We start from the raw sequence: 144,179 nt of genomic DNA on the forward strand, positions 1-144,179 counted from the left end.
TCCAGGTTCTGGATGTTGCAAATAAAGCTACTCTGAACATAGTTGAGAAAGTGTCCTTGTGGTACAATTGAGCATCCTTTGAGTATATGCTCAGGAGTGGTATTGCTGGGTCTTGAGGTAGATTGACTTCCAATTTTCTTAGAAACCATCATACTGTTTTCCAAAGTGGCTGTATAAATTTTCACTTGCTCCCCATCCTCACCAGCATGAACTGTCACTTGTATTTTCGATCTTATCCATTCTGACAGGTGTAAGATAGAATCTCAGAGTCATTTTGATTTTGATTTTCCTGATGGCTAAGGATGATGAACAGCTCTTTAAGTGTTTCTATGCCATTTGAGATTCTTCTGTTGAGAATTCTCTGTTTAGGTCAGTACCCCATTTTAAATTTTTTTTTCTGGACAGATAGTATTTTATTAAGATAGCAGTCTCATCACATGCGGTCCAAGAACACTCAAATAAAATCAGATGTTAAAGATCAGTTTTCAAACATCATAGCCAACGATGCCACGTTTGCTTATGATCTCTCCGATATAAAACCACATCCGCAACTCAGTGGTGACCAAACTATTTAGCACAGCTTCCTTAACTGTAAGCTGTTTGAAGCTACCAGTTTTAGCACTTTGAATTATTTTTTTCACACTCTGAATAGCTGCAGGGATTTCAGCAGGGGTTGGGGGAACCAGTTCAACCTTGGCGTAGTACCAAAATGTGGCCAATCGAGGCTTCGTGTAAGTCACGGCAGCGCTTACTAGCGCCGGGGCCTTCTCCGCGAAGTTACGGATGAACCTGGCCATGGTCTAGGGTGGAAGGTCCCTCCATTTTAAAATTTGATCAGTTGGTTTTTTTGATGACTAGTTTCTTGAGTTCTTTATATATTTTACAGATCAGCCCTGTGTTGGATGTGGGGCTGGTGAAAAAAAATTCCCATTCTGTAGGCTGTCATTTTGTCCTATTGATAGTGTCTTTTTCCTTACAGAAGCTTTTCAGTTTCATAAGGTCCCATTTATAAATAGTTGATCTTAGTGTCTGTGCTACTGGTGTTTTATTCTGGAGGTTGTTGTCTATGCTAAGCTATTCTCCACTTTGTCTTCTATTAGGTTCAGTGTAACTGGATTTATGTTGAGATTTTTTATCTGAGTTTTCTGAGGGATGATAGATATGAATCTATTTACATTCTTCTACATGCCAATATCCAATTATGCCAGCACCATTTGTTGAAGGTGCTTTGCTTTCTCCATTGTATAGTTTTGGCTCCTTTGTCAAAAATCAAGTGTCCTGTGGGTGTGTGGATTATGTCTGGGTTTTAGATTTGATTCCATTGTTCAAATGTGTCTTAGGTTAGCTTTCATTTTGTCCCAGAGGTTTTATCATATTTTCATTTTGTTCCAGGAAAATTTTTATTCCTTTCCATATTCCTTCTTTGACTCATTCATTATTCAGTAATAATTTGCTTATTCTCCATGAGTTTCTGTATTTACTAGAGATACTGGCATTTAATATTTGACAAATATGCCAGAAACATACACTGGAGAAAAGCATCTTCAACAAATAGTGCTAGGAAAACTGGGTATCCACATGCAGAAGAAGAAAATTGCACTCATATTTATCATGCACAAAACCGATTCCAAATGGATCAAAGACCTAAATGTGAAACCTGAAACATTGAAAGAGTTAGAAGAAAACATAAGCAGTACATGTATGATATAGGTGTAGGAAAGAACTTTCTGAATTCGACTCCAATTGCCCAAGAATTTAGCTCAAAAATTGACAAGTGGGACTTGATAAAATTAAAGAGTTTCTTAACAGCTAAAGAAAAAATCAACTGTATGATGAGGAAGCCTAAAGAATGGGAGAAAATCTTTTTCAGCCATGTATCTGACAGAGGATTAATATTCAATATATATGTATATACATTCAAAAATCAAAGAGTTATTTGAATTACAAACAAGATTGAATTACATGACAATCCCACTTCCCTTCTCCCTCCCTTCCTCCCCTACCACCCCCTAACTAAAACCCTACCTATCACATATCCTTTCTTCTAATCTACACCCGACTCAACCTTTCTGCTCCCTCATACCTGTGCATAACTCCTTTTCTTCCCTTCTCATTCTCGTAGTTCCCTCTCCCCTCTTCCCATGTTCTCGATTTGCTCAGGGGATGGTGACCCTTTCCCCTTCTCCAGGGGACAAAGTTTGTCTCTTTTAGGGTCCTCTTTGTTTACTAGTTTCTCTGGCAGTGTGGATTGTAGGCTGGTAATCCCTTACTCTACGTCTAAAATCCACATATGAGTGAGTACATATCATATTTGATTTTGGGATTGGGTTTCCTCGCTCAGAATGGTTTCTTCTAGTTCCATCCATTTTCCTGCAAATTTCAAGACTCCATTGTTTTTTCTGCTGAGTAGTACTATATTGCTTAAATGTACCACTAAAATGTGTTACATTTGTTTATGCTGTGGAATATTTGTTTAATGCTGCAAAGATGTGTACATTCTTTTATGTAGCATTTTTAACTCTATAAAGCTGTGCTACTTTGTCTAAAATACCTAATTGGTCTAATAAAGAGCTGAATGGCCAATAGCTAGGCAGGAGAAAGGATAGGTGGGGTTGGCAGGCAGAGAGAATAAGTAGAAGAAAATAGAGAAGGAGGAGCAAGCACAGGAGAAGGAAAGGAGGTTGTCAGGGACCATCCACCCAGCCACACAACCAGCCAGAGTAAGAAGGAAAGAAAGGTATGAAGAATAGAGAAAGGTAAAAGCCCAGAGGAAAAAGATAGATGGTATAATTTAGGGTAAGAAAAGTTGGCTGGAAATAAGCCAAGCTAAGGCCAGGCATTCATATGTAAGAGTAACTCTCTCTGTATTTATTTGGGAGATGGGTAGCATCCTCCAAAGAGTTAAAAAAAAACCCTATAAACTGATGATTAGATAATGAAAATATGGTACATGTACACTACAGAATACAATTTATTTGTAATAAAGAAAAATAAAATCATGAAATTTGAAGGTAAATTACTATATATAGAAAATATCATATTGAGTGAGGTAACCCAGACTCAGAAAGACAAAGGTCACATATTCTCTCTCATCTGAGGGTCCTATCTATAAATCTTCAGATGTAAGTACATATTCTGGAGTAACTGCAGAAACCAATAGAAAGTAAAAAGTGACCATTGCTGGGGTTGGGAATGAGGGTTGATAGAGAGGGGAATATCACAGTATAAGTGATCTGATGGGGGAAACAAGAATATGGGGGCTCTAATTAAAGGGAGGATAGAGATAAATATAGAACAGGGAGTAAAGAGGATACAATAATAGTAAGGATGTCTAAAAATGTCAATTAGATACCATACTATTAACTATATGCCTAAAATATCTGTAATATAATAAGTTGGTATATAAACATACATATGTAGTTTAAATGAAAATTTCCAATTTGGGCTGATGATGCTCCCCTTCAAGAGCTAAAGATCATTTAACAAGGACCTCAACACAAAGCATGAGAAGCTCTTTTTAGTTGTTGGTCAGGATTGTCAAAGAGACTCCAACAAAATTACATTCTATCATTGTTGCCCTTATTTACACCTAGAAGTAGAAGGCAGTTCCCCACTGCTGAAGATACCATGTACTTTAGACATATGGCACAGAGGATCCTGAGCTGGAACTGACTTGAAAGCTTCCTCACTGAGGGCTAGCTTTCATGGTATCAGAAGACATCCAGCAAGCTTCCAAAGGAGGAAACAACTAGTTCTATTTAGCTATGATACCTATAAACCATAACAATGATCAGCATGGCAGGATAATCCAAAGGATACAGTAGTTCGTGCATATCATACCTTGGCATAATTGGAATCAAGTTTCACTCAACAAGACAGAAATCAAGCCTGGTTACTGGAAACCCAGGACTAATGAAGTCATGGATCTTGGAGGAGAATCTACAACTGACACTTTACTAAACCAGGAGAATCCCTAACTATACTCCAAATATACTTGTATTTATACCAACAGATAAGTGTAGTTGTAACCCTCATCAAGAAAATTTCTCTTTGTAACAGATGGAGATTGTTACAGAAAATCAAAACCAATCAAAATGCAGAGTTATGGAAGCCAGACCCAATGGATAGATCTACAAAACATCATTATGGTAGAGGAGCAAGAAAGATTGTAGATCCAGAGGATCAGGGAGTTTGCTGTGAGACTGTATCTCCTAGAAATCCCAGAGATACACCCATAAAGTCTCACTAACATTACTATCTAACCATGAGCTGAATAAGGACAACAAAAATAGACATGCCAAAGTGGACAGGGAGAGGCCAGTTAAAAGACAGGGACAGTTAAAGGCCAAGAGGCTTTAACTCTATACAAAGGACTTCAGGCAATTTAATAATGCTGAGTGGGAGAAATCATCTTCCTCAGGAAAGGGCACATCCAGTATCACATGATCATCACTGAAAATAGACTGAGCAGGTTGTACTTACGTATTTAAGAACACACACACACACACACACACACACACACACACACACACACACACACACACACACACACACACAGGCATGCACACACACATGCACATACACAGAACCAATGAATAATCAGTGATCAAGAGGACAAAGAAGGATATATGGGACAGTTTGGAAGAAGGAAAAGATGAAATGATGTAATCATATTATAATCTTAAAAATTAAAGAAATAATTTTAGAAATCAATTAAAATTACCAGAAGAGAAAGTCTCACTCCTCAACTGGATCCTTCAGATGCATTCCTTATCCCCAGAAGGATTTCCCCACAGCCTTCAACTTACTCTAGGACACCACTCAGGTCTTGCTGCAGAAATTCTTATCCCTCCATGCTATTCAGCTGAACTTTCCAGGTGCCATATCTTTGGCTTTCACTTGTATCTGTTTCTGACAAGAAACTGATCGGCTCAAAGGTAAGACATTGTATTTCCAGACAATTCTCTTTTTGAATTTGTTTTCTTCTGTATGACAAACCAAACAAACCCTCTATCTTATCTGATATATGGACCATTTAATCTCTCTACTGGTTCACTTGCATAGCATTCCTTCAGATGTGAACAAGACCTTTAAAAAAGAGTCATTTATTTTTATGTGTATGTGTGAGTGTCTCCATGGATGTATGTGTACCATGCAAGCCTGGTGTCCACAAAGGCCAAAAAAGGGTGTCTGATCCCTTGGAAATGTTACAAACTAGTGTGAGCCACCATGCGTGTGCTAGCAAATGAACCCAGGTCCTTTGCAAGAGCAGTAAATAATCTTAACTACACTGAATCATCTCTCCAGCCCCAAACAAGACTTATTATTCTAACACTAGATGTAGAACCTAAATACGGGTAATCTGATGGGTATTGCCTTATTCTGAAGTATAAAGAACTAACAAGAGCTTTTCTGTAAGAATATACTTTTACCAAAGAACTTCAGTGTGTGGTTAAGAATATCAAAGTCACCAGGGATACAAGGAATATGGTTTATGCTTTCTGACCTTGTCTTCTGTCATCTGGCAAAAGAATAATTTGCATTGTAAGTAGTTCTGCATATTACCTGTATTTCTGTATTTTGTCTAGAGTAGTATTGCCCATCTTAAATCTTAGCTCTAGTTTGGTTTTCTTAGTCCTTGGTAAGAAAAAAAAACATATATGTGCCAATCATCTTGAGATAATTGGTAGTAGAGAGATGCCAATGATACTATAACTTACCCTAGTCACCATAAGTCCATTTGTGAATCTTTTTGCGGGGGAGGGTTAGAGACAGGGTTTATCTTTATAGCTTTGGAGCCTATCCTGACACTTGCTCTGTAGACCAGGCTGGCCTGGAACTCACAGAGATCTGCCTGTGCTAGGATTAAAGGTGGGCGCCACCAACGCCTGGCCTATTTTGTGAATCTTTTGTTACCACCTGGGTTGAAGTTTTCTTCCCATGAAAGTCTTGCTTTCTCTGGAGTAGTCACAATATTTGTATCATAAATCAAGGATGCAGGTAACACATTTTATTATGATTTTATTATATATTTCTTTTTCTGGAGTTTTGCAAGTAAGATTGCATAAGAACCAACTTTTCATCTGTCCTCCAGTTCTACCTCACAGAACAGGACCGTCTTACAACTGCATGATGCACAATATCCAATGACTCAATAAATACTTTACAAAAATAATGCAGTGTTTTTCTTTCTTAAAACATAAAAAAATAGGATTTCCCAGACTTCAGCTCCTACCACCCCCTTTTATATTTATTTACTGGGAATATACTGGTGAAGAAAATTGTTATATTAAAATAAAATAGACAAAATGGGACCCATATTATTTTTCCCACTTAATTTGCTTTTTTTTTTTTTTTGGAAAGTGCCTCTTCTGACTTCACGCCTGAACTTCTTGCAGTCTTCTGAGCTTATTAAGGCACAGCAGCAATGCTGCTGCCGGAGCTCTTTAGTAGAATCACACAGGTCATTTAGTTTAAAGCCTTTAAAACAGTGTCTTAGACTTGACTCTAAATATTCACTTACTATCCACCCCTTGCCTAGTCTAAGACAAGAAAACGTTGGAATCTGTGACTCCAGAGAATGCCCTATGACTAAAGAGCACCTGGTGTAAGGTGGCTGTTTTCTCATTTTTATGCATTTCCACTGCAAGATTCCTTTTCTCTCCACTCCCCTAAGTCCTTTCCTTTTTGAGCCCTCTCAGAAGCGATTAAATATTTTTTACAAGGACAACTCCAGAGAAAAGGTTAAGCTTAAGTCACATTTGTATTAAATAAGTTATATATAAAAACTGCTTATAATGTTTACAACCTCAGTCTCTGTGCTCTTGTGCACTGGATGGAGGTGGGGATGGAATCACACCCACTACAGCCTCCAGGTTCCTCTTCCTGCCTACGCAGCCACTTGGATGACTTCCAACACGGTTTGCAGACAACGGACATAGTCCCCCAGACCTGGTGCATACCCCTAGTGTACTTAAAAAAAATACTCATGTGGAATATACAAATATACAAAAATGTGGATTAAAAAAACTGGGTGACAGTCGGCAGATCAGTGCATTTGTGCCTCCAAACCAGCAGTGCTTTAGTACTCCCTGGCCTCTTGGAACTGTTTAATGTAGTCCTCGTCAGAAGGGCTCTCTGTGCACTTCTGTCCATTATTGGGAGGCCGGGCCTCATTATACCTGCTCCAGTCGCCCTTGCAGATGATCCAGGGCAGAACGTCCACTTTGTAGTGGAGCTCAGCAGAAAACTCAGTGCTGATGAGGTTGGGCGTGCCTGCCCCTTTGCCCCTCGTGATGAGCTGCATGTTGTCACCATAGCAACAGTGCTGGGCAGCCAGTGTGGTACTTTCCAGGGATAGCATAGAGCGGATGCAGTATCGGGCAGTAGGCTTGTAGATCTCCAATTTCTCTTTGGGCCCACTGGCATCCTTCCATCGGAAGTCCTTGCGCTTGATGCGGTCAAATATGTCGGCTGTGCTGTAAGCCACCTCAGTGGGGTAGGAACAGGGACAGCTGGGCAGGTCATTGATCACTTTGTGCATGTATTTCTTTAAGAACTCGCTCTTGCAGCTCATCCATCGCTCACAGCTGTCCATGTCTGAAAAAGACCAGAAAAACTCCTCTAAGCACAGGCCAAGCTTGCTGGGAGAATGACACTGCAGTCAACAGTGTCCTTCCTCCTTAGCATCAGATACCCGGCAGGTACCCATAACCACCACACATGGTGGTCATTCCCATCACCCCTGAATTTGTCAACTTTGTAAGACATCTTCCCAACTCCCTATTTTATAGTATGGGGAATTTGCAAACACAGAACAGCCAAGAGTAAGTCACTGACTCAATGACTACCAAAATCCCCTCACTCCTGTTTAACTATCACTGCATTTGGTCCACCTTTTAAAGTTTTATGTTGAAACATATGTTATTATCCCTAAATTTAAAGCAGCTCCAAAACAAATATGTCCAAATCAAACCATATCTCAATGAAACCCCAATAAAACCCTGAAATATAAAACAAAAACAATATCATCATAGATAACCATAGCCTAATTATACACTCTAACACAATTAGCTAATTTAGAGAGCTGTATTGAGTTTCCTATATGAGTGGTAATGTGGTGGAAAGTCCTCAAAGGACAATTTGTAGAGTTTAATTTATTTTGTTTCTGCCTCTCACTGAGTAGTTTAAAACATAATTCATCTCCCAACTGCTGGACCTTAATTTTCACTCTATGCAAATTCATAGTCTAAGATGTTCCAAAGGGGTGAAAGTGTAACCCAGAGCCTAGAGGTGATATGTTTGGTTTTCAAAGCAGTAAGAAAAGGTTGATTTAGTTGCAAATACTTAAGAATTTATGGATCCCACTTATATGTTGGTCAACTACTTTTATTTGGTTACAGTTTGGTGACTTTTTTTTTCTTTTGGGTATAGTATTTTGTTGTTTTGGTTTTGGGGGTTTGTTGTTATATTAGGTTTTTGTTTTTTGGGAAAGAAGGTTGTATGGGTAGGAAAGGGGAGATGATCTGGAAGAACTTGGGGGAAGGGAAGAATATGATCCGAATATATTTAAATTTAAAGTTTGTTTTAAAATACAAATAACTTATGGATTCCAATCTAATTGTGAATTCCTGGCTTTCTTTAAAAGGAAATTTGAATATATGTTGTTTTTTATTGCCCCCCTGGGAACAACTGTCCAGGGTGCATGTGTCCAGAGACACTCTACTTGGATAGGACAGGATGTTCCCAGGTCAGCCTGGCTCTTGCCTGATCACTCTCCAGGGTTCTCATGGTCTTTCAGTTGTTTGGGTCAACAACATTTGATTCAGCATATGTTAGTCAGACTGTGAGGCCAAGATGCCAGTAGAAAAGACACTGGGGAAATGATAGCCAAAAGGGAGGGGACTTGATACAAGGTAAGGGATCAAACACATGTGAGGAACAAGTATAGCACCTCACTATAACCCAGGAGCCCAGAAAAACCCTTCTTAGGATTCCTATTCAATGACAATGTCATACTTTACTTAAAGACCTTATCCCAGATCAAGTTTGAGTATATACAGCTGTAATCCAAGCTAATCTAGAGGCTGAGGCAGAAGAATCACAAGTTCAAGGCCTGCTTGGTCTACAGAATATGTTTAAGGTAAATCTTGTATAGAGAACAAGTCCAAGGCTAGCCTGTTAAACAAAAGGAATTCAGGGTCATCCTGGGCAACTCTGTGAGCTCTTATTTTCAAACAAGTAAAGGAAGCCTAGGCATATAAATAGGCCCAATGCCTATAATTCAAGAAACTTTGTCCTAGGAAATAGCCATATATATTTTTAAAAAGATTTATTTATTTATTATGTATACAGTGTTCTACCTGCATGTATACCTGCAAACCAGAAGAGGGCACCATATTTCATTATAAATGGTTATAAACCATCATGTGGTTGCTGGGAATTGAACTCAGGACTTCTGGCAGAGCAGCTAGTGCTTAACTTCTGAGCTATCTCTCTAGCCCCCCCAAACAGCAATATTAAGAATCTATGTCCCCATCCCATATTGACCTTACTGCAAAGAAGCCATTTTCACATTGCACTCATGAATGTGCCATCTCCATTTATGGATAATGAGCTCAGTCACAGACCTTCCTCTCTTTGTTCATGGTTAGTTGAGCTCCTTGCCCACACTGACTGATCAGAACAGAATGCATCTTAGTCAAATGTTACTAAACCCCTCTCCTTTCTTCAAGCCTCTAGACTTTGGCTTTCACTCTGCTGAGCTGGCACACAGCTTTTCCACCAGGGTCCCTTCTGAAAGCAGGTTGGCTGGCCCCAGGATAAAACACCCATTGATCTGCTGTTCCTTCCTTCCATCGAATTTCCTACTGTTATAGTTTGGATCTTAAATGTCCATCAATAGCCCATATATCGATGGCTTGGTCCCCAGCCTGTGGTGCTATGGGGAGTTAGTGGAACTTAGAGTGTGTGCCACTGAAAGGCACTTTGGAATGGCAGTCCCTTTCATTCTCTCTTCTTTTCCTTCCTGGTTGCCATGAGGTAAACAGCCTCCTCCATCATGGGTTCCCTCACCATGATGTTCTGCTTTGCCACAGGCCCAAAGGCAACAGGCCAAATGCCATGCACTAGAACTAGAGGCCAAAATAAACCTTTCTTCTTTTAAGCTGTTTTCCCTTTCAAGTACTTTTTCACATTGACAGGAAGCTGTCTGATGAACACGCCACTGGTTCTTTCTGGATTCATTTACTTCTCCATGACAGAAACCCCTATTTACCTAAACCTAGACATTCTTCTGTTGTTGTTTTGGAGACAGTCTCATTGTGTGTCCCAGACTGGCCTGGAACTCACTTCAGCCTCTGAATGCTGGGGTTACAGTCATGTACCACAATACTTGGCTTTCATGTCTAAAAAAAACAAAACAAAGCAAAGCAAAACAAACAAACAAAACCAAAACATTTCAAAACTGAAATGAAATGTTGTTTCTAGTAGGGTAAGTCAGGAATAGTTTTGGGTATTTGTGACATCATGCTGTTCGTGAGCCATGGTAGGGTTGGTGGTGGCCAGACTTCTTCTTCAGAACTCCTAGAAGAGAGCCTGCTGTGTGTACTTGCTGACCATCTTCCATCGTCAAGGTCTTGGTGGTCAAGCTTGACAAAGCATGGAGGAAGCCCTGCTGTCTGGTTCCCCTCTGGGTTCTCTCAGCTTGGCATTCCCTGTTGAACAGGGCTCTGAGTTGTTTGGTTTCTTCCTTCCTGATTCTCCTTTTTTACCTTCCTTAGGTGTCACACTGTCACCTTGTATGTTCCCTCCCATCTAGTATGTGCTCCTTGCAGAACTCAAATTGATACAAGCTTCAGTAGCAGAGGTAGGAGGAGGCAGGGGAGGGCCTTCAGCTAAGCGTTAATTGTAAAAACCAAACTTGAGCAATAAAAATATCTGATAGGGGACTAGAGAAATGGCTTAATGCTCTTGCTACTAAGCATGATGACCCAAGTTCAGATCCCCAGCACCGATGAAGAAGCTGGGTGCAACAGAATGTTTGTAATCCCAGAACAGAGGGAGGTTGTATAGTAGAGACATGTGCATCATGGGGGATCTCAGGCTAGTTGAAATAATGAGCTCCGGATTCTGTGAGAGACATAGTCTCAAAAAGTTAAGATGGAGAGCATCTGATATTGACTTCAGGCTTTCACATGAATACACATGGACAAACACACATAGACACACACAGACACACAGACACAGAAACACACCCCCCACCCCCCCACACACTCACAGCGTACACAAAAATGAGATGAATGGGGCTGAGGACACTTTCTTCTTCTCAGGAATAGAAGGTACAAGAGAATAAGGTTGTTGGTATTGGGCAATGGAGATCTTACTCAGTTTAGGATTGTTCAGAGGGAGCCGCTGAGTATAGTATCAACTGAGCTGTGCAGCAAGAAAATTGACCCAGTGCTGAATTCAGTACAGTTTATCAATTGTAAGAGCTCAGAAAAATATGCTTGGTGGTAATAGCAGGCTGGATCAAGAGGAGTCAGAATAGTTAGACTTCAGTGGCTTTGAAGTCTAAGGATAAAGATATTAAGGCAGGAGAAATGACTCCAGTTTCGAGTCAAATGCCTGGGAGGCTGGTATAGTTATGAGTGGGATCACATGGTCAGGACATAGAGCCAGCTGGGAGGGAGTGTGTGTCTCTCATCAGTTAGATGGGGAAGGGGGAGATGGGACGTTTCTCATGAGTCCACAGAGATCTGGTGTGAGATTAGGTTATCATATTTAACCTGGCTGGGATTAAAGCCTAACTTCTTAGAAGCTTTGTGACCATAGACAAGTCATTTCAACTTGCTGGGCTTCTAGTTTCTAATTGTCAAGTTGTCATGAACATAGGACTTTTCTGATGAGCTTGGGATGGTGACTGTATCAGAGGATGTGAAGTGAACAGTACACTGTTCTGGGTAGGGCCCGGTGGCATGCACAGTGGCTCCTTTCTTCTTTGAGTTCTAGAATTTTGTGGTTATGTCTGTTGTCTGCACAGTCACTCAGTGGGACAGTTCCATCTTGGGCAGTACCTGGGAAGTCACAGGACTTTCCTTGGAAGGACAGGACATTCATAAACAAAGTTCAGAAGACCCCCCCAAAATGACATATTTTCCAAGGTGGGAGACTACTGTAATTCCTGTGCCTACAGAACATTTATTGATTCCTTTTAAAGTTTTAAAAATGTACTTATACAGCGCAATGGGCGTGCTTTAATTTGGCAGATAGTAACACAGTAGATTCTACTGTCATTTTGTGAGATGTACTATCTCATGCTGTTTTACAGATGAGAAAACTCAAGGTAGTGCTAACTTAAGTAACTTGATCATGTGGCTATCCAATGTTTCCAGTCCCTGATTTTCTGTTTGCCCTTCTGTGTCTTTATCCCATAATGTTCTTGCCCAGATCCATGCAGACCCTATCAATAGGCTCTTCACACCTGATTTCTAACTGAATTGTCCTGTGGGAAGACCCATCAATGGAACACGCAGAGGGAAGAGAGTAGTTAAGACAATTCACTGGTTCATCTCTCACTGCACATTGTCTGTATTCTTTGGAGAGTTGGGACTGTGGTCAGGTGAGTCTCTATGAACTATGCTTGCTGCTCATACCCTGGTCCCATCAGGTCAAGAATGGTAAGGGTTCTCCATGGTTGCCAGTCTTGGGGTTCCTTTATTGGTGTATATCAACTCTGCTCAGAGTTTTACAAATAAATGATCCTTTTGCCAATTGTCTACACTGAATGTACTCAATCCACTTTTGCCTGGACTCTGGCAGAAATAGCTCTTAGCTTTGGTACCCTTGCCATGCATTGGATGTGACCTTGTGCCTAAACCTGTATGAAACTGTAAAAGATGCTTGCCTGTGAAATGTGATCCGAGGGGACATGAGAAGTTCTCTGCTCCTCAAAGACCACGTCTTCTGTTTTCCCATTTAATGTAAAACTCACACCTTTAAATTCAGTTTGAAAAATCCAATGAACTGTGTTTTCAGACAGCTCTTCACTGTGTATATGAGGTGAGGGGCAAGGTGGAGGCCTTTGCTAGCCCAGAATTTCTAAACTGTCTTGAGTTTGGCTTACAGACATGTTTGAATTGGACTTGTTGTAAAAATAAATTATTAACAAGCATTGTAAAAATCAAGGTATATTTTAGCTAAACCAGATCTGTGATCTGTCTCAGCAAATCAGCCCATTTGATTTTCAGACTTGATTTTATGAAAGAATTTTCAGGGATAAAAGAAATGGGATGGAAGGGATCTCTTTTGTAACACAGTGGTAATGGCTTGATAGTCACCTCAGAGTGGTTAAGGCATGGCTGCCCCAGTCTTTTAGAAAAAATATTATTAGTTCCATGACAATTTTGTAGAATATGTTTTGGAAATATTAACCACCCCCCCCACTCTTTCCAGAGCTCCTCTTCTTCCTAATTGTCCAGCCTCCTCTTTTCCCCATTAAGACCAATTTGTGCCATCCAAATATTCTTGACTATGTGGTCTTCAACTGGAGCATGCTCAGCTTGCTAGAGGCTACACTCTTAGAGAAAAGTGACTTTCCTTCTCCCAACAGCTTTCTGCTGTCAATACCTCCTCAGCTGAGGTGGTGATGGTGGGATGAGGCAGGACTGTTCCTGCCCTGCCCATTACTGCCCTCTGATGACGCTGTAGCTATTTCTTATTTCTTTTCATCAGAGTGTTGACACCATTCTTTTCTATATTTCTCTACTTTCTAAACTATTCTACTTAGATCATTTACTGTCTCCTGTAGTTCTCTGAGAAAGAGGAAACTAAATCTCAAAATAGTTGGGCCAGGAAAGGAAATGAGACTTCAAGGCCCACTCAATTTTGTCTGAGGAGATACCACAGACTTGAGTTTCTAGAAGGATTTTCGAGGATAAAAGAAGTGGGATGGAAGTAATCTGACTCTTTTACAACATGGAATGGTATCCAGAAGTAAATGAAGCTGTGCTGAAAAACAAGCTCGTACCTGAGTGTATGCTTTCTGTTGTGTCCATTAGGTTGTTGCTTCTGAGCCAGCACTTTCTAGTAGAGAAGCGAGAAGCACAAAAATATGTACTGAAGTCCCCCTGCCCCACAATGGAAAATTCTTAGAAAGGAGGGAAGTACATAGCATTGAGAAAACTTCCTCCCCGCTGCTGGAGACTTTGTTTTACTGGATGCTGGGTGAGGGTGATGTGCTTATTTTGTGCTGGGTGGGGGGTCGGCTCAACCTGTCTAACTTGACAGGCTCTGCAGGCTGCTCACAGAGGTTCCCTATGGCTCAGTCTAGTCTGGTATTGGAGGGATGAGGTTTCTCTTTCATGCCCGGAGTCTATTCAGGGAGCAGGAAATCTATTGGTAGCACTGAACTCTCAAAGGGGAAAATGAAACATTTTCATGACTCCAAGGATGGCACTGCAAAAGCAAAATGAATCTCCAAAGCACTGAACCAATATTTGGATTTTAAAAAAGGGAAAAACTCTTACCAACTTCAAACAACTTGGTGGCATTAAACTCCTCACTTCCCGCAAGCAGACTCACTTCAGTGGCTGCTGTCCTGAAAGTGTCTTCAATTCCTAAACACAGACAAGAGCTCATTTTCCCCCAGATTTATGGAAAAATTCACCACCACCCCCCTCAAATACAAAACAAATACACCTGAACAAAGCCTTTTTGTATTCATCACTCCTCATGGGTAGAAACTTGCCAACAGAGGAAACAGTAAAAGGAGGTAGCAGTGCATAAAACATATTAAAACTCCAGATACTATTCAAAATCAGATCCAAATGTGCCTGCAATGAGTCCCATGGACTTACCCGTTTGCCTTGGAGATGAGGGGTGGGTGATGGTGGGGGGCACTTGTCAGGGTGGCTGTCTGGTGAGTGACAAACTAAACCAGAGGCAGTAGAGGGCTCAGGGCCTTCTTTTTTAATGGCTGAATGCTTGGGTTTAAATCACTACTAGCTGTGTGGAGCTGGGCAGGACACTTGATCTTTGTGTGCCTCAGTTTCATTTCTCTGAATTCAGGAGAACTAAGGGGCACCTCTCCCTGGCAGAGTCAATTGAGTTATTTGAGTGAAATGCAGAGAGAGCATCTCCCAGAATGGCAAGTGGAAATTCAAGTTCCCAGCTTCTTTGGTTGTCTAGCACTATTCGTATTGATGCTCCAGAAAGGGGGCACAGAGAAACCATTACTTACCAACTTTAAGGAATTTACTTACTCTAAGGAACTTACTTACTCTATGGAACATTACTTACTCTTAGGAACTTACTTACTCTAAGGAACTTATTTACTCTTAAGAACATTACTTATTCTAAGGAACATTACTTACTCTAAGGAACTGAACTCTAAGGAACCTTGTCTGTCTTTCAGCTTCCTTAAACCTCGCCTCAGAATTACCACACCCAACTGTGATTCAGCAAGCTAAATCATGAGAAAGAGGAAAGAATGGAGGCTGGCAGCCTTTTTTTTTTTTTTGTGGGAGGAAACGCTAGTTTCACTGTTGAGCAGGACTGTATGTCCTTTAAGAGATGGCTCTGATTTTGTTAGGTCCCTCAAGCAAGGGCTGGCCTAAGGACATGGCTGTAAGAAATACTTATTTTTATTTGTGTGTGTGAGTGTGTGTATGCTATGTGTGTTCGGGTGTCTGATCTCAGAAGCTAAGCAGGATTGGGCCTGGTTAGCACTTGGGTGGGAGACCACATGGGCATACCTGGTGCTGTAGGCTTTAAGTCTACGCCCTGAACATGCCCAACCTTGTCAGGTGTCGGAGAAGGCCAGAAGAGGGCATCAGATTCCTGGGACCTGGAGTTTCAGGTGGCTCTGAACTGCCTGACATAGGCACTGGGAACCGAAGGAGCAGCAGGTGCTTTTAGCCACCAAGCCATCTCTCCAGCCCCCAAGGGGTCATACTTTTATAGGATGGCCATTACCAACTCTATAAGACCTTGTCTATTCTATAGTTACTTCAGATTCAACAAACCAAATAAGGAAGGAGACCCTGCTGAAAGTAATCGTTTATATCCAAAGCAACCCTTGAAGCTGGAACCTCCTAAAGCAGAAAGGCTGGGAAGACTGAAGCGAACCAGGACAGATGAGAAGAAAATGCATGCACAGGGATTCCAGCTGAAGTGTTCTTAGTGGTCCTGGTACCCCTAAGGAAACATTCAAAATGGCAGCAGGGAAGAACCTTTCCCTGACAAGAAATCCAAATTTACTGCCTTGGCTCTGTGTGCTAGCTCTGAAAAGAACACAGGTCTACCCATACGACTCAGTAAATTCTGTCTGTGTCCATGTGCCGTCGAGCCAGAGGCCTTCCTTCATGACAAAGGTAGAAGAGAATGACAGTAAAGGCCTTGCATAGATTCATGGAGTCAGGCAGCATGGATTCAAATTCCATTATTATTATTATTTGTTGCTGGTTTAGGGCTTCAGTTCCCACAAATGCCAGATAAATACAATGATTAAATGCTGTTCCATGAGGCATTTTTGAGAATTAAATGAAATAACACACCTAAAAGTCATGGAAGTCTGATTGATATTGAGTTACTCAGAACAGTCCCATACTCTTTATTACCATTTTTCATGTTTTTCTTCAACTCTTTAATCTTTACCTTTCTCTCCACCCCCTTCTCTTCTTTTTCCCTCCCCTTTTTTAGTCCTCTCTCTTTGCTTTCTTCTCTTTCCTTCCCTCCTTTCTTTTTTTTTGCTTGGTGCCGGGGAATCTAATCCAGGACCTCACACATAGCTAGACAAACACTCTCTTTTTCACCCCTAGACAACCTTCCTGTTCTCCACCTCAATATCTTTTATTCTTCATGGTTTTCTTGTTTTCTTCACATCCTTCCTAATTGTCACTTCTCCCACTGTTGTTATTATTTAATACTGTATTCCTACCCATCTCAAATCCACTTGCCAGACTTCCACCACAGCTCATTGCAAGGAGCACGGGAAAGATTAGGAGAGGTAGGAGGTCTGCAAGGGCTGACATGGATCTGGGGCTACCACTTCTTACATTTCAACTCCATTTTCTCTGCATGTCTTTTGCAAGCATTCCAGTGCCACCCCCCCTCCTTAGAAATCCCTTTGTGCTTCCATTTTTGTTTTGGTCCAAATGTCCCTGGTTTGAGAATAGAATATCTAAAAGGAAGTCTGAGGTATGGGGATCAGATTTTCAGTCTCTGAAATTTCTTTTAGATGAAGCCATTTGGAATGTGTGGTTTCATGAAAAGGCCCAAGATATTATTGTAGGCTGGTATCCTGCCTCGGAATGAGAACATAGTAAACTATAGGCCAGGGGGTGATAAACTTTGTGTAAAAGACCAGGAGGCACATAGTCTAGGCTTTGTGGGTCACTCATGGTCTTGGTTGCCTCTGCCCCTTCTATTTGATTCCTTTACCAATGAAGGGCTCTACATAAATAGGCCATAGGCTAGATTTTGACAATTCACTATAACTTTGACAACCACAGTCATGATTATTGTTTAGTCCCAACATGATTCCTCACCAAGTTAGCAATTAATTTAATTTTCAAGGCACTAATACTACAGTATAAGGTCACAATTAAATGCTAAGTTGCTCAGTTTGTTTCATGGGAAGCCTCAGCAACTCTCAAGTATTACTGACAAGGCTAAGTCCATGGTTTAATTGAGAATGAGAGTCTACTCATGATGGTGTCCTTATCAGACATAAGTATCTGTTTTCAAATCATGACAATCTGACATCAAAGTCCCAAACTGACCAGAGTCCCTCCTTCAAGTTAAGTTTAGTATAATATGGCACTGCCCTTTAGGTCACAGCTACTGCAAATGTGCTTAAGACTTAGGAAATCTATCTTTTCATCCACCAAGTTTATCAGCTCTTTCTAATTGTCCCATTCGGGTCAAAAGATTTATGAGGAAAATGATTATCTTCTAAATAATTTCTTCAAGTTTTAAAGTATGAATGAAAAACCTTCCACTTGAACTTGGAACAACAACCCCACAATTACCTGGGCAGTTTGGACGGTCACAAGTCCTTGACTCTGTTGCAATGCATGCATAGCCACAAGAACGGGTCCGTTTCTGGTTGCCATTTCCACAGGTGACGCTGCAGACAGACCAGAGACTCCAGTCACCCTCACCGTCTGTGGAATCTGGAAGGGAGCCAGGGAGATGGTCATCATCCCCACCTGAAGAGTTGCCAAGTCTCCTGTTCAAGTTGTCTGTTGGCCACGAACTCTTCCACTTGCATCATTCTCACTATGGAAGGGATTGGTTGCAGCCTGAGCTCAAAGGCTTACAGCTGTGGGTTCATGTCAGAGCTCAGCTTTGTGAAGACCAAGAGGGTTGCAGCGCTGTATTGAACTGTACATGACTAGGACCTAACTCTTGGGACAAACCTTTCCTCCTTGTAGGGGAATAGGTGAAGGAGATGAAGAAGAAGGGAGACAGAAAGGGAGGTGATGGAGGAAGGGAGAAGAAGAGAAATGTAGGGGGGAGGAAGAAAGAGATGGAGGGAGGAACTAGGGAGAGAGAGAGGAAGAAGAGGAGAGGGGGAGAAGAGATGAGAAGAGAAGAGAAGAGAAGAGAAGAGAAGAGAAGAGAAGAGAAGAGAAGAGAAGGAGTTCTACAAAATCTAGTCTTGCTTTGACCTTATAGTCCCCATTGGCTTCCAGTATAACTTACTCTGGTAAATCCAATCACCATGAAAGAAGTTCAGGCTGATGAACAAATTCAAGAATGGTGAGATGCCACCAAAAAATAGAGTCATATAAAAAGATTTGACAATGGAAGGGAGCCTCCCAATATTTCTGTATAGAAACTGAATGTAGCTGAAGCCATCAAGGGTAAAACTGCCCAGTGGTCTGGACTTTCTGAGCCACTAAATCATGAGAAATAATGACTGCTATTTTTTCAGATGTTAAGTATAGGATGGTTTGTTATACAGTAGCAAATAACCAACATAGTAATGATAAATGTAGAAATATTCTTTGAAGTCATTATTCAATATCTGGCCAATGAATATTGCTTGGCCACTCACTCTAAGTTGAGCATAATTCTAGGTATATGGGATATATTATTAAGAATAGTTTTCCTCACCATGGTGAAATGAATAATGAATATAAAATAGTAAATTATATAGTATGTTAGAAGTTATGAATGACATGGGAAAATAAAAAGTAGACCACACAAGGGGGGGTGGGCTGGAGAGGGCTGGGGATGTGGGTACTTTATCAAGACTGACTTTCTCTTATCAGAAGTAAATATTAACAAAAGTCTGAGAGTACCTGGGGGTCTTGTCCAGGGTTATCAGGTTAACAGAAAAGGAAGCTTGGGCTATAGCATCAAGCCCTACATCTCTAAAGCATGACTTTTCTTCAGTAACACTATCCCATAATAATTTCTCCTGACTTATGCAAGCTTGCAATAGCCTTGGGACCTCTTTGAGTGCCAAGCATTGGGCTATAGTCATGTGCCTTGAAGGGACAGGATACCCTTCATTCATAATAGGTTGTGGTGGTTGTTATTACATAGACTCAGCAAGAATGTTCTCCACACGTTTCCACCTGAATTTTGGGTCCTGTGCCAGCTGCCAAGGCTGTTGTTTACACAATGCTGATTTTGAAGGCACCCTGGGTTATCACAGGGCTGCTGAGCCTTCTCAGCCTACTATTCAGAATGTGTGTGTGTGTGTGTGTGTGTGTGTGTGTGTGTGTGTGTGTGTGTGTGTGTGTGTGTGTGTTCTTGTATGTGCAGGGCTAGAGGGACAAGTTGCTTCCACAGGGAAAGAAGTCTGAGACAAAATTGTCACTCCCCTCTCCCAGAACTTTGCAGACATGCCTGGAACAATTGTATGCCTGTCAGTGATGCCATCTATATGCAGGGAATTATATTACACATGCACACACTGCATTTTTATCCTGCACACACACAAACAGGGACAGATCTTGCTAAAGGGAGCAACAAGAGGCACAAGCAAAGATTCTCATATTTTCACGCCATAAAAAGAGAGAGGGTAAGTTTTAAAAGCAAACATTACCTCATGCAGATAGAAGCCATGTCACTTGCAGAGGGAATAGCAGCATAGGATAAAATCCAGTGAAGCCAACTGTTGTACTGCTGGACTTATAAAAGTAAAGGGCCCCTTGCTATCCAGAAATCTCCTGCAGCCCTTCTTTTTCATTTCATTAAGGGTAACAACTCATGAGGGGCAATGTCACTCAACTTGAGGGTTTAGCTTATTATGAGGTCTATATTTGAATCTCTGCATGAACTGAACTCCTCGATTTGGTTTTCTGGATTTAAATGACTATTAGTTTCCTTTTATTGCTATGATAAAACACTGACCAAAATCAATTTAGGGGAGGAAATGGTGTAGTGCATCTTATGGCTCACAGGTTGTAATCCATCATGGAAGGAAGTCAGGGCAGGAACTCAAGGCAGGAACCTGGAGGCAGGAGCTGAAGCAGAGACTAGGAGGAGCACTGCTTACTGGCTTGTTCCCCATGGCTTGCTCAGCCTGCTCTCTTCTCTTCTCTTCTCTTCTCTTCTCTTCTCTTCTCTTCTCTTCTCTTCTCTTCTCTTCTCTTCTCTTCTCTTCTCTTCTCTTCTCTTTTCTCTTTTTGATTCTCCTTTCTTTTCTTCTCTCTGTCTCTCTCTCTGTCTCTCTCTTTTTTTCTCTCTCTCTCCCTCCCACTTTCTCCCTCTTTCTTTTTTTCCACAAGACAGGGTTTCTCTCTGTAGCCTTGGTTGTTCTGGAACTCACTCTGTAGACCAGGCTGGTCTCAAACTCATAAAGATCCGCCTGTCTTTTCCTCCTGAGTGCTGGGATCAAAGGCGTGTGCCACCACCACCCGGCTTCAGCCTGCTTTCTTAATTGATCCAGGACTACCTGATCACAATAAGCCTATCCACATCAATCATTGATCAGGAAATGCCCTCACAGAATGCCCACGGGGCAGTGTGATGGAGGCAATATCTCAGTTAAGTTTCCCTTTTCAAAGTTGACTATAGCCTCTATCAGTTTGACAAAACCCAATAGCCTAATGACTAAATGCTAGTGCTGCATAAGTGTGTGTGGGAAATGATGCCCCCCCAAATCCTTTCTCCATGTCCACTTCACAGTTTTTTTTTTTTTTTATGCTGGATCTGGACCACATGATTTGCTTCAGCCAATGGAATGATGGCAAATAGGATGCAAGGGAAGGCCTGTAAAATGTCTAAGTATGTAGACTTGTCTTTTTTAATTGGAGGGAGCTATTCTACTATCAGGTAAAGATCCCAAGGAAGTTAACGGCCTGGAAAAGAGAGGCTCTGCCCATCTTAGCACTTGCAATTGCCTAGCTGATCCCCATCCTTGCTCCAGCCAGGCCAGCCCATATCGGCTCAGATGAACATTCCAGTCAACCTGTAGAGTCCTAAGAGAGAACCCTTCTTCTGTTATTTGAAGCTGCTAAATTGGACTTGGAGTAGTTTATTTGTTGTTTTTGTTTGTTTGTTTATTTGTTGAGACAGGAGCTAACTATGTAGGCTGGGCTTGCCTCAAGCTCATGATCCTTCTGCTTCAGCTTCCAGAATGTTAAGATTGCATGGAGTAGTTCCCTCTAAAATGTTGGAATTATGCCGCAATAGCTATCCTAAAATATGTTATCTATAAGCAGCCATTGATAACTTATTTTACTAGTAGGTGGCTTCCTTCAAATCCTTAACTTCTTACAAATTAGCCACGTGACTAATCATTTCTATGGGGTAGCAATCACCTAGGAAAATCTTCACTATCTTGAAGCCTCTATCACACACTGATCCAGTACAGCATCCAGCAAAACCCTTCCCGGGGATTTCTGTTTCATAAGGTCAAAGGGCAGAACAGGATTTCAGGCTGGACCACATCTTTCTGGGGAGAAATCCTCTCTGTTTTAATGCCCGATGGAGAAGTTTCGATATATGTAACAGAAGGTAAACCTAATTGACAATGTTGAAAAACCGGGAGGGAGTGTGGCTCAGAGTAGAAAACTCACCTCAGCTACAATAATTGCAAAGACAACAATGATAATAAGAACAAACTGTTCCTGAGAATATTTCTGTGGTAATCTGACATCCCAGTGACATCAAAGGGCTCAAGGAAAGAAGACAATCCTCATCATTGCAATGAGCCAAGAGCTGGTGTTCATAGATGCTATATTCTATGGTAAAACTTCCCTTTTATAGTTTCAGGGCAGTAGAGCTTTGTGGACCAGTTCTAGCATAGGGGCCACTGAATTGACTGGCATGACCTGGAAGTAGTCACTGGGAATCCAGCATCATTAGTCCTGGGTGGGCTTGGCTACATTTAACTCCAAGGATAAACCTTTGGCAGAAAGAATTATACTCCTTTTATAGATAAGGAAACAGGCTTATAATAAAACTGAAGATACTCATGAAAAAAGAAAAAAGAGATACTTATGGATGTCCACACAGCTCAGACTTTGCATAGTGGGATTTATATCTGAGGTCTATATATTCCCACCACACTTCGTTGTTATCTATCTGCCTTCTAGCAACACTGATTCTGGCCAAAGTTATCCTCCCTTTTCTAAGGCATTAATGATACATCCTTAATGAACATTACAAAGAAAACTCCATTAAAAAAAAGACTGCAAAATAGTCTGTTACAGTTAGACCATGACAAGTTAGAGAATTTCAAATAATTGAATCCTAATGAAGGTACCAATGAGCAGTGCCCAAGCAACTTTGCCGTGGTCAGTTTAGGGAATGGAAAACTACCATGGACAGAAAGGTACTTGCTTGGATTTCTGTTTGAAGTGCTCTCCATCCTTCTTGTATCTGGTGCTTTTCTTTCGCTGTGATAAGACACCATGACCAAGGCAACTGAAGAAAGAGTTCATTTTGGGCTTATTGTTCCAGAGTGTTAGAGTCCATGATGGAGGGGGTTAGAGCACAAAGGTGGAAGTAGCAGGCAGCAGGTGACAGGAGCAGCAGCAGAGAGCTCATAAGCAGGAGGCAGAAAGAGCGCCCGGGAGGGTGGTGGCTTTTGTAATCTCAAGTCCATCCTGAGTGATATACTTCCTTCAACCAGGCCACAACTCCCAATTCTTTCCAAACAGTTACCAACTGTGGACCAAGTACTCAAATATCTGAGATGTATGGGGTGAGGCATCTCATCCAAAACTCTACACCTCATTATGTATTGTTCATTCCTTGGTCTTCTGGTGGCCACAAGAATGTTAACATCAGGGGCATTTGTGACAGAACCATCAAGTATTTATTTGAAGGAAGAAGGAGGGAGAATCATAGTGACAGAGTGGATCTGAGATCCCTCTACCCTGTCGCTCATCTTAACTGAAGTAAGAAGAGAACTTTTATTATTTTAATAAAATAATTTAATAATCATTGAATTTGGAAGTTTCCCATTACCTTATGAACCTAGTAGTCTCAATTTGGGGTTATAACATTTATAGTAGAAGGAGAAGCTTGCTTAAACAACCTGTGACACAAGTTGTTCATGTGGGTCCCCAGAGGCCACTCCACTGCTAATATCAGACTTGACACGCTGCCTGGTCACAAGAAGCAACTGTGCACATCGCTTTTTATTAAATTGGCTTTCAGCATAGATTTACTTTTAAAAAAATACAGGGAAGGTGATTTGCTGATTTATTTATCTTTAGAAATACAATTAAATTTTGGAGAAGACAAGACAAGAAAGAACCCCAAAGACCCTAAAAAATATCTCAAGTGTAATTTTAAAATTATAGTGTTCCAAGAAAATGTGGCTGCAGATGGCTCCACAGGGCTTCTGTGAACACAGCCTTTAGGAGATATGCCGCATAGAGGACTGAAAACCACATACTGTAAACTGGGTTTTGTTTGGCCCCATGTCTGTGAGGCCTTATCATCTTCATTTACTCTCCCCACCAATTTTATATTACTGGGTAGTACACTCACCATATTCTGGCTGTTCTTTGGTTTCAAAAGTCCGGTGGCCTGGGGCTGGATGGTCCCACCCCCTAGGAACACTGAGGAAGTTGCTGTCATCTGAGGTACTGTCATACTTATAGTCCTGGTCCCCGCTGTTTGTCCTGGTCAAGGACAAGGACCTCTGCCACCAGGCTCGCCAGTCAGGAGCTGGGACTGACCAGCTGGGTTTATTCTCTGCCTGCTGATCTTTTTCTGCTTCAGAGTCAGGACCGTCGACCACTTCTATGGTGACCTGAGGGATTCAGAACAGGCCAGATCAATGACAAGTTGCTCAAGCTGGGAAGAAGGTCTGAGAGTGCTGGAGAAAAGGATGGCTGCATCCCTTGTGAAAGAAAGCTGCAGTTACATGGTGATAGAGAATGCAAGACATCCAGGAATGGCCCGCATGAACTCCATGACTAGAAGGAGTATGGCTTCAGATAGGCAAGAAGCTAGGCATGACTGGGTTCTTGGTTTACTAATAACGAAATTGTTGATAAGCCTTTCACTGAAGGAACACTGTCTGTGTTCCTCCTGTACCAAAATAACAGCCATAACAAAGCATAACTTGTTGATCAGGTGCCATATAAGGCACTGTTTTAAATGCTCTGTCCACATAACTTTATCCAATCCACATCCCTGTACATGTGCTACACACATTCCCCATCAATGGGTAGGGTCTATTTTCATTTCCTGTCATCTTGGCTGGCCTCATGAATCACTTGGTCCCATTGAATGGAAATGAGTGACACTGATGGGGTTGGGGGAGATGATTCAGGGAAGATTGGGGAGATGGATCAGTGGGTAAAGTTATCTGTTGAATAAGTGTGCAGACTGGGCTTCCAATCCTGAACACCTACATGAAAACCAGGTAAGGCATGGTGGCCTATTTGTAATCACAGCTCTTGGGAGCCAGAGACAGGGCATTCCCCAAAGAGAGCTGCCTAGCTTGATTAACTGAATTGGAGAACTCTGCGTTCAAGTGACAGACCCTGCCTCAATAGAGAAAGGTAGAAAATGATTGACAAAACACCCAACATTAACCTCTGGCCTCTGCACATACATGTACCTGAATATATAAGTGCACCCACTTGTATTTGAACATCTGTATACACATACACATACAGACACCAAATAAGTATACTGGAGGGTGTTGGAGCTTCTACTTTCTTTTCCTTCCAATGTTCTCTTAGATATGAGGAAGCCTAGCCTTGATCATTGCGTAGAGACAGGCCAGATAAAGAAAATGTGGAAGAAAACTGAGGCTAAGGACTCATGACTTACACTATTATGGATCTTTCAGTCCCAGTTGGGTCACCCTCAGTGATACCACATGACCACATGAAACCTGAACAAACTCCCTTGGCTGAGTTCTACCATATTACTGTTCTAGAGGACCATGGGCAATCCAATGGTCATTGTTCCAAGCTACTGGGTATTGTGAGATTGTTACATGAGACAGCCTTTTATAGATTAGGGAAACTGGCACACAGATGCTAATGCGTGGCCAAAGGTCATAGGGCTAGGAAGTAGCAGATGAGGAGACTATGAGTTCAGAGCCCATATCCTTACCAACTTTGCCACCCTGCCTTTCAACAGTAACCTAAAGATATATGGCCCCATCACAAGATTGAGGGAGCAGAGAGGTCCAAGTATTAGGGGCAGGCTAGATGTTACAGGATTTGCACAGATGTGAGCACAAGGCTCTCAGGACAAGGCTTTTCCAGCTATGATATTTCACTCCTCCCAGCAGCAGGGTCAAAGCACATAGTCCCTGAGCTATCGTTAGAACTTGTTCTTTGGATTAGCGAAGCCTACTTTTGAAATCTGTCACAGGTCTGGAAGAACACAGCTTCTTGGCTCTGAGAGACAATCAGCATAGAAAAAAATTGTTTAAAAAATAATAAAAGACTCATCGGGTTCCTCTGGCCATCACATAGTTCTTGCAACACCTCCTGGAAGAGTTACATGAAAATGAATCAGAAACACGCACTCCAAGTAATCAGCGCAAGATGTACTGGGCAGATGTATTCCCGTTTTGCCCTGACCTGACATCTGAAGAGTTGTTGTGATTCCCTGCCAAATTACACTGGGGTGTGCCCATCCTTTAGATAAACAGCTTGGGGGGTTTTTGCATCATAATCAGTCTAACACTTAAAGAAGCTTCCAAGCCAACAGTGGTCCTGAGCCTGAGGTCTAGAGATGGACCAGAGGGTGACCTTAGAGCCCATAGTATATACTGAGGATGTATCAGGCTAAGTACATCTATCTCCTCTGTTGTGGGATGCCTAGAAGGGCATCAGGAACTTTAGCCCATATTGCCACCATTGCCTTAATTTGTGAGCAACACATAAAGGTTTTTATGTGATTCAGCTATAGTTTTAAGATTAGGAGAAGAAAAGAAATACAACATCCATGTTGTATCATTGTTGTTTGGTGGAATGGACAGTTGCTAGGGAATAATGACTACTAGGACCCACATGGAACTTTGAAAGGACTAGTGAATAAAGAGTACACCACTGGATGGCATATGTAAAACCACCATGGCAGGATGGGCAGGGCAGAGTCTTTGAATACTTAGCCTTTCTCCTTTGAAGCCCCATCCCCCTCTGCCTACAGATAGAACCACTGGGCTGCAACGATTGTCTGCAAGGATATTAAGGGTCTTGGAGGAGAGAGGCTGCCAAGAGCCAGGGGAGCCAGGCAAGCAGGCAATTATGGTAATGAAATCAGTCTCTGAGTAGAAGATAAGAGGACAACGTGCCCAACAGTTTCGATACTCCGCTTGTATTCAGACTGGAGTCAAAGGGATTGCTTCAACAAAATGTGCCCTGCAATTTCTCCAAGCTGGGAATAAAAACAATTTCATGTTTCAAGCTATTACCGTCAATACGATTTTTTTCCTCTCAAATTGCTGCTCAGATCCAAACAAAATAGAGTCCTTGCCTGTCGAGGCAATGGGTAGCAAAATAGGAATTTACTCCAAAAACTATATCAATGACTAAATCTCAACAGCTTCGAGGTTTCTTTCTTCTCTTTAATTTCTAGCCACTGCCCCAAATGAATTACAAAACAAAACAAAACACAAACAAATCTTAGGACCCACCCTTCCCCACAGTCAGCAATGTGGAAACCTCACACTGATATCAAAAGAAGAAATCTAATCTTGAACCTGAAATTTTATAGGCATCTAATTAAAAAGACGCAATGAGCATGGCAAATGCCTTCTCAAATGGCTGGGATTACTTTTCTGTTTCCTGTTTCCCTTGTTCTATTCGGGTATTTTAGAGTCAGGGAAACCACTGGAAAGGTCTCTTGAGCAATAAATGTGAATGTACTGCAGTTATGGAGTGAGTACAGTAAACTTGAAGCTGATAAAGACCCTGGATCTCTCCATTCTTTCTAGATCTATTATATATCCCTGAGGAACCTTATTACACCTAGCGAAAGAAAGAATATTCAAAAGCTCCAGAGCCAAGGCAAGACAGAATTTCCCAACTCCAAAGGGTAATGCAAAATTCTGCCCCAAACTGGTAACCCTGTTCAGCTTTTTGTTGTTGTTGTTGTTGTTAAATACTTAAAACTTCTATTAGAACCAAACTCAATCTTGCTCTACAAAACAATTTCTGTAGCAAGACTAAGGCAGTCCCCACTCTAACTGCTAATGAGCTATGGCCACCGTGAATATATAAGCTGTGCTGTCACAATGAACCCAAGGGAGTTTTCTCCCTTGTTGCTCCACCGAGCTTTGTGAGCTGAATGGACTGGGTGGATGGATGTAGGTTAGAGTTTCCCAGACAGAAAAAGGATTCCCTCAAAAGCACAGAACAACTAGGAATATGTCTGTGGCAAAGGTTTCTGCTGCCTTTCTTCCTTGACAACTGTGGCAGAAAGAACACAAAATAGACCAGGAAGATATTCAATCCTCTTGTCTTAGACCTGCTGATGCTCCAAAGAAACTGTGGTATTCCCTACATAATTGCGGTTAGTGCATTGAGATTTGTAGCCATGTGCCTGCCCAGATAGTATTGTCTGATCTACAAAATTTAGACTCAATTTTCAAGCACAAACTTGCCTTAGGGAAATTAACTTCCTGTGATAAATGGTGAAAAAAAAAAAGTGTAGAGAGTTTCCAGGTAAATCTTCTGATTCCCAATTAATCTTTTAAAAAGTAATTTATCGCCCACCTTACCCAGTGTGTGTGTGTGTGTGTGTGTGTGTGTGTGTGTGTGTGTGTGTGTGTGTGTATTGTATATTGTACATACTTGCTATAATTTGTGTGTGGAGGTCAGTGGATAACTTTGCGGAGTCATTTCTCTCCTTTCATATCAATGTGGGTTCTGGGGGTTGAACTAAGTAGCCAGGTTTCTGAAGTATGGACCTTAACTCACTGAGCCATCTTAGTGGCCTAATTATTTTTACAGATATTTTTCTGTCATCCTCAACTGCATCATCTCCACCCAGCATATCTATCAGTTCCAGAAAGCTTACCATACACATAACCCTGGGCTAAGCCTTTCATATGGATAATTTCAATCCTCAGAGATCAGATGACATAGGTAATTGTAGGTGGAATTATCACACCAGTTCTACAGACAAGGAAACTGAGGTACAAAGAGATTGAAGACTCTGGCACCCAAGACTAGCAGCCTGAGTGGGGGTGCTAGACTCTAAACCTAGCTCACTCTGACTCCATAGTTCACAATGACAGCAGAAGCTGGAGAATCTCAGCTCACCAGGTTTGTCCCCATTGGCACCCTGGTCCTTATCCAGGCCTTGGCTCTTACTCAGCCAGACTGGCCATTTCAAAAGTATTATAGACACTGGAGGGAGAATCAGAAGTAGAAGCATGTAAAACCCTGACCAATCCCTATGGTGTATATCTTGTAGCATCTCAGAGGCCTAGGGCTGTGGAAATAAGTCTGTGTGGAGCAGAAAGGTATCTGGATCACTGTGTTTAAGTCCCTCTCAATGGAGGTAAAGAAAGAATTATATTGGTTGAAGTGGATCCTGACCTCAGATTGATTCAGAAAAGGGATATATTTGGTTGTGACTAGCTACTGTAGTGATGAATTGATGCAGTAAGTCTAATAATGAGTTTGTTTTGGAAATTTTTGTCTTTATTATCTGACCATCAACCAAAGAACAAAAACTCAGCCAAGGGCACTAAAGTTCCAGTCTAAGTTTTCCTAGGGGATTTACTATCTTTCCTGAATGATTTTTTTTTTTTAAAGAGCAGGAACTAATTTCTTAAGTTGTTTTAAATCTAACATAGAGAGGCAGCTTAGGAATTTGAGGTCATGTATTTCTATGCAGAGATAATACTACTCTCCGCCCCCCACCCCAATTTCCTCAGCCTGAAACTAGTGCCAATGTGGAGTCTAATTCCCACCAAGCGAGGCTGCCTGACTTACGGTGTAAAAATACTTCACAGAAGCAGATGTGGGGCTTTTATAAAGATTTTTCACCCTAAAAGTCAATGGGCCCAAGGACAAAACCCTTTGCAGAAGCTCAGCAATATCACTTTGGAGAGGTTCAGACATTTTCAAAGGATGGACAGGATCCAGTTCTGGAGCTTTGGGCACATTTCCAGAGCTTGGAGCTGCAGAGGGATCAGGGACAAGGGTATTGATTCTTGCCAGGCTCCTGGGCTTCAGTTGAGGATAACTTTGCCTAGGGAGGGTGCACAGGAGGCCAGAGGCTCTGGCAGCAGAAGCATACCCATTGGCACACTCCTCTCCGGTATTCATGCTGCTAACCAGGGGAGACACGCTGAGGGGCTGTGGTAAGCAGCAGGGTTTTGTGATTGACTGGATGGGCTGGGTCAAGCCAGTGACTTTCAACAAAAGAACAGTGCTCTGAGGCCTGGCTGAGAGCTGCCAACCCAGAAATCATCACCCCCTCCTCTTTGGGAAGGAAGCCCTTATGTTCTAAAGGACCACCAGGGAACTGGTTTAATCAAGTGTAGTGGTGCATGGGATGGTAGAGACTAATGCTCTGCATATGAGCATGTGTGTACAGACAGACAGACACACACACACACACTGAGAGAGAGAAGAGAGATACACAGAGATACAGACAGACACAGAGAGAAACAGAGAGACGAGAAGAGAGACACAGATACAGATACACAGAGAAATACAGAGAGAAACACACATACAGAGAGAGAGAGAGAGAGAGAGAGAGAGAGAGAGAGAGAGAGAGAGAGAGAGAGAGAGAGAGGCTGGAGTTCATGGAGATAGTAGCTGCCTTTGTTTGGGTATTTTCCTGAGTGACTCACACTTACCTTTTTTGGCCTTCTGGAAACAAAAGGCCAGAAATGGAGTTCAATTCTCTTTAGGGTAAAGAAGCCATCAGATCCATTAAACATTTCTGTCTCACTCTCTTGTACTATGGAAGGCCAACAAGTGGGAACTATCTAAAGCAGAATGGAATAACTGGATTGTAAAGTGGGCAGAAGGACATATTGGCCTTGTGTTGTTTGGGGTCTGGCTTCAACATCTCTATGTTGGAACTGTATTAGTTTCAAATACATTGTGCCAATAACTATGATATTCAAAGCCATAGAAAACCTGTATTCTTGGCAGATATTATGGTCTCTGGTGTCCAAAAGGCGACTCTGGAAAAACAAGAAACCTTCCCAGGAATAGCTCTATCCTCCTCCCATCATGTCCTCCAAAAATTCCCTTCCAGAAGCATCATTTGGACACAAACTTCTTGCTCCCTTGCTGGGTAAGGATGGGGACAACTGAAAAACATTGGGGTTCTTGGGAGCCAGAGATCCTGGAGCCGAGCTCCATAACTACAGTGTACTAGTCATGTGGCCTTGGTGAGCCACATAGTGATTCTCTAACAGCTGCTGCTGGGAGGATGGCTTCTCCTTCATGAGGATGCTTGGAGGGTGAGACCAAAGCAACTTTTCCCTTGTAATGTAGATGAATGCTATTACTTTTTAATCTAAGAACTCCTTGCTGGTGTCCCTTTTCCCTGGCTTCATTAAAATCCCAACCTAATATATATATATATATATATATATATATATATATATATATCTTCTAGGAAGTTCCATGACCTCCTTCTTTCTTATTTAATTTTCTTGTAAGTCATTTATTCCTTAGGAGGTTGTCCTCTCCTGAAGGAATTTCTGGTGTTGAAGGCAAGCTAGCAAGGCACTGAGGGAAGTGCCTTCCGGAGTGCTTTGAAGGTAGATTGTGGGTTACCTGAGCTAGTCATAGGCTATGATAACCTTTTCCTATAGCTACCACATTTCATTCATTTCAGGGTGCATTGTTTGTGTTTTGTGTTTCTATCTCAGTGTCTCAAAAGCCATAGGGCATGTTGCAACACTGTCTTTATGGGGATAATACAGCCTGCAGCAGGAATCACAGAGGGGGTTGAGAAGGGCAGGGGCGGGGGGGGGGGGGAGGCTCCAGGGCTTGTTAGAATCAGTCTAGGAAACAAGAGATGCACTGTTTTCTTTTCCTTCACCTGCCAGCTGCTGAGAATTACCTGAATATTTGGATTCTGCCCATTGATATCAGCTTTGGAAAGATCTGGGAAGTTTGGCAGGTCAAGGAGAAAGGATCTGGGGCCATCTCTCTGCAGTGAAGGATGCCCAGTCTCTTGAGGGAATCGCTGTCTGGGGAAGGCTTGGTGGATGACTTGGTGCTCCCCTGGGACTTCTTTGGACAGAGGAAAGCCAGTTTCTGATGTGGAATCACTCTCCAGGTTGAGGTTATTCTAAAACAGACAAACACACAGACAAATAATGAACAAATACTTAGAAGGCGGGTGGTTAAAAGTGCTCCTATTAACAGTCCATTGAGTCAAGGAACAAGGATGCTTTATTCCAGTGGCTGGAGCTAAACCAGTGTTTTAGTCATTGCTCTAATACAGTGAAGAGACACTATGGCCAAGGAAACTCTTAAAATAAAAGCATTTAATTGGGGCCTTGCTTATAGTTCTAGAGGGTTAGCCCATTATTGTCATGGTGAGAAGTAGACAGGCATGGTACTGTAGCAGTAGTGAGATCTTTACTTCCTGACCCGCAGGCACTAGGCAGAGACACTGGGCCTAGAATGGACTTTTAAAACCTCAAAGCCCACTCCCAATAACCTACTTCCTCCAAGGCCACACCTACTCCAACAAGACCATACCTCCCAGTCGTTCCCAAAAGGGTCTGCCAACTGATTACTTAGCATTCAAATATATAAGCCTATGGGGGCTGTTCTTATTCAAACCACCACCAGCAGCATAGTATTCCCAACTTTTCCCTTGTAAAAGGGAAAAGTCATTTTCCTAGCGCATGGTTTAGTTTTTCCATCTTTAAAAGGTCAGCTCAGGAAATATCTCTCAGTTTATTACTTAGGAATTTTTTTTGGAGCTATGAACCATTTATCAAGTACCAAAGCACATCAAATACAAGAGAGCTATTTTGAAGGAAAAGAGATACTCATTTAAAGCTGGGACCAACTTATGGTTTATTCCTCACAGCCTCAACTGGGTAGCCACCATGGCTTTAATTACAGTCTTGATGTCCAGTTTTGTTTGTTTGGTGTAAGCCACAAAGGAAAAGATTTGATTAAATTGGATAAATATTTAAGTCAAACTATTGATTATATTTATCCATTTACACATTGTGTCTCTATTCACTCATCAATACATTTACCTATTCATTTCTGTTCAGCCATTCATTTTTGTCTATTCATCTAACCATTTATCCATACAGATATCCATTTCATTCAGATAGTTCTCTCTCCCCAATAAATAAATCCCAACTTACAAGCTAGACACGAGATGCGCTAATATATGAGATAGCCACATGATAGGTACTCCTTTAGAATGTACATCTGTGTGTAATAAACAAAGAACACATAGACAAGTAAGATAAGACACTATCGATTGATGATGGAGGAAACATTAGCTAGGTAGACAGACCTAGCACCTCTTTGAGGAGGTAATAGTAGAAAAAAATCTGAGCAAGAGAAGGAGAAGCCTCAAAGTGATCCAGAGGAATGGCAAAGAGCAAATAAGATAGTACTTAGAGGAGGAACTGACAGCTACTTTCAGGAACATACAATCAGGAAGGCTGGGTGTAGAATGACAAAAGTTGAAGAACCACATGAGAGAAGGATGAAGAGATAAAGTGACAAAAATAGAACTGAAATTTAATGCCTTTATTCTGAAAATTGCAAGTCAAATGGTTTTCTTACTTAGTGAAAAATGTCCCAATTTGGCGAAGGGGATTGTAGGCTGGTAATCCTTTGCTCTATGTATAAAGGACTCCAAGAGAAAATGCATGGACCCCAGAAAATGGAAAGGGACAGGATCTCCTGAGCTAATCAGGAGCATGAGGGTAGGGGAGAGGGAGCTGGCAGAATGAGAGGAGAAGAGGAGGGGAGAGGAGGAAATGGAGGAGCAGAAATGTTGAGTTGGGGGAAGAATAGAGGAGAGTAGGATGAGAGATACCATATTAGAGGGAGCCATTGTAGGTCCGAGGAGAGATCTGGCACTAGGGAGATTTCCAGAGATCTACAAGGATGACACGGACTGACAATCTAGGCAATGGTGGAGAGGATAACCTAAATGCCCTTCCCCTATAATGAGATCGATGACTACTTTATATGCCATCCTAGAGCCCTCATCCAGTGGCTGATGGAAGCAGAGGCAGACACCCACAGATATACACTGAACTGAACTCTGCAACTCAGTTGCAGAGAGGGAGGAATGAAGGTCAAAGAGGTCAGTACCAGACTGGTGAAACCCACAGAAACAGCTGGCCTGAACAAGGGGGAGCACATGGACCCCATACTGCTGTCTGGGAGGCCAGCATGGGACTGATCCAGACCCCTGAACATGGACGTCAATGAGGAGGCCTCCGCACTCTATGGGGCCCCTGGTAGAGGATCACTATTTTTCCTGGTGTAAGCAGGGACTTTGAGGGCCCATCCCAAGTGAAGGGATGCTCTCTCTCGGCCTGGACACTTAGGGGAGGGTCTAGGCCCGGCCCAGGATGATGTGGTGGACTTTGGGGAGCCCCTGTTGAGGGCCCTACCCAGCCTGGGAGTGGAGGGCAGTTAGGGTGGGGGTCTAGGGGGAGGGGAGGGAGAGGAAGGAGGCATTGACGTGTGAAGCAAACTTCTTCCTAATTTGAACTAATAAAAATAAATAAATAATGTCCCAATTTACTTGTCATTGGGGAAACTTTTCTAATGTAGATAACCCTGTCCTCATACTCTCTCTGGAACACTGAGTGAAGACATCCTCCGTCCCTTCAGGGACAGTATTTTTATGGTTACTAGTAGAAGGAGATATGGAGATAGAATTTCCCCAGCCCTTGGGTCAGTGGTTAATGCTATTGTTATTGTTGGGCATGTTTTGAGGTTTGGGAGTTATGTTCCAGCACATTGTCTCCACAAGTACTCCCTGCCTCCACTACAGTGCTGTTGACCCAGCCAAACAGTTCTGTCTGGAATAAAAACACTTTGGACTCTGAGTACCCAAGGTCAAGGGCAGCCTGGGACTGACACACAAACACAGACCACCTTTGTCAATGTTTGAAGTGGCAAGGAGGAACTCAGGGAGCATATCTGCCACCTCTGAAGTGTGAAGAGAGAGGTCGCTTTCATGTTTTCACTTGCCTTTCTCTTTTGGTCAGGAGATGTGGCGAAGCCAGTGTCTCTGTTAACCTTTCCAGCTACCTCTTTGCCATGGTTTCTGTTTCCTGGCAGATTGTAGAGGGAGTTGGACTAGTATTCTGAGGCATTGCTCAATGCAATGGATTCTAAATGTATTGTTGTTTGATTGAGTTGTGGGTAGGGGAGGGACAAGGAAGAAAGAGAAATAGAGAGGAGAGACAGGAAAAGAAAGAGGAGAAGAGAAAGGAAAGAGAATGAAAATGGAACAGAACAGTTTTCTTTGACATGAGACCATTCTGTCCCAACCTCCCAAAAGGTACATAATGAGGTTGCTTTTGTGCAGTTACCACAGGATGCCCAGCCAATACTGATGGTGTTAGAGTACAGTTGGCTCTCTTTGATGGTGTTAGAAAGTACAGTTGGTAATGCCTGATGGTGTTAGAGAGTACAGTTGGCTCTCCCTGAGGGTGTTAGAGAGTGCAGTTGGTAATGCCTAATGACGTTAGGGAGTACAGTTGGTAATACCTGGTGGTGTTGTTTTTCCCTGTTGGTGTGAGAATGTACAGTTGATTCTCCTGAATAATTTCTTGCTGAATACTCAGGCATATAAATCACATAAGGGGCTTTCCAAATGCTTTACAGATTTTTGTAATTCAAGCCCAGCTTTATTGTGTCAACTGAATATGTTCTTAACTAGATCAACAACAAAACTCTGTGTGTGGTGCTATAGCTTGGTGGTGGAACATTTTCATAGCATGCTCAAGGTCCTAGGTTCTATTCTCAGCATTGCAACACACACACACACACACACACACACACACACACACACACACACACACATAATCAGCGAAGAATTCTTTTTACTACTAAACTTTGTGTTTTTTGAAGAGATACTAAATATGTGGCTAATTGACATTTTACTTAGGTGTCTGAAAAGGAAATGACTGAATTTATTTATTTTTTTCCATTGACTCTTGAACTCTTCTGATAAAAAATTCACCACCATAGAGTGATTCCTGGCTTAGCTTCAAACCAAACAAACTCTTTCAACTTTCTATGGCTTAATGCTCCTCCATGCAGAAGCACAGCAGATAACCACAGTCCTATACTCTTCCAGCAAGATGGTCAAGAGTTGGCCTGTATCTACACAATAAAAGAGAAGTGCAAAGTTAGGACCTTTGGCTGAGCAATTCAGGCCACAAGTACCCTGCTGGGAATAGTTTGAGGACTGGGATTCAATTATGTTTTGAATTGAGTCTTGCACAAAACTGTGGCATTGCTACATCATTCCCCAACCACCCTATCCCCTAGACACTGGGCTCAACATTTGTAAAATATTTGGGAGATTGGAATTAATTAAAATATGCTATTCACAATCTCTGAAAATCTGAATTATGTTTCCACCTCTTTCAAATGTAGTTACCTGATACCATGTTATGCCATATCCCTAACTGTTCAAAAACTGGAAACCTTGGGGTCAGGGGTATTTAAGAATGGTCCCTCTAAGATGAAATGGAATTTTACTCCATCAATAACAAAATATGAGAGTACTCATTATTTTGGTGATCTGAGACAGGAGCATGATGGACATCCACTATCAGTACAGGCAAAGACCTTTCTTCATCTTTCTTAAAGGGGCATGGGTCACATCTTCCTTGCAGAGTCTAGATGACAATATTCTGGTTGTCACAGTACATACATACTCATTGGATGTCCTGCTTAAGTTACTATAACAGGGTAAAAAGTCTCAGGATAGGTGAAAACTGTAAATACAGTGTTTTATTTAGACAATTAAACACTCTTTTTTTCCGGAGATAATAGCTTAGAGATGTCCAGGAATTTAAGATAAGACACTACATTCCTCCTGAGATGTCACAGGATTTATTTTTGTCTGAATTAAAGTGATACAAGAGGCTGGCCTGCCCAGAATGGGAACATATTCCTTTTCTCCATAGTTTGCCTTTAATCTGTGACTTTCCATTGGCTATGCTGTAGCACAGCCCCAGTAGGACTCCAACACTCCCTTGATGGTCCCCATGGTAGAGCTGTTTACCTGCTGGAAATGAAAACAAGATAATTGAAGTTGAGGAAGGTGATCTAGGTGGCTCAAATTAGGTAGCTACTGCTTCATACTTGCTATCTTTGTGCGTAGGAATCCCTTAATTTTTCTACAAGTAGTTGGACTTAAAATAGCTTGGTTCTAAAAACATCAGGCTCTTGTAGGTTATTTAGTGTTTTGCTTCAGATAGCAATAGTGTGGCAGATATTGCAGTTGGCTACCCAATGATCCTTCCCATCCTTTCTTATTCAGTGTTTGTCTCAGGTGGGAAGATGGATGCCTAAAACTATTTTTCCCAAACTCTGATGCAGCTGAGGGGTGATCATGTGACACAGGCTGTCCAGTTAGGGTTAGGGAAAGGTGAGGGCTTGAAGGGCTAAAAAGGAAGCAGGTTCAGTTTGCCTTTTGTCCTTCTCTATCCCACCTTCTCCTGTATAAAGAATTGGGAGCATTGTGAATCTGATCTTGTCACTCTAGGATTGATGACTCCCCAAATGTCTTCTCAGTATCATTGCCATTGATAATTGCCCTAGTTAAGGTTACTATTGCTGTTATGAAACACCACGACCAAAAGCAACTTGGGGAGGAAAGGGTTTATTCAGCTTATGTTTACATAGTTCATCACCAAAGGAAGTCCGGACAGGAACTCAAGCAGGTCAGGAACCTGGAAGCAAGAGCTGGTGCAGAGACCAAGGAGGGGTGCTGCTTACTGTCTTGCTCATTACGGCTTACTCAGCCTGCCTTCTTACAGAACACAGGAGTGGCACCAATCACAATGAGCTGACCTCTCACGCATGAATCAAGTAATTCAATAATTAATAAATTAATCTGTCGGGGAAGCTGTAGCCACACCTAGTTAGGGGCTGGTTACAGGTGTGTCTGACCACACCTGTGAGGGCATGGTCAGGGTGATGTAGAGTGAGAGTTTCAGTAGCTGGTCACTTTCAGTTTTCCTTTTCAGCTTGCTGTACAGACTGCTGCTGTGCCGGCTGGCTAGGTCGCTCTGTAAGTAAGACTTTTCCCTATTAAATACCCTTATATTTCTATTTGGCTCCGTATTGGTAATTTCCCACTTTATTAATCAATAAAAATGAATCAAATAATTAAGAAAATACGCTCTAGCCAGATCTTCTGGAGGCATCTTCTTACTTGAGGATCTTTCCTTTTTGATGACTCTAGCTTGTATCAAGTTGACATAGTAAAAGTCAGCACAATATTGCTACAGTAGCAGTTGCAGTGTTCCCTTCTGTAAAATCTATTGTATTTTAAGAGCTGTGACAGTCAATTAAATGTTAAACTCTCTGCTTTATTGGTTTGTGTGTCAGTTTTTGTGCCAGAATCATGTGTTTGGCTTGGTTGAAAAAAATCCTGTCATCTGTCATTTATAGAAATGCTGATGGAATTATGGAACTCGAGTTAACTGAAATGAGCAAAGCATAGAAAGACAAATACTGCTTGTTGTTGCTCATTTACGGTAGTTAAAAAATATTAATCTCCACAAAGTAGTGAGTGTACTGGTTTCCAGAGATTGGGAAGGTTAGGAAGTGAGTACCAGGAGAGCTTAGGTAATGGGTACATAAATACAGTTAGGAGGACAAATTAGGTCTGTTGTTTTACAGCATAGAAGGGTAACAATACTCTCCAACAATTTATCATATGATTCAAAATAACTAGAAGAGTTTGAAATTCCTAAAACATAGATATGATATATATAAATAATAAGTATTTGAGGTTAATTATCAGCAGCTTATTGCGCATGGTATACATATAATTAATTATACTATACGCTGTAAGTATGCACAATGTTATATATTATATGAAAAATATTTTCAATAAGATGTAAAAACCTATTTAGCTAACTAACCATGTTGAGGTTTTGATCTTTGTGATTGGATTCAATCCTTAAATGACAGAATAATTGGCAGAGCATAAGATGAAATGTGACTGACTTCTTGGCAGCCAGTTACAGATGCTGGGCTCTGCAATCCCCCTCAACATCCCATTTCAAATCTGCAACCCTCTACAGATACTTGCTGAACTGTCATTGTTTCTGCATTTACACATTATATTCCTCAAATCTTGATGACTATGCTAGTCAGTATTTCCTTTAAATTATACTAGAGTGCTGTCAGTAATGTTCAAGGGTTTATCTTCACTCAAATGAACCAGAGCTCCTTGCACAAATGGCTGAACTAAGAGCTTGGGAATAGATAGTGCACATGAGTTTGGAGTATTTTGCAGTGACAGACAGCAAGGATATTTTCAGTGCTTAACAAAGTTCTCTTGGGAAAAGAAAGCCACGGGAACCAGCTTGAGGGGCTCCCAGTTAGATTAGACAATTTGGGCATCAAAAAACACAAGCAAAACCAATGCACACTGAATCCGAAAGTGCATGAGCAATACATATAATAAAACCTATAAAGAAAGATCCCAGAAAAATGACTATCATTATTTGAAGGAGCTATAATTAAACTCTGAGGGGGGTAATTTGTGATCTGAGATCAAAAGGAAATACAGGTGAACAGGTGAAGAGAACCGAAAAGTGGGAAGGTGAGCCAGGAAGACACAAGCCTGCAGCTGACAGTCTGCTTTATAGTACCGAAGAATTCAGAGCTGGGGGGGGGTATGCCTCACAGCCCTACTGTGACATAGTTGACCAGAGTAAATACCAGCTTGTTTTGTGACTTCTACACTAGGAGTTACTTCACTGGTGGCATTCTGCAAGTTAGCTGGAGGCTTGATGGAGCTGTGTGGTACTCAGATGACCTGAACGCTCCTGTATCTTCTGGCTCCCTTTTCTCTCACAGTCTGGTCCTGCACACCCTGGGACAGTTATACTGAGATGAATGAGAGTATTTTCTGGGACAATTTTTTAAAATGATAAACCCATGTTTTTTATCACTGTGTTCCTTATGCTGAATACATTATAGGTTCAAGACCAAGGATGTCCAGTCACGGCATTCTGCCACTGTGTGGCTCAAGCTTCTCATTGTGACTTTCTTGTGGTCACATCAATGACCAGAGTGGTCAGAATGGCCAGAGTGTCCCAGTTGGTCATTTGCTACATGTAGCGAATACAAGGGAGAAAGCATAAGGTTCTTTGGACAACAAACCACAGGACAAATTGAGATGATTAGTATCTAGCAAGGAAGATAATCACAGCAGAGAGGAACAGGGCGAAGAAATGGTCAGTGGATCCAGTTTTTGGAAAATGACATAAGCATAGTTGTCCCTGTCTGCAAATAGCACCTGCTCCTCTTGGCAGACATCAGCCCAGGGCTGTTTGTGAAAAACGTAGCTGCTCTGGCCCCTGCCCTTGCCTCCAGGAGAGGCACATGCTGGTAACAAACTGGCTGGCTAGAAATGCTTCAGGGCTTTTCCTTTTTAAGGCTGTGGAAACTATTCCCAGATTAAAACAACCAGGCTGACTGCTCAGAGTCAGACTAGATGGCAAATTTCTGGGGGGGGGGCAAAGAAGACTATATCTTCCATCTCTGAGCCCCATCCCCCAATTCCAACTGCTAAGGGGGCGCCAAATAAGTACTAGTTAATGATAATGATTGCTATGTCTTGTTAGATTTTGTTTTAATTAGGCTCAGGCTGTAGGCCTCATTACTCCTAATGTAGCTTTAATGTGGGATTCTAAAGGAAAAAAAAAGAATCTAAGAATCTTCTATTGAAGATATTAAAGAAGATATTATTAGCAATGCATTTGGTCTCATAGGCTTTGAACAACAAACAACAGAGATTATAATTAACGTCACTGTAGTCTCTCTCCTGAAAACACACTAACAATATAGCTAATTAGCAATATGTCCTCATTTGCAGCTGGACATCTGCATATTATTATCAACAATGCTTGTTTCCTTTTGCCAGATTAAAGGAAGCCATACTGCACCCAGGCATATGGCTACACTTCTTCCATATTAAAACACTCTGTTTCCTTGTACCCGGGATAATCATACTTTTTTTTTTTTTAATCTGTGCTGGGCATCGATTTTGTCTGGAAAACTTCCACACATCTAAAAATAAGTTCAAGAATGCCACTGGTGGGGTTTCAAAGGGAAGAGAAAAAGTTCTCCACTTGGGGAGATAAAAGAATAAAGGACACACTGATTATCTTCACACATGATTGAAGAGCAAGTACTTCTGGGGAGAGAAAAGCCAGAGAATGAATAACATGAGTTTTGGTTCTCAGCATCTCTTTCCCCAAGGGACACATTTCTTCCTGGTGCTCAAGAAGATGGGATGGAGATGGGCATTCTGTAAGTGGCAGCAGTGGGTGCTGGGAAGAGGCAATCAAGAGCAACTAGGGAGTCACCATCCAGTCTGGATGTGAGGGTATAAAGGTTGACATCTGTTCTTGCTGTACCTGCATGCAATGACAATCACTGACCTGCAAACAGCAGGGATGAAGTCAATAGTTACTTCCTCATTGTCTCTATTCTAAACTAAGCATAAAAATGAGACAACTCCTTAGGAAACATACTGGCAGTGAGGAGACAGCCAGACATGTGCTTCGGTCTTTGTTAGGGGATCCCGGAGACAACCCTGGGCGTTGGCGACACAGCCACATCATGTTTCAAGAAGGCAGGAGTGTCACAGTCTGGCTGGGAACCAATAGAGCCTTCTGTTTAAAGTCTGACTAATAGCTGAGGAATCTCCGGTTGTGGTGGCAGAATGCATCAGGAGGATGTTTACTTTAGGGCATGGGAGTGACCTCACTTAGGATCTTAGGCACTGCTTTAGAAGAGATGAAGGATGGTCAATTCTCTGCACTGGGGCAGGGATTGGCTCTCTGGGGGAGGGGCTGCCCAACTCTGTGCATCTTCCCTAATGCTTCTGGGCCAGCTGGCAAAATGGAAGTCAGCATGTTGCTGATTTATCTCTAATACTTCTATATTGCTTTGATCTTAAAAATGTGTAGATTATTAGTGGCATTTCAATTGTGTTTTCTCCATCACTGGCACAGAAAATTTAGGAGGTAATTTTTCCAGGACCCACTTCTTTTATGTTTTGTTAGTTAAAAAATGGACTGAAATCATCCTTTCAACTCTGAGCTAGCATAGAAGGCATAATTACAAGGATAGAAAGCCAGTTTTTCCAGGGGAGAATCTTTACTGATGCTATAAAACATCAATGAAAATATAAGGTAGAAAATTTGTATTTTCTAGAGTCCTTTTTAGGGATAGGCAGACAAACCTAGATAATAAAGCTGGTTTCATGAGGCCTTGTCCCTGGTTACTCAAACTTGAGGCCAGACCTAATTTGCCAAGGGCTATAATGGATAGGCCTAGCCTGTCCACCAGGGGGCTTCAGTCACTGCTTTTTGGTCATGCTGGAGCTCAGCATCCTCTAAATGTTGCACTCTGAGCAAAGTTATGGAGTATGGATTATTTGGTGATGTTCCAAGTTGTGTTTTCTCTATTGCTAGGAAAGAAGACAGTGATTCTTTGCATTTTAGCTATAACCAAGGCTCAGAGAAAATTACAGAAGAGGGGGGTGGAAAGATTGTAAGAGCTAGAGAACCAGAGTGTTACTGCTATAATGTCTGGATGTGAAAGAGAATCTATACCCATAACATGGCAGCAATATTGTTGTCTAAAGAAGATTTGTATAATGACAACATCACCTGACATACCAACACAAATAGGAGAAATCTCATAAAGTGCTCCCCTACATAAAGATCTGCAGGTAGTCAATGGCTGGAGAGAGAGAGAGAGAGAGAGAGAGAGAGAGAGAGAGAGAGAGAGAGAGAGAGAGAGAATCAGTTTTCTTAAGGGATGAGCTGGCTGACTGGTTATCTAATCAGTGGTTGGTCCCAAACACATGTATACATGAGTAACACTAAATGGACTCTGTAGACTCTGTGTTTGTGTGTAAATAATGACAAAGAAGAGGTCATGAAATTGAGAGGACAGGTGGAGGCCACTGAAAGAGTTAGGTAGAAATACGGTATTCATAAATGAATTCTCAAAACTTATTTTAAAAGAAAGGAGGAAAACAGAGTGATTATCTAGACCGGTGATTCTCAACCTTCCTAATGCTTCGACTGTTTGATACAGTTCCTCCTGTTGTGGTGACCCCCACCATAAAATTATTTTTGTTGCTACTTCATAACTGCAATTTTGCAACTGTTATGAATCATAATGTAAAGATCTGTGTTTTCTGATGGTCTTAGGTGACCCCTATAAAAGGGTCATTCAGTCCCCAAAGAGGTTGCAACCCACAGGCTAAGAACTGCTGATCTGGACCCATTTTTCAGGACCCAGCTTGCAGAGGCACTTATCAGTGTTTTCATGTGTTAGTCAGTGTCAACTCGATACAAACCAGAATCACCTGGGATAAAGAATCTCAATTGAGGAACTGCCTCCAACAGATTGGCTTGTGGGAATTTCTGTTCAGGCATTTTCTTGATGTTTAATTCACATAGAAGGTTCAAACACTGTGGGAGGTGCCATCCCTGGACAGGTGGATCTTAGGTGTGTAAGAAAGGTAACTGAGCAAGCCAGGAGAAGCATGCTATCTAGCAGCCCTTCTCCATGGTTTCTGCTCAGTTCCTGCCTCCAGGCTCATGCCTTGAACTTTTATCCAGGCTTCCTTAAAGGATGAACTCTGAAGTTGAAGTTGTAAGAAACATTTTCCTCCCTATCTTACTTAGAGTTTCTATTGCTGTGAAGAGAAACGATGACCATGACAGATTTTATAAAGGAAAGCATTCAATTGGATGGCTTCCGGATTCAGAGGTTTAGTCCATTATCATCATAGAGGGGCATGGTGGTGCACAGGCAGACATGGTGCTGGAGAAGGGACTGAGAGTGCTCCATATTGATTCTCAGGCAACAGGAAGGAAAATGTGTGTCAACACTGGGCTTGGCTTGAGCATAGAAGACCTCAAAGCCCATCCCTACAACGGACAAACTTCCTCCAAAGTGGCCATACCTACTCCAACAAAGTTACAGTTCCTAACAGTGCCATTTCCTATAGGGGCCATTTTCTTTCAAACCACCATACTTCCCAAATTGCATTTGGTCTTGGTGTTTATCACAGCAACAGAAAAGTAAATCAGGACAGCAAGTACCAAGTATTCAAAATCTGCTTTGACCAGGAGAAGGGGTCCAGCAGGCCAAGGAGGCTCAGGCAATGAATCAGTATCTCCCATATGGAATGAAGGGTACTAAGAACCCATGCCAAAGCTGGGGTTCTGATTTTTTGGGAGGGAAATCCCAGAAGCTAAGCCAGATCACACAGGACACTTGTTCAGAGGATGAGGCAGGAGGCTGGGCTGGCCCTGCCCAGTTACTGTACCCATTAAGAAGGTGGAGTCTTTTCAACACTTAAGGCCAACACTTTTTACTTCTAAGAATCTCTCCATTCCAATTAACTATGAATAGACTTCTGGAGCCCTACCCTTGGAATTGTGGGAATAGTGCTGGATCCAGAATGAGGCCTGTGTCCCAGGCCCAACCTTGCCTTGCTGTAAGTTTGAGTAAGTTACTGTGGTTTGCTTCTATGGTAGAATGATTTTAAACATGTCTACAAATTCTTCCTTCTTATATAATCCTGCCTTAAGTAGGTGTACCCTGTATATAATCTTTGAGCTTGATTATGCTACTGACTGACTGTGAATTTGGCTATGCTACTTACTATGGCCAAAGGGACAACAACAAAAAGACCCCAAAGTGCTTGTGTTTTAGTGTTGCTTATCTTAGTTGCTCTTTGGAGTGTGCCAAGAAGCCAGATTAACCTCCTGAAAGGGAGACATGTGGATCAGGGGCCATATATCCTAAACCAGTCAATTTGCCAAAGGACAGTCCTCAGCCTGAGATTCACGACCACCAGGACTACTGGAATCAACTTGGCTGAGATTAAGAGAATTATGAAAAAACAATAGACTTTTAAGTTACCAAATTCAGAGTGGCTTGTTACACAGTGAAAGCTAACTGATATAGGACCTGTAAAATTGTCTTATGAAGTAGGATGAGAATTGCAGAAGAACTCTCAGTCCATCTAGCTGTGATGTCCTTGGGCTGTAACCCTTACAAAACAGTTGTCTTGATAAATCATATCATAGCAATGTGGTTTTAAACATTTAAAAAATGTTTGCTATTTTTAAATTGTGTGTGTGTGTGTGTGTGTGTGTGTGTGTGTGTGTGTGTGTGTGTGAGAGAGAGAGAGAGAGAGAGAGAGAGAGAGAGAGAGAGAGAGAGAGAGAGAATGTGCAGTGTACATTGTGCCAGTGCCTGTGGATGCCGTAGGCAATGGATCTTCCTGGGGACAAAGTTACAGGAACTTGTGATTTGCTTGATGTAGGTGCTTGGAACTGAACTCAGGTCCTCTAAAAAAGTAGTACATACTCTTAACTACTTCAATATGCTTCATTTTTTTAAAGCATTCTGAAATGGCCAAAGCATCAGATCCACAGACAGCCTGACTAAATAAAAACCCAATGGCTCTAAATGCATCAAATGCAGATGCTGCCCTCACTGACTAGAACACTGCCTCTATATTCATGTTAACTTAATGGCCTCTGTATTCATGTTAACTTAAGGTTGATGAAAGCTATTGCAAGGTCCACCATCTATTTCCTTCATTTACATGAACTTTTTGTTATCAGCTTCACCACCAGCCTTTCAAAGATTCAGAGTTGAGTCAAAACAGTTTCTCCCTGTGCTTTCACGGTGCACCTGGGCAGCTCTGTAGACTGCCAGAAACCATTCACTCTCATTTACTAGAGAGCCAGGCCTGGTAGCCTAAGCTAATTATAGAGCTGTCATAGACCAAATGTGGCTGGATGTGAGGAAAAAGCTGCAGGCCACCAGGACTTGTTCCCCCTCCCACATGCCTATCCAGACGAATCTGACTACATTTCTGGTCTCCTATCTCCAAGGAAACAGTCTGGTCCCTGTAGATGATGCAGCTGTTGGGTATCTTGACAAAGCTTGGGTAATGGGAGGGGGGCAGGTGTTTGTTAGATTCATGAGTTTCTCCCAACAAACACTTCTTCCATCTCTATCATGTATCAGGCACTGTGTGTTGGAACATGGGAGTTCATATCACACACGGATTATTAGGGAAAGCTATCAAAAACTTGGAAATGAAGCCAAAGGGGAGAGCAAATTTATCAGTTCATACCTATTTCATCTGAGATTATTTAATTCTCTGGGAGCTACATCTTTGAGGTTTTATTGATTAAGGCAGTAGATTAAATGTGATATGCTTACTCAGAGATCTTCATCCTGTAGAAATTTAAATGGATTTGGTTCATCAGAAATACTTCAGGCTTATGACTTTATGGATGGATGCCCTGTATATTAATTAATTTTATTAATATATAGAAATGTACTAAATTATTTTCCCAACTGGTTTTATAATCTGTTCTTCAAATGCTGTAAACTGGCATTATTCTCTTCCTAGTTTTCTCATTAATTAGTTAAAACTTTGAGATTTTCTTACTCTATACTGGTAGGACAATCATATCTTTAAATTGAAATTTATGAAAATTGTATATGGGCAGATTTTTCTTTTGCCTTTAAGAAGTTCCAGAGGGGAAATTAAAAAATTCTCACACATTAAAAAATGCGAGGGTAGCTCTGCCAACCTGACCCCTACCGTGGAGATCTCTCTGGGCTTGTGCCAGGTTAGAGTAGACCCACCCAGGCAGGGAGAAGCTCCCTGAGTCTGGAAACACCTCATTCTTCCTTCCCCTTTCCATTGCCTGACCTTTACTGAGTGAGGAGACTACCAGGAGAGGCAAGACCATCCATAGCTGCAGAGATTGAAGTCTTGGCCCACACACACCACCGGGTGATAAGAGAAGATAGAGAGACCGCACCTGCACCCACTGGAAGAAGACATGGGAAGAAGACTGAATAAGAACACACTCAACAACAGAAAGACGAATATGACACCACCAGAATCTACAGATCCCAACACCAGCAAGATCTGAAAAGCCCAACACAGAGGATGAAGAAGAGATGAACCTCAAAAATTATCTTAGGAAGATGATAGAGACCTTTAAAGAGGAAACAAGAAAATCCCTTAAAGAAATAGAAGAATAAACAAGCAAAAATTACATAAAATGGAGGAAAAGACAAACCAAAAAAATCAAGAAATAAACAAATCTCTAAAGAATCTAAAGAAAGCCAAGGTAAAAACAACCAAACAAGTGAAGGAAACACACGAAACAGTTCAAGGCATGAAACCTGAAATAGAAACAAAAAAGAAAACACAGAATGAGGTGATGCTGGAAATAGAAAGGCTGGATAAATGATCAGGAACGTCAGGTGTGAGTATAACCAATAGAATTCAAGAGATGGAAGAGAGAATCTCAGTTGTTGAAGACTCTCTAGAGGATATGCAGTCATCGATCAAAGAAAATCTCAAGTCCAACAAATCCCTAACACAAAATATCCAGGAAATATGGGACACCATGAAAAGGCCGAACCTAGGAATAATAGGTATAGAAGAAGGTGAAGAAATACAGCTCAAAGGTACAGAAAACATATTCAACAAAATCATAGAAGAAAACTTCCCCAACCTACAGAAGATATGCGTATGAAAGTACAAAAAGCTTACAGAACACCAAACAGACTGGAACAAAAAAAGAAGTCCCCTCGACACATAATAATCAAAACACCAAACCTACAGAATAAAGAGAAAATATTAAGAGCAGCAAAGGAAAAAGGCCAAGTAACATATAGAGGCAGATCTATCAGAATCACTCCCAACTTCTCAATGGAAACTTTGAAAGCCAGAAGGTCCTGGATAGATATCCTACAAACACTAAGGGAGCATGGATGCCAACCCAGACTACTGTACCCAGCAAAACTTTCAATCACTATAGATGAAGAAAACAAGATATTCCATGACAAAACCAGACTTAAATAATACATATCCACAAATCCAGTACTACAGAAAATTCTGGAAGGAAAACTCCAACCCAACAAAGATAAGTACACTCACAAAAACACAGGCAATAGATAATCCAATTTTACTAAACACAAAAAGAAACAGGAGGGTGAAATCTATACACAATGACACCACCAACAATAAATCCAAAACAAACAAGAACCAACAATCAATGGACAGTACTATCCCTCAATGTCAATGGTCTTAACCTGCCTATACAAAGATACAGGCTAGCCGGGCATTGGTGACGCACACCTTTAATCCCAGCACTTGGGAGGCAGAGGCAGGCAGATCTCTGTGAGTTCAAGGCCAGCCTGGTCTCCAGGGCGAGTTCCAGGATAGGCTCCAAAGCTCACAGAGAAGCCCTGTCTGGAAAAACCAAAAAAAAAAAAAAAATACAGGGTAACAGAATGGGTACAAAGACAGAATCCATCCTTCTACTGTATACAAGAAACACACCTCAACTTCAAAGACAGGCGTTACCTCAGAGTAAAGGGTTTGGAAAAGATTTTCTAATCAAATGGGCCCAAGAAACAAGCTGGTGTAGCAATCCTAATATCTAACAAATTAGACTTCAAACTAAAATCAATCAAAAGAGATGAAGAAGAGCATTTCATACTCACTACAGGAAAAGTCCATCAAGATGAAGTCTCAATCCTGAACATCTATGCCTCAAATATGAAGGCACACACATTTGTAAAACAAACATTACTAAAGCTCAAACCACATATAAAACCACACACACACTTATAGTAGGAGACTTCAACACCCCCCTTACACCACTAGACAGGACCACTAGACAGAAACTTAACAAAAAAACAAAGGATCTAACAGAAGTTATGACCCAACTGGGTTTAACAGATATCAATAGAACATTTCATCCAAACACAAAAGAATATACCTTCTTCTCAGTGCCACATGGAACCTTCTCTAAAATTGACCACATAGTTGGCAACAAAGCAAACCTCCACAGATACAAAAGAATTGAAATAACCCCTTGTATCTTATCAGATCACCATGCTTTCAAGTTAGAATTCAACAGCAATACAAATTGCAGAAAACCTACAAACTTGTGGAAATTGAATAACACCCAATTGCACCATTCCTGGGTTGAGGAAGAAATAAAAAAAGAAATTAAAGACTTCCTAGAATTTAATGAGCATGTAGTCACAACATACCCAAACTTATGGGACACTCTGAAAGCACTGCTAAGAGGAAAGTTCATAGCACTAAGGGCCCACATGAAGAAACTGGAGAATAGTCACACTAGAGAATTGATAGAACAACGAAGGCTTTAGAGCAAAAGGAAGCAAACTCACTACCGAGGAGTAGACACCAGGAAATAATCAAACTGAAGGCTGAAATCAATAAGTAGAAACTAGGAAAACATTACAAAGAATCAATGAAACAAAGAGTTGGTTCTTTGAGAAGATCAACAAGATAGACAAACCTCTAGCCAAACTAACCAAAAGGCAGAGAGAGAGCATGCTAATTAACAAAATCAGAAACTAAAAGGGGGATATAACAACAGACACTGAGGACATCCAGAGAATCTTTAGGTCATACTTTGAAAACATGTACTCCACAAAATTTGAAAATCTAAAGGAAATGGACAATTTTCTGGATAGATATCACTTTACCAAAATTAAGCCAAGGACAGATAAATAGGTTAAATCGACCTATAACCCCTAATGAAATAGAAGCACTCATCAAAAGCCTCCCAACCAAAAAAAAACAAAACAAACAAAAACAACAACAACAACAACAACAAAAACCAAAACCCAGGGCCAGATGGCTTCACTGCAGAATTCTACCAGAAATTCAAAGAAGAGCTAATACCAGTACTCCTCAAATTGTTCTACATGATAGAAGCAGAAGGGACATTACCAAACTCTTTTTACAAGGCTACAATCATTTTGATACCCAAGCCACACAAAGATACAACTAAAAAAGAGAACTACAGACCAATATCCCTCATGAACATCTATGCAAAAATACTCAACAAAATATTGGTGAATCGAATCCAAGAACACATCAGAAAAATCATTCACTATGATCAAGTAGGCTTCATCCCAGGGATGCAAGGATGGTTCAACTTAGAAAATCCATCAATGTAATCCACCATATAAACAAACTGAAAAAGAAAAACCACATGATCATCTCACTAGATACTGAAAAAGCCTTTGACAAAATCCAACATCCCTTCATGATAAAGATCTTAGAGAGAACAGGAATAACAGGAACATATCTAAACATGATAAAAACCATATACACCAAACGAACAGCCAACATCAAACTAAATGGAGAGAAACTCAAAGCAATTCCTCTAAAATCAGGAACAAGACAAGGCTTCCACTCTCTCCATATCTCTTCAATATTGTGCTTGAAGTTCTAGCTAGAGCAGTAAGACAAGAAATGGAGATCAAGAGATACAAATTGGAAAGGAAGAAATCAAACTTTCACTATTTGCAGATGATATGATCGTCTACATAAGTGACCAAAAAAAAAAAAAAAAAAAAAAAAAACAAAACTCTACCATGGAACTCCTACAGCTGATAAACACCTTCAGCAAAGTAGCAGGATACAAAATTAACTCAAAAAATTAGATATACAGATGATATATATACAGATGATATATACAGATGATAAATGCAATGAGAAAGAAATCAGAGAAACATCACCCTTCACAATATCCACAAGCAAAAAAAAAAACAACAACATAAAATATCTTGCAGTAACTCTAACCAAAAAATGAAAGACTTGTACAGTAAGAACTTTGAGTCTTGAAGGAAAGAAGTTAAAGACGATACCAGAAAATGGAAAGATCTCCCATGCTCTTGGATAGGTAGAATCAACATAGTAAAAATGGCAATCTTGCCAAAAATAATCTACAGATTCAACACAATCCCCATCAAAATCCCAACACAATTCTTCACAGACGTTGAAAGAACATTACTCAACTTTATACGGAAAAACCAAAAACCCAGGATAGCCAAAACAACTCTGTACAATAAAGGGTCTTCTGGAGGCATCACCATCCCTGACTTCAAGTTCTATTATAGAGCCATAGTTCTGAAAACAGCTTGGTATTGGCACAAAATAGACAGATAGACCAATGGAATTCAATTGAAAATCCTGATAATAACCCACACACCTACGGACACTTTATTTTTTGACAAAGATGCTAAATCTATACAATGGAAGAAAGATAGCATCTTCAACAAATGGTGCTGGCACAACTGGATTCGGACATGCAGAAGATTGCAGATAGATCCATATCTGTCACCATGTACAAAACTTATGTGCAAAAGGATCAAAGATGTCAACATAAATTCAGCCACACTGAATCTTCAGAGAAAGTGGGAGATACCCTTGAACGAATTGGCACAGGAGACAGCTTCCTGAACATAACACCAGTAGCAAAGACATTGAGATCTGCAATTAACAAATGGAACCCCCTGAAACTGAGAAGCTTCTGTAAGGCAAAGGACACAGTCAGTAAGACAAATAGACAGCCCACAGAATGGGAAAAGATCTTCACCAACCCTACATCTGACAGAGGGCTGATTTCCCTAAATATACAATTAACTCAAGAAGATAGCCACCAAAACACCAAACAATGAAATTAAAAAGTGGGGTACAGAACTAAATAGAGAATTCTCAACAGAGGAATCTGATGGCTGAAAGACATTTAAGAAAGTGCTCAAAATGCTTGGCCGTCAGAGAAATGCAACTCAAAACAACTCTGAGATACCATCTTACACCGGCCAGAATGGCTAGAATCAAAAACACCAATGACAATCTATGCTGGAGAGGATGTGGAGGAAAAGTAACATTCCTCCATTGATGGTGGGAGTGCAAACTTGTAAGACCACTTTGGAAATCAGTATGGCGGTTGCCCAGAAAAATGGCAATCAGTCTACCTCAAGATCCAGCAATTCCTCTCTTGGGCATATACCCAAATAATGCACGTTCATTCAACAAGGACATATGTTCAACCATGTTCATAGCTGCATTGTTTGTAATAGCCAGAACCTGGAAGCAACCTAGATGCCCCTCAACTAAAGAATGGATAGAGAAAATGTGGTACATTTATACAATGGAGTACTACTCAGCAGAAATAAGCAATGGAATCTTGAAATTCACAGGCAAATGGATGGAACTAGAAGAAACCATCCTGAGTGTAGTAACCCAGTCACAAAAAGACAAACATGGTATGGACTCACTCATATATGAATTTTAGACATAGAGCAAAGGATTACCAGCCTACAATCCTCTTCACCAAAGAAACTAGGAAACAAGAGACCCCTGAGAATAGGAAGGGGAGGATCTCCTGAGCTAATTGGGAACATGAGGGTAGGGGAGAGGGAGCTGCCAGAATGAGAGGAGGAGAAGAGGGGAGAGGCAGAAATGGAGTAGCAGAAATGTTGAGTTGGGGGAAGAATAGAGGAGAGCAGGATGAGAGATACTGTATCAGAGGGAGCCATTGTAGGTCCTAGGAGAGATCTGGCCCTAGGGAGATTTCTACAGGTTTCTACAGATTTCTACAGATTCAGAGATCTACAAGGATGACACGGACTGACAATCTAGGCAATGGTGGAGAGGCCACTCTAAATGCCCTTCCCTTATAATGAGATCGATGCCTACTTTATATGCCATCCTAGAGCCCTCATCCAGTGGCTGATGGAAGCAGAGGCAGACACCCACAGATATACACTGAACTGAACTCTGGAACTTAGTTGCAGAGTGGGAGGAATGAAGATCAAAGGGGTCGGTCCCAGGCTGGTGAAACCCACAGAAACAGCTGACCTGAACAAGGGGGAGCATGTGGACCCCAGACTGTTGTCTGGGAGGCCAGCATGGGACTGATTTAGACCCCTGAACATGGATGTCAATGAAGAGGCCTCTGCACTCTAGGGGGTCCCTGGTAGTGGATTAGTATTTTTCCCTGGTGTAAGAAGGGACTTTGAGAGCCCATCCCATGTCTTGGCCTGGACACATGGGGGAGGGCCCAGACCTGGCCCAGGATGATGTGGTGGACTTTGGGGAGCCCCTGTTGAGGGCCCTACCCAGCCTGGGGAGTGGAGGGTGGATGGGGTGGGAGGCAGGTGGGAGTTTGAGGGGCAGGATTGGGGGGGAGGGGAGAGTTAGGAAGGAGGGTTGACATGTGAAGCAAGCTTGTTCCTAATTTGAACTAATAAAAAAAATTACAAAATACCCCCCCACACACACAATGGTAGAAAGTAGGAAATTCTGAATGGTGGAATATTTTCAGTTTAAGGAAGTGAAATGGTCCAGAGTCCTCACAACTTAACATCCAGTGACTTTTTTTTTTTTGTCAGGGTTTTACTTTCACTATGTATCCTATCATAGGCTGGCCTGAAACTTTCAGCAGGCTAGCCTAGAACTCAGAGTTCTGGTTCTGCCTCCAGAGTGCTAGGATTGGAAGTGTACAGCACCACATCCAACTGATGTCTGTTTCATACTATTTACTGTGCTCTTTAGTCTTACCCACTTGTCTGGATGCTGGCCCAAGGCACTAAAAAGCTGAAACAAGAGTGGAGAACCATGGTGTGTGAAAAAGTTCACAAAAGACCTGCCCCTAGGTACAAAACCTACTTTCATCCTCTCTGTTCCCATACATAGTCCCCCTCTGATCCTGGAGACAAAGCATTTCCTGGTTGTATTATCACATAAGAGAAATCTCCCTTCAAAAGCCCTTCAGTTATTGGAGGTTCAAGAGAGAGAACTTAACATTCTTTAGAGGCTATCAGAGGGTTGTGGAGAGCGTGGTTCAGAGGACTGTAGAGAGTGGAGTGCAGCAGAGAAGGTGTTTACCTTTTGTTCTTCCTAGTCCTATTGGTTATTTTGCTCATCACTGTCATCAGTTAAGAGAATATGTTTAAGGAGAGGACTCATCTATTTTGTCTCACTGTATCAAAGGTCTCAATCTGTCATGGAGAATCATGATAAAGCAGATCAGTTCACATTATGGCAGCAAGGGAATAGAGAAAGGGGATATAGGACACACCCCCAATGAGCTACTTTATCCAATGAGGCTCCATCTACTACACTTCCTGACCACCTAATAATGTTATCATATAATAAATCCATCAAAGGATTAACCAACCACTCATTAGGTCAGAACTCCCATGATCTAACAGTCTCTGTCACAGAAACACAAGAGTTGTGATTATTAATCTAGTCGCCTTTCAATCCAATCAAGTTGGATTTTTTCTTTTTTATATACACATTTTTATTTAAATTAGGAACAACCTTATTTTATATATCAATCTCAGTTCCCATTCCCTCCCATCCTCCTATGCTCCCCACCAACCTCCCTATCCACTCTCCAGGGAAGGTGAGGCCTTCCATGGGAAATCATCAACATCTGTCATAGCATTTAGGGCAGGGCCTAGGCCCTCCCCTGTGTATCTAGGCTGGGAAAGTATCTCTCCATGGGGAATGGGCTTCCAAAGTCCATTTGTACACTAGAGCTAAATACTGGTTCCACTGCCAGAGGCCCCATAGACTGCCCAGGCCTCCTACTGATACCCACATTCAGGAGGCCTGGTTCTGTCTTATGCTGGTTCCCCAGCTGTCAGACTGGGTCCATGAGCTCTCAATTGCTCAGGTCAGCTGTTTCTGTGGTTTTCCCAAGCATGGTCTTCACACCTTTGCTCATTACTCCTCCCTCTCTACAACTGGATTCCAGGAGTTCTGCTCAGTGCTTAGCTGTGGATCTCTGCTTCTGCTTCCATTAGCTACTGGGTGAAGGCTCAAGGATGACATTTAAAGTAGTCATCAATCTCATTATAGGGGAAGGACATTTCTACTATTGCTTAGATTCTTAGTTGGGGTCATTCTTGTGGATCTCTGGCTATTTGCCTAGTGCCAGATTTCTCTTTAAACCTATAATGGCTTCCTCTATTAAGGTATCTCTTTTCTTGCTCTCCTCTATTTTTCCCCTGATTCAATCTTCCTGATCCCTCATGTTCTCCTCCTTCTTCCTCTTCTCCCCTTCTCTTTCTCCTCCTTCCCTCCCCTCCCCCATGCTCCCAATTTGCTCAGGAGCTTTTGTCCCTTTCCCCTTCTCTGGGGGACTATGTATGTCTCTCTTAGGGTCCTCCTTGTTTCCTAGCTTCTCTGGAGGTGTGGATTGTAGGCTGATAATCCTTGGACTATGTCTAATATTCACTTACTAGTGAGCACATGCCATGCTTGTCTTTCTATGACTGGGTTACCTCATTCAGGATGGTTTCTTCTAGTTCCATCCATTTGCCTGTGTATTTCAAGATTTCATTTTTTTTTCTGCTGAGTAGTACCATCATGTAGCTATTGACATTACCATATTAGAATAAATCAATCTGAGTATGAACAGAAAACTGGTGGTGCTCTTAAGCTTGGTAACTGAAGAGAATGTAACAAAAACAAAACAAAACAAAACAAAACCCCCCAAAAACCGGCTTATACATTTGTGGGCAAAGGGGCCAGAAACTACCACCTCTTGATCAACAACACCATAAAGATCTTATACCACAGGCCTGATGATGTAGAGAAAGGGAGAGGTTACTGTTTCTATAAGGAAAATTGACAGCCATTAATGGGGGGTCAGGATGATGGTGGGGTTGGATATACAAGGTTTTCCAAATACTCTGTCCTTATGCCTACTGTGTTTCACATAGGCTAAAGCCAATCTGAAGCCAGAGCAAGAGACAGATGCAATGCTTAATTGATTCAATGCATGTAGAACCTATATCCATAAATTGAGCAGAGAAACATACAAAGTGGATCTAGAGAGAAAAATGGGAGAGTCCTGGAAATTGGGTAGATAACGCATCACTCAAACCTCCTAGGCACCATGTGTTAAATGAATCTTTCATTTGAGTCAAGCCTGAGAACTCCAGTTCTATAAAGGAAGAGATTGAGAGGCTCCTTGCTAGGAAACACACCCCAAATTCCTAGTCTCTTTCGCATTTTGTCCCCTAGAGGTGTTGTCTAGAATAAGAGAGTCTATAGCTGTTATGAATTCCCCATCCTCCCCTACCCAGAGTAACAGCACTATCCTAGTATAGCACACTAAGAACTAAACCCTCAACTCAGTTGCCCATTTTGTTTGGTACTGGGAAAATACTGGTCTCCATTTCTTAGAAAAACTCTTATGTAGATCTTATGTGGTCCAATGTTGTGTGATTCCTGCAGTCTGAGAACTTCATAGGGAAAATTAGATCTAGTCAATAAAAGCAGAAGATACAACAAGGAAGAAACAAAGCAGATGGTGACCAACCCACACTTAAAGAGGCAGAAGCAAAATGCCACATAGTACATCATGCAAAAACGAAAAGAGCTACTCCAGAGGACAGATATAACAATGGGTCCCAAATATGTGTTGCTTTGGATATTAGCAGGTGGGGCCACCAACATTTATTTTGGACCTGCTAAACATGTGGGCTGAATTATAAAAGAGACAGGGACCAACTGGCCACCAGTAGTTCAAGGTATAAGTAAAATGTATACCTAAAATATAGGATGAATCACTATATAGCAATGAGAATAAACAAACTATAACCACATCTAATAACCGACAAATTTCAAAAACATCATCGAGAACAAAGGAAGTCAAGTACAAAAGAACATATGACTTAAGATTCTATTTATATGAAGTTCAAAAGCAGGCAAAACTAACCAATAGTCTTAGATGTCAGGATTGTGGCAGCCTGGGGGAGCTAGTGAAGGGAAGGGAGCCCTTGGGAGGCTCATAGAGTACAGCTATATTCTGCTACTTGATCTGGGAAATGGATGAATGGATGTGTTCACTTTGTGAGAGTTCACTGGGCAGAACATATATGATTTGTGCTCCCTCTATCTGTAAGTTATATGTACAGGATGTGTATAACTACAAAGACCACAAAAGAAAACAGGGAAGGAATAAAAAAGAAATGACACATGGAAGGGTCAAATATACTCCCTAAAAAAGCCAAGTTTCTGTTCTTGCTTGTTTATTTTATGAATAAAAGAATACAGGGAAATGCAGTATTTGACAACAGATGAGCAGCTACTAGGGATGTGGCCACTAGAAGCACTTGCCTGGCATGTGCAAGGCTCCAGTGGTTTGATCTTCAGCACTGTAAGAATAATAAATACATAAATAAGTGGCTTCACATTGGAAACATCATTTTCTTGGGGCTCACCTGTAAAATGGGTAGCAAGCAGCTTGAGGAGAAATACACTGCTTTTCTTCTCCCAATTCCCCACTCATTTGTCTTCCTGGTGCTCTTACACTGGCTCTTTCTTCTCAGTGATTTTTTCTCCCAGGGCTCAGCTATTTTCTTTCTTAGTACCAGCCAAACTTCTACCTCCTCCCTTAAGAAAAAATCTCTAGATTAACTTTGTCCTAACACTTTTTATGCATCATTCTAATCAACTGCCTTTCAAAGCTCCCCATCAGATGGCATAATTATCATCCCCTTCCATTGTACATATGAGGGACTGGTGTGGTTCAGTAAAAAAACCTCCTGCTCATACTTGTGTAGGGACAGAAAGCCCTGCTTAAATTCAGTGACACACACACACACACACACACACACACACACACACACACACACACACACACACGGAGACACATACACAGACACACACAGACACAGACACACACACGCACACACATACACATATACACAAACACACTTACACACCATGAAAGTAGGAGGGGGACTTGGGAAGAAGGAGACCTTCAAAAGGAGAAGAAGGGATAATGAGATAGGGTGGTAATAGGGGTAAAGATGAACTAAAATTCATTATAGATATTCATTAATATGTCAATGAATAAAAAATAAATTAACATTAGAAAATGTCTTTTAATAATTACTATCACCTATATACCAAGAGTTGATAGCCTTTGCCATAATCAATGTAAATAATAATTTTTTAAAATCAAATTTTCACACTATAATGAATGAACACACATCTGGCTAGTGAAATGAACAGAATGTCAAAGCTTGAAGTGCAGTGCGGAGGTGACCCTCTGTGGTGTCATCTGGGCTACCATATGCATTGTGTAACATACACGGAACAGGAGGAGTCTACGGAGGGACAGATAGGGGTTTCGGTTCAGTCCAAAGGAAGGGGTACTATTACACCTTTTTGTAATTCATACAGAGGCTTTGATGCTGGTAGATGCCTCCATGCCACACTTACCTCTGTCTCTGCTCCTGTTACTATCCACAGAAAGTTGCTAAGTGTTTTAAAGCACCCTGCATAGGTCTTCTCTCCTCTAGGAAGTCTTCCTTAAGTTGTTGCCAGATGAATCCCTCTTCTACATTACTGCTGTACCTTACACTGGCTTCTTTTGCTGAATTTATTTACATTCTTAGAGCCTCTTTTCACTTTTCTTATCATCTGTGGTTAAATAGTGTTTGACAAACTGAGCTGTACATAGGATGAATTAGATTAGCCATGACAACTTCCTCAAGTCCATTCCTATTCAATGACGACAGAAAGAACATTTTAACCACTTCCCAACTCCTCTGCTTCCATGCTGGTCCAGAGCATACTCCTCTCCTCTTTTTTATGTCACTTTCAGAGGGAACGGATTTCCCTGGTCACCTGTGGTGCATCACTATCCTCGGAGCAGAGTAATCTCCATCTTGGGGAGTTCAGCTGTGCTCTCTTGCAAAAGGATTCCCCTAGCTAAGCTTGTTGGCTTGGTTGTTTACAGCCATTCATGTAGAGGTGGAGGGTCATGATACCCTCACCTGAGTATCCAGCTGCACTCAAACACCTGCTATATACCAATAAACACATTGGTTCCCCGTAGTGAACTTTGTCATAGAAGAAGGAATAGATATTGCCTATGTCTTGCCTCTGGGAAGCAATAATAGCAACATCACCTTTTATAATTAGTGGCCCTTCCAACCCCTCAGTTATTCCCCCATCTTTCTGCTTATTGCCTTTGAAGATTTTTTTTTTACCACAAGCCAATATTTTATGGGCTGTCCTTTTTGTGATAGCTCCCATCAGAATATCAGTTCCTTATAGCAGATATTAGATTTTGGTTTGTAACTTTATATACTTGGCTCTTAGCCAGGCATCTCACACATAATAGGCCCTCATTAAATGCCCTCTGCATGAATAAATGGACCATGTAATAGACAGAGCGATGGATGAATGGCTTAAGGATAGCAGAAAAGAATGAACAGACTAGGGTTTAAAGCCTGATAGGTGTGGGCATGGTTGGCTCATCCTATTATCGATGGCACGGAATTAAATTCTTCAAAGGTGGGAGAATGAGGTTCTCTTAGAGAGATAGGACATAGTCTTTGCCCAGTTCCCATGTGATGACTCCAAGTCCAGGTACAACAACATAGTCATCTGCTTTCAAGTGATAACATGATCAATGTCCTTTTATCCTAGAGGGAAAAGAAAAATATAATGGAAGGAACCAGTGGCTATTGACTCTATATAATACTCAGCCAGTGCACAGAAGAACAGCCCTAGTAGAGCAGTAGGTGATGGCAGGGTTTGTGATGTTCAAGGGGTATATATAAATACATCCTATTAATAAATGTATGTTTATATGTACATAAAATATGTATTTGCCTGCATACATATATAACTATGAATGTTAGCATATATTTATATATGCAAATGACAGTATCTGTGCTTACTAATTTGTGTTTTGACATTTTATTTAAATTTAAGATAACTGAAATAGCTTTCCCTACTTGATATAGCCCAGGCTGATCTTGAATTTATAGTTTTCGTTCTTTAGTCTCTGGAATCCTGGGATTACAGCCACACCCTACCATGCCCATGCCCTAGCCCCCAGTTTTCTTAACCTCCCAGAAGAACCTGGGAGCTCCAAGTTATTACTTTAATATAGCTGTTCTAAAAGTAGCACTAGAATTACCTGGGAATGTGTTAGAATGCTTACTCTCAAGCCTCTGTGAAGAGTATCAAGTTGGGGTTCACAGCCAATGTCCCACAACATTCCTGGTTCATACCCAATGAACTCTGCTTGTTCCAGGAGAAGGAGCAGGCAGCCAGGGACCAGTTAAGGCATTGTTTTTCCAGGAGGTACTGTAGCAAAGAGATGGGGCTATTAGAATATGAAGAGCTTTCAACTTGTTGGAGCGCTTCATCTTGAAAAAATATAATCAAACAAATGATGAATAAATACAAATTAGTAAGCCCACCCACGGTAAGACACTCTGAACTGTTCGTCACTGCTTAAGGATCTCTGAGTGATAAAGACCTCCAAGGTAAAAGATCATAGCCTGCAAAGATGGGGAGTGAAATCATTTCTGCTTTTCCTTAGTGTCAACATAATCTGGACTTTTTGGCAGGTTTAGGTAGCATGTACCCCACACAAGGCAGCAAAGTGCAGCCCACCTTCTCCTTCTGAAGCATCTTTCTCTACAAAGACCCAAGGTCCTGAAGAAAGACAGACATGTTTCACATGGCTATAGGAAAGGGTAGCTATTCCTAGCCTAAAGATAACATATCACATGAGACCTATGAGGGTTCTGGAGACTCAGACAAGCTAAGAAGGGAAAACAATCCACCAGGGCATGACAAAAATGGAAATGAAGCTGGTAGGAAACAGAAGAAAGATGTGAAGAGTGTCTTTCAGTGTCTTAAGTTCCATAGACATGGGCAAGTTATGGCAAAACCAGTCCCCGAAAATACTCTTGCCAAACTAATCACAGAGGACCCAACTAAAATACTTGGTGCCAACTGTAGTCTCACTCTCTTTCAGCAGATTTATAACCAACTCTGTGAAAATGCCCTTTGCTGGTTCCAGCTCAGCCTCTCCTACTTATTCCCCGAGTCTGCAGATACAAAGGCTGGCCTTTTAGATAGAGCCAGGCCCATTTTTTAAACCAATGTCCTAGGAATTCAATTACTAAGAGCTTAACTCCCAGCTTCAAATGTTCACCCTCTTAGTAGTCCACAGAAAAGTCCCACAACAAACAAAAGTCCTGCAATTCAGCTTGTCATACATGCTTATGAATGGCTTCTTTCAAACTCCCAACATTTGAAAGCAGACCTGAGAATTTCAGAAGATAGAGTTTGTTGCAAGTGGATTCATTTGCTTTCTGACCAAAAGAAATATATTTCTAACTCTTTTTCTTTGTTTGTCTTTCAGAGCATCATATGACCCTAAGCCTGAACAACCCACGCTGGTCCTCTCACTCCCTGAACCTCCCTTTCTCTCACGTCAGGTCATAATCTCAGCTCACAGAGGATCCTTTTCTCTGGAATCCTACCCCCCTCAAGTGGAATTTCTTCTATTCCAGGTCTTGAACAAAGATTCCAAGGCACATGTTTGATCTCTTCACGCTCCATTTTCATCAGTCCTTCACACTCTCCATCACTTAGAAAAATACAAACAGCACGGTTCAGTTTTAAGGTTAAGAACTGACAGTCTCCATAAACATTCTTATAATAAAAGCTGACTTATCCACTGCCAGAACTTCTTGGTGTCTGTGGAAGGCGGGTGAGGTAGAATGAAGGCAGGCACTAGGAAATGGAAGCCTTCAATGTCAGAACAAGAGAACAAGTGAAAGATACTCCCAGGGTTTTGCTGGTGAATAATGACTGAGTTGATCCACTTCTGGTTAACTGGGTATTATTGGAAGGGTAAGGAATTCCAAGAAGGAAAGAGGGGCTCAGGCATACATTCCTCATTCATGGAAAATATAAAGCAACCAATAGTCATAAGTTAAACATTTCCAGGGCATGTGTATAAAATTCAAACTAGAAGAGGCTATTAAATCCATTCTTGGGATGCTATAATTCAGGAGAGGGGGCAGGATAGGAGTGGGACAAAGAAGACCCAAAACTTAAGCCACACTTACATTCAACCACCCCAAATGATTAAGAGCTGAAATCATCTAATTAGCTGGGATTTGTTTTGATGGTGTGTGGGCAGATGAGCTACAGGACTCTCTTTCACTTATTCATTTAATTACTGGGAGCTAATGACTCAAGGGCTGGGGATTCAATGGGGAGAAAGACAAACATGATCTTTTCCTCACTGATGTTATAGGCCACAGCAGCCTAAAGACTTGTGTGGATCTTATATTCTAGGTAAACCCAAAGCTGGTTAAATCGAGTGTCTTTGGAAGGATGCAGACTCCAGGACATTCAGGACTCATAGAATTTAAAAAAATCTCGGGATTGTTAGCTGGCTTTCTTAACTGTTTGATCTGTGAGCCAAAGCCTTGCCATGAACTCCTCATCATACAAACAGCTCCTGCCATTCTTTGTTTGCTACACCTCTATTTGCCCACAAAGACTCCATCCCAGTGTTTCCAAAACCATTGAGAAGTTCCCTGCAAGATCATTACGTGCTGAGGTCTAGAAAAGGGCATTCCTAACCCAAGTATTTGGTCACATCCTTGAAGAGTGTTAGGATTGCTTTCTATTCCACTCTAAACTGGTACACAGAACACTGAACCTTATAAGATAGTGGTTCAAAACATTTACAACCCGGGCCATCCCAGAAGCCCACAGACCCCTGACCACTTTCTCTGCACCACAGTCCTTTCATGACATGGATCCTGGGAGCAGAGACTCATCAGGCTTAAATCTCCAAATTTCTTTGTTAAGGGAAAAAAGGAAGCAGACTTTGCAGCCTTGCCCTCAGTCTCCTGCAGCTCCAGTATCCCAGTCTCCAATGAGCTATGGGAGAAATCCATTATAGACTTTCTTGGGTCTACTCCTGGATTCTCATTCATTTATAAAGGATGCATTTTTCCAGAAGATCCCTAGAATTATTGAAGAGGAGAAGAAAAGAAATAGACGAAGAAAGGAACTTTGAAGTTTCAATGAGTGTGCCAGAAAGATACCCCTTCCCCACCACCCAAACCAATGATTCCTGAGAACAGTTTCACGAGAAACAATTCCCTTTACTTCCCACTGTGCTTTCTGCAGGGTGAAATGGTCCCCACGCCAACCACGGAGCCTGCCACTTGGCCAACCCAATGGCATTCCACTGCAGAGATTAAAACCAACTTTATGATTGTGGTACAAATAATAAAGAGCCCAGCAGGGTTTCCTTCCAAAATGAAAGCTCATTTATTTTCCGAGGTGTATAATTTGGTTGTAAATGTTTCCTTTGGGCCAAAACATCCCAAATTGGGTTTTTGCCTGGAACACATCACTACTTTGTGGGAAAAGACTGGACCCCGTGTGGTCCCACTGTGTCTCTCCATTCAGAGCACAATGGAGCTCAAGATGACCTTCTGTTGCTTCATATCTGGCAATAGCAGTCATTGGTCTGGATCGGGAGGTCCTGGACTTCCATTAGCTACAACAGCCTCCAAATCCAGATGCATCTATGTAAAGGTCAGGCTCACCACCAACCTGCCTTGACACCTGTTTTTGTAACTCTCAGTGATGGGGAGTGGCTCACCATGCTTTTTGTGACACCTAGATTTTATACTGGGTTTTTGTGTCCTTATTTTATCATTTCAAAAATCATCATAAGAAAAGTCCACCCAGCAATGACTAATATTTGGATTAAAACAAAGCCAGATTCTTTCCAGGGCTCCTGGGTTGACCACATGTATTTGGAGCCAGAATTCAGCCCAAGTAGTTTAACCAATCTCACCCAAATAGAAATAGCCATTTCTCCTACAAAAGCTTAAGAAACAACCTTCTCTGATATTTTCCTGTAGACCATTTGCCTTTTGTCATATACTTTTACCTTGTTTTCCATTTGCTTCTTTAGGTCAATTCAAAGTCACTGCTAAATTTTGCGGATAAAATATATTCGGTTTACTGTTATCCTCTGTTCTAAGTTGCAGATCAGGCAAAACAAAGATTCATCTAGTGGGATCAAGGAAATAGGTCAAAATTCATCATTTGGATGTGGGGTGAATGGATGAATATACACTATAAAACTGTCAGAATAAGACCCATTATGAGGCTCAATTAATATATAATAATATCATATATATAAATATATATATATAAACATATGTATGAGAGAGAGAGAATTCATCATATGTCACCCTTCAGACTATTTCATATGGTTGTCCTTATGCTAAAACTGGGGTGACAAAGTGGGAAAGAGGTGGGGAAATAAAATCAGCACACCCCAGCAAGGGCACATGAGAAAAAAGTACAAGTTGGTATTATGGGGGCTGGCTCAAGAGGTGAAGTTCATGATCCATCAACTGTCAAAATTCTATCAAATTTTCCAGTTAAACACATTCCCTTGGAAATAGTTCTCACTAGCCACACAGTTCATGTTCAGTGTTTTGGGATAATCACTTATTGTTGGATATCCCAGTTCATTCAGAAATAACAAGATATGCCATGAAAGGAGAGGCAGGTGAAGAAATGCTAGGGAATGAAGGATTTTGATAATTCATGTACCAAGAAATACCCTAATGTAAAACAGACTACCCTAGCCTGAGTCTCCAAGAAACCCGCTGGCTCAAGCTAATGCCTTCAGCACTTCTGGCTGCTGCCATGGCCCAGAGCCCACCTGGAACTTAGAAAATCAGCTTCCAAGAGCATTTGGAAACCACAATACTGACACACGATGAACAAGTCATAAAGGAAGTCTGACTTTCCTGTGTATGAGACTCACAAAAACCAGGGATTCCAACCACTCTTGCTGCATGAATGTCACGTTTGCACTGTGGTTAGGGGATTTGATTCAAGGTCACACACATCATACTGAGATAAAAGAGAAACTAAGATCTGACTTCTCTTTGAAAACCATAATTTCCTACTTCACTACCTTGTGTCAATACATCTGAGCCTGCCGGCTGTAAGTCACTTCCTGTCCTGGTCAAGTTTCATCTCCTTTATGAAGCTTTCAATACTGTTCATAGTTCCCAGGTGCAAACAGGACTTGGATGAAAGTCATTTTAAATTTAGACTATTGCCTCTAAGGTCTGGACAATGGCTTTGGAGAAATAATTACCCTTCACATGTCAGTTCTCTTTGTAGCACAGACACAGGCATACACATGCTGTTTTGCCGACAGACATGCCTATAGTTCTAGCTACAGCATCTACGTATCCTGGGTCACTGGAGTCCTCCTAACTGTGCAGGCTATGGCTACTTGGTAACATCATTGCATGCCAGAAGTGAGTCTACGTCAGAAGGATACACACTGACATTTAAGAACATGGCATTTCCTGACACTGCTGTTTCGTTAACTTGAAAAGGTTATTTCACAGATGAACAAGAAGTGGCAGATCTGGGCCATCCTCTTACCCGTGAAGGTCTTTTTATTTTAAAATGCCTGTCTGTCCGTCCCGTCTCCTCCCAACCCCTCCACACCCCCCCCCCCGCCTTTTTTTTCTAAGAATGATTTTTTAAAATGGCAGTATGAGGATTGCTGAATAACTCTGTAGTGTTCTATTTTTAAAAAATCAAAGCTAGGTGGCTGGGAGAGATGGCTTAGTGGTTAAGAGTACTTACTGCTGTTGTAGAGGACCTGGGTTTCCAGCACCCACATGGTTCTTTACAACTGCCTGGAACTCCTGTTCCAGAAGACCCAGCAACTTTTCTGGCCTCCATGGGCACACACACATGCTCGCACACATGCAAGCATGTACACACACACACACACACACACACACACACACACACACACACACGCACGCAACACAGGAAGGTAAGGCAGGAATATAATTTCAACGATAGTTTATCTAGACCTTATCTCAAAATTAAAATAAAATTAAGGCTGAGGCTACATCTTAGGGTTAGTGTACTTTCCTAGCATGTCTGAAACTGCAGACTTAATCTCTGGTGCAGCTAAACAAGCAAATATCAGGTCAGGTCACATGGTTTTTCACTTAAAAGCAAAACAAATGGATGAGGACTCCCAAGTCAGGGTCCTTGGTCTTTTCATCTCAGTTTTCTCATTTATAACACGAAAATAATAAGATGAGTAAGTCTTCCTAACTATGAGAATGCGTGTTGGGAAGCAGTCACCACCATTCTAGACTTTATCAAACCCTTGCCATATGCAAGGGGCTGCCTGCATACCACAGGTCACTACAGAGACGGAAGCTACTACTGCAGCCCTCAAGACCCTTTCTCTGATTGGCATGCAGAGTAAGGAACAGCAGTATTTATGCCCTAGATAGTTATATGGGAACAAGAATATAGTAATTGTTTAGTGGACATGGAATGCAAAAGGGCTCAGAACTGAGCCCAGTGAAATCCCAGAATTGCACAGAAATGTCTCCTGTAATGTGTTTAGCATTTTCACAGTTGGAAAGGGGAAGGAAAGCGTTAAGCTAAGGACACAGTATGAACAAAGGGGGAAAGAACATGCAGACTCCAACTTGACTGCTTGTAGCCTGATGAGATGAAATGAAGGGTAGGAAATGAGGTTGATCCAAGATGTAGACATTCTTAATACTTGTGTTGCCCTAGGAAATAGGGAACCATCAAATGTTCTTTAGCAAGGAAGAGTAGCAATTTTGAGCAAGAAATTGGAGTACCACAGTTTGGATGGAGGTGAGAGGACAGAAACCAAAAGTAAAACCAAGAAATCTGGAAAAGCAGGGATCCAGGTCACCACCGCAGAGTAAAGGTGAACTGTTACTGTCTGGGGGAACAGGAATGAGCACGCATACAGACACTTGATGGTCCGGCAGGCTTTGAAATGTCCCCACCACCTAGAATGTATATACTTGTATGATACCTTTCCATTGAATTTGGGATGGAGCAAGAGACCTGTTTTTATATTTTTGTTTGTGAGCCTAGCCTTTAACAGCAGCACTATCCCTTCAGCCCAGAGAACTGCTTTTAATAAACAGAATATGATAAAAGTAATGGGGGCGTCACTAAGACAAGATTACAAAAAATATGGGTTTTGTCTCACATTCCCTTTCTGGCTCTATTCACATCCTTGCTCTGTAAACAAAACAAAACAGTTCTCCACTTGTGAGCCACACTGTAGAGAAGCCACATGGGAAAGGAACTGAGGGCTTCCTCTAGCCAAAAACCCATGGGAAACTGAATTCTGTCAATGCCCCTGTGAAACAGGTCTGGTGCTCATCCAAGAAGATTATAGCCTTGTCTGATACCTTAATTGTAACTTGTGAGGGCTGACTTCCTGACACACAGTAATGTTGGGATAATAAATGTGGATCCTCTTAATCTTCTAAATTCTGGGGCAATTTGTTTCACAGCAGTAGGTATCTGTAACCTGTATAAGATATTTAATGTGGGAGGTGAGGGGGAGAGTAAGAAACATATGCTCTTTGGAGATTCAAATCTCAGGATCATGACCCAAAGTTGCACATTCTCTTCCAGGCCAGTGGTTCTCAACCTTCCCGATGCTGCAAACTTTTAATACAGTTCCTTGTGTTGTGGTGATTCCCAACCACAAAATTATTTTTGTTTCTACCTCATAATTGTAATTTTGTTACTGTGATGAATTGAAATATAAACATTTTTATAGGTAGAGGCTTACCAAAGGGGTCACAACCCACAGGCTGTGAACTAATTGCTCTTCTAGGAGTTACTGATTCTAGGGACATTTCATATAAAGAGATCACTCTGCCATTTCTTTATCTCACAATTTCCTGGGTCTTGTTAAAAAAATTATCATTTGGTTTCCAATTTCAAATGACTCAGAGAGACAGTCCAGTGGAAAGTGGCAGGAAAATTACCACCATGTATACAATACAAAGAAGAGGCTTCTGAATCTGACACAGGAGAAACACACCTCTCTCCCTTTGACACATCTTCCTCAAGTGTGATATTTGCATCAATAGCTTGAGTTTCCTCAGGACTGAGGAAGGGTAAATACACTCTTTATATGAAATAGTTCATCCAAAATGCATTAGTAGTACCAAAAGTGCCCGAATGACAGCTAACAATTAACTCAGCTGGGAGATTTAGGGGAAAAAAAAACAAACAAACAAAAAACAAAGCCACATTATCTCCTCATTTATGTTTGAGTTATAAAATTGAACAGCAAAGTTAAACCATATTTGTGAATTAGAATACTCCCATGCTAAATCTCTTTAGCATGTTTTTATGCTCAGTGTACTGCTTATAATTATTCTTTTCAATGGTCTTACTGTGAGAAACGGAATAAAACAAAGCACTATTTCAGAACTGCATTGCCATGTAACCTGTAGGACCCTAGGACATACAATGTCCAAACAAGTAACTATCAGACATCTTCATGATGATGTCATATAGAACAGTCACAGTATGGCTTGATATCCATGAAGAACTATGCTTGCCACAGTGGTCAAGAGTTCCTTTGCCTGTAGCAGCAAACTGGTGAAAAACAAGCTGTTCTGAATCAAGCCTCCTCTTCTTGCAGGCTTTCAATCTAGCCTCTGAAAGTGCAAACAGGCCTTATCCAAGATCGAGGCAAAATTTCTCTCTGCCTGTGTTTATATTGCCCGTCTTTCGGGGGAGAGAATGCCAGTTTGAATCTTAAATGTCCCTCACAGGATGATGTGTTTGAACACTTAGTCTTCAAAAGGTGGTGCTGTTTTAAGAGGTTCAAGAACCTTTAACACTTGCAGAGGAGCCCAAACAAGTGGTCATTGAGACCTACTTCAGGTTCTGCTTCTAGCTCTCTGCTTTCTGATTCAACAAGATGTGAAAAGTTGTCTCATTTAACAGACAGAACTGCTGCTGTGATTACAGACATCTGGTCCAGCCTCCCAGCTATCATGTATAGGCCCTAAAACCATGGGCCAAAATAAACTTTGCACTCCTCAAGCTGCTTCTGCCAGGTTTCTGTTTGCACTGATGTGTGAGAGCATAGCAAGGCCCACTGTTTATATTATCTCTCTAGCTGGCAGATGAGCCAGCTCCCACAGAGAGGGAAGTTGAAGATGAGAACTCCCTTGTCCAATCACCAAGAGCATAAAGAAAATGTATTCTGTGAAAAACTGAGAAGGAAGTCCATCTTCACTTCCCAGATCTTACCCTTTCAAGGAAACTGCCAGAAACTCATGACCTTTCAGCCCCCTCTTACTTCTAATTTCATCTAGGTACAGTACTAGCCTTTTTTTTTTTTTTTTTTTTTTTGTTTTGTTTTTTTGTTTTTTTTCGAGACAGGGTTTCTCTGTGTAGTTTTGGAGTCTATCCTGGGACTCACTCTGGAGACCAGGCTGGCCTTGAACTCACAGAGATCTGCCTGCCTCTGCCTCCCGAGTGCTGGGATTAAAGGCGTGCACCACCAATGCCCGGCAGTACTAGCCTCTTATAATAAACATTTATGGCCAACTCCTCTCAGTTTTCCTTGTCCCTCTCTCTTCGTCTGATCCATGTGACTGGAGAACAAAACACTTACACTTTAGGTAAACTTAATAATCTAACTTTTCTATGTTGGAAGCCAAACAAATTAGAGAAGAAATGAAAGGAAAGAAAATCACTCAACTTGGCAAATGAACTTTGATTTTGATCCTTGTCCTTAAACCTCACACAAGTGAGGACTTATCATTGTCCCCAAACTACTCATCTTCCCTCCCACAGCCTCCCCTCCATCAGGGTCACAGAAAGTCACTTCACATAATCTCCACATCTCCTTTCTGGGTTCCTTACTCTGACCTTCAGTTTCAAGAAGAAATAGGAGCTATTGGTTCACAGCTCTCATATTTCAATCATAAATCCATACTCTCATCTGTACAGCTTACCTTTTCAAAAGCTGACTAAAATGAGTGTCCCTGCTTCTATCAAAGGCCAATTCTAAAAGTGAAAGGAAAAGCTGCTTTTCACACTCAAGCTCAAGCCTTCATGCAGAAAATGTGCTTCCTTCTTCCTCAACATTACAATCTAAATCCTTCTTTCTCCTGGATCTTCCTCACCAGCATCCAAAATGGCCTGGTATGTCTTTTTTTTTTTTTTTTTTTTTTTTTTCTGAGACAGGGTTTCTCTCTATTGTTTTGGAGCCTGCCCTGAAACTCGCTTTGTAGACCAGGCTGGCCTCACAGAGAATCGCCTGCCTCTGTCTCCCGAGTGCTGGGATTAAAGGCGTGCGCCACCAACGCCTGGCCCTGTCTGGTATGTCTTATCTTAAGTAAATCATTAAACATTTCCCAAGTTTTACCTATGTTTTCTATCTCCACTTCCTCCTCACAATTCCTTTTTATAGTACACACTATAAGCCCCGCCCCTTAATGTCCCTGGAATTCCCCTCAATGGCAACCATTTGCACACACATTTATCTGATTTACTGTTTGTTGTGGCAGCAGCATTGGGAAGGTTATAGGAACTTTCTCCTTAAAACATACTCCACTCCTCTCCTGGTTCCTATGACCTCACAGGTCTTTGAATCCACCCACCATTTTGGCCACAGCACTTCAGTCTCAATTCCTGGTCCATCTAAACATGCCCTTCCTCATTGTCTTTACTGAGACATCCCAGTGGCATCTCGTACTCTAAGAGATCAATATAAATCTATCCTCTGAAGTTCAGTCATCTGTACACCCTCCTGTGTCTGTCCTAGCACTGTGTGTTGTGTCTATCTTCTGCTCTCCACTATGCTTCATCTATGACTTGGGTTTATAAAACTTTCTACTATGTCTCTGCCCTTCCTTTCCATTTTCTACAATAAAAGCCAAAATCTTTTCAGTGTCTTTGTCCTTGTCAACCTCAGAACAGTGAGGTCATTTAACAAGGTCTACAAAGTCCAAGTATTTTCCCTACAAGTTCGTTTACTACATTTTTTTCTTACAAATTTTTCTTCAGTCTCCTTTCCGTGTCTCAGCCAAGCAAAAATTTTTCCCTCCGAAGGCTCTGGTGCTTCTGAGTTTATCTGACTGAGCTACATTCCTTATCCATACTCCATTCCTACATTTCTTATCCCTGAGCTCAAGATTTCTCTGTCACCTTCCAAGTGAGTACTTCTTGGTTATCCTCTTTTAGTAGCTGCCTCATGGTTATGTCCTATATGCATTTCCCATGGCTGTCCTAATGAGCATCACAATCTATGATGACTTTCAATATGAATTGTTCTTAATCTTCTCCTTCTAGAACATAAATTCTTTTCTCTCTTGAGTTTTTAACATTTGTTAGAATGTCTGTTCGTAATAGCAATTTGATAAACCCAGTGTTGTGCAAATTAATTCAATTGTAAGATGGTTGGGCAATGCCCTACACTTATATACACATTCTTTCATTTACCTGACTGGTACCCTGAAAGAAAAGAGACAGGATTCTTGCTCAGTCAATGACCTCTCAGGTCCTGCAATGTGGAATATCATCTGTAATGTTACAGAATACAGACCCCTTAGAAGTATGCATACTGCAATTTCCTTCATCTAAGAGGCCAGTGAGCTATTCAGAAATGTGGCTTATATAAGTCAATTTACTTAGGAGTTAGTTAACCCATAATATGATGATGGATGTACGCAAAATGATTGGTATGGTCTTGGCCAATTTTTTTTTTTAATGCAAACTGTGTGAGTCTTTATTAAAGTTGTTTAATGAGCTAACCCCATGTTAGCTCGGGTCTCTCATCCACCCACCATGGCAGATGGCTAGGAAAGACAGCTCGAAGTGTCTGCATAGAGATCTTATAGGTCAGCGTAAGGGGAATGTCTAGGGATACGCACAGGCTCAGGATTGGTGTGGCTCCAGGCTTGGAGGGTTTGCCCTGTGTTGATTGGTCAACTGGTTGTTATGGCCCATAGGCCCTCCCAGGGTGGTTGCTATGCTCTGCACGTCATTGGCCAAATTCTTTTATTTCTCCAGGTTTTGGACTCTTCATCAAGCATATTGGATGGGGTTATTGTCACTGTAACAGGATACCATAATAGGCTTTTCTTAATCTAATCAAGTTGACAGTCAAGATTAACTAGCACAAATGTTAAAATTTGGAAAAAAATCGCTTCTGTTTTAAGACTTTAGATTCTTCACTAATCAAAGGAAAATATGGGACTTTTCACATCGATAAAAATCCATAGATTTGTTGAGTATCTGCAACCTGTCTCCTAAACAGTGTGCCTCATACTGGTAGTAGTAGGTCCAGATGAAGGCTTGATTCATTCCAGTGAGTAGAATGGTTTGAACCCCTGCCATAAGTGCATAAGAGTGTCTGTCATGTGCCCACATACACTCAAAGGCATTTCATTTAAACAGTTTGGGCCCAGAGATCAGACCTTTCTAGGGCCACACCCACTGTAATTTTCCCACTAGCAACCATCTCATGGTGAAATACCCAAAGAAAAAGTTTGCTTTAGATCTCATGTGTGGTGGGCTGCAGATGGCCTCCTGATGTCACTCCAGCCTGAATGCCTAGGGTTCTGTGAGTATAGAGTTTTTCTTTTAAAGGGCGCCTGTGTAGCCAACAGACACTCTTCCCATCTGGATAGGCTCCACCAGACTGGCAGATTGCCACGGCATTTCTATTTACACTACATTCTAAGTGGCATGAAAAACGCCAACCCAAAGGAACAACAGACACATACAGGAGCCCTTAAAGTAAAGTAAATTGAGTTAATGGTTTGAGCAGTCTTGGAGCAACCATTCAGAGGCCCAGAGAAAAGATTCAGCCTCATAATTAGAGGGTAGCCCTTTGAAGCTGTGACCCCATCTTCTTTGTTTTCCCTCAGTTCACACAAGGAAGGTGGGAATCCTGTTCCTTTTAGCTCCACAACACATAGTCCCATCCTTATTGGCTGTATCAATCTGGAATCAAATCAGCCAGGTCTGGTCCAACCCAGTTCCCTTCTTTTCTTCCTGTGTCACCATTTATGAGCAAAATTAGAGTTGAGGAATTGATGTTCATTCTTGGATTGTCCCCAGACTCTAGAAGGGCCACTATAGGGGAGTTTCAGGGCTGTAAGATTATGGGGTAGAATGTAAAGCAGAAAAACCATCCTCCACGGGTACCTTATGCAGAGTGTGACCCATTATTCCCACTTACTGCTTGAAGTGTAGTGTTTGTTTGAGGTCCTACTGCTCAACAAAGATTGTGAGGGTTTTTTATTTGTTGTTGTTATTTTTACGCTTACTCTTTTCATATTTATTTCATAGATTTTTTTGAACTGAGTTCATTGTCTCCATCAAAATCTCAGCAGGGGACTGAAAGTATGTTTTCTTGAATGGACCAAAGAGGAGAGAAGAAAAGCAAGGATCTATTCAGCAGCCTGCTTCCAACCAAATGAACTAGTTGTACAGTATGTACAAATGAACAAATGAACCCTCCAGGAGTGATGAGTAGATGACTTACTTGTTCATTTATTTTTTTTTTTTGTGACACATTTTCCTGCAGCCCAGGCTGTCTTCAGACTCATTATGTAGCGACGACTGTCCTTGAAGTCCTGATCCTCCAGCCTCCACGTCTCATGTGCACCAACACACTCAGTGACTTGGATACTATAGAGAATGCTTTATGTAATATGGGCTGAATACTTCTGCAGTAAGTAATTATCTTTGAAAGGATCATTCGGATTTATTTAATTTTGATAAGGGCTGGTTATTCTGATTCTAGATGGTCTTTTCCCACAATCTAGTTCATACTTCATATTAAACCAAATACATCCTTTATAAGCAGTTTTTCTCTTTCTCCAATAGACAATTAGTATCAATCTTTACTTTTTAGTAGGTATAAAACAATCCATTCATTTCTAATCCTATCCCCATATCTGAAAATGCTAATAATGCCAAGACACACCAGGGTTATGAGCAGTGATGTCTATATGGCTATCGGGGGACATAATATAATATAATATTGGGGGACAGGAGTTAAGTTTGTTCTGCTGAAGGGCAGCTCCTAATAAACTAATGTGTAGTAGGACAGAAACTTGTCATTTGTCCCAATTTCAGTAATGGTGGCCCTCAGGAGTAAATAATCCTGTTTTATTCCCAAGATCTTACAGAACCTAAGGAAATGATTGGGGCATGAATATAATAAGTCAATTAGTTCAAAAGAGCTTCTCTGTCAAATAGAAGGCTCTTGGGCCAATGGCTGGCGTTCAGTAGGTTTGGGAGTATGTAACCACAGTGATATTATTAAATGGAATTCCCATCTCACAGAACTCTCAAAGGTATTTTTTATTATCTGAAGTTATTGCTTCTTTTTATTGTACACAATGTCCTATAAAGAAGATGTATGTCCACAATTGAGCTTTCAAAGGGTACCATGGGGCCAGCTTCATTTAAAGGGAATGAAGTCAAGCAGTAAATTTGCTGGTCACTCTTTTCATAAGAACAGTATCTTAGTCAGCAGTTGGTCTTTGATGTCCTAACAATAGCACTGGGCCTCGAATGCAGAGGAGCACCCCCATAACACACAAACTAGTCTACATTCATTAAAATGTAGAGACCCCAGCTTGCAGGGCAGCATACGGCAGGGAATGTAGGGACTGAGCCCGTCTCTACACTGTTTTCCCTTCTTGCTGTTTTCTTGACTATATTTGTAACTGAGTATGATATTCACATGGTATTGTATATCCATAGTTCAGCAAAATTCATGGATGGAGGCCACTTGTGTAACTAGCATTCATATCAACAGAGAACACAACCAGTACTCAGAGGGAGCAGCCATCCTAGGCACTTTCTTGACAAGGGTAACCTCTGGCCTCCTTCCGCCTGTGCCCTCCCTTCCACTTTCATATACTCATTTGTCATGGTTTTGATGTTAATATAGATAGGACTATATAGCTGATAGTGTTTTGTGATTGACTTCTTTCACAAAGCACTATACCAATAAACCTACACCCTGGGTGTAGCTATTGTTCATTCATTCTAAGCATGTGCTCTATTGCCTTCCTATTTATTCTACTATTCATGTCATTTGGGCTGGCTTGAGGTTGAGATGAGTTTAATGATGTTTTGACTATTCTTCTCCCAGTCTTTAAGTGCATTGACTGTGAATATCTCATCAGGGTAGAACTGATGGGGCAGTGGTATGAAGAGATTTTGTTTTCAGTTAGTTGTTTTGGAAAAACCACTTCCCACAATGTTTATATCAGTCTATACTCCCACTGGACCACTGGGTTGCTCAACATTATTACCAACACTTAGTACCTACAAGGATTATTTTCTTCATTTTACCATTCCAGTGGGATAGTGTAGTGGTTTTACATTTTCAGTGATCACACATTCCCTTATGTCTTTTTTTTTTTAGGGGGTGAGTTGTGTGTGTGTGGGGGATGTCATTCTATGGTAGAGTGCTTGTCTATTATGTGCATGGCCTTAGGGTCAATCTCTAGCAGCACAAAATAGAAGTTTTTTTTCTCCCTATACTTTAGTCAATGATGAATTCTGTGACTACTACCAAATGAATGAATTATGTGGGAAATTTAAGTGAAGTTGGTTACAAATTCATAGTTGAATCACAAAGAAAGAACAGCTAATGTGTAATAGAATACAAGTTGTGCTCAATAAATGAAAGACAGTCCATTGAAAACAAAAATAAACTTCTTTGGAGCTACAAGGGAGTTAAAGACAGAGCAAATATAGCAGAAAAGGATATGGATTCAGAGTGGCCCACAAGTTGGTTAGATAGCCACAAGGTAGTGCTAGAACTATAAAAGAAAGTATGGCAACACCGTTGGATAGGGAGTACTGTCTAAAATCTTGATCATTTGTTCCTGAAAGGCCACGAGAAGATGAACTTGTGACACAGTGAAGAAAAGGAGGAAACACACATCAAGTGCCAACAGCAATGCCTACCACAGGTAAGTGCTCTGTGTTAGCTTTCATATCACCATTATTACCACCATCGGCTTTGGGAGTGAAGTTTACAGAGTAATAGAGCTCCATTTCCCCACCAGATCACCTTTTTCCCAATGAGAAAATGAAGTTCAGAGACTTGGTGTGATTTGTTCAAGGTCACAGAATTCTCTGTACTACCACGTATACACTAAAACTTTACTATGTGACACGAAAGTCATTACAACATTATAAATTCCCAGTGATGTAGCTATTTTGTTCAGTTTCACTGAATGGAAGCAGAGGCAAGTGCTTTTGCTTAGGGTATATTCTTAAGAAACAGAACCAGAATCAGCCACTCTTTGGCCACTCTGTGGGACCCTGTGATTTGATTTGGTTGATGGGATGTTAATAAGTTTAGCCCAAGCAAGGGACTAAATGTGTACCACACACATGCCTATTTTTTGCCTTTCTGAATGTTCTTATCACCATGAGATACAGGTTTAGAAGGAAGACATCTGGGCCCAGAGAAGTGGAAGTCTCATGGAGCAAATGCAAACCTGATCCAGGACTTGTGGAGGTACTTGCCCAGGTCTGAACTCTAGCTGACCCAGTGGCCAGTGAAAGTGCAGATACATGCTAATTGTTGTAGGCTACTGAGCTTTATGTGCAATTAATCCTGTAACATTGTTAGCTGAATAATATAGAATCTATACTACTTGCTTTCTGGGTGTTCAGAAGCACACCTCTGGACTAGTGAGTGCTTCTTGAATTGTGATATACCCATTTTGACAAGCTAGAAACCTTGTCAAAATGTAGGTTCAGATTCAGGGATTCTGGAATGGACACAAGGAGATGCTACTGGTTCACAGCATTCTGGGTACATGGGCTGCAAAGTCATCCTGGGTTTCTCCTGTGGGCATCTGGGCCATGACTGCATTTGACCAACACTCAGAAAGTAGATGGGTCGCCTTCCATATAAAAGGGCACTCCCTGCCCTCATAATCAGAATTCTGTTGGAGTCTGACACACTCCATGCTGTTCTAACATGCATCTTGGCCAGAAAAGGAGCCCATGTTAATATTTCCTCAGTCTGTTTTTTAAGATTGTCTGTCTTTAAATTCTTATTATTTCTGCTTCCTAGAAGTTAAAGCGTCATAGTAATCCACCTGGCTGATTCATTCTGAGCTCACAATTCATATTGGACTTTAAGTCACAACTCAGTTGAGATAGAAAGCATTCCCTTGCTTTTCTCAATTCGTTGTCCTACAGGAAATGGGTAGGTTGATGAGGAAGGCACTTTGGACAGCAGCAAAGCACACATGAAGCTTGGCCACATTTCTAATCTGTTTTCTGGTCCTGTACCAATCTTTTATTCCTCATCCTCACTCTATAGTGACAACTATATCACTGTCATTATGTCACCTGGGTAGGAGTCATATGGGATTTTGTACTTTGGTTGTCATGAAAGGAAAGGAAAAACTCTTCTCAAGGTTCAGGATTTTCTTTTCTCCTTCAGATTCTTATGATACATTGGAAGGCAAATACTGATATTTTAATTGAGGAAAATATCTTTCTAGAATTCAACTTCCAAACTCTGTGAAGTTCTTCAAAGGTGCCACAGGGTTGTTGTGGATCCTAAGCACATCATGCAAGTGCATTAAAAATATTGGCAAGATTTCTTAATAAGTTAAACATGCAACATCCATATGACCCAACCATTTTTCTCCTAAATATACACCCAACAGAAATGAAAGCATATGTTTACAGAAATGTTCACAGTATTTCTATTTTAATAGTTCCCAAATAGGAAACAACTTAAATGTATTTCAGTGGGCCAATGGATTAGCATACTGTAGATGGAGCCATTCAATAGAATGCTAATTAACAGTAAAAAGAACAAGTATAATTGCCGAATTCATTATGTGAGTAAAGAAGCTGTATCATGTATATGAATGTATTAACAAAGAATCAAGGAAATATAAAATGAATCTATAATGATAAAGGCCAGTCAGTGGCTGCCTAGAGCTTTCTAGATACCGCTAAGGGTACAAAGAAATGTCTAGAAATTTATTACCTTAATGATGATGATGTTCTCACAGGTGTCTACATTGTCAAAATAGTCATGTTAAATATCTACAGTTCATTGCTTTTCAATTTTAGAAAGTAATAAGATGACTAATTCCCTTCTTTTCATTGTTCATCTCCAAAGGTAGCTTTGAGCTTAAGTATGGTGTGTGTGTGTGTGTGTGTGTGTGAATCATTTATAAGTATTTTGTTTGGATGCTTGGTGTGAGAAGGGCTTCCAGATTCCTGCATCCTTCATGTACATTCTCGCCATACCTTGTTGTTTAAAAATAGATATGTAGTGTCCAGCAGGAAATGGCCTGGCCTATTGCCTTCTATGTCTATATTCTTTTTTCTTATTTTCCAGGTCACTGATATTGAGTACCTAGAGATTGGATTGCTCTAGATTGTAAGCCCAACAGCTCAGGGACCCAGACTTGAAGTCATAAGTTCAGTTTCAGGGGTCTTGCTTCAGTGTGTCTTCCAGGAAGAACAAGAAGGCAGCTCTCTCACAGAGGGATGCTAGTCACAGATGGCACTTTATGCAAGATGGCTGGCTTTACTAAGATGGGCAAAGGTCAACACCAACAGGAAGAAGGAGTCATTAACCCTCTGTTTTCACTTCTGCTAAGTTTACAGAAATAACTTTGCAGTGACATCTGTTGGTCTGTGTTTGGGGAGTTGGCATTATTTATCAAGGCACCCTGCCCTGCCTTGTCAGGCATTAGATGACAAGCACACAGAACTCTGAGGAGTTCCCTTTCTCATTCATCCTCTCATTTAAAGTAGTAAATGTCTACGGGGGTTAATTTTTCAAGGGAAAATGGGCCACAGGGAATTTGAACTTTTTACTTAATTCTGATCTTTGCTATCCATGAATTTTCCTATCTGTGGGAAGGTATGAGACATTGGATACTATTACTGCACAGCCCTTTCTAAGGCTTACAATCTTTATTACTGTAACTGACAACAAACAGAGGTGTCTCATGGAAGCTTTGCTGTCTTTCCAGTTGTGTTCTACTCTGGGGCTAGGTAGACAGAAGTCACCCCAGTGACTAATATTTAGGTGTATAGTATATCATTTAGTTTTGGGTCTTCCAAAAGCAAACCTGAGATACTTCCCAGATAAGACTCCCAGAATTCCTAGAAGAGAAGAATGCAGGAAGGGAAGGGAAGGGAAAGGAAGGGAAGGGAAGGGAAGGGAAGGGAAGGGAAGGGAAGGGAAGGGAAGGGAAGGGAAGGGAAGGGACATAAGAGCACATTATTAGGAAAGTAGTGCTGATACTCAGCACTAAGAGGAAGGCTGGACATAAACGTGTTGGCTTGATTGGCACAGCACTTGATCTTGCTTCTTGACCAATATTCACAGAAGACAGTAAGTTGTTTTTCTTTCTTTTCTATTTTATGCACTTGAGTATTTTACCTGTGTGTATGTATGTGCACCATGTGGGTGGCCTGGTGCCCTTGAAAGCCAGAAGAGGGTGTCAGATCCCTTAGAACTGGAGTTACAAATGGTTGGGACATGACATGTAGGTGCTTGGAACCAAACCCAGGTCCTCTGCAAAAGCAGCAAGTGCTCTTAACTGCTGAGACATATTTCCACCCCAGAAGACAATTTTATGTATTTTATATCTGCAGTTTGTTTGAACTTCATATATAAGGCTTTAAAAGATGCAAAATGAGACTATTTTTTTCCTCAACAACATACTACTTTGTCATTGCTTTGAACTCATGGCATGTAATACAAGATTAACCAGACACTCCTGTCTTAGCCGCCAAATAATCTGTTTCGGGGCAAAGGATAGGGAATGTGATGGTTATTTTTGGTTGTCAACTTGACTACATCTGAAATTAACTAAATACCCAAATTGCTGGACACACCTCTGAGTAATTTTTAAATACTGGGATCATTTGATGTAGGACTTATTAAATATACCTATATAACATATATATTGTATATACATAATGTTATATATGTTCCTCTAAAAGCAGTGGTTCTCAACCTTCCAAATGCTGCAATCCTTTATTACAGTTTCTCATGTTGTGGTGACCCTCAACCATAAAATTATTTTTGTTGTTACTTTATAACTATAGTTTTGTTACTGTTATGAATAGAAATCTAAATATCTGCATCTATGCATGGACGTAGTTGACTCTTATCAAATGTCTGTCCCTCTCCCAAAAAGGGTCGCAACTCACATGTTGAGAGCCACTGCTCTAGAGAATCCCGACTAACACAGATAGAGAGGCTTTCTTTACTATCATTGAAGACAGGGACTTTGTCACCACCAATCCAATTTGCAAGAGAAGAGTGGTCTTAGAAGCTGTGAGGAAAAATATAACCAAAGAAAGCACTAAAATATTATAAAACAAATCCAAAGACGATGTGTGAAAGCAACAGATGACTGAAATTGGAGCAGAGAGAGGACTGATTCACAATAATCTTCAAACCTGTGTACAACATTTCTTGGAAAGAGAGTGGGTACCTACCTATAAACACTGGGGAGATAAAAGTGAATATGGAATTACATTACAGTTCAAGGGACCTAAAGGCATATCAAAGTAAGAATGTTCTGAAAATGAGGTCTAACAGTATTTGAATGACACAAAAGAAGAGGTTTTGGGGTTCATTTGGAGGTTTGACACCCCAGATGTAATATTCTCTAATAACAGACAATTTTCAGGACATGATTCTAACCCAAAGATCAATATACTTTTTAGATCATGGCTGAGAGGAAATGATTAAGAGCTTGCATAAAGAGTAGATCTTTTGTTTCAAGAAATAAAATTATAGCGTTTCAGTTCAACATGACCAGCCAAGCATCTATGTTCACCTTTTTTCCTCTTTAAATTATAATGAGATGTTCTCAGAAACAGGAAAATCACCTGGGAGGGGAGACAGGCTTCTAATAGACATAATACAATGACAACCCATCAAAAGTGAGATACTTCAGGGTTGAGTGAATAGAAGAACAGGCTTCAGAAAACTTTGACCTTGAGAAAAAATATTGAATAATATCAGGAACAATTTAATTTTAATTACTAGATATCTACTTACAAGAAATGAAAACATTTGTTTATAAAAGGACGTATGGTACTAACATATCTTACCTATACTATATGAAGATTTGGAAACTCTCTAAACATCCATTGATGGGGAGTGGATAAACAAAATCATGGAATAACTACATGGTGGAAATCACTCAGTATTAAAGGAGGGAAATCTACTGATACACTTTTTCAAAGAATCTCAAAATAGTACATTAAGTAAAACATAACAAATACATAGAAAAACGTTCACAGTACAATTCTAAGTGTGTGAGCAGTGGGACAGGCAAAGCTAATATCAGGTGGATATCAGGAGAAGGACGAACTGTTTACCAAGGTACAGTCACTTGAAACCTTCGAGGGTGATAGGGAATGCTATATTTGATGGCAGCTATATGACCACATACAGCTACCAAAAATGCAACGTAATCCTTGAAGTTCATTCATTTTATTGCATGCAAATCACACATTGTTTTAAAGACTTTTTTAGAGAGAAAGAAGGAGGGAGAGGGAAGACAATGGGACAGGAAGGAAAATGAGGAGAAAGGAAGTGGAGAAGTGGGAGAGGATGAAGTAAGATGAGAAGGGGCTGTAGACTTTGGGGAGGGCCCATGGACTAGAGGGAAAGCACTGCTTTCAGAGTGTTTGGATGTGACGTTTCCACCTGGCATTCACTATGGCAGCTCAGGTATGAGCAGCTACTGGATAAATTACCTAAGAAGATGGAGCCAGGATGCAAAGCATGTTCCCAAAACAAAGGTAAAAGCATGGAAGGGAAAGGAGACACTGAAGGCAGACCTTGAAATCTCCATATTAGCCTCACACTTGGATAAGAGTCCCAGAAGAATAGTACATGGATAATAAACAAAATTTTTCTGAGCAGAGTACAAGCTTGGGGCTTCACATGGAAAGGGTGTATATGCCATAAGCTGAAAAAAACTCAGCCAATCCCTGACTCTAAAAGCACAACCTGATGAAATTTATGAATATCACGAGTAAAGAGGAAAATCTTAAAAACTTCAACTTTGTTTTTTAGTGGATCAAGGGTTCCTTACAGTGCTAGAGCCCTTGCCTACCATGTTTCAAATGCTAAGAAATGCTATTAAACTTTCCCATGAAACATAAAATAGCATAATAAAGTGAATAATATCTTCAAAATTCTGAGAGTAAACAATATAACTCAGCCAGCTGCCAAATTGGCATTACATATAAGGACCAAATAAAGGTGTCTGAAAATGTAAGTTCTTGGAGACTTTTGTAGTTGATAAGCTGTTTATAGAAACACTTCCTAAAGAATGTATTCAGTAACATAAAAAAAGAAAATATGAGATCTATGAAGCAGCAGAAAAGAATTAAAGACATTTTGACATTAAAGCAAAATAATTCTTGAGAGCACAATAAAATTGGTAACAATTGATCACCAGGTGTAATAAAAAGCGAAAGGAAAAAGAAAAAAATGGAAAATCCCAATACTAAAAGTTCAGAAAATATAATTAAAAAATTTAGAGACAACCTACAGATAAGACAAAAAAAGGAATCAGAATACTGTCTTGTAGGGTATGTAAGTTACAAGTACTGACTCACTTTTAGCATTGATAGGCATGTGTGAGCAAAAGTACATTTTTAGGATTTTTAAAGTAATAGAAATAGGACACATAGCTTCCATAATTTGAGGGAAAGTGAACAAGATGAATAGATTTGAATTCTAAGTGTTCAGTCCCAATCTCTGATAAAGCACTTTGCTAGTCTTCAAAATGACACTAGTTTATAATTATAGAGAGGTTAGCTTTCATGCTAGAGTCACACAGATAAGCTGATGGTAGGTGTGAAGAAATAATCAGAATTTTAAGAACAACAAATACCCTGCAAAATATATCTTCTAATTTATCAGTAATAAAGTAATTATAAATGGTTAATTTATTGATTTCATAGATAAAGAAAATTGAGGCAGAGCTCATCAATATTAGATATTCAATATATTGAAAGCAGAAAAAGCTTGAAACTCAAGGTTGAAAACTATACACAAATAAATGTCCCCTCCAAAGAACCCCCAAAAGGATTCAGAGTAATAACTTAAAAAACAAAACATTTTAATATACATGCAATAAAAGAGATTAATGGGAAATTTCACCTCAATAAAACTACAATACCCCAAAGACATTTATATCTTTTTTTTGACATTTATGTCTTAACACTATGGATTATAGAAATGTAAATTTTAAAATGTACAGAAGTATAGTAACAAGAAGAGAAAAAGGTACAATGGCAGGGTAAGACCATAGTTATTTTACTTCAGGGATCATCAGATAACTCAAGGTATGGGGGCTTATATAACACAATTAACAATCTAGGTCCTATAGGTCTTATATAAGGCATTGTATAGTATACATGAGAATATACATTTCAAAGAACTTGGGACAGTTGAAAATGCTTAATTATGTATAAACCTTTTACTATTAAAATTAAAATTTATTTGAGAATAGAAACATAAATTACTGTAAGCAACTAAAGATATCTTACATAATTTAAATAGGCCATTGACAGTGGAATCACCTAGACTATGAATCAGAGGTTCCAGTCAAGGAGATAGCAAGCTTACGAGGATTTTAAGTGTATTCTTAAATTATTTTACTTGGTATTCAATTTTTATTATTTAAAGTGCTAGTGAAAAAAATGAAAGAAAATCGAATCCTTGCTGTGAGTGTGTAAGGATACTACCCAAGTGCAATGCCAGCTTCCATATATACACAAAGGGCAAACAAACACTTTCAAGCAGGTATTGCTAAGTGTTGCTTTTCTAGATTCTAGAACAAAACTGATGAACACAACAAAAACTAATACCTATTCTCAAAAGCATTCAAACCAAGAAAATAATCTATAAAACAAAAATGTTTAAAAAAAAACCCAATTTTAAAAATTTTCATGTTTGTTTCCTAAAGAGAGAGAGAAAGAAGTCACAGAATTGGATGAGTGGGGAGGTGGGAAGGGGAAACCATGGTCAGAATATATTGTATGAAAAAATAGTTTTCAATTAAGAAACCAATTTTGATAAAAACAAACATAAAGGCTTTCTCAAGAAAAAGACATCTCTGTTTGTCCTTAAATGGGAGAGGTGAAAGCAGTAAGACATTTAAAATATTTCTCATTAGACTTTTAGTAATTTAAAACAAAACAGCTCTATAAAAGTTCACTGGGATATATTTAATATAAATTTTCAAGAATTGTTTTTAACATCAATTGGTCTCTCTCTCTCTCTCTCTGTGTGTGTGTGTGTGTGTGAGAGAGAGAGAGAGAGAGAGAGAGAGAGAGAGAGAGAGAGAGAGAGCATGTGTGAAAGTGTGTATAGAGTGTGTCTGTGTGTGGGGTGGGCATGTGAATTCACACACCACAGCATACTTTTGGAGGTCAGAGGAAAACTTATGGGGAGCTGGTTTTCAACTTCGAAAATATGAGTCCCTGAGGTGAACTAATATTCTCAGAGGTCCTCTGGCTTGGTGGCAAAAGCCTTTACCTGCTGAGTTATGTCACTGACCCATATACTTGAAACAAAACAAAACAGGATATTAATCCTATTAAAACATCTTATATAACTACATTACACAAAACACAGTAATATATGTGCATGAACAGATGTGTGACAAATCAGACTTATATATGTGGAAAGCCTAGTATATGACAAAGTGGAGGATTTACCAAGTCTGACAAGACAACTGGTTATTCTTTTGGGCCAAAAAAATAGTTATATATTGAAAACCCAGAAATAACTTCAGAGTAGACTGCTGTTCTAGAATAGTTTAACTACAAACATATTTGAACAGAGTGTATTTTAAAGATTTTTTTTATAAACTTTAAAAAAGGGTCATTAGGGAAAAGATTGGGAGTTGAATACATGTAAGCCAGCCAGCTACTATAGGGCCCAAAGTAGCATAAACAAAGCAGGTTGGCCAAGACATCTACAAAGCCCATAAAACTAAAGATCCATATTGTATTTGTAAGAATTCCTTCAGATGCACACAGGCCTTTGTAATGTAACCTGTCCCTGAGAATCAAGCTGATCCCAAGATGTAAAAGTTTGTTAAGGGGTCTTACACCTGCTCACATTTGCTTGCTGCTCGGGGCCTACCTTGTGGAGACAACGGTGAGAGGGTATGTGGAGAAAACAGGTGGGCGATAATGAGCAACAACCCATCAGACTTATGAATGAGGTCATTAGCACTACCTCATCCACATCATACCAACAGAGGGCTTAAATACATGAATAATTTAAGGAGTGATGAGCAGAAGAACCTGCCCATCTGTGCCCAGAGCTAGATGCGGCCCTATCAACTCCTAAGCAAATAAAACTATGACTGCATTTAAGCCACTAAATTGTGGAGTGGTTTGCTATGCAGCAGTAGGGGAGTGGAACAATTATCCATCACTTATAAAGGGTTCCAATGATGAGAGCAGTTGCTTGACTGGAAAGTGGGCATGCAAGTTGGGAAGCAAGAAACATAAATGCCTATTAACTTGAATCAAAGCTGGAGAAATCTTGTTGACAGACGGGAACAAGAGTTTGGACTCTATAGTCAGCCTGTCTCAGTCCAAGTCCTGGGCCTGCCCTTCCCCCACCCCAGCTGTGTAGCTTTGAGCAAGTTACTTCAAACTCTTCTGCTCTCCACACCTTCATCTGTGGGATGGACACCAGTCCTTCTTTGTTGTTTCACTTTCTTGGCTTTAGTTACCAGCAATCAACTGTAGTCTAAAAATACTAAATGGACTATTTCTGAAATGGCTAATCTGTAAGTTTTAAATAGTGCACTGTGATGGAATCTATCTTATTGAAAGTTTTTGTTCTTTATCATAGTGTGTGTGTGTGTGTGTGTGTGTGTGTGTGTGTGTGTGTGTGTGTATGTGTGTGTGTGTGTGTGTGTGTGTGTGTGTGTGGTGTGTGTGTATGTATGTAGAGGAGAAACTGTGTTTGCAGGGTTCCACACTATCTGGGGTTTGGGGTGTTCACCAAGGTCTCAGAATGAATTCACAAAGGATAAGGAGACGACAGTCAAGCCCCTGGAGTTCCTGTGAGGAGCTTCACTTAATAGTGACTTTTCTTCTACTGCTGTATGGCCCAGATAAAGCAGGGAGTACACGAAGCTACACTGTTTTATTGAAGGCAACAGGCGAATAAAGAGGCAGCATGCTGGCTCGTAAAGATGACAGATCAAGAACAAAATCTTTTCATTGAAGTTCAACGTTCGGTTTCCTTTCATGCTATTGTAAAAATAACCAATTTGGTATTTTATTAAACTTGCTTAAATCTCACTGCTTTAATGAGGTCGGGTTTTACTACAAAAAAAAATCACAATTTTAAATTTGAGTGAGATTTATTATAAAGCACATGAGAATTCCACTTAAAAAGGAGATAGCATTATTTTGATTATAATTGTTATTGTCTGTGAAGCCTATATTTTGAAATATTCTGTCTTCCAGACTGCTTTTATTATATATAATTATTTTCTTCTATCATTTAATTAAAGGCATATGAAAAACGAATTAGAGTATTTGACCAGTACAAGATAAAGTTATGCCAGAAAAACATAAGATGTCAGTCAAAAGTCATAAAACTTGGCAGTTCCACAAATTTTTATACAGCTAGTGCTGACAACTGAGACTTTCTTACTGGATATTTTATGACCCACTAACCAACAGAGAGATATTATGTGCTCAAAACATTTTATTGCTATTTCATTGCAGCATACCTGTAGCAATGGAACAGTCACAAAGGAAAAAAAAAAAAGCAACCACCCAATTCAATTTCCTAGAATTCCCTGTAACTACCATAGAAATCTTGTTAATAATTCTTAAGTGTGTTTACAAATAGCTATAACTAGTTCACACACACACACACACACACACACACACACACACACACACACACACTGGTATTTGGCACAGCAAGACTATAACTGTGCATTTGAAAATGTAACTTGTTTAAAGGTTGTCCCTCTGTTGTAGGCAGTTTTATGAGTTTACCAAGAATTTGGAATATTGATATATAATTTGAAATACAACATACAAAATGTAAGGTATACATCTTTACATTATAAAATAAGAAAAACAGATTAAGGGGCTTTTAGCTCTTCTGCTTTAGAGTGACTTGCCTAACCTCAATTTCTCCACTTGACAGTGGGATGGTGACATTACCTAGTTCCTGAGGTTCTTTTCTTTGAACTTAGAGAAGTTAATATATGTACGGGATTCACTGAGTTTCTGATAACTAAGAGGACTTTTGCAGCATAATCAAATGGTTTAGATGGGTTTAAGATTAGATTCAAAATGTCCAGAAAACAGGAAGAATCAAGCAGTTACAGTTTTGTCTTCAAATACACCTGCTGCTAGCAAATGCATTCTTTTGCATCCTGCAGGCAGCAGACAAATGTCTTTTGCAGGTTCAGTTGGCTCAGTCCATTTGAATCATACTGCCTTGAGCCCAAGAAATAACTCTGGTCAGGAAGAATATAAAACTTTTATAAGAAGAAATTACAAAAAGCATAAAGTTACAAACTAAGCTGTTAAAGTCATCACAGGGCCTGGTTAAGTGGGAGCTTTGGATGCTCACCGTAACTGAACATTGTAGCAAGATAAACGAAAGCTACCGGATTAGCAGCTACTTAGGACCCCAGATATTCCTAAGAGCAGAACTCTTTCTAAATTTCCCATGTCATCTGCCTTGGGGGTGGGGGTGGGGCTGTTCTTCAGTAAAAGCCCTTTGAGAATCCCATCTAATTCCACCAGCCGCTTCTCTCATTAACTTACTGTTGGGGTGGAAAAGGCCAACCGGAGATTATTCTAATGATAGCAAGCACCTCATAAAGAAATCTGCCAAATGTACTTTTCCATAGAGCATCATTTTTACAGCTTTTCATGGGTCCATGAGGAAAGAAAGCATTACATATAAAATATGATTTCCAGAAGTCTTGAAGATATTAGGAATTATTCTTTCAAGTGTTTGGCATGGGGAAATATCTGTCACTGTACAGGTTTACACAAAGGGTAATGTGAGAGGCTCCTAGAAAATCAGAGTGTTTTTAGAAGGGTCCAAGAACATCTAAGTTTGAGGTATGTATTTTTGCAGGCCTGGCTTACATTTGTATGGGTCACCTTGCTTTAGTCTGGCAGATAACATGCTTGGTATAATTAATCAAAAGGTGGGAATGGGTGAATTCTAAAAGGTTTCTTAATCTCGCTGTACCTTGATTTCATAATCTGTAAGGCAGGGAGATTGGTAATGTCGACATGAGGGTTATGATGAGATTAAATGAATTAAATCCCGTACACTCTTGAAACCGTAGCACTGTAAATACCGGCTATAGAGCTGTATAAAATAAATGTTCCCCTCAACAACAACAATTTTTTTTTGCAAAAAAGCATAAAGATGTAAAAATATCAACAACTGTAGAGCAAATAGTTAGTTTTAGTAGGCTTGATTTCTTTGGAGAGTGGAGGATCCTGGCTGTGCCCTGAAGAAAATCCCGGCTCACTTCTACTAGTTCTCCAGGTGTGCACCTGCTATATCCCTCGAACCATGAGAAGGGCTTTCCCATGTCCTAGAAGAGAAGCCCATGTGGGGAACCTTTACTCAGCAAAATTCATCTGGCAACTCAAGGCCCAGTATATGCCCCCAGGCCTCGACTCTTCCCCTGTTTTGGAGCTGAAATGGATCAGCGGAATTCTATTACTAAAGGGACCTTTCGAAGGGGTTGGTAACTGGCAAGAAGTCTGTGCTACAAGTTTCAAAGTCTCAAGTAACTCCAGACCAAATCTGCACAGGTGCCTTGACCTTTGCACAGTACAAAGGGGCACAGAAGGTGAAGGAATCACACGGGAAAGGTTGGGGTGTCTGGCTATATTCCAGACATTATGTCTTGACTTCTGACACTGCTTGCACACCCATCAGCCTTCGTTCTCCTAAATAGTTTGGTGATTTATTTCATAAGGCCCCTTTCTGTAGTACCATCTCACCTCTAGCCTTCCTTGCCTCCAGTCATATTACTCAGTCTCTGAAAGCACCCAGAAACAAAGCATCCTCCATCTGGCCTTGGGTATCCCAAGCCTAACACCCCTTCCTGGTGCCTGGCCAGTGACAGATCTAAGGAGTGCTTTAGGTAGCAGACCTTGCAGCAGGCCTGGTCTCCACACGTTACTGCCCCCCCCCCCCCGCCACCGCCCCATCATCTAGTCCAGAAGCTGCTTCTGCCTTAGCAGAGTTGCCTAGGCACAAGAGCTCTTTGGCAGAACAGAGGACCCGCCTCCTGGCAAGTACCTCGCCTGCCTCCCAGCTTCGCGCAACCACGCACGCCCCCTCCGGCGGCGCACTCACCTGCAGCTGAGACCCGCTGACGTTGCCCGCAGCCACGTCTGGCCGGTCTGCGGCTCCGGATCCGCGCAGAACCGTGATATGCAGCGTGAGCAGCAGTAGCCCCAGCAGCAGGAGCAGTTCCGCGGCCAGGCGCACCATCCTCTTGAGTCGCGCGGCTTTAGGACCCCGCGCGGCCGGCGGCGGCGGCGGCGGAGGCGGCGGCGCCGGGGGAGGAGGAGTCGGAGCCCCGGAGCCCGGCTGTGCTGCTCCCGCCTCGGCCCCCGCCGGGCCCCGCTCCCCGGGCCCGCAGGGCTGACTCTGGCTCGGCCGATCGCGCGGGGTCCGGCGAGCAGGAGCAGCCGCCACCGCCCCCCACCACAGTGGAGCCACCGCGGGCCGGGGACGTCCAAGCCGGTGGCCGAGCAATCCCAGGCGCTGTCCGGGGTGGCGGCGGTGGGGACGCGGGACTGTCCGAGACCCAAGCCAGGCCAGGGTCCACCCTGCGGCCAGGGAGTTGTGGGGGCGGCGGCGGGGCGGGCGCAGCCGAGCCCCCGAGCGCACATGGGCGCCCCAGATGTGGCCGCGGTGCGGCAGCTGGAACGGGAGCCGCCGCCAGAGGAGCGCGGGAGGAGGAGGGCTTCAGTGGCAGTCCGGAGTTACCTCCACTTTCAGCTCCCCCGCCCCCGCTGCCCCGAGCCACTCACCCTCAGGGCCACCACCTTCCTCACTCCGAGCTCCTGGGGACCTCCAGCCTCGTAGCCCCGCACTCCCAGTCCCCGGTTGGGTTGGCTCCCGGTCACCGAGGTTGTCACCGTTTGAGGAGAACTGGGGGCGCCCCGCCGGCGCCTGTGTCCGCCTTCTCGGCTGTGCTAAGTGTGCACTGCCGAGGTCGCTGTGGCAGAGGGGTTAGCCCTCTGCTCGCTCTAGTGCTTGGGGTTGCGGGCCAGTGGGGAGCGCCTAGGCCACCTGAGAAAAGTTTGTGGGCAAAGTAGAGCTGGAAGTTGTAGGAGTGGAGAACTGAGGGGCTAGACAAACCAGGTGTCTACAAACGCCACTGTGCCTTGGCTTTGAGCAGGCGAGCTTGGGGGAGTGGCACAGTGTCTGTCCGTCCGGGAAGGGTCTTGACACTAGCTGATGGGCTCTGGGCTGGCTGATCGATCACTGGGTACCGCAGATCGCTCGCACGCTGCGCCCTGAAGAGTCAGGAACGTTGGTGAGTTGGATTCAGTCCGCGCGTCTACTTAAGCGCGCAGGTGTCGCGTGGGAGGCTGCAAGGGACGCGGTGGAGGCACTCGGACGTCAGCGGGGCGCTGCGTAACTCTCGACTTGGCAGACTCGATTATTCTGGGGGGCTCATCCCGGGGGCGCCGCGCCTGGAGGGGACTTGGGGGCTGCCGAAACGCAGCCGCTGCTACTGCGCCACCTCCTCATGACCGCGCTGCAGCCTCGGGCTCCGGCGAACGACTCATGCCTTGCAAGGGATGCAGCTGAGGAACAGAATGGCTCGGCGATGGACCAAGAGAGCGCGTGATCCTAGCCTCCGACGCTAGAGTGAACTGGGTCTGGCCCGGCGTGGCTCTGGCTCCCGCCTTCCCGAAGTGGCTCCGAGTGGCAAGCGTTCTTTTAAGCTGGAGACTTTTATACTGTGTTCCCTCCGCCTCCTTCCTCCCCAGCGCCAGCCCAGCCCTTCCCTCCCGGTGAGCCCAGCCCTAGTCAAGCGTGAGCACACGTTCCCACAGCCCTTGTCACACATTTCCATTTCTCATCCGGACCCTAGGAGCATAGGATAAATCCTTCAGAGTCTCCCTAGGTGAATGCAATTAAATAAATAAAACTTTCTTGCCGGGGCGCCGCTCTTCTCTTTTCTACCTCTTTCTATGACCACTAGAAACGGATAGAAGGTTCTTGATTAAACTCCATTTAGAGCTTAAACCTTTACTTTGGAAACCTCAAGACAAATTCTTTCACCACTCCAAACGTTCCTTGGGTCGCTGTAGCATTTTGTAGAATTTAACTATCTGTGGTTCAGTGTGCAGTTTGCATCTGTTCGTATCCGGCTGTCTGCCTCTTTGAAAATGCTGGAAACATCTTTAAAAATCTAGCCAAACCCAGCAGCTCATTAATAAACTGGCAGCTATTTATAGAGTGCACGATGCTATCTTTCCTTTTCTTTTAAGAGTGGGTCCCCCTGCCTCCCACCCGGGGAAGAGTGCTTGCTGTCGACTGTAAGGCTGCCTGGCATCCCATTGCTATCTCCAGGCTCTAAAATACCAATAATTGTCAACCGGAGCGCTGAGGGAAGAAATTGAAACAATAAACCTTGGTGGCTCAGATGGGAGATCAAAGGGGATCCTAGCAGCTTTGGAATCCCATAAGGATTCCCCTGTGTGTTTTCTAATTAGAATCACTTAAGGGCAGTAGGCAACCGAATCACCACACAGGTGGAATATATAAATTAAGATGGCAAACTAGAGTCTTGTAGTCATAGTGGGTTAAGGATGGCTGCATTCCTGGCCTTCCCAGTGGTGCTGTGGACAAATGATTCCTGTTGCCAAAGCAGGCTGGTCTAGATTAGGGCGGAAGGGATGCTCTATTCTGTCATTTTTTTTCCCCTCTCTCAGAGTCTCCACATGTGAGCCTCAATTGCATTTCCTCTCATCCAAAAGCTACATTTTTTTCCTCCTAAGGAAAAATGACCCAAGGAAAAAAAAAACTTGGAAACTCTTGCAAGGAATGTGAGTTCTTATAAAATTATAACTGGGGATTTAAAGATTAAAATCTGTTGTAAAATGTAGATTGATTTTGGGTCAGAAGTCTTTATTAAATGTTGAACAAATGTGTGAATGAATGCTACTAAAGTCCCTTCAATGTGGTGAGCACACACCAGTCACATTCTCAAAACAAAGCTACCAGTAACACCCTGCTTCTGAGGGCTTGGAGGAACATTGGCTTTCACATGACATGAAAAGAGAGCCATGTGTGCAATGCACCAACAAACTGTGTTTCAAGCACATTTCAGAAATCATTCCAGTAGCTGGCAACACTTTGAAAATAACCCTACATCATTCAAAATCTTCAAGGCCCTGGATTCATATCCTTATCAGTGGCCTTACTACATTCCTGTAGAATGTGTCTGTTAGCCTGTTCTTAATCCCAGAGGACTTGGATTAGGCCATCTTTGTGGAAGACCAATTTAGAGCCTACTCACCCCAGGACACTGTTTCCATATTCTTAATTCACAGCTAGAAGACATTTTCCAGTCACATTTGGCTCTAAGTAGGAGTGTAGAGCCCTGTTGCTTCTGAGGCTCCTGAGTGATTATGGACACATATTCTGCCTTTCCTTTTTGCCATGGCAGGTCTAAAAGAAAGAAGGAGACCTTATGTAGATTGTTGTTTAGAAGAGAACCATTGAACTAGAAATATCTGCACTTGACTTTGTTCAAGTGAGAAAGACATCCTTTTCTTCAAATACACATGATCTTCTGATGTTTACAACCATCATTACCTCTCAAGACATTTGCAGTCTTCACAGGGACACCTACCTGATCATCACTAACATTGTTAGGATTGAGTACACCATGTCTTACACAGAGTAATGTTAGTTGTCCCAAGTAACGGACTTCATTAAGACGTTTACACACATGCTTGTAATATACTTGAATTACATTTAATCCTTTTGTTACCTTTCTTATCTTTTGTCCTCCTTCCCAACATTCCCCTTTGTCTTAGTTAGGTTTCTATTGCTGTGATAAACCCCACAGCCAAAGCAACTTGGGGAAGAAAGGGTTTATTCCATCTTACAGCTCACATTACACAATGAAGGGAAGGCAGGGAAGAACTGATGCAGAAGCCATAGAGAAGTGCTTCTTACTGGTTTGCTTCCTCTGGCTTGCTTAGCTAGCTCTCTTATGTATCAGGGGCTCACTTGCCCAGAGATGGTTCTGCCCCAGTGGCCTGGGCCGTACTTTATTACTTGGAAATTAAGAAAATCCCATAGAGACATTTCATTTTCTCCAGTGAAATTCCCTCTTCTCAGATGAACCTGGCTTGTGTCAAGTTGACACAAAACTGACCAGCAGAACTCAGCCTTCCTTGTCAACTTGACACACAAACAAACACATTATTATTAAACAATAACCTTTCTCTCTCTTTTTTTTAACCCACAAGATCTCATGTATTTAAAGAAGTTAAAAGAGACAAACACACTTGATGATCTGTATTCATCCCTTGTGAGGAGCAAGGAGTTTAGTGACACTATACATAAAGCTTTTGATAATTTGTGTGGGGGAGGGAGGAGCATAATGATGCTAGCTGGTTGCTTCTAGCATTCTGTGATAAACTGACAAAGGCAAAGACCGAGCTTGTGATAAAATTAACTGGCTTCATATGCACATAAACAGCCTGAGAGTTTCTAAATGTGCCCTGGAAGAGGATCTTCTGTCCAGCAGACATAAAGCTCAACTTGTTGAAAATCAAACCCAAACCCTCATTTTAAGGTTGGCTGAATTACAATGAAAATTCAAGTTTCAGGCTCAGAGGGTGTCAGCAGTTAAAAGTAAGGACAATGATTGATAAAGACTGGGATTTTCTAACTTCTGATGGATAATTTCAGTTGTTAACTTGACTATATCTGGAATAACTAAAATCCAAAGGGCTGTGGGGAATTTTCTTATTCTGACTATTTGAGGAAGACCTCACTCCTGGTATCAATATCTATCCCAGTTAAGGTTTCTATTGCTGAGATAAACAACATGATCAAAGGCATCTTAAGGAGGAAAGGGCTGTGGAAAAGACAGGGCAGGAACTCAGTGCAGTAGTGGAAGCAGAGGCCATGGAGGAGTGTTGCTTACTCTCCATGCCTTGTGAAGCCTACTTTCTTATGCTGCCCGGGGGGTGGCACCGCCCATAGTGCGGTTTCGAGTTACACACCAATCCCATCTCACATCAATCACTTATCAAGAAGATGCCCCAAAGTCTTGCCTACCTGCCAGTCTAAGAATGGTAATTTCTCAATTGAAATCCCCTTTTCCCAGATGACCCTAGTTCATGTCAACTTTACAAAAAACTAACCAGCATATCCTTCCACATCTCTAATGGGACTCCTTATATTTTAATGGAATAGTAATCTTTCTAGGATGGGCTTGTTTCACTTGGCATGGCAATCTCTGGGTTTTATCTAATTTTCTAACAGTATCATGGCTTCATTCTTTGTGGTTGAATAAAAGAATAAAAATCATTATAATATATGTGTACATAATATATATTCCCAGTTATTTTTTTTATCCAGGCATCTGTTGATGAGTAGCTAGACTGGTTCTGTATCTTGGGTGTTGTGAATAATGAATCAATAGACATGGATATGAACTGATTTTATGGTATGCTGATGTAAAGGTCTTCAGGTATATATGTTAAGGAGGGTTATAACTAGATCATTTGATAATTCTAGTTTACCTTTTTGTAACACCTCCATACTGATTCCTATAGTGTCTGACTAATTTACATTTCCTTAGGTCCTTGCCAATATATGTTGTTCCTTGTTTTCTTATTGGCTGCCATTCTGGTCAGAGTGAGATGCAGTCTTGATGTAGTTTTGTTTTGCATTTCCCCAATGGCTAAGGATGTTGAAAATCCTAAGTTTGGTGCCTATTTTGACTCTACTTAATAAATCAGCTCTTACTGGGCTCTCTTCTGTTGCTGTCTGGAATATTAATACAGTTAGCTCTTCTGTCTCTTTATTGTATGCACTAGCATAGATTTTTTTTGTACCTATAATCAGTCCTATTTGTGTGGCAGGTCTGCATATCTGACTAGAATACTTGAAGGAAGTTAAAGGAAACAAGCCATAGTGCCTATAGTTGTTACCACTGATGACAGCATGGTTTCATTATGGTCTTTTATGGTAGGAACTCCTCTTGTTTCCTTTTCTGTAGTTTTAGTAATCCCAGGTCAACTCTGGTCTGAAATATTAGTAAAACTTAGTAAATTCCAGAAATACATATTTAAGAATTTTCAAATTGTGTGGGATTCTGAGCAGCATGATGAGATCTGAATATTCTGCAGCATCCTAGCTGGAATGGAGCATATTTTCATCCAATATACCCACTCAGTATGTTCTGCTTCCCATCGGTAACATAGTAGCTTCCTGGTTATCAGATCCACTCCTGTGGTAGTCCAGTGTTTGTGTTTGGTTATACTAAAGCAGCCTCCCACTATGTCAGATTACTTTTGTCTCTTACCTGTCATCTCCCCAGGTAGGCACGGTATCATCTGGCTCACCCCATAAAGAGTAAGATAAAGTATTTTGAGAGACCTTCTCATATGATGTTATTGTAGTATATTGTTATATTTGTTCAATTTAAATTTATAAATTTGAACTTTTACACAGGAACCTGGGTATAGGAATGAACATAGAATGTATTCTTTGGCGACTTCTGCATTTTCAGGCTCCCACTGGGGGACAAGGAGGTATTACTGAGTTCTCACAAAATTCCTAAGATTATTTTCAAGCAAACTCAGTGACACCACAGCATTTCATGTGTACATATTTAGCACATATGTCAGAAAGATAAGTGCTCCACTGAGCAAAAAAATATAAATGTGATATAAATGTGCACATTTTATATAGGCTTTGAAGCAGGTCAGAGAAGCCAAAACCAGTTTTCTTCTGAGGTGGAGCAGACCATGTGTTCACCACAACCTCTTTCCCTTCTTCATTAGAACATACTGACTTTATTCCCCAGTATACTTTGCGCTTAGGGACAGGCAGTCATGTGACTGTGGTCTGGCCAATAGAAGGTGATTAGAGGTGATCTGACTTTCCAAATGTATGTAGTCTATAAGTTCTCTTGGAGGGTGTGTGTGTGTGTTCATTTTCCTTTGTCAGTTGGTTGCATGTTCCTGCCCAAGTAACCTTAGAGCACTATTAACCTGGGTCCTTGGAGCAGATACTTTACCCAACCCCATAGTAACCGGAGGAAACCCTGAGCTATTATAGTATGATATAAAGTAAACTCTTTAATGTGTTAAGTCATTTACATTTTGGAGTTTGTTATTGATGCTTATGAGACCTGGACTAACACAGGAAGCAAGGTTCTCCAAGAGGAAGATGGCTTGCTTTTTCTTTAGAGGACTCAATAGCAATCATTTTGGTCGTGTCCCCCGCCCCCGCCCCCCCCTCCCGCCCACTCCTGCAATGCTCCTGTCACTCACGCAGCTTTGGTTTCAGTGAGAAAGCAGTCATAAAAAGTGCACAAGCAAACGGGCAAGGCTTTTAAAACAGAGAACACAGAGAGCCGGCCTTGTGATTTAATGTGACGACTGCTGCTGTTGTGTCATGCCACCTTGGCTTGGGCGCCTTGAAGGCACTATATCACCGAGAGGACTTCGTGAAGTTCAGCTGTCACGTCCATATGTAGGGCAAGGTGAATAGTCCTGTGACTGTTAGATGTAGTACTCCATGCTCTGCCCATGAAGGCAGGGGCTGACTGACCTCCTTCATTTCTGAACACACGTGGTAGAGGGTATTTAAAGAGCTAATGGAAGAACACGACTTTCACAAAACTTTTGGAAATCATAGTTAAATGAGCAGTAGGAGTAAACTCAAAGCCCTCAAGGAAGCACAAACATTTTTAATATATGTGCTGCGGAAGTGAGCACAAGGAAGCACAAACAAAACAGCTGAAATGCTGTTCCTTTGCACCTCTCCTTTGAACTCAGAAGGAGGCAGAGTGCTGGGAAGTGAGAAAATCACGCCATCTGAGGTGCTCCTAGGGCCTCCACTCCTGAAGCAGCTGCTGGGTTTGCTGGACACCTGGACCTCTAGTGACTCTGCTTCTCGGCACGACATCATACACAAGGTGTTCGAAGACTAAGGGGACACCTGTGGCTCTTTCTGTTTTACCCACAAAAGCCATGATATTCATCACTCCGAGAGATCATGGAGTATCTTTCTCAGAGGAAGTCAGGACTGTGGAAAATCAGAGCAGAGCGGTGACAAATATAACTGGGTTATTGCAAGGTTTAAGATGATTCTTCCTTAGTGGGAGGACCCCTTTGTCCCATTTTTGGTGTAAAGTTAAAACATACTAGGTCCTGCTCCTCCATTGGCTTCTTCATGTAACTACCCCTGAAATATCTTACCTGAACTACAGCGTTCTTTTCATTGTTTTTGCTTGGTTATAATTCTTTCTGTACAAATTATGAAAAGCAAAATGAACCAATGACATGCTATAGCTAGAGGGGGAAAGCACTTCATAGTTAGGACTTACGTTATATATGATATATGCCATTCTCCAAACTTCTGAAAAAGTCTGGGCCCAGAAGAAAGCATGCCACTGAGTTACAATTTAATATCAGAGTAGAGATGTCAGCTCACAAATGAGGCCTACAGAATAAATATATGCTCTCAACACTGTACAGGGACTTCGAGACAGTGTCTGAACGAGAACCCGATGGCTAATTCGCTTCCTTCTTTTCCAAGTAAATTTCTCTACATGGCCCTTCTACAGAAAAGAGCACATGTTCTTGGCGTGTCACTTGGAATTCTCACCTCTCAGATCCAGAAAGTAAATGTTCTACCCTCCAGAACCAGTCACTGAAATGTTACTAGTATTCTGATTTTCATTAGCTTGCCTTTGATTTGCCTATTGAAAAGTTAGTACACTCTTTCATGTCTGGCTTCCTTTCCTATTTTCTATACTCGCCACAATTTTGGGGGCATTGTAGAATTTCAAACCTCTAAAGAAATTATAACACAAGTAAATGCATACCTTTGCATCCTGCCTGTAGCATCCCCTAACACACACGTTGTATCAAGGCTTGTCATGAAGCAACTTGGCAGCCCTTTCTTTATAAAATGGGAGTGTCATCCTTAACCACACTGACCTTGGAGTTTACTGTGACCAGTTGAGTGAAGAGTGAGTTCTGTCATTGGGTTGGTTGGGCTTCAGTAATTCCCCGCCCCCTTTCTCCCTCTCTGTATGTTTTGCTTCTTCCATGTTAATAATCCATGGTTCGATTAACCAGGGACTTAGCCTCCTCTGCACCCTTGTTACTGAGCAAACACAGCCTATCTCCAGAAATAGAGTCCCTGTGTCTGATCAGAAACATAGAAGGAAGCCTAGCCAGCTCAGAAGACCACCCAGATGAGCCTAGTCTAAATAAAATAACAAGCTAAATAAATAATTGTTGCATCTGGGGCAGTTCAACACAGAGTGCTGTTCAGGGTGCTGTACTTCAGATACAACAGTATGTACCTCCTGAGAATAGGAAGGCTCTACTTCATCACAACACAGTTCTCATACAAGAGACATTTCACTTCAGTACCATGTCATTTAATTTATAATACAACCATACATTCCAATAGTTCAGAAATACCTGCCACAGCTTTCCTTTCCATTTAGAAGTCAGGTGAGAAGTACTGATCATGCTACATTGTCATCATTCTGATTCTATACAACTTTTAGTCTGGAACAGTTCCTTCCCTCACTCCTCCCCCTTTTTGTGTCATTAATGTTAAATCTGGGCAGTGGATTTTGCAACATGACCCTCAATTTACACGCACATGGTTGCTTCTCCAGGAGCAATTTCAGATTGTGCACTTTGTGGAGGAATTCTACCCAGATGATTCTGTGTTCTCCCGAAGACATCACATGAGGTCTGTGATGTTGATTTGACCAGTTGTTGAGGAATATGACTCAAGTTACAGAGGACCAAAGTCATCTTTGTGAGCTTAAATTGGATGAGTTGTCGACGAAGAATATGTTGGTCCTCTGATGTTTTTGAACGTGAGAAGAGAGGAAACATGAATTCATTTACTTTTCTGGAAATGTACTTCATTTTCTTCCAAGATGCGTGTCAGCCTTGTCAGGGCAGTGGGTTGGATCATAGGAGAGGCCAAGTGTCCTCAGCACGAACTCTATGAATCAGTTATTTTGTTGGTTCTAATCAAAGGTCATTATCAATAGTAATAATAAATCAGTCTTAAATTCTTTGTTTATTTTTAGAAGCAAGGAAGATGGTATGTTAGACAAAAAGAAAGTTGTTAGTAATCCCAGTTATCTTTAGAGTTTTTTTTAAAAACATTTCATATTTACAGACTTTTTTTAAAGCAAAAGATCTGAATACACCTTATGGAAGTTAAGAAGAACTCAGTCAAAAAATTAAGAAAACAATAACCCAAGGCAGAAATGTTAACTCTTTCTCCAACAGCAAAGTCAGTTGACACAATCTCTCAATGACTTCGGGCAAGATCAGATCTACAACAAATCTAATACTTACAAATCTGCAGTGAGAGGTAGATTTAACCTAAAGAAAGAAGAAACTAACACTTCCAAGCTGCCACATCTGAGATGTCTCCACTCAAAATAGCATTGCAACTGACTGGCTCTAACATCTTTACTAATAAACACAAGATCTCATCATCTAGGCAGTGGTGAGGATTTCACAATGACGGAGGGTGTGGTGCCTCATTTGTGAGCCAGATGTGTCTGAACTAAAATCGGAAGACTCCGTCTCATAAACTTTAAGAAGAATGATGAATGTGAGATGAGAAATAGCCTTTGTGGAGGAATACGTACGTCAGTGCTGTCAATAAATATTTGAAATGTGGGGTAGTTGTTATTCACAAAGGTCAAGAGTTTTTCCTTTATTTACCTTGATCTATAATGGTTCTGAAAGTGTAGTTCATTGAATAACTGCTGGCTTTTATGTGTAATTAGTGACAAAAATAGGGCTTCCTAATATATGTTTTAATTTGGGGGGCGAGAAAATAAAATCATACTTTCAAGGGGTATTTCAGTTGTTCACAAAAATTGAAGGATAAGCTATTTTCACATTTCGTGTGTGTGTGTGTGTGTGTGTGTGTGTGTGTGTGTGTGTGTGTGTTTACATGTCTGAGTGGTGTATGTGTGTATGTGTATGCTGGTGTTTGTATGTGGTGTGTGTTTATGTGTGTGAATGTTTTTGTGTGTATGCAGCATATGGCAGTGATATAAGGCATAGAAATTTTAGAAAAATGTATTTGTAGTATTCAGTGATGACACACTAGTTGTAACAAACAACTCCAAAACTCAAAGACTTAATTCACTAAAAGCTTATTTCTTGGTTATTAGATAACTTTTTACAAAAATATATGGAAAGATACTCAAGCCAGAACTCAGAGACAGTACCTGGGTACAAGAACAGTTAGGAGATAGAGACGTCTTGCATACTTAGGAGGGAAAGATAATATGTATATATGGTCCCTTAAACACATACTTTTATGTGTATGTATGAATACTCATAGAGTCCATACACATTTAGAATTTTTTATAAAGACATGACAGAATAACTTTTGTATATGCTTATTAATATCTATTAGGAAGCCTCTTAAAAAGTGACAGTTTGTTCTTTTTGCTTATCATAGATTACTTAGTTAATTGCTGTGTTTGGACACTAACATTATATAAAATTGACTTCATTAAAATACTATTAGGAGGAATATGTCCAACTAAACAATTGCCTATGAGAACAAAAAGACACATGCAAGAATATCCATAGCAGCTTTTTTCATAATAGTGCACAGCTGGGAGCAATCCAGATGTATATATCAATTTTAGAACGGATAAACACACTCCAATATATCCACACAGTATAATACCAATTGTCAGTGTAAATGAATGAGCAGTTGGCTGCTACATGGGACAATATGTGTGATTTTCACAGACATTGTGTTTAATGGAAAAAAATCATACATCAGAATACATTTGGTGTATTCTGTTTATGAGAAATTCAAGGAAAGGTATAGCCAATTGAGAAATGAGAGACCAGGATGGTCCTTTGGGGTGGGGGGAGCTGGAACTGGTCTGGGCTATAAAGAAACTTTCTCAGTACCTAAGGTGTTTCATGTTTTGAGCTGAGTAATGATGGGTCTATATGTGAAAATCAACTGAGTCATCCACCATTTCAGTGCATTGAGTATATGTAAGTTCAGCTTCAGTTTGTAGAAGTGATGGGAAAAATACTCTTGAGATGCATGGTTGAAGATGGAGTTTGGTTGTTCTTTCTTAGCTCTTTATGATAGAATAAGCTCATACATTAAAAAAGTACTAGCTTGAATTACATGGCCATTTTTTTTTTCCTGAAAATGTACCGTCTCTGTCTCAACAATATGATGAACTAGATGAAGGATGCTGTCTGATGCTGATGTTGTTAGTGATGATGGATCTGTCAGAGGATGATAAACCAAGTGTTGAGTCATGGCTAGAACACTTACTCCTTGTTTTGATAACAGAATGACTTATTTAGCATTGACTCTATAAAATCTACACTCAAATATGGCTATAATTGAAGATGTTCCAGCAACTGTGGTTTCAAAACTGATTCTCAGTAGGATTCCTTATCTTGTAAAATTTCTTAGGATAATTCAGTTATGACATAATGCATAAATAAGTGGGGCTGTTGTAGAGCTCAGTGACAGAAGGCTGGCCAAGCTTGTTTGAATTCCTGAGTTTGATTCTCAGGAGTATTTGGAAGAGTTAAAAAATTAAGCAGTTACAGTATGTTTTCAAGGATGTTGTTAGTTAATGGATAATCATAATATGTACCCTATAGCAAATATTCCATGTTACTGTCTTGGAGTTGTATTGCTATAAAGAGACACCATGACCAGACAAATGTTACAAAAGGAAGCATTTAACTGGGGACTTGCTTACACTTTCAGAGGGTTAGTCATTATCATATCATGGTGGGGAAAATGAGAGCAGGCAGGTAAGCATGGTTCAGAGGAATAGCTGAGAATGATATGTCTGTCCACAGGCAAGAGGCAGAGAGAGAGAGTCAAACACTGGGCCTGTGTGGGCTTGTGACACAACTCCTCCAACAAGGCCACACCTTCAAGTCCTTTTCAAAGGATCCACACACATAACCCTATGGGGGCCACTCTCATTCAAACCACCACAATGACATAGATTCTGCTTTGTTAATGTTACTAAACAAAAACAGTAAAATCTGGTGCTGGAGAGATGACTCAGTGGTTGCTCCCTCAGAGGGCAGGGATAGATTCCCTGCACCTATGCAGTGGCTCACAGCCATTGCAAAAATGCACTTCTAGGGAATCCAATGCCCTCTTTTGGCCTCTGTGGGCATTGCATATATGTGGTGACCATCTACACCATGTAAGCAAAACATCTGCACATACGTATAAAATGGTTAAAAGTAAACAACAAAAAAAAAAGAAGCAATGTCTGGGACATTAAAAAAAAAAAAAAAACCAAAATCTCAGCAGATCACAAAACAAAATATTTTATTTAATTTATTTTTAAAATAAATGTATTTATTTATTTTATATCCTGGCCACAGTTTCCCTTTCTTCCTTTCCTCCAAGTTCCTTCCCCATCCCCCTCTGTTCCCACCCTCCAATCCACTCCTCCTCTGTTTCTGTTTAGGAAAGGTCAGGTTTCCCAGGAGTATCAGCAAAACATGGCATATCAAGTTTCAGTAAGATAAGCACCTCTCCATGTATTAAGGCTGGGAAAGGCAACTCAGTATGAGGAGTAAGGTCCCAAAAGCCAGAAAAAAGTTGGAGATAGCCCTTGTTCCCACTGTTAGAAGTCTCTCAAGAGGATCAAGCTATACAACTGTACCATATATGCAGAGTCCCTAGGTCAGTCCCATGCAGGTTCCTTGGTTGTTGGTTTGGTCTCTGTGAGCACCTATGAGGCCACAAGTTTAGTTGATTATGTGAGTTTTCTTGTATCCTTGACCCTTCTGGCTCCTACAATACTTTCTTCCCTTTTTCTGCAGGATTTCTCAAGCTCCACCTAATGTTTGGCTGCATGTCTGTACCTGTTTCCATCAGTTGCTGGATAAGTCTTTCTGATAACAATTGGGCTAAGCACCAATCTATGTATATAGTAGAATATCATTAGGCATCATTACATTAACATTTTTTTCTCCAGTCATGTTTGGTTCTATCTCTGGGTCATTCAGCCTGTGGGTCCAGGTGCTCCAGGAAGTTTTAGAGTTGGGTTTACTTTCCTAGCATGGGTTTTAGGCTAGACCAGTCATTGGTAAAGAGAGGAGGGAGAAGAGTCATGCTTGCTTTTATAGTCTTTCATACTGGAGAACTGATGGTAGAAGTGTCAGTTAAGGGCAGAAGATTGATGTTCCAGTTCCATCAGTCAAGCAGAGAGTAAATTCACCTCTACTTGCTCTCCTGGTTTTCAGCTCCCAGAACACAAACAAGTTTCTCAGCTCATAATTAAATAACTCAATTCCTTCTAACAAATTTTCTATCTATAGATATGCCACCAATGTTGATAACAATAGCTTTAACTCTTTTTTTTTTTTTTTTTTTTTGGTTTTTCGAGACAGGGTTTCTCTGTCTAGCTTTGGAGCCTATCCTGGCACTCGCTCTGGAGACCAGGCTGGCCTCTAACTCACAGAGATCCACCTGCCTCTGCCTCCCGAGTGCTGGGATTAAAGGCGTGCTCCACCAACGCCCGGCGATATCAATAGCTTTAACTTCTACCCATATACTCATCTTGTTGACTGTCTGTCTGGATAGCTTTCACATACCATGTGACTTGTTTTGGGTAGTGGCCTGTGGGTAGAATCTATGGCGTGTTAGTGCTGAGTATAGACCTTAAGAAAAAATTGTGTGGTTCTTGAGATTTTGGTCTGTGGCATCTACTATTTCAAAAAGGATGAGAGATATTTTATCATTTTTGCATCTTTTACCCAGAACCACCCAGCCCCCATTCCTCCTCCAAAGTTTAAAAAGATGATTTGACAGTACAAATTACCTTCTTTCTTTTCCATTTAGCAGAGGTTGTGGTTTTTAGAGGCACATAAACTATTTTTATAACTTAATTCCCTACAAGTTGTGGCATGAAGAGAAATAGGCATTGGTCATAAAAATGTATGCTAAATTGTTCCTAATTAAGACTACAGCCATTTTCAATAGTAACTGAATCAAATAATTGCTTTGTCATATTGCAGTCATTTTTATTGATAAAGATACATCTGATTAAAGTAGATGCTTATTCCAAGTGCTCTGAAGTAGCTGAAAGTATAAATTCTTCTAGTATCTGTATAAGATTCTGCAGTCTGGTCTATGAACAGTGAGATGGACATTTATATTCCAGATCTAGATATAAGCACACTTATGATGGCAGAGATTTTACTACATTTTAATTTATTTATCAACTTTAGAGAGGGGATTCAAACTGTCATCATCAATGTCTGAACAACCTCTATACCATAGCTTTTCTTACAAACTGGGGGTGGTAATGGTTTCTTTTGGGTGTTGTGTGCATTAATTCAGGTAGACTGTAATCTGTAGGGGAAGCTGTAGCCACGCCTACTTAGGCGCTGGCTACAGGTGTGCCTGACCATGCTTTCAAGGGCGTGGTCAGGGTGAAGTAGTGTGACTGCATTTTCTCTTTCGGTTTCACTTTGGTACTTGCTGGACAGACTGCTGCCACACTGGCTGGCTAGGTCGCTCTGTAAGTAAGGATTTTCCCTATTAAATACCCTTATATTTCTACCTGACTCCGTATTGGTAATTTCCCACTATAGTAATCCAAAACCATGACCATAACATTCCAAACCTCTGTCCAGCTTATCTCACTTAGTTACTGTCTGTATAATTTGACGAGTAATTATGAATGAAAATTCTGGTAGGAGACTGGTCCTAGAGTTCAAAGGGTAAGCCTAATATTTTCATTTGCTGACTGAGTCCAATGAAACACACAGTTCTGTGTTACAGTGAAAGGGCAGTGGCATCCTCACATTTGAGAGCCAACTGTTAAATTTCCCAAACCTTTGCAGGCCATCCTCCCATCCCCGACAGACAGGGTTTCTCTGTGTAGCTTTGGAGCCTGTCCTGGCACTCACTCTGTAGAATAGGCTGGCCTCGTACTCACAGAGATCTGCCCGTCTCTGAGTCTCAAGAGCTGGAATGCTTCTTTTTAAATACACCCATTATACAGAATTGAATCACAAAAATGAGCAAATACATAAATTATATTAATAGCAAATGTCAGACCCATATTTCCTCATTGCTTTACATTGTGATTATCTGTGCTATTGAACATAGTGGTAGCTGTTGTGTTTGCAGACAGTGTTGTAGTCTTCCATACTGCTTCCTAAGACTGTGTTTAGGGATACCTTGATGAAGGTCTGAAACCAGCCACAGGGAATTGAGACACTACCACAGCAGCCAGTAGTGTTACTAGCCATGGCTCCCGATGTGTTCTCTATGCATACCTTGTAGAACTACTTACTGGGTATCTGTTGGCACAGTGTGATGGCTTAGACCAGCAGGTGGACTATGGCCAGGAAGAGGGGATAGCCTCAAAAGTTTGCTAACAACCCACAATTTTGTATGGCTTCATCTCACATTTTTCTTCATATTTAAGTTCTTACCGTCTATCATTTCAGAGCTGGTTAACTCATCTGGGTGAGATATTTCTGAACACCCATGGTGAAAAGTTTGGTTCTATTTCTTCTTCTCATTGTCTTTTAAAGTTTCTTTCTTTATTTATTTTATATCCAGACAGCAGTGTCCCTTCCCTCTTCTCCTCTTAGTCCCTTCCACCACCTCCCCTCTGCGCCCACCCTCCCCCATCTACTCCTTCTCCATTTATGTTCAGAAAAGGTCAGGCCTCCCATAGATAACCACAAAGCATGGCATATCAAGTTACAATAAGAAGAAGCACCTCACCTTGTATTAAGACTGGGCAAGGCTACCCAGTATGAGGAGTAGGGACCCAAACGTCCACAAAAGACTCAGAGACAGCCCTTTTCCTCACTGTTAGGAGCCCCACAAGAGGATCAAGCTACACAACTGTAACACATATGCAAAGCCATGCAGGGTCCCTGGTTACTGGTTCAGTCTCTGTGAGTTCCTCTGAACCCAGGTTAGTTGATTCTGTGGGGTTTCTTGTGATGTCCTTGACCCCTCTTGCTCCACCTCCCTCTCTTCAGCAGAATTCCCCTAACTCTGCCTAATGTTTGACTGTTGGTCTCTTCCAGGTGAGGCTATGTATGCCCTTTTGCTAGGAGTCTTACCTGGAGTCATGCTTGTAGATTCCTGAGACTTCCCCTTGTACCAGGTTTCTATCTGACACTGAAATGCTCTTTCAGTACTCTCTCCCCTGCTCCACCCTCACCTCATGCCTCATGTTCCCATTCCCACCTACCCCTGTTTGCCCCCAATTTCATCTATTTCCCCTCCCCAGGGAGATCACAGTGTCCCCCTTGAGCCCTCCTTGTTTCCTAGCCTCTCTGGGGCTGTGGATTGTAACATGGTTACCTTTACTTTACAGCTAATATCTACTTATGAGTGAGTACACACAATGCTTGTCTTTCTGGGTCTGGGATGCCTTACTCAACATGATTTTTTTCTAGTTCCATCCATTTGCCTTCAAATTTCATGGTGTCATTGTTTTTAACAGCTGAGTGATATTCCATTATGTAAATGCACCATATTATCTTTATCCATTCTTGAAGTGACGGGCATCTAGGTTGTTTTCAGGTTCTGGCTTGATGGGGATGTCTCTCTGTATATATGTTTCTCTTATTGGTCGATGTATAAAACACTGTTCGGCCAATGAGACAAGAAGATATGTGGGACTAGGAGACAAGGAAAATTCTGGGAAAGGTAGGCAGGCCCTCATCAGAGTTGTCATGTAAGGAGCTGGAAGAAAGGACACACTAGGCATTCTCCAGTAAGATAAGACCACGTGGAAATACATAGATTAATAGAAATGGGTTATTAATTAAGACAGAGCTAACCAATAAGAAGCCCTAGTCATCGGCCAACATTTTATAATTAACATAGTGTCTCTGTGTGGCAACAAGGCTTTCTGAGAAGAAAGCTACAGCAACACTGGCTATTATGACTATACTGCTATGAACACAGTGAGCAAGTGTCCTTGTGATATTATTGAACCTCCTTTGGGTGTATGCTCAAGAGTGGTATAGCGGGGTCTTGAGGTGGATCTTTTTCAGTTTTCCTAGAAGCTACTGCCATATTGGTTTCCAAAGAGCTGTACATGTTTGTACTCACACCGAAATGGTGTAGGGTTTCATTTGCTCCACACCCTCTTCAGCAAAAGCTGTCACTTGTGTTTTTGAACTTAGCCATTTTGACAGTTGTAAAATGGAATTTGAGTTAATTAGATCTGCATTTCCCTGATTGCTAAGGATGGTGAACAATTCTTTAAGTGTCTCTCAGGCATTTAGATTCCTCTGTTGAGAATTCTGTTTAGATCTGTATCCCATTTTTTAAAATTGGATTATTTAGTTTGTTGATATCTAGTTTCTTAAGTTCTTTATATATTTTGGAAACCAGCCCCCTGTCAGATGTGGAGATGGTGAAGATCTTTTCTCATTTGGTGGGCAACCATTTTGTCCTATTGATGGTGCCTTTTGACTTACAGAGGATTTTCAGTTTCATTTATTAATTGTCAATCTTAGTGTCTGTGCTATTAGTATTCTATTCAGGAAATTGTGTCCTGTGCCAATTTGTTCAAGGCTATTCCCCACTTTCTCTTCCTCATTGACTTTCTTTACACATAAACAATTGTGCATTTAACTTTTAGTAACATAAGCAGCATTTGGTGAATTTTTATACTAATTGGGCACTATTGGTATTCTTTTAAACTTGATTGACAGTATTTAAAGATTTGTGCTAACAGTTATGACATGGAAAATGCTAATTGGCAGTTCTATACCCCACACAGCTTATCCATCATCAATCTCTGCTTCCAGACAGAATTGGAATTCACCCTCTTCCAGTTCCCTAGGCCAGCCTCTCAAGCCAGGTCTTATCTATCTTTCACCAGTGTTCCCTCAATTACTCTGGTCCTCCCTGCCTCCTCTGTGGTTGTGCAGTGTATGAAGAATGGTTTGCAATAATGAGCCCCCAAGGCTCACCAAGGATCTTTCTGGTATGAGAGTAGGCTCCATCTCATTTGGCTCCTTTCTCCCCCAGCATGTAAAATTCTATGCTTAGCCTGTTCTGTGTGGATCCTCCCAATTGGGGTCTTCCTGAAAGCTCTCCCCTCTATGTATGCAAGTCTAAAACTAGACAGTTTTTCTAAACTCCATTCAACTCTATATCCTGAACAACATGCTGCACACGTTATAGATAACTCTTCCCTTAGTAAATTAATTTGTTTATGGTAAAAAACTGGAAATGCTTTTAAATGTCCAGATGCTGATCTTCATGTAGGAGAGAAAAAGAGCCATGCCTGAGTAAATGTTTTCCCATCTTTGTGTCTTGAGATTGTTTACATGCAATCCATGGTATTCTTTCATTGCTCAAACAGCACACATTTGTGTACGCTGGTGCTTCCTCTTTTTAACTGAGTGCTTCCTCTTTAAGGAAAGGCTGAGAAATACTAAAAATACTTATACTGTATAATAAATATCACAAAGTGAAATTCCCCTTGTGCATTTTGTAGGAAGAGCCAAGGCCAAACTGCTCAAAGGACTGGCAGTCTCCATGCTGGGATCAAAGGGCAGGTGAGCCAGATCTCAGCCTGATAGTGGCAGCACACTGTGCTTGCAACTCTGTCTCTAAATTCCAAATAAGGTCAAAACTCTAGAACTGAGCTCTGAAGACCTGCTCCACTCTATAAATATGATACAGCAATTTTGAAGGGGCAGGAGTAAGGAAACTGTAGAATATGGATGGATATTGGGAAAAGTCAGCTAGAGTAAGGTTGGATAGAGAAAAACCCCTTCAAGAACGGAAATAACACAGGAAATTGTCGCACAAGGCATTCACCGGTGACATCTGCATGGTCAGGAACGTGCTTCTGTGAAGACTCTGGCCTTATCACCAACGTGCTGATTCAGGATCTGTAGATGAACAAGATGACTCCCAGGTGATATGGATGCATAATCAACTTTGAAAGTCTTGCCTTAAAAAGAAATTGAGAGGAAAAAGTCATTGTTGGCTACAAGGGAAGGTCCATTTTATAGGTTGTGTTACAGTCTTTCCTTACTATTACATATAATTAGTAAAATTTATCTCAAGTCTGGTTAAAACGTAGCCATACTCTCATTTCCTCTGCCTCTGCTACTGGCCCTCTGAGCCATTGAGGGCTATTGGAGTTGTCATTCAGGTTGGGTTTTGTTTACAGCTAGGCTGGCTTGCTGAATGAGCCCTGGGAAACCACTTAACTTTTGATCACTGCTCACTTCTGTTTAGTCTTCTTTACAAAAGGCATAATGGTACTGGGCTACCCAGAGCTTAAATTAATTAATGTTTATAGTGCACTTCAAGCCTTGGGGATAATAGCCTCTTTGAAAATGGATGTAATTATCATTATGGCTAATGAAGCCTCAGCCTAGCTCCTCCCCCTCACTGGGGTATGGGGCAAGGAGCCACCCTGGGTAACAAGATCCAAATTAAGACAAATTCACTTCAAATGTTCCTTTCCTTCACTTTATTGAAGTGAAGTTTTTGGTTTTCTATTTTTTAAAAATCAATTTATATTTTACATTCCAATCCCAGTTCTCCATCCCTCCTTGCCTCCCACTCCCTCCACTCCCCCCTCCTCCCATCTGCTCCACGGAGAGGGGAGGGGAGAGGGGAGAGGGGAGGAGAGAGGGTAAGGCCTCCCATGGGAAGTCTACTAAGTCTGTCCCATCATCTAGTGGAGGCAGGTTTGGTTTTCTCTTATTTCTTTAAAAATTTTTATTCTGTGAAGTAGATTTACATGGATTGGGTATCATTGTTTCAAAGAAACCCAACCTAGTTATGAATGGTGCTTTTCTCCAGCTACAAATATGGCACTCCGAGGCTTCCTTAGCAGAGCAGCAGGAGCTAGACAGCCTCAAAGGGTATTGAAGCGGTGAGGCTGGGAGATGGGCAGTGACAGTTCCTGAGTTGCTGAGGTTTGTTAAATGTCCTTGAGATGAACTAATTACAGGAAGGAATTTAGGGATAACTATAGTCGAGGAGACATTGTGGTGTTACCAGTCTAGCTTAACATGACAGGGTGTGGAGATGGAATGACCCCAAGTTTGAGTCCAGCCTGGGCTATATATAGTGAGACCCGGTCTCAAAAAGCCAAAGTGAGGCTGCAGCTAAGTGACACAAGATGCTGGGATTTGCTCCCTGGCACTCAACGGTAAAAACATAATTTAAAGAAAATCTATTTTTTTTTTTTTTTTAGGTTTTGGAAAACAAGCTCATGCTAATGTGTTCTGAAAGGAATCTTCCTGGTTCCTTTACTTGGAGTCATTTTTTTTAAGAGGGCAACTTTAGTTGAAATGAATTTCTAGGGATCCATTCACATGTTCACTGAACTTCTTTACTGTGATTTAGGTGAAGTTAGGTAACTCTAAGTGCAATAGAGCACAAAGGAAGACATCAGAATAGGTAGTCTCCAGCACAGGCCATCTTTGGTGGGCTAGAATCCCTGACACAAAGTAACTTGACTCTTAATTTCTAGATTCTTGGGCTCAGGCCTTGTAGCTGCCGGTATGGGCTTTGCCTGTTTTGCATCACTTGTATCTCTCACGCCAATTGCCAAGGCTTACAGTTCATTTCTTCACTGGAAAGCTTATTTTTTTCATGTCCAGCAAATAATTTTCTTTTGTGTGTATATGAGCATCTGTGTGTCTTTGGACTTTATTTTTAATTTATCTCCAATTAAAACATAATTACATCACTCCTGCCTTTCCCTTTCTTTCCCCAGCCCTTCTGGTGCTCCCTCTCTCCAATCCTTCCAAGTTTCCAATTCTCTCCAATCTCTCTTTCAAGTTGATAACCTTTTTCTTTGATTACTTTTGTTGCATATATTATTTATATATTATATATATATATGCTCAAATAGATAAATACTACCTATTGAGTCCATTTTTGTTGTTTGTATATGGTCTGGGCTGACTACCAGGTTTTGGTTAACCAATAATGGGGGTTATTCTTGGGAGAGATTAATTCTGCTATCCCCATTTTGCTAGACCAGTATAATTCCTACCTACATTCTAAACCTTATCCTTATACTCTTGTATCCTTATAAGTATAGCTCCCACCCCTCACCAAAGAAGCTTCTCTTTACAGCAATTAAAGACTGTCACAGAAAATCACCACTGGACACAATGCAGAGATCATGTGGACTCCAGTCCCAATAGATAACATCTGCCCTGAGAATCTCAAAGTCAGTTTTGAAAATGGTTGTAAAAATCCATTTATCAAGCTCTGGCCGTTTTCAGAGGCATTACTTTAAAATAATTTTAAAAGATTTTAAAATTTTGCTATTTTTTTTTTCCTACAGGTGTAGCACATGCATTTCTGGTGCCCTCAGAGGTCTTTGTGCTATAGGATGGAAAGTGGTCCTTCTCTTCAAGGGTTAAATTAAATACAGAGACAAAACAAACAGGTTTGTTTTTCTCTCACACTAGAGTAGTTTTGTTAGTGCAGGATCCAGGTCTTTTATACTCACTGGTGTGTTGACTGTATAAAAATGTAAAACATTGTGTATTGGTTGGGTTAGGGTTAGGGTTGGATTAATGTTGGGATTAGGTTTAAGTTAGAGTAGAATTAGGGTTAAAGTTAGGATGGGGTTTAGGTTTAAGGTTATGGGTTGGTTAGGGTTAGGGATACATTCAAGGAAGGAGATTTGGATGGAGGAATGAAATAAAGTATATTTGTTGTTACTTAGATAAACTACGAAAAACCAGGAGTAACAATGAAGACTAGTATGATGACATAGAAATTACAGATAAGTATTCACTTCAAATTGGTCAAGCAGATATCTATCATATTAAATGTTTGCAATGTATGAATGGGATTCATGCATATGTTCTCTTCTCCATTTATTTCCTATTTCACATGCCCTCCCATATGTGATGTCATTAGTATCAAAGGACTTTGGTGGCAGTTAACTGATGCATGAAGAGCTCTGGTTTCATGCGGCTGGAAAAGGGACAATCAGAACCAAGGATTTATCTCACTTACCTAGCACATGCAGTGCTCTGAGTTAGGGGACACACAGAGAATGCATTATTTTCTCTATCTTCTTTCTTCTCCACCTTCTTCTTCTATCTATCTTTCTTGTCTTTCTTTTGTCTGCTGCTTTAAAAAGCTTGTGAGGTTGGGAGTCTGCACCCTGGAACAGGGTCTTCCTGAGAACTAGGCTACAATGTCACTCTGCTCTTAAACTTACAGCCTTCAAAGCTGGAGAAATCAATTCCCGTGTTTGTAAGCCTCCTAGCCTGTACGTGCTTATAGCCTGTGGTACCCGTGTTTGCAAGTTTTGCTTATAGCCTGTGGTACATGCTTATAGCAGCCCCGACTGATGACATTCTTCACACAATTAAAACATGTAGACATTCCTAAGCAACTGGCTGTCCCTTTTGAAGATGATGGGATGAAAGTTTTCAGGTTTCTAATATCAACCTATCAAAAACTCTAAGGAGGATTTGTAAAATTCTAAAGTAATGCCTCCAAAAATGGCCAATGCCTGAAAAATGGATTTTATAACCCTGTTCTTTATACTCATGATAGATGACAAGCATAAAAATTTTTATTTGAAATAATTTCTATCTCATAGAAGCCAAGGCCATAATAGCAGATACATATAAGTAAGACCCTGTGTTGTTTTATTTCATTGTAGTGAGAGTATTTTACAGTAGTAATAGACAAATCAGTAATTAGGAACACAAAGAGGTTAAGATTTAAAAGCTTTTTGGTAAGTCATTGGCCAGAACAGAATTCAAACCCTAGAAATTTAGAAACAAATTGAAAACTGCATGGTTTTCCTGTTCTTTGCAGATAGAAATCTTATTTTTAGAGAGCAGGCAGGGAAAGTAGACTTCCTCATAAGGCATGTGAAGCATTGGCCTTGGCCAGCTCAGGCTGTTTGATTTCTACACAGGACACAGCTAGTTCAGGGCAAAGTATAAGTCCGTTTTGAACTGGTCTGGACAGAGTCTTTGTCTTCGGTCTGGAAAATCTAATAGTAACAGTAGTGATTGAAGCATGAACTTTCCCATTCATCTTAGTAGGGTTGTCAACTTTGAAGCTCAGTTATATCACTTACACAGTACAAAGCTGGCCATTCCGGAATGTTATGGGATACAGAAGTAGTCAGTGGTGACTCTTCTAAAGTCGTACCTCTCCTTTCTAATGGCCATAATCACTGTTCCCTAGGTGGAAGGTCAGTTAGAGATAGTTTGTGATCCCAGTTGATCAACTTAGTTTTTTATTCTGAGTCATCAGCTTCCTCAGGACTGACAATCTCTGCTGAGTTGCATTTGTGTTGGGTGGATGGGTGATGCTTTACCAGAAGACACTAAGAGTCTTACATTTTTATTGATATTGTAAAGGAAATAATCAAATATAACTCACCCATTGCCAGTGAACAAGTTATACTTATTTTGTGTGACTAGCCTTGTCCTTCCAGGAGCAGGTAAGGTAGCTCATTAACTCGTGGAGCATGCCAAAGAGGTGAAGTCACCAGCCCTTGACCAATCATACCTTTATTCTGTCTTTTATATTGTGAACTATGCTTTCTGCCCTACTGTGAGCCATATGCTAATGAAGAGTACATTTGTTGTACAAGCTACCTGAAATTTAAATAGGTAAACAACTGGTAATTTATTTGCACCATTCCAAAAAGAGATCAAGTGCTTTCATGGCAAAAAGCATTGTAAATGTAGTTTGGGGATTACTTCAGGTCTTAACTGAATGACATAAATACAATGCTGTTCACAAATAAGAACCACATATATATTTTTAAAACTGTCTGGTGGTTATATCCAAAAAAAGAGTAGGTAATACATACTAAACTCAGTGTATCCCAAAGTACTTCAACATATAATTAATTCAAAACTTATTAGTAGATTGGGTAGATGATTCAGTGAATAGCACTTGTAATTCAAGCATGGAAACTAGGAATTGGATTCCTAGAGCCCACATATATCTGGCTGGCTTGGCAGATGCCTATAATTCTAGCACTTGGGAGGCAAAGACAGATCTCTTGGGGGCAATCTAGCTCGAACTAGACTATCTTGAAATAGTGAGCTCTGGGTCCAGTGGGAGGCTTTGCTTCAATCGATAGGGTGGAGAGCAATAGAAGACTGCATCCAATGTCAACCTCTGGCCTCCATATATATCCACACATTTGTGTCCCTATGTGCAAACATGTATACATATACATACATGAATCCAACTCCCACCTTACTAGTTCTTTTTCATATTGTCTCCAAAACCCAATCTATATCACACACAAACACACACACACACACACACACACACACACACACACACACACACACACACAGGGCACTTTGGCCATGCTCACCATACATGTGTGACAAGTGGCTACTATAGTGGAAGTCATAACTTTAGTTAGTGGAAGGTCTTTCTTTTATCTGAACAATGGGAATGAGCCTGTCACACAGATTCCAGGTGACAGAAATAGCAAGAACGAAGGTCCTGAGCCTGAGGATGAGTAAAAGTATGACCAAAATTGAGCTCAATAGTAAAATTCAATACAAAACAGAGATATCCACTTGACATTCCTATGCATTCTTGCTGGAAATTAAGTTGTACTTTAAAAACATTCACAAAACATGACAAGCCATCATTTTATTTCAATTAAAAGGTGAGTTCAGCATAGTTTAATAGCTTGTTACAATAGAAATGAACTCAATGCAAAACAGAGTTGTTTTTTTTTTTAATGGCAGCTAAGTAAATGCATCTTGAACATATTTTCTCTTTTCCCTTCAAAAACACAAATTTATCACAGTCTAGAGGGTATTTTCCTGATAAATATACTAATTGTAGGTTCTACTTTCTAATAGCATTATCTATCTTCAGGACAGGCTTTGAGAAAAATACATCTGGGTAGCATTGCTTGTGTTTTATCTTTCTCTGGAGGCAGGCCAAGTCTGACCCTCAGCCCAGCACCATAATGAATTAATTAGAAACAAAGGTACCCTATGTGTAGACAATGAAAACTCACTCAGAAGTAACTTAAAAAGAAGCATAAGATATATTCTGGAGTAATTGTCCAGCATACAACTTTCATGCCCAATCAGCATTCTATTAGCGACGTAAGACTAATTTGATATATGTCTATTTTGATTCTTCAGAAATCAACTGCAAGATCAGAATAGAAGTGTAGAAGTTGATTTGGGAGTTGATTCCTGGAAGCAGGGGTAGGAATCACACTGGGAGGGAATGATACTTAAAGAAAAAAATGACATGCAAAGGATCACGGGCACCTCATCACACTGTGCCATCCCAGGAATGTGAAGGCACTTTTCATGTCTCAGAGTTATCTCAGCTCAGGAGAAAGGCACCCTTTCCAAGCTATCTCTGTCACAGCATTGCTGGCCCTGGATTAAGGAAAATGACCATCATCCTTTAATGTGCACGAGCAGAATCTTGCTTAGGTAGTATTTAGAGAAAACCTCCAGGCAAAAGGATGTGGGTGCCTGCAGCTGGTGCTATATGCTGCAGACAGGAATGAGAAAGACCTGGTATATCTGCACAGGTCAATGCCAGCAGCCATGTAATGCTCACTCTGGAAATTCACCTAGAAGCTTGCTTCACTGTTGAATGTCTTACAGTTTATCAAGTACTGCCACTTAACTTGTCTTATTTTATCCTTACGAGGCCCTTGAGGGGTGGCTGAGTGGGGCTTACTAGTTATATGTTATAAAAGAGGAATCCTACTGTGCTCACAGATGGTAAAGCAATGTGGGGATCTGGCTATAGGGGAAATCCCGGCTGCCTTCCCTGCATCCCAGCCCACCCCTCTCCCCTGTACAGCTGGGCAGTTTGCTCTATTTGTGGGATGGCTCCTGTTCTTAGGTCTTGGTTGGTTCTCACCAATTAACTCATTGTGCTCTCATGACCCGTGAATCTCATCAAAGTGAAACAGATGAGAGCAAGCAAGGTATCTTATTATTTCTTTTTTTAAGTTTTACAAATCCATGAGAAAATATTTAGCTGTACGTAGTTTTTAGCTGCCTTCATGTGTGCATGAAGCAAACTGGCCTCACGATGATGTCATGAGGATGTATAAAAGACAGATGGATAAAGAAGACAGAACAAATTCCATAAAATAACAGTTAAATAAATGAGGTAAACAAGTGTTTGCTGCCTTCTTTAGAATTTCAATATTGGGAAAATTGAGAGACAACTGCAGCTTCACTTGAAGACAAAGCAGGTGTGTTTTACTTGGTTGCAGATTTAGAAAAACCATAGCTGGAGAAAGACCAGGGGGCACATTGAAGGGACCCTCAAATCAGCCACTGGCACTGCATTCATGGTTTTTATGTACCTACGGCAGAGTTTGGCAGCCTCTTATACCAGGCAGGATTTACACATGAAACCTGTTTTTCCCCATAGATTTCCTCATCTGCTGTAATGAGAATTCAGAATGAGTGTGAGAACCTAGCCAATGCATAGGTGAAAGGTGACTGTGAGGAAGACTCACTACTCTGAATCCAGAAAATGGCCACCGGTGTCCCCCTACAGCACAGATTCTAGCATGGAGTGAGGAACTTAGTGCACTGGGGAAATCAAATCCAGTCTACAAAACAGGACTGGGGACAAGTGTCAGTGTCCTCACAGAAGTTAGGTGTCCTGTCAAACCTCACAGAAGGCTGGCTCTCCAGAGTAGATGGTTCTGAGGAGGAGGGACAAACTGGCTAGATGTCCCACAGAATCCAAATGATAGCTCTTTGTGGGAGTTACTATATATCTGAGATACCTGTTTCATTCTACCTGACTCCCAACCCTCTCCTGGGTTTCTACATTTTTGCATCTGAATGCAAAGCCATAAAACTGTAAGCAGTGCAGGACTTACTACTAAGTGCTCAGCACTCAGGGACTGGGTGAAGAAAGCAAATCTGAAAGCAGCATTTTGACTTGTTTTCCGGAAGATGAATTTGCTTTTCTAATTGTAGATAATTGGGTAAACACTTGCACACATACCCATGTCTGTGCAAACACATGGACACACACACATACACACACATACACACACACACACACACATTCTCTACTTATGCAGAGAGAATGGGAAACACAATTTTTAGGCCTTTCTCTGTGCATTTATTTCAATAATTTTTAAGGATTTCCTTTATTTTTAATTATGTCTATGTATGTTTCTATATGTATGTGTGTTGGTACATACATATGAGTGAAGATGTCCATGGAGGCCAGAAAAGGGTATCAGAGCCACAAGAGCTGGAACAGCTACAGGCTGTTGTGAGTTACTCAACCAAATGGGTGCTAAGAACTGAACTTGATTCTTCAGCAAGAATAATATGATCTCTAAGCCCTTTTATTTTTAATGGCCATGTATGAATGTGTGTGAGTGTGTGTGTGTGTGGGGGGGGGGGTTCTGTCATCAAACCCAGATCCTTATTTTGCACAGCAAGCACTTTACTGTTAGAGCTATCTTCCCAGCTCTGTAAATGCATTTTAAGTGTCTAATTAGCTTGTAAAACTGTTTATACTGTCAATGACAATAGGTGCATTTTCATAACTACCAAATATATCTTCCCAGCTCTGTAAATGCATTTTAAGTATCTAATTAGCTTGTAAAACTTTTTATACTGTCAATGACAATAAGTGCATTTTCATAACTACCAAATAATAGGTAAATACTTTAAGCTAAATCCAAATACATCTTAAATAAAAATATTAAAGCTAAAACAAGTCTCCTATTTGTAGAAACTTACATTTATTTCAAACATTTAGGTTTTACCCAAATACTATGGTCTCTATTGCTAAATCTTTGCAATATATTTCATTCTTTCTTTAAGGCTCATGTTTTTCTATTTAGCTCTCTGAATTAAATTCTGAATGGATTTGTTTCTTTCATTTACTCTTTATTAAGCTATGCCTAACCTTCTGTTTCAGCCACCTATTAAGATTACGTTTTTAATCATCTTACGTTGCTAAGTTTTATTTCATGCACCTATTCTGTTTCTTCTTTCTATCTTTAATCATTTAAGTAGAAATTTTCTGTCCTGTCTATTGTAAGATGTCTAGATAATTGCTCAAAACTGTTTCTACATCTCTTGTCCACAGTGGATTATTTCCACAGTGAGATTTGGTCTCTTCCAATGGCATTACAGCATAGGACATATTGTATGATAATTTATCGTCACTAAAATTCTGAGATATCTATCTGCAAATCAAACCCATAAGGTCATGGTTTCTCAAGCTACAGTTTTATATTTTTCCATCTAAAACATAGATGGAAAAATTTCATCTTACTGCTGCATTAATTAAGTTTAATCAAATAATTATTAAAGTATAAATTCTGGCCCAAGTCCTCATCATTTTTCATTATATAGGCATTAAAACTTCATGTTCTGGAGATCAGAGCAGTGGATTTGGTCCTCTATTACAGTTTAATATTGCAGCTTCTACCTTTCTCGTCACTGTTGATTTTCACACTTTCCTACAGGCCCCCACACTTAAAAGAATGTTGCATTCATCTAGTATTTGTCTTTTGTAATGAGTTTCTGATTAACAGAAACTAAGCTTTAAGTAACTAAAGCTCTTAGATATTTCTTTTATAATGTCTTATATTCATTGTACAAAATAGTGGCTTTCATTCTTACATATGAATACTAACGTACTCTTGAAAACATTCTTTCTTTTAAACTTTGGAAGTTGTAATCACACCATTTCCACCTTCCTTTCTTCTCTTCAAATCCTCCTATGTCCTACCCTCTTGATCTTTTCCAAATTCATGACCTCTTTTTAAAAATTTTACATATAATGTTACTTGTATGTTTGTTTTCAGGGTTGAACATTTGGTATCTGATAACCAATTGGTGTGATCTTCTTTGGGAAGGCTGTTTCTCCCATGCTCAGCCTTCTTTAGTGGACTGTAGTTCTTTGTCAAAGGTTGGGGCCTCCTAGCCTGTCACCCCCACCCCCACCCCCACCACATTCATATTAGCATCTCTATTGGGGTCCTTTTTGTTTAGGTCATGTTTGGACAGCCATGTTGGTGAGACTTTCTGGATATAGCTCCTGACGTTCCTAGGAGATACAACCTCACACCAAACTTCCTGTTTCTCTGGCACTTACCATCTTTCTACTTTCTCTTCCATAATGATCTCTGAACCATATGTGCAAGGATCCACAATATGCTATTTTAGATCTATCCATTGGGGCTGGTCTCCAAAACTCTGCATTTTAATTGGTTGTGATTTTCTGTAATGATCTCTGGCTCTTGCAAAGAGAAATCTCCTTGATGAAGAGTAAAAATGTTTTATAATTGATATATTTTTATTATATATTGTGCTGGGTTTTCATAAGGACATTTTTATACAAGTATATAAGCATATTCCTTTCTCTCAAGTATTTCTTTAAAACACATGTTCTGGAGTGAGGTTGTACATTTGAGAGGTATATTTTTAACATAACTTATGCATTAAGTGATAAATACTATAGGATATTGAAAGGTTTATCTTCTTTGCACTCTCTTATAATTCAAGAATATAATAATGAACATGAGACAGCTTTTAAATAGTTTGTTAACCAGATTTAACTTGTCTACTTCTTATTTTAAGCTTTATCCCCTTATACAACATCTGTTTCCTCATAAACTTTGGAAGTATAAATCCAAAAGTACCTGGACATGCCCATAGGAATATGATGAACAGAAACTCAATGAAAACATCCTCCTACAGTCTTACTTCTACAAGGCGAGAAACTAACGTATATAAATTCTATTGTCACATCAATCACATACATTCATGCTGAAAGGCTAGATGGTGAAAACAGGAAGGCACAGGGATGGGGGCAGGAACACATTTTTGTGCATGCTGTTATTTTTTAGTGTCTACTTCTCCTAGCCCTTAAACTGTCACTGATGAGTAGCTTTAAACCAGTGGCAAAGCTCTGAAAGGTCATAACCCAGAAGCAGGGGACTACAGGAATGTGAACAGGGAAGATGCAGTTGGGTCAACAAACCATAAAGTAGACTATGGTTTCTCTTTTCTAGCATTTCACTGAGAGCTGATTCTAGACTATTACCCCGTGAAAGTGAAATTTAAAAGAGCCAATCCTAAACAAACCCCTGGTTTGCTTTCCCCATAACTAATGAAACCCAGGAGCGTCCCAAAGTGAGGTGTGGCAATTTGAGAGGCATGGGGGAGATCACAGAGGTGAGAAGCCTATCACCTCTCTTTTCATATCCCAAGGAACATATGGGCCAGCATAGCATGCTCATGGTTGTGCTGGCCAGGACAGCAGATGGACACCGCGAATGCAGTGCCCCCTCCTCCTCTCCAGGCAAGCTTTTCTAAAGGTGACGTCATTGTGAGCGCCACATATGAGAACCACCTTGGATACTGTGACCAGAACTAAGCATAGCACTCCTGTGGAACTCAATGGATATATCCAAGGGTAAGGAGAAGGAAAGATGGGATGAACTTCTGGGTGAACAACTATGGGTAATAGACTGGATGTGGCTTCTATGGAGGATGCAGGGAGCTCACAGGCTTTTATGTTTCATACAAGTAAATGAAGTGGATAAAGAAGCAGTACTGAAAAAGATGGCTGGATCTCTAGGTACTGAGGTATCAGAGCAATTCTTTTTTCTTAGCGATCTCTGGACATCCTTTTGGATTACAGAATCAGGATTGGTCTACTCCCTCTCAATGTGTCTAGTGTCAGAGTTATGTCACTCATCAGGCAGGGCTAATCAGTTGTCTTTTCTATTTTCAATTTTCCTTTTCCATAGACATGAAATAGGACATACTAGGACAAAATCATAAAGGCTGGTGGGGCCACAGGCTAGAAATTACATGGACCTGAAATACTATGAAGATTGAAAACCAGGGATACCAAATTAAACTTCCATTTGGAGCAAAATGTAGTCCATTTTTTCTTTGTTATCACAGTTTGATTTATTTTACTATAAATGATGTTTCTGAGGGATCCTTTTCATTGCCTGGTCATGAATTTCACTCTGACCTTCCTTTGGCTTGGAAGTGATTATTGGATTATTTGCAAGTGATTTTTTTAAAGGAAAGTCATAAACTTTAAATGCTTCATGTTAAAAAGTCCCTGTTTTAACCTAGCCACGATGTTACAAGCCAGTAATTTCAGTTTAGAAAGTTGAGGCAAGAGGAACGCAAGTTCAAGGCCACCCTGGCTTTACACAGTCAATTTTAGGCTAGCTTGGGCAACTTAGTGAGACCTTGTTTTACATGAAAAAATAAATAAAAATCTGGATGTAGTTGTGGAATCAACTTAGAGAATTTCCTTGGTGTACACACACACACACACACACACACACACACACACACACACACACACAGGGTACTATTTTTCTCTCCCTTTATTAGATAGATATTTCTGCTTGAAGAATTTTAGACTGGAATCTGTTTCTCTCTAAGACATCGCTTCTTCTTCAGATTTCTTCTTCAGACATTGCTTCTATCATCAGATTTTGTAATACAAAATGTGTCAGAGACAAACAGGAAAAATGCAAAAGACAAGCAGGCAACACCATATGAAAAAGGGGTTATCCCTGCTAAAAGGCCACCAGACATTCATGAGAGCCACTTTTTCCATCATAGGTCAGTAATGATTATTGAATGTTAGTAGCATTGGTGCATATTGAAGAGACGGCTGTTCTACCTAATGTAAAGGGATGGGTCTGTTGGCATGGACTGTCTGAAGGGCATGTTTGTAACTTGCAATAGTAAAACCCGTTGCTTCTACCTTTTTATGTGCGATTATTTTGTTGTTTCTCTAGCTATAAACATTGAAATCCTGTTTATACTTGATGGTGTACAATTCCTGAAGACATATTTATGTGAAAACCTTTTAGTCTTCATCTTAGCACTTACTAGTCTGTTTCTTTCAGCACCAGGGAAATGGTCCTTTTATTATTTATTTGATTTTTTTTTCTGTGTTCCACTCTTCCTACTCATCCACTTTAACTTATCTGATGGATGTTGGCCTTCCTTATGGTAGCCTGCATCATTTATATCTTCTTTCATCCTTTTGTATGTCCTTTGTTTTATAGTTTAAGGGGTATTTAAATATTTCTCTTCTTTGTTTTCTATTGATTTATATTCATCAAACATTTAAATGCAAGGTCATTTTTAGTTTTTGCGAACTGTTTCCTTTTTAGCCAGCCTATTCTTATGGATATTTCTCAATGAGATTAACCTTCGTGCTTTATATCCCAAACATCTCAAAGGTTCTCCTCTCTGGAAACTGTCTGTTTCTGCCAGTGACCGATTTTTCCTTTCACCCTGGCTACTCATTTGGCTGTTGCTAATTTTCCTCCAATATTTGAAAATCCCTGAACTTCTATCCTTATAATGAAGGACTGTATTGATTAATGCAAGTTAATCATCCATGTTGCCTTTCTGCTTGGCACTTATAAAGCAAACATACAATAAAAATTCAATTTAATTTTCAAAAAGTTTTCGTCTTACTACATGTAGACTGACTTCAATAAAATACTTTAATTTTTATGTGTAATGTATGGATGACTGATTTACATCAGTGTTATGGAATCATTTATATAGTAAACATCTAATATTTAATTAGTCTTACTTAAAATTGTCATGTTAAAATCTTTACAAGTTTTTATTTTGAAGATTTACTTAAGAACTTTATTTCTAGTTAAAAATTCTTCATAGCTATTTTTTCAGAAATTTTTAGGGATATTTAGGGATATATATATATATATCCATATATATATATGGATATATATATATACTCAATATATATATATATACTCAATATATATGTTTTTAAAATATTGACATACTACTTTACATTTACCAGAAAATTCACTTTGTTACAGGTGTCTATAATTTGTGACTGGGATTTACTGGTTTTATGTGTGTGACATTTTAAAAAGATGTATAAATTATGTAAAATTGGTATTGACACTATAAAAACTGAAACATGACAACTGCAATTATTTACAAAATAGACATGTTATAGGGAAATCATGTATTGCTGAACAAGCAATTATTTTATCCTTAAAAATAAAACCTCAGTGACTGATTGACTACTTAGTCTTATTGAAAAAATTTCATTTATAGGATTCTAAGATCTTTCCTGTGTGCTCACTTTCCTACCCACTAGTTTTTATCTAGAGACTTTTATTCCCACTTGGGATCACAGGCAAAGGGCAGTGTAGACTGATCTCACCACCGCTAAGCCAGTGCCACTCTGCTCCTTTTGGTCTTCCTTACAAATTTTCTCCATGCATGCTTCAAATCTGGAAAAAAACAAACTTTTGGGCTGGAGAAACAAAGAAGCTGCAATTTCCTTGCCTTAGTCCTTGGCCCATGATGAAGTAGAGAGCACAACGTGGTGATTGGAGCCAGACTTACCCTTGGCCATGGGCATTGCAGCCGACCCAAACCTAATTAAGAAAGATCCTGAATAAACTTGGGTGAAAGCCAAAATCACTAGTCCCTTCAATCAATATTTTTGATATAAAAATTAGCATCTGGCCTGAATAAAAGGCAGTACTGTTTCATGCTGCAGGAAAAAAAAATCCTCTTTTCCATCTATTCTGACCTTCTGTTAGGTATTTTACTGATTTATTTCTATGATAAGGTTTTGGTGCAGTTGACTTGCAAATTTTGGCTTTCAGCTCCTCACTTGGACCAAAGGCTGCAAGGAGAATTAGAATCACAAGTCCTACCTCAATCCCAAGCTGGCATAGGCATCAGCCTTTTCCAACAAGTGGACTGGTTTGACTTGTTCTCTTATTTTTGATTGAGCTACCTTTGTTAATATGCAAACATTAACTGGAATAACCCCTAAAGAAAGTTGCTTTAGTAAGGATGAGGACATGTGCCTAAGAAAGCAATGCCAGGATCTCAGAACTCCTCTCTCTGCTCTGTGTATGAATACTGAATACTGTTGCCTTCCAAGAAATCTCTGTAAACTTACACAATTCCCAGGAGACTGTGTGTATAGGAGTGTTTAGCACAGTGCCTACAGATAATTGGCTTATTAGCTCTTAGGACATCATATAACTATTTTAGAATGTATTCTTAGTTTTGAACCACAGAATTCACAACTAGCTAAGGAGATAGAGACAGGAAGGGTTCATGTTTGAATCATTTTAATGCTGATGTTATTCCAAAGGCTTGTATTTAATGAGTTTGAAAGGAGGAACAAATTAAGACATCACTGCCTTTTCAAAAGACTCCAGGAAATACTTAGTCACAAAATGAAATGATGTCCAGGGTTCACTTTAAAGTAATCTAATGAGATGGAGAGTGAAGGGGAGGATGAAAAGCCTGGTCATGAAGTGACAACCCTTAGAGCATGATCATAGGTGTATTGGATTCATCATGCTATCCTATTCCACTCTATGTTTATTTTTTCTATTATAAATTTTAAGTGGCTATCTTAGAATGACTCTCAAATGATAGGTCACAGGAATCATCTCTAACTGAACAGAATTGTCTTGCCTGGGCTAACCCTTGCCCTACACCTCTTCCTGGGAGGTTTGTTTGGTTGATTGGAGACCAGCTTTGTTCCGTCAGTTTTAGTGCTAATGGACATTCTAACCACACAGTTCCCTGTAAATATATATTCACAGTTCTCCATTAATATATAATGATTACACTATTATACATTAATTGTACCATAGTGCCTGGTTTCAGTGGTGTGCTGTTAACGTTCGAAAAGCCAGACCTCCCAACCCATGATTTGTAGTGTTTGTTCCTTTCTGTGGTGTCAGGTTTCCCTCTGTGGACAATTTCAAGTTTCCATTTTGATGCCACTGAAGGATCTGGAAGGATCTATGCACAGTTGGTTCTCATGAAAGTATATGCCTCTCAAGCTACAGCTACCTCCACCAATTGCCTCTAGTGAAATTCCTAGATGCAAATTTCTACCCATCTTTCCCCCCAAGACTGACTTAAATGACATCAACACAAAACCATTTATGATTTTTGTAGTGTTGATTTTAGTGATTTGTTTATTTAAGTAACATTTTACAGGCAGGGTGAATAGAAACTGGTCATCTCAAATGTCCCAGTGAAACATAAACAGATTCACACCTTATATACTGTATTTCACAATGCCACAAAAATAATATACTACAGAAATAGCCTAGACATTAGTCTCCTCTTGTGTGTGTATGTGTATGTGTGTGTGTGTGTGTGTGTGTGTGTGTGTGTGTGTGTGTATGTGTGTGTGTAGGTCAAAGGTCAACCTTGAGTGCTGTTCTTCAGGAGGCAGCCACTTTATTTTTTTATTTTTTTATTTTTTATTTTTTTTGTTCTTTGAGACAGGGTTTCTCTGTGGCTTTGGAGGCTGTCCTGGAACTACCTCTTGTAGACTAGGCTAGTCTTGAACTCACAGAGATCCGTCTGCCTCTGCCTCTCGAGTGGTGGAGTTAAAGGTGTGTGCCACCAACGCCCGGCATCCACTTTATTTTTAAAGTGAGTGGTCTCTCACTAAGACCTGGAGCTCCTCGATAAGGCCATGTAGGATGGCTAGCAAATCCCAGGAGTCTACCTATTTCTGCCTTTCCAGGGCTAGGATCACAAGCTTATGTCACCATGCTTGACTTTTTACATAAGTGCTGGGATGGAGCTTAGCAGAGCTTCATGCTTGCATGGGAAATACATTACTGATGAGCTTTTCCCCCAAAGCAGGGAAATACTCTCTTCCTGATTTACAAAACACTACCTAATTGGGTATGGTGTTGGAAGAGTATAGAATACAAATACACTGTTACTATCTTCAAAATTAAGATTGTTATATATCAAAGTATGTATTTAAGATAGTCCAAGTATTCAGAACTTAGATTTTAAAATAAGAGCTAGAATTTTATATATCTGTTACTTGTGAGAGAAGATGTAGAGGAGCATTGTATATATGAGGAACTGGCAAGAATAACACTACTGCAGAGTTGTAATAGTCAAAGGTTGAGGAGGAGAATATTAAAAGGAATCAAATATAAAGGGAAAAAAGGGTATCTTGTGAAGATCTTTTCAATGTTGGGCCTTTTTTTCATAGAGATAGACATTTCTTAGAAAATGGCCCATTGAGGAGGAAGAGAGAAGCATGTTTACTAAACAACCTTTGACATCAACAAAGAATCAGAAAAATTTCCTCTATGTTACAGGAACCAACTGGTCTTCCAAAAGCTCTAATAATGGTTGATAAATTCTGGCATACGTTGGAGTTACCTGGGGAGGCTTGTGAAAATGTAGTGTCCTGGGAATCACTGTGATCAGATTCAGTGGTGGTCTAGTGTGAACCTCATGGTTTGTCATGTTACCAAGCTTCCTAGTAAATTCTGAAGCCTGTGGTTTCTGTCAAACCAAATTGTGTCAAAAGGCATTAAAGCTAAGTATCAATGACATTGTCATACCATGATAAGATTGTCGTTCTTTCATTATATAAAATTGTCTTCCTTACAATATTGGCCTGGAACCTACAGAGGCTGGTTTTCTAGTGCGTCCATCTCTCAGTCATTCAGTCAGACATTCATTTATCTGTTGATTCTCTTCTTCCTTTTCAAAACCAGTAAAAGTATCTATGCATATTTGTGTGTGTGTGTGTGTGTGTGTGTGTGTGTGTGTGTGTGTGTGTGTGTGTGTGTGTGTATGGGTACAGGCAAAGAAGGTGGTTGGGATGTAAAACACTATAATTCAGAGAGTCCTTGATCCCAACAGAACCAAACTATGATTATTAAAATGCAGTTGTAACTACTGACTTGAAATCAGTCTTAACTAACCTACAGGACATCTTACCTTATAAAAATCAATGTTACTTATAATTCACAACTTTCTATATGATATAGACTCATATTGATACTCAATGGAGCCAGGGTCTCTCCTCACTCAGGAAGCATTCTACTGGAATTACAGTTCTTTTCCTAAGTGTATATTCATTGTAGACTCTGACAAAAGTAAGTCTTTCTATATGTGTATGGAAAGGTAAAAAGTTGCTCCAGGACCTTCAGATCTTAATGAAAAGGAAAGAACCTCCTCCTTGCTTTGCATGCTGGGCAGGAAAATAACTTCTCCATAACGAACACAAGTTCCTCCTTGCCAGTAATAAGCATGGGCATTCTTACTCAGGAAGACACCTGTCCCTCTGGTGGTTTAAGATCTTAGGGCACGTGTAACACTGTAGGTGATGATAACAGATGGAACTAGAGAAGAAGGGGTAAGCTTACTGTTAGTATGCAAGCATAGGTTTCTCTCTGCCCTCTTTACTGCCTTTTTCCTGTTTTGAACTCCAAAGTATTCTGCATAGTTTAGATGATTTATTAAGAACATTTTCATTGAACGCACATATTATAAAGAAAAGACCTACACGTCTTCCTTGCTTTATGCATCATATAACATGTGTTTTCTCTGCAGAAGTAATGCTGCACCAGTTCACTGAGAAGGGTTGGAATCTAGTTATCAGGCCAGTCTTGGATTGGGCAGCTGTGCACATAATAGCCATTTCCTTTTCACCTTCCCCACAGCACTCCTTTAGCTTTCCACCACTTATGAGGCATTTTATAACTGGGAACCACTTTTAAAAATGATTTATTTTTACTAGATTTTGACTATGTGTATGTGTGTGGGTCTGCATGTGGATGTGCCCATGTGAGTCCTGGTACCCACAGAAGCCAAAGACATCAGATGCCGCAGAGCTGGAGTTACAGGTGGTTGTGAACAACCCAACCTGGGTGCTGGGAACTGAACTCAGGTCCTCTCTGGAATAGCAGTAAGTGCTCTCAGCTGCTGAGTCATCTCCAGCACCAAGAGATCCACTAGAAAAACATATAATCCACCAAGGGGCTATACTTTTTTTTTAAAAAAAAAAAAGCTTTGCGTGGGTATGTATCACTGTCTTCTCCAACAATTTTTGAGTGTCAGTGTTGCCCCATCCAGCATTGGTGTTGCAGGTTGAATTTCTGTGTCTGTGCACAGCATGAAAGCTTGGGCCCATCTGTGTCACACAGAGCCAAAGTTCTTTTGAAGTGATTTGTTTACAATGTCATTTGATGGAGTGGAATGTTCTGTAACTCATTCGAACTGTTACAGAAGCTTGGCTAAAAGGTCACCACTGCTCTTTGGAGTTTCCAAGTCTGGGCACCATCTGGGAACTTGTTAAAGATAAGGTTTTCCACTGCCTTTTTCCATACCAACTAGAACCAATTAGCAGAGGACTAATTTTTCAGAGATTCCTGTGTGTATGAGGGTGATGAATCATAGTTGCACGAAAGTGTGCAATATTGCTTCTTGCCAAATCTGAGTATCTGAGTATCAGTATGCCATGGAGGATATTATTTACTGGACCTGTATCTATAGATATATAGCCTTGAAAGAGACAGAGAAAAAGTACACTTTTTAAATACCTTGTTGAGTCAGTCCATTCTCCAAGTGTAATTTGGGAATGTGTGGTGATAGTGATTTCTTTAAAGGAAATTGAGTTTCACTATGTACTCAGAATTCAATAAAAAAATGGGAAGTTATTAAGGCTGTACATGCTAGACTCACTCTGCATTGCACCAGCATCATTTGGGTTGCTTCAATTTTACAGTTTTAATCTAGGTCCAAAAGTGACTTGTGCTTGCTTTCCTTCTTCCTCTTTAGAAAACAAGAGCCATGAACTTTCCAGTCCTCAAAACTAAACAAAATTGCAGGAGAGCACCAAGAGGAATAAGAAGGTTCACTTCAAAGATGGCTCTGGTCACTACTGGCCAGTTTCACATTATCACCCAAGCATTAACTGTGTCTTTTGATTCCTGTCCTTGGATAAAGTCAAGATGTGACAAACAGTAGAAGCAACATTGTCGTCTGTCCTTCCTGAAACTTTCCAGTATACATATGAACTGTTCCTGGTACTGTTATGGGTTGAATGAGAGACTCAGCTCCTTTCTGTCCCTCTTTCCCATGTGTGTAGATGGCATATTTGAACACACAGTAAGATTACCCAGTTAAAAATCAAAATCCTTTCATTAAGTTGGAGCCCCTGAAAGGGTCTGACTCAAAAGCTTCAGAGTAGCAGCTAGAACACAGGCTCCTTGTCATTAACAAATACTCTAAAGAAAGTGTTCATTTGTGTAGTTCCAGAAAAGGGTAGGGAAATGTATATCTAGAATTACATAATTTTGATTTGTAGCAGTGGGTTAGAGACATTAAAGAAATGACTATTTCCCTCACTCAATTAAGCTGGTTTGGAAAGTAAAATTGTCCCTAGGAAGGGGTAAAGTACAGTTCTATTACTTGTGAGACGAAGGGGTAGGAAGTCTCTGGCAGCCTTTATGTTCCATTCAGAGCTTGGAAACTTATGCTTCAGGTTGCATGTTCACCTCATCAAAGCTTGCTTCATTGTCAAAACTCTTCTCATTGTAGAGTGCAGGGCGTCCTGACTTTTTGCATGGGAAATATTTCACATTCAGCATATCACCGAGTTTATCAACGACTTCCAAAACCTGCAATGAGATGCCCTTCCATAAGTTGTTGTTCAACTCTTAAGTGGTTTACTGTGCAGAGCCCAGTTTAATGACAAACTTCCCAAAGACCCACAGTAATGTTTTTCCAGCAAAGGTCCATGTCATTAGGTTTGGTTTGTAAGTCCTAGAACTTTAATTAATTAATCAATTTGTCTCTGTGGGTACCTGTATGGTGTACACGTGTATATGCATGTGTGTATACATGTATGAGATGGTCAGAGAACAGCCTTGGCAATCATTCTTCAGGAGTCATTCAGCTTGTTTATTGAGACAGGGCCTTTTGCTAGCCCGGAGCTTGCTGACAAATGAGTCTCAGGAATTTCTTTTTCCAGTCCCCTCCTCCAGTGTTGGTATTACAAGCACATGTCACTGCTCTAAGCTTTTTTTTTTTTTTTTTTTAAAGTGGGTTCTGGGAACTGAACTCAGGTCCTCATGCTTGCATGTGAGCACTTAGCCAACTGACCTAATCTCTCTAAGCATCCTAGAGAAATATTGGATGGTAATTCTTTTTATTCAGTGCTTTAACTCAACATTGTGAATGCTCTGTTTTGGATGAGTGTGAGGAGAGGAACTTAGACATCTGACCCATCTAAATCTTTTATTTATTTTAAGACTTGCATATAATCCCATAGAAGAAAATAATAGGGTTGTGAAATACATTAGAGAGTATATCTTCGTAACAGAGTAAACCAACAAAATAGAACATCTGGGAAGCTAATAGCTGCATCTTTCAAAACTTACTCCTAACACCCATCTTTTTTAAAACTACCTATTTCTATATTCCATGGAATAACACAATTCAGACTTACAAAGAATCAACACCACACATATTTAAGTTTCATATTAAAGTCCTTGCTGAAATATGGAAGAGTATTGCAGACAGACCCATGGGCACTTCTGGGACAGGAGTTAGAAGAGAGGGGATTCTTTCTGCACTGAGTTTACACTGGCGGTGATTTCTAAGGAAGCAGACACAAATTCTGCCTTGGGTACTAACAAGAATCCACTGGCTGGCTATGTATTTATCACCTTTATTTGGGAGCAAAATGACTAAGGAAAGCTAGAGCTGTCACAGAGGAGCCAGAAAAGGAAGATGCTACACTAGCCTGTGTCTCTTCTGTTCCCAAACCTGGTCTCTGAAAATGACTCCCCTTTCTCTTTTTAGGTGTTTTACGTATGTGTGTGTTCGTGTGTATGCACACACATTCAAGGTATACACACATGTGCCTGTGCATGGAGACCAGATATAGGCTAGGCCAATGCTTTCAGTATTGTTCTCCACTTTAATTTTTGAGGCAGTGTCTCTAACTGAACCTGAAATTCACTGATTCAACAACCTCCAGGGCTGTGCCAATCTCTGCTTCCCCAATTATAGGCACACATGCTACCACCATCAGCTCTTTTTGCATTGGTGACTTTGAATTCACATTCAGGTCCTCATGCTTGCAGACAGCAAACAATTTACCAATGTCGCTATCTCCCTAACCCTCCAACTGCTTTCGTCTAATATTGTGTATATTCTGTAAGTGTTCATTGCCAGTTGCTACCTTAGTCCGAAGACTAGTTCACAGGTTCAAGTTTCACTTTATGTTATATTAAATAAGTGCTCACACATTAATATTGAAATGGTTGTGTGATCAGAGAAACAACTGTCAAGTTGATACATCCTAGCATGTCAGATATTTCAGAGCAATGAATAATTTGTAAAAGGAAGCCCAGGGTCTGATTACTACAGAGTTGGTTATACTTGAGGTCTTAATGCTGTTTGGACCACAAGAAATAAAAAAAGTATCTTCTGCTATCCATCCCATTCCTGTCACCTTTTGGAGCTTTCTCACTGTTCATATCTTCTTTTCAGTTTCTTTTCAGTAAGCTTTTCAGTAAGCTTTCCTCATTATTGTCTTCTTATTTTCTTGTGTAAACAGGCATAAACCTTCCTCCACCCTTTCCTTCCTCCTCCCGGTCTGTCCTTCTCTCTGTCTTCTCTTCTATCTTTCCCCTTTGTTTTGCTCCCTCTCCTCTCCTTCCCTTTCTGTCTCTGCCTTTCCCTCTTTCCATTTCTTCCCGTCTGTCTGCGTATCTGTCTGTGTGTTTGTCTGTCTGTCTCTGCCTCTGTCTGTATCTTCTTTCCTCTGTCCCCTCTGTCTCTATCTCTTTCTCCTCGATTCCCCTGTCTCTTCCTCTCTCCATTTCTTCCCTATCTCTCTCTCCTCTCCTACCCTCTCCATCCCTCTCCCCTTATCCCCTTTCCCCATGTGTGCTTGATTCAACCTCCAACGATACTCTTCACCTTTTTATTCACTGTGCTCTCATTTCTGTTCCCTTCATTCTCATAAAACTGCCCACTCTGAGGAACACTGAGCTCCCAGGAATTGCTAATTCAGTAGTTTCTTTTCATCTCTTACCCTGTTTGAGCATTTTTTTTGTTTTTATGTAACTTTTCTGTCCTTTTTCTGGAAACTGATGTTTAGTGTACTTAACAGTATAGCATTCCACATCTTTCCTGGCAGTTTTAGCTCTACCTAAATTCCCACCTGTAATTCCATGTCTCAGGATATATGTGTTCTACTGGAATTAATTCCCTATCCTTGACTTTGTCATCCCCTCAGTTCCATAAACTACAGTATCTCTAGGCTTGCAATATTTTCTGAGCTCTAGAATAAATTTTCACTTTCATCAATGGTCCATAGGCACACACTCTTATTCCTCCACTCTCGTTAAAGATATTCTGATCCTTACTCTCTGCCTTCTCTCATTTACAGCTTCACCTTCATTCTTCTGTTCAACAAGGCTAGAGATCTAGAGAATTACCTTTGGTCTTTTCTGCTCAGGCATTCCCTCCATCTAGTCACTTGTCAAATCTTGGCAATTCATGCATTCATAGTGTGTGTTCATAGATTCATTTTTGTTATTGTTTCCACTGCCATTGGAACGCATGTCAACTTTTGTTTCAAATGACTTCATTTCATCTCCTTTTCTCCAGGTTCTTTCCTCTCTAACCTACTTGTCACACTTATTTCACAGTGACTGATCATGTTACTTTAGTGGTCAGAATGACTAAATGATGCTCCATAATTGCTACTTAAGAAGGCCCATCTGAAAAGTCATTTTCTTTGTGAATATTCATCACTATACTAATTTGCCCACAGGTTTATGCTCCCACAGTGCTCCCTATTTTCTTCTCATAGTAAATTTATTCTGTCTGGAATTATCATTAGTTTTCTTTCATTTAGTTTGTCAATATTATCTAACATTTTATTCCAGGTTTTGAATATGATAAATACACAAGAGTGTTTATAAAAATTCATTAATATAATGGGATAGTTAACTTCAGACTGACCAAGATAGCTCAGTTTTTGGATACTATTCACATAAAACTTAAAATGAAAATGACAACGAAATACAGGTTTGAAATTACTTCTTCCTGACTCAAATGTGATTGTTATTATACAGTCTTTGTTATTTTTTCCTGTAAATACTGTTTAAGTTAGCTCATATTTTATTACAGAAGCTTTTGTGCTTGTAAAAGTATCAGATAGTAATGCTTAAGGTGTGTATAAGATCAGCTTTTACTTTTCAGAGCTGACAAGTAGAATATTTGGCTGCTCAGTCTTTTCTATGAAACCCAAAGTTTGACTTTAATCAAATCTTCAGTAAATGGATTTCCTTTTCTATCTAATGATTTGGGCATGTTGTTGGATATTGTTGATATACCATAGTGGTTTGTTGTTTTAAAATTGCAGCAGTGAGTTTCATTTGACATTCATTTTCTTTTCCTGAGTCACTGTAGAGAACCCCAAGATAGCAAAATAAAAGTACTTGCTCAGAATTCAGGGTACCAGAAATTCTGCTGGTAGATGGATACTCACTTCATCTAATGTCTCCCGAGTATGTGCTGATGAAAGGCAGAACCGAGCCCGACCTTCTGCCAGCGAAGTGGCTGGAAATCCAACAAGCACCACCCCGATTTTTTTCTTAAGTAAATACCTTCCAAAAACACTTAGGGAAAGAAAAAAAGTTAATAGAGAGAAGTTAGCATAATGCTGTTGGAAAGACAAGTATGGTTAGCTGACTTGTTCTTTTTTAAATGATATTAAGGAAAGGATGATGAAATTTCTCCCACACAACAGACCAAGAAAAGGAAAATTATGTGCATCCCTCATAGCTGAGTGTGTGCTTTTATGGAACCTGACACATTGGTTAGATCGTTCTCAGTATGGAGCTTTTCATATCTAGGAGAAAATACTGATGTCTGTGATGATGATCAGACAAATCTGCACTGAGAGGAACTCCTCAATTTGCAGAGCTCCTGGAATAGAAACCAAACAGCTGGTATGATACAATGACATGAGAAATAATATTTATTAAATGTAAACATATATGTTAAAAATGAACTGTAGCGTTAACTGTGGACATTTCAAGAAGGGATACTTAGTGACTATAATTTGAAGAGTAGAATTTGAGGGCTTATGGAATTCAGTCTCCAGGAGTGAAGATTACATGTTTCATCAAATGAGAAGTAAGTAATGGCAAGGGCCTCATCACTGTTTTATTTAAAAAATCATTTATGAGTGAACACACATAGGTGTACACAAGAGGAACAACCTCTTGTCTGGCCTTGAGGGGAACCAGATAGGAGGCAAGCAAGACCTAAGAGAACCTCATGGGCAGCTGCAACCTACATGATGCCAGTCATAGGACTGACTACAAAGCTGTTTGAGGCAGGGAAACCTTTATAAGTTCTTCCTTCCCCTCATCATTTTTGTTTGTTCTGAAGTTAATATTAGTAATGATCCCAGAATATTAAACTTAAAGCCTATTAATCACCCGTTCTAAGAGCCAAAGCCAGATTAAAAAGGCAAATGTCCCCACATGAATTCTTTTTCTCTTTGGGCTCTATTGTTCTCTTCATGAAATACTAATTGCTGAGTGGATCTACCCACAGGGAAGTCGAGGCCTCAGGTCTGTTCTTAGCATTAATACCTTGCTGGGATATCTGGAAGATGACAGCCTCATAGAAACCTTCTAGTCATATTTCAGGAAAAAAAATGACTGAACCAGACTGGTCACCCATTCATCCATCTTACTATTCAGCTGTCTGCCTTTTGGTTGCCTCGTGCAGAAGGCTTGTTATCAAATAAAACAGTGGAGACTGCAAAACCTACTGAACACACAACCCTTCTGGCCCCCTGGCTAGGACAAGGCGAGATTACCCCTTTGATTTCTACTGAGAAGGTTACAAGGCGGCAAAACTTTCTAGCTGAGAAAGTTTGAAAACAGGGGCTGTCCTTTCTGCCTTCTTGATCACCCTATGGAAGGCTGCCCACGGCACGGCACAGGATGAGAGCGCAGAATTGTCTGAGAAACAAGTCTCGCTTTTATTGCTGGACTACAAACCACCTGACACATGATCTCAGGCCAGTTTTCAGGGTTCCCAGAAGACCATTTCACTGTCAGTATGTTTCCCTTTGTACCAAAGGAAGTGAGTTTTGCCAAAGAATGTTGAGCAAAATATATGACTCTTGGTTCATTAGGATAATCTGGGACCTCCCTGAAATATTTCCAAATTTAAAACTTAAGACTACTGCAGTGAATATAGGTGATTGGATTTTATATAGTGAACCTCTGGGGATGTAACCCCAAAGCATGTTAGAGCTACCACAAGTTGGAACTAAGTATATGAAGCAGTGATAAGAATGATGACAAGCATTAACACTCCCCTCGATGCAGCACTATGACATCTTTTGTACCCAAATCCCCCAAGTGCATGACAAGGACAACGTAGGGGAAGTATAAACCTTGAGCCACAGGATGATGTAACATATTCTTTATAGGTACACTTTAATTTTTAGACCTATGTATTTATTTTTGGTGTGTATGTGACCGGGCATGTGTACCATGGCACATGTGTAGAGGTCGGAGGCCATCTTTTTAGAGTTAATTTTCTCCTTCCACCATGTGGATTCCAGGGATCAAACTCAGGATGTCAGGCTTGGCAGCAAATACCTTTACCTGCTGAGTTGTCTTTCTAGCCTTATTTGCACATTTTATGGCTGAAATTACATTGTACCGAATGCCACAGATGATTTTACTGTTGTATTGTATTCAAACCTATACCTAGCTTGAGTTTTTTTTTTTTAATCTAGTATAGGTAGAGATAAGCAGAAATCTCAATTTTTAAGGATATCAAAGATCTAAATTTCAAACAATTAAATGTGTGTTTGTGAATAAATATATCAAATGCATGTAGGGGCGGAGGTGGATATCAGCTGTCTTTCTCTTATTTTATTATGATTTTTGACAATTTCATAGTAAGTACCATATTTACATTATTTCCACCCTGCACTTTTTCCTCCAACTTCTCCCAAATCCTGCTCACTCCCTTTCAACTTCATTACCTCTTCTTTGTAATTATTATTTTCAAAGAGTTTCTCACTGGATCTGGAGCTCATTGGTTTGGCTAGGTTGACTGGCCAGGGAGCCCCAGAGTATCCCCAGAGTTCTGATTACAGATGTGCTGGGGATCTGGGAGGCATTTTACCAACTGTGCTGTGTCCCCTCACTCCCTAACATCAAAGGTTTTAAATGCAAACATGGAAACAAGTGCTTTCATACTGGCTGATAAAATTCACTGCCTATTTCAAAAGTTTCTACATACATGACCTTTCAATGGAAGAAACATCTTAGAAGGAAACAAAACCAGGTAGGCAGGCAAATTCTGGAGATGACTGTCACCACAAATAGAAGCTTTTTTATGTCACCTGCTCTGGTTGTCCTTAGACAACCTAAATAGGCATTTTTCTGTCATAGTCGCAGACAATTCAAAACTCACATTCCATGTAACTTTAATGAGACGTAGAGTAAAGCTTGGAGGACTGGGCTGCAGGTTTCAGGGCTTCAGTCCATGAGCAGAGGAAAATGGCCTTAGAATCTTAGCTTACTGATTACAACCTGGGCAAATCTAAGAAGGTTATCTGACCTTTGTTAGTCTCATAATTCTATTTATAAACTGGGGGCAAGCACCTCATCCATGGTGAGTGTTCAAAAAGGTCAAAACACCTTATTTAGAATATAACCAACTTCCACAATGTTAGCTTCTTCTGAAGAACAGTCTTAAGCTGCAGGGAACCAGGATCTAGGGCTCAATATTGTATAATTCCTGCAAGGTAGCAGGTTATTTAGTACTGTTTTTAGGAGTTCTGCTTTCAGTGACTATGATGATTATTTTGGGGAGCCATGCAACCATGGCAACTTAACTTTGTGTTCAGTTGAAACTACTGCTAATTAGTACATCAAAGGAGAGTAGTGATAATTAGCAATGACAGAATGTTCACACTACTGAGAAGTTATGTGTCTGAGGTCAGAACTCAAGTACCCCTCCAAGCACATAATCTAATTCATGCACAGAAAAACCCCATGGTGTCAAATATACCACCTCGGTCATGACACACTGATCATTTGCATGATTCTGAGGGTTGTTGGATACTCACGATATTTTAGCAGGCATGTAGAGAAGCACCGGGATAATGGGAGAGTAGTCATCGCCGTAGATAATGAATCCCATTTCTGTCAGTCGCTGTCGGAAGTATTTTATGTTTTTTGTAAGTTGCTGTATTCTCTGTCGACCTGGAAGGAGACAGGCATGACACCCTTCAATCTCCATAAGGAAGGGGGAAGTAAAGGTCAGGTTCATCTGGCAAACATTGCATAGCAGCCAGGAAGGGTTGGGAATAGGATGATCAGACACAAGTACTGTGTTGTGTCTGGGAGACAACATGGGAAAAGGGCGTGCTTAGTGATGCAAGCAAGCTGCAGAACCAGTGGGAGCAGGTACCTCTTGTGTATATATTCTATGCTAAGTGTTTAAGACACTAAATCAGGAGAATTGAGTGTAGTAAGAAAGGAATACACACACACACACACACACACAAACACACACACACACACACACACACACACACTCACTCACTCACTCATTCAGTTGGTAACATTCTTTACCCAAATTGAACTATCCCATTAAATTCCTAGACTAAGTCTCTAATCAAAGGGCAATTGATGTAACCTCAACTTCAATTTAAAGAAGAAACATGCTATGGAACAAGGATGGGGCCAGCTGAGGCCAGGGCAGTTTCATTTGGTAGCAGTAGAGAGAGAGGGGAAGGAAAAGGCAATTTCTGCTTTTCTCGGGCAGAAAGGAAAGGCAACATTTGTTTAAAGCAGGCCACAAAACACGTGTGTTCACGTCAAAGATACTCATGCTTTAGTTCAGTTCAAAGATCATCCTCTGTCCAAAGCATATGCCTCAGTCCTGTGGTCACATTCTTAAGGTGACAAAGGGAACTAAAGAGAAGAAAAGGTTCTGAAGATATCTGCTTGCATCAGTCCTTCCTTTTAGTAGGTATAGGTGAACAAGCAAGCCAGAGTTAGCAGGTGTTTGCTCAATGAGAATGAATAGGATTCAAAATTCTATGCATCCTAAATGTTACCTCAGTGTTAGCATTTGGCAGAGGGTTGCTATTCAGCCAGAATGTGCCACTTTAGTTGTGGCTGTCTCTAGCTGACTTCCATTCTGTTTGGTCAGGTGCTCATTTAAATTTGACTGAGGTCATGCACTAGAAGTTAACCAGCATTTTGAATAATACTCGTGGGTGTTTGTAACTCTCCAGAGGGAAAAAGTGAAAATTTCAGGAAACATGTTAGTTGTGGTCATCTTGGTCCTTGAAAAATAGTTGAGCTGTAGGGCATCCTTTGTTCAGCATTTTTCCTCCTGTAGATAATGATGTTTGAGTGAACTTGGTACATTTCACCTTTACTGCAATGACTGGGCCAACTGGAATAGTCTATCCTTCAGATTGTTGGTTTAGTGATGGAATAGAATTTTGGAACATCTGTCTTAGACTCAGATCCACTAAAGAAGTGAAAGAACGGGAAGCTAGATCTTTGTCCACACATTGCAGAAACCTGCCAAGAATGTTATTGACTTGGATAAAATCCAAGGCACAAGATAGTGGGGGTCTTAAGTGAAACCCTTGCATCTAGCCGTGGCTAAGCTGGGACATCATTTAAACTTTCTGTTGTGTGAACTAATAAATGATCTCTTCTGCCAGCTATGAGCGAATGTTTCCTGAGTGACAGATGGCATCTACTTTGTTCAGGTGAATTAAAGGATATAACAGTCTCAATAAATAATTTGAATAGAGTTTGGGTGAGATTGCTCAGTGGTTATAGACACACACACACACACACAGATCATAAGCTATACAGAGACACACAGTGAGAGAATTACATAAATGAATATTAAAAAGACAGTATCAGCAACAATGATTATAGTACATATATATATATATATATATATATATTATATATATATATATAATGCCATCACTGTTATAAACAGGTACCATTTAGTAACTTATGTCTTACTACTTTATGATGACCATAATCTTACGTAATAGATTTTTATACTATAGAAAGTGGAAAGATTGAAGGCCTCATGCTGTATGGGGTTGGGCAGATATCAAGGATGAGAGTCCAAACCCTGATAAAAAGAAGACCATGTGGAGCCCCCTTCACTTTAGCTGTGGGGCCTGAAGATATGTACACATGAGTAAAGTGAAAGAGTAGCCTGTCTTCCTGGAGTCATTTGTTTATCTAGTCTTCTGGTATGTTGAGTAGTAGGATCAGTCATTTCCCAAATACATCAGATCTTCTTTCACAAATTTTCTTTGCTTATTAGTTCTAAAGGAACTTTACATTCATTGCCTAATTGTGCCAACTGTACATGCAGAGGAATGAAGTTTTCTTTTAGTAGAACCAATAAGTAGGATACATTTTAAATGTGGCACTTGTCCATTTTTCTTCCAAGACAGTGTTTTATTTGTGTAACAGCCCTGGCTATCCTGGAACTCACTCTGAGGACCACGGTGGCCTCAAACTCATAGAGATCCACCTGCCTCTGCTTTCTGAGGCTGGGACTAAATGTGTGCACCACCACCGCCCGGCTCCATTCTTCTTTTTTTTGTGATTGCTCTTTATCTAACTCTAGTTCTCAAGGAAGATACTTGCCCAAATTTTGTAGTTCCTGGTAAGCAGATCATGAAAAAAAAAAAAAAAACCTGTTGCTATTTTAGTTCCCTAATGCTGGCCACAGATAGTGGCCTTGACCTATGGAAGTTCATTTGAATATTGGCAAGGGAATCATGATGTAGTCTGTTACAGGAACTTTTACAAAGAGAAGATAAAATAAGCCAACCAGATCTTCTTTCTAGTCGAGTTCAGATATAAAAAACTTAAAACTAACAGTTGATGGAAAAAAATTTAGAAGAAAAGGGAGAAAAAATGTTAGCAGAGTCCATGAGACAGAGTGAATCATTGGTTAAGAGAAGTGAGGGCAATCTATGAAGACTAGACGAAATTCATTAGTAGCAATGAGATTAGAAGATGCAAAAACAGAAAAGGGTTATGATCAGTGGGAAGTTAGGTGTGAAATTAAACAACCATATTAGATATATATGTTATGGATATAGATACACCCACAACTCTAATGAATACCACAAAGGAAAAGTTATATATAGTGTTATGACAGTTCACACTAGGGAGACTAGAACAAGTATAAGGTAGCCTGGCTCCAATGATAATCAGACTGGGATCTAAAGTGTGAGTAAATTATTAGGTAGAAAACCACCAGAAAAGAGCAGGCACTCAGAGAAAACAATGCAATGGTTCAATGATGGGGAACATAGTAGGGTGGTAGGGGACTGGGTGAGTTTTGATTGAGTGTCAGCCAGAGCAAGGGACGATTAGGAAGGATGCTTGCACAGGGATTGAAGAATCCAACACTTAAATTGTGATGATGGTAACCTAAAATGGGTAGGAGGGGAGAGAGAAACAGAGACACAGACACAGACAGAGACTGAAACAGAGACAGAGAAAACATGCAGGAGATGTAAAACTATTATAATATTCCTGGGAGTTTTCAATATGGCAATCACTAATAACAACCTTTACTCAGGGGTTCTTGGAAGGCCATTGGATTGAAGAAAACAGGGAGTCACAAGAATGGTTTACTTTCACGTATACATCTTTCCCCCCACACTCAGTCATGCCTCAAAAACCAAAAGGAACAACAATAAAAAAATAATTTCTCTGCTCTCCAAGTCTAGAGTTCTCAATTGTATGGGATCTGAAAATATTCAGGGCTATCTGTATAAATTCTACTGTGTAGACACAGACTCTTAAGTCAGTTAAAAAATTTGTTTTATAATGTCTCTTGGAAACTTGTATGTGTACATGGAATAGCCAATTTGAAGTATAAAAGTAGAAATTATGAAGGATGATATTCACCTGAAAAATTTACCTATAGGTTGAAACTCCACGTTTAGGGAGATAAGAGCATAGAGTAGGGAGAAGGGTCAAGGGACTAGAAGAGGGCAGTGGTAAGATGTGTTATAAAGGTGATTGAAAAGAAGGCATGGATACACATCCCAGCCACCCAAATGTATTCCATATGTCCTGTCCCCTTGTGTACTCAGCTCTTTTGTTGATTGTTAGCTACACGATGAACAGATGACTTCATCAGGCTGGGCCTGATGATTCCTAAATGTTCCCCTCAAAGACTAGGAGGATTTCCTGGTCTGGAAGTGCACAAATGATTTAAATTGCTTTTCCCAGTGGCATTATCTTTGCACTTACCTATAATGACTCATCTATCATTGGACAGCCCAGCTACTTAATTGGCCCCGTCTGTCTTCTCTTCCTTGATTAACTCAAGTAACTGGATCATAAGCTAGTGCCACCACTTTACAACTTCTAGAACATTTGAAAACTTAGCAAAAGAGACTGAGAATTTGGGTTCTGAGATTATGCGATTTGTAAGAACTGCATGCTTCATTCTTTTCCCGTCTTACCTATCTTTTAACCAGTTATTAGCAGAGTGTGGCGGATAGGCCATCATGACCCACTTTGTCGCCACCATGTTTTCTCATATAGGTCAACTATAAATGCCTTTGAGGTCTTTGGTGTTGGCCAAGATACAGCTCCTTTCAATCACTCTATTCTTCACTCTTTAAAGTTGGAAACATTTGCATTCACCTGAAGGGCCAGAGGGCAAAGGGGAATTTGTACGTATAAAACACTGCTCATCTAGACAGGATGTGGGTGATTGTACTAATTATAGTGTGTTCTGAGATCTGTGCTTGAAGAGAGCTTGGGAGAAGCACAAGAAATATTTGGCAGTGTCCTTGTGCACAGGAATGGTTGCTGTTGAGACAGCACCCAGGCATTCTGCAGCCAGATCCCATTGGAAAGGTGTAAAGCCGCTAATTACAGAGGTTCATCCCCTTCTGCCACATATCCCATAGTAGACAGAGAAGGTCCTAGCCAGCTAAAGAAATGAATGAGATGATTCTAACACAGACTTCTAGAGAATTTAGGGAATTGCTTACTTTGCTAAACTCTGGGCTGAGTGTTGTGAGGGGAAGGAATAGGTTTTGGAGTTAAGTGGAATACCATCAAGCTGGACCCCTTAAAAAGACCCTCACTCACTGTTTTCTGCAAGATAAAGATAAGCTGATCTCGGGAAAATGGGGGAGGAATGAATACTGTAAAGCAGGGGACTTGAGCAATACTGCTACTGCCATCCAGGACATACTTGAGAGTTAATTCCCATTTTCTACAGTTTTCAGCAGCTTCAGTGTCACCTTGGCTGAACAATCACATGCCCAGGCTGCACCCAAGAACCATTAAATCATGGACCTGGGGATGGGACTGGGCATGATTTTTGATTTTCATAAGGAGGCTTGGATATCTCAGAAACTGGCACTGTCGCAGTTACTCGCCCATAAAGCTCTGCATGCTTGTGGTAGGTGCCTGACTATTTCCTGACGGAGCTATGTTCTCTAGTTGGACTTGAAAATCAAATGGAGGCTAGACAACGGCATCTTATCTGATATTATATTTAGGTAGTTACTGAATCCCAGTTCCTTTTGTGGGGGTAACCCACTTTCCTGGTCGTTACCTGCCCCGAGGTGCTCACTTAACTTGAGATCATCTCTGTCACTGAGAGGGTAGACAGGGTTAGGGATGAGCCCATGCCTGCATATTAGCCATTCCCTCCTTTCAGATTTCCAGCCGTACCCGCTTGAGAGATGAGCTAGGTTAACGGAGGCCACGAATACTTTAACCTTCCCTCCAATGCTGTTAAAACAAAAACAGCTGGGGCAGAGGAAGGAAAACAAATAAAACACAAAGCCACTTACTACAAAGCTTTGCAGTCCCCTAATAAAAACAGCAGTCTGTGGTGTTTCCAGAAATATGTTTAGGGCAACTCAGTCCTCCAGAGGACCAGAAGGAATTATGGATCGTGCAAACTGCCAAAGTGACCTGTCTTAAGGAGGAAAATTTCTTCCCCACCAAACCATTGGTATGTACACGGGTGGAGTGGGGTGGGTGGGCAGGCATTTCCCTTTCTAAGATGGAGAAAAAAGGGACAGTTTGATGGTTTCCTGGGCCAACATAGTGTCACTCTCAGTTCCTAACAGAGGAACATACATATACCCAGATGCCAACGGGTGACTTATTTTTTATCATTTCTCATGCTTAAAAATGGGCATGCAGGAATACACACTGCTTACCCCCACTTAAATTATTTAGCACACCACTACTGTCGGAATACAGACTGGACAATCTAACATTCCAGCAGCCTTACTTGAAAAATGAGGTCCTTGTCTCCATAGATGGAAAGTATCTTTCTGTAAAACATTTCTCACCATTTAAGCAGCTGGTATTTCAGAAAAATTAGCCCATGGAAAATCAAATTGACATTAGAGAATACCTACCGTAGTGTAAGCTTCTTCCCTTTCTTAGTCCCTGGCATTCCCCTGCCTGCTTCCCTGGCATGACCCAGACTGGGGGGGGGTGTTGAGCAGACCTGGCAGTAAAGTTTCCATGTGGCAGCAGGAACCCAGTGTCTGTTATTTTTAAGTACTGGACACCAGACAGGACATTTTGTTTCCAACACACTCAGGGGCAGAGAGATCTCAGTGAAGATCAAGAGGCTATGAGTGGTGAGAATCTTAAGAGCCGCATTAGCAGTGACAGGCTTCCCAGTGGGGTGGAGACAGCAGCGTTTGGAGTGGTTTGCTTAGAGAAGCACACATTTTTTTATAAGGCAGCAGAGCTCGCCCTTTTGATGTTAGGATTCCAAGGTTACGGCATGTTTTATAGCTACATACACATGTGCCAGGGGCTCTTTAGTCAGCTCAGTCATGGCCCTGGGGAATGTACACAGAGGGGCAAGCTGGACATCAGGCTGGGCAGCTATCTGCATGGCCTGATTTCAAGGACTCTGAGGATCTGCGACTACAAAGCTACTCAAATACTCTTAGGGATTTAACTCGCCAAGCAGGATGAGAAAGGTCATCTCCTACCCACTAACGAGGAACCAGAGAGTGATGTTGTGGAATCCTTTACAGATGTGGAAACTGAGGCTGGAGGATTATGGAAGCATTGCCAGGATAACATGGAAACTGGCTCTGCTTGTAAGGTTGCCAAAGCCTGCTCTTTGAAGAGTTAGCTCATTGGTGATGCATGAGTCCTGTGATGTGAGGATATATACACTGTACACACAGAAGACTCTTACTACATACAGAAGCTAGGCCAGCTGTGGAGATGTAATTCTGGAGCTCTTTGAAAAGAAACGATAAATAAAAGGGGCAGATAGAAAATAGTATGCAGAGGGTAGTACATGCCATTAGACGTGTGTCCACATCACTATACCTCTATCTCATGAATATTATTAATTGAATGGATTCATTTGCATTTAAGTGGAGAGTGGTATGTTATTGAGTCATAGAATTTTATACAGTTATAGGAAGGATGGACTTCCCGGAGCCCTTACGAATTAGTGATTTGTAAACAAAGGGGCACACCAAAGGTTTCTGGAGTTTTTAAAAATTGAGAAATAGAGGAAAGTAAGGCAAATTTCCTTTAAATGCAGAATCTAATTTCTCTCCTTTCTCTGTCTGTATGCACACACACACACACACACACACACACACACACACACACACACACACACTAAACTCA

The 144,179-nt window shown here is 40.7% G+C and overlaps 3 protein-coding genes across 3 annotated transcripts in view; all 3 read right to left on the minus strand.

The window, feature by feature from the left end:
- Positions 1 to 485: 485 nt before the first annotated feature.
- Positions 486 to 813, minus strand: LOC100769978 (ATP synthase subunit g, mitochondrial). The gene has a single exon (XM_027420976.2). The coding sequence runs from the start codon at positions 795 to 797 to the stop codon at positions 486 to 488; it is 312 nt and encodes a 103-aa protein (XP_027276777.1). The 5' UTR covers positions 798 to 813.
- A 5,529-nt stretch (positions 814 to 6,342) lies between these two features.
- Positions 6,343 to 88,945, minus strand: Ism1 (isthmin 1). Its single transcript, XM_027421669.2, has 6 exons — positions 88,664 to 88,945; positions 31,483 to 31,713; positions 23,962 to 24,226; positions 18,030 to 18,173; positions 14,526 to 14,615; positions 6,343 to 7,599 (listed from the first exon to the last, which is right to left on the minus strand). The coding sequence occupies exons 1-6, from the start codon at positions 88,799 to 88,801 to the stop codon at positions 7,082 to 7,084; spliced, it is 1,386 nt and encodes a 461-aa protein (XP_027277470.1). The 5' UTR covers positions 88,802 to 88,945; the 3' UTR covers positions 6,343 to 7,081.
- A 39,982-nt stretch (positions 88,946 to 128,927) lies between these two features.
- Sptlc3 (serine palmitoyltransferase long chain base subunit 3) overlaps positions 128,928 to 144,179 on the minus strand; it is a 104,694-nt gene continuing 89,442 nt past the window's right edge. The window contains exons 10-12 of the mRNA XM_027420977.2: positions 136,586 to 136,721; positions 132,965 to 133,094; positions 128,928 to 129,074 (exon numbers count right to left, since the gene is read on the minus strand). Of these exons, the coding sequence (XP_027276778.1) occupies positions 128,928 to 129,074; positions 132,965 to 133,094; positions 136,586 to 136,721 (413 nt within the window). The remainder of the gene's footprint in view (positions 129,075 to 132,964; positions 133,095 to 136,585; positions 136,722 to 144,179) is intronic.

Source organism: Cricetulus griseus, chromosome 6 (genome assembly GCF_003668045.3).
Source record: "Cricetulus griseus strain 17A/GY chromosome 6, alternate assembly CriGri-PICRH-1.0, whole genome shotgun sequence".
Classification (NCBI taxonomy): domain Eukaryota; kingdom Metazoa; phylum Chordata; class Mammalia; order Rodentia; family Cricetidae; genus Cricetulus; species Cricetulus griseus.

Excerpts from the sequence above, each read along its gene's own strand:
- LOC100769978 (XM_027420976.2), bottom strand. The coding sequence starts at position 797 with ATGGCCAGGTTCATCCGTAACTTCGCGGAGAAGGCCCCGGCGCTAGTA.
- Ism1 (XM_027421669.2), bottom strand. The coding sequence starts at position 88,801 with ATGGTGCGCCTGGCCGCGGAACTGCTCCTGCTGCTGGGGCTACTGCTG. Across the intron at positions 31,714-88,663 it reads TCAGCGGGTCTCAGCTGCAG|AATAACCTCAACCTGGAGAG; the intron begins GTGAGTGCGCCG and ends TGTCTGTTTTAG. Across the intron at positions 24,227-31,482 it reads GGCAGAATCCAAATATTCAG|GTCACCATAGAAGTGGTCGA; the intron begins GTAATTCTCAGC and ends TGAATCCCTCAG.